Raw genomic sequence first — 135,445 nt, 5'->3', positions numbered from 1 at the left:
ACAAAGTTCCTGCTCCAAACAACTTATTTGCCTGCTGAGGTTGTAGCAGATAAGGGATGGGAGAAGGAATACCAAAAAAATGAAAAAAGATAGATCAGGGAAGGTGACCAACCGTGTGAGTTCTACAATCTCCATCTTCTACAGTCTAACTTGTTGAGTCTTCAATCTGTGCAGAGCAAACTAAGAAGTTTTAGGCCTTTCAAAGGTATTGGGTTTGGGGAAGGGACTTGGAGGGGTGCTTGTCAGGGTGGGTAAGGAAGGGACTTCCAGGCCTGAGGGCTGCATGGGAGACCACCCAGGCACAACTAGGGGAAGGACACAAAGGACTCAGTGATGTCCACACCACACCCCTTCACTGAGATGACTAGTAAAACATATTCAGTCAGCAGCAGGGAGGGCAGCTTAACAAACTGTGTTCAGAGCTCTGCTGATGAATGCAGTCCCAGTGGTGATGAGTAGGAAGGAGACCAGTCAAAGCCACGTTGCATCATGTTTCCTAAAAGGTGTAGATGGCCCTGAGACAGCTAAAAAGCTGGTGCTTCTGGTCACGCTAACACTGCCACTCACTCTGTCTGAGGCTGGTCAAAGTTCTCTCTTGGAGTGAAACCTGCCACTCCTCACATATTTGCAAAAGATGCTCTCATTTTGGATACCTTTTAAATCAATTAAAAAATTTCCCCTTCTATCAATTAGGGTGACCATATGTCCCATTTTGGCCAGTACAGTCCCTGTTTTAAGCCCTATCACAACTGTCCCAACGTTTAAGGCAAAAGTGGGCATTTGTCCCATTTGCTTTTGCCAATTTGATCAGTTGGCAACAGCAAATGGGACAAATGACGAAGGTGAGTGGTGATGCCAGCCCCGCACAGCAAGGGGAGGCAAGGCTCTGGCGGGGGGCAGGCAGGGCTCAAGAGAACAGCGACACCAGCCCCACCCGGGGAGGAGGGGGCAGGGCTCGGGTGAGCAGCTTGGGACAGCCCCACGTGGCGGGGTGAGGAGGCTCAGACAAGCGGCTCGGGGCCGCCGCCTCGGGGTAGCCCCACATGGTGTCCCGTTTTCCCTTTGGGGAAATATGGCCACCCTAGCTATCATGGAAGATTTGGCTATGTGGTTCAATGCAATATTTTAAAATTTCCCTCATTAAAATGGCCCTAGCTTAAAAGCCTTGTCTGAGAAATTCAAAATTGCCTCTAGTTAAAACAAAACAATAAAACAAAATTGTTTTAACAAATACTGTGATCAAGCTGGCAATATTAGAAATGTTTTCAACAGCGTTCTTCTCTTCATTTACTGATGAACAATCTACTGCCGAGTTAAATTGATTTCTCTCTTGCCTGTACTTAATAGCTTGCTGCTATTCTTTACTATAATTACAATTTACCATCTGAGGAATGGGTAGACAGTGTATACAAGGCACTATTTAAAAGCTGAGTTCCAGCAATTGTTTATCCTTTTAAATGAATACAATTCTAACAGACAATTGGTTTGCTATACCTATACATTGGTTTGCTGTTACATCTCCTTTGCAGGAGACTATTAAAACAGTCATGATAGTGTAGTCTGAGATCTAATCTGAGACAGGCTTTGGAAAACTGCCTTTCCAATGCAATGACATCCGTTTCATCCACAACTGGACTTCATCCTTCTGCATTTCTTTTCTTTCACTGACTACCCCGTTGCTATTAGTTTATATTTCACCGATAAACCCCTGATTCTAAAAAAAAAAAAAAAAAGGGAGCCTGATTTTGGTCCTTGTTGAAGCTGTTTTACACTGTTCTGGTGGAAAGGAGCTGCAATGGCCCCAGGGGAATACCCTATCACTTCTCTGCTCCAGATTAGGGGTATGCTCAGAAAGTGGCTGGAGTGTTCTATGCTCTAGCAATTCTGGGCTGCAGTCTAGGTAAAGCTGCTGGCAGCTGCAGCAGACCCAGGTTACAGTGGGGGGACACACCAACCCCTGGATCAGCCCAAAGCCCAAGAAAGGCAAAGGGGTCATAAAACTTCCTTTGTCCTCTGATCCTGTCCCTACTCATGAAAGGTGCAGCACAGACTCAGCCCTACAGCCTTCTGCTCTCTGTTGTACATCTATACTTAGGGTTTGTCTACACTTGAAATGCTACAGCTGCACTGCTATCATGCTTCAAGTGTAGACATGCTGCGTAGGTAATCCCCCTCCCTCAGATGCAGTAGCTAGGTCAAGGGCAGAATTCTTCTGGCAACCTAGCACTGTCTACAGAGGGACTACGGGCATGGCTACACTTGCAGTTGTAGAGCGCTTTGGGTTAAACCAGCCTTCGTACAGCGCAGTAGGGAAAGTGCTGCAATCTGTCCACACTGACAACTGACAGCGCAGTGGCGTGGCCACATTTGCGGCACTTGCAGCTGCATTGGGAGCGGTGCATTATGGGCAGCTATCCCAGCATTCAAGTGGCTGCAACATACTCTTCAAATAGGGAGTGGGTGGGGTGGAGTGTGTTGTGTGGGAGTGGGGTTTTTGGGGTGCTGAGCGTGTGTCAGCGTGCCATCTTGTAAGTTCAGACACCCCCACCCCCCTCTCACTCACTCAAAGCAAACAGTAACTGTTTGTTTTTTCTTGGACCAGATAAGCAGCCGGGGTCTGAAATGGAGCTTTGAAAGGGCACTTCTGCATTCCTGCCGATTTCACAACAATGAGAAGAGAGGCCACTTGATTTCAGGGGATTATGGAACGTTTCCGGAGGTCAATCAGAGCGCTGTAACCTAACTCCTCGTTCACAGTGACGGGTCTCACCCAATACTCCACCCTCCTACTCTCGGGAAGGTGGAGTACCAGCAGTGCTCTAGCCCGGGAGTCAGAGAGTGCTCTACATGCCTTGCCAGTGTGGACGGGGAGTGAGGTAGAGCGCTCTGGGCTGCTTTATTGCGGTATAACATGCAAGTGTAGCCAAGCCCTTAGACCAGCTCAACTACGCTGCTCAGCGGTGTGGATTTTTCACACCCTGAGTGATGTAGTTAAGCCGACTACTAATTACTAAACTTCTAATTTTCTAGTATAGACCAGGCCCCGGTCTGCATGTGAGACCCAACCAAGCTGCACACAAAGAGCTAGCACGTGCAGCCCTTACTCATGTTGCTGGGCATCTGTTCACATGAGAAGTCCCCCAGGGGCTACTCACATAAGGGCTGCACCATCTAGCCCAGAGTGAGGGTTGGTCTCAACCAGGGGTCAGCAACCTATGGCACACATTGATTTTCAGTGGCACTCTGCTGCTGGCCTGGGGTTCTGGCCGCCGGCCCCGCTCAGCCTGCTGCCTGCCTGGATGGACAGAACCCCAGGCCAGCAGAGGGCTGAGCCGCTCAGCCTGCTGCCAGTCTGGGGTCCCAGCCGCTGGCCCTGCTCAGCCTGCTGCCGGCCTGGGGTACCAGCCGCTGGCCTGGTGCTCTGATCCTGGCCGTGGCCCGGCACTCTGCAGCTGCTCCCAGCTGTGGCCCACTGGCCCCAGCCTGGGGCAGTGAGGGGTACAGACAGAGGCAAGAGGAGGCGCAGCTCAGCACCCCCACCTTTAAAATTGTTTCAGGCCATTGGGATATTTGTAAGTCCTGGTTTGCTGCTTATATCAGACCACATGGAACAGCGTACTGCGTTTGACCTTGTGCATGCCCTCTGTCACCATTTTTTTTCCCACTGTGAGTTGAGAGGTACATTTGACAAAATGTCAGCTCCTAAGAAAGCAAAGTTAGATGTCCGTTCATTTCAGCCTTCTTGGACAGACACATTTGGATTTATTCAAAAGAAGGACCGTGCTGTTTGTGCTCTCTGTTGTGAAAGTGTTGTTTGTCACACATCAAGCGTTCGATGACATTTTGAAACGAAGCATGAGAAAACCTATCTTGACGAAGCAGACAAGACTAAATCAATCAAAAAGGCAGGAGCAGGATATGAGAAGCAAAGCAGTGTTTTTAAAAGCTTAAGTATAAGTAAAAATCAAGCTACAGAAGGAAGTTACAAGATTGCACAGTGCATTGCAAAAAACAGAAAACCATTTACAGATGGGGAATATATAAAAGAAGTTTTTGTCAGCAGTTTGGAGGTTTTGTTCAATGATTTACCAAATAAAGATACAATCATATCTAGAATAAAAGAACTCCCTGTCTCTGCCAGAACAGCTGAGAGACGCATAAGCGAAATGGCAGAAAACATTAATGAAAAGCAGACGACTGCATTAAAAGACACAGCAGTGTTTAGCGTTGCAGTTGATGAGAGCATGGATATAAACAACATTCCACATTTGGCAGTTGTTGCAAGATATTGTGCTTCCGATGAAATCCAAGAGGAACTTTGTTGCCTAAAACCCCTGCATGGCACAACAAAGGGGGAAGATATAGTGGAAAGTTTTGTAAACCATTTTGAAGAACGAGGAGTTGACATCAGAAAAATATTTTGTGTGACAACAGATGGTGCTCCTGCATCTTGGAAAACAGAAGGGATTTGTAAAGTTGCTTGAAAATCAGATTGGCCACCCGACAGTCAAATTTCACTGTATCACCCATCAAGAAAACCTGTGCTAAAATTTCTAATTCAGAGCTTAATAATGTGATGAATACAGTGGTGCGAATTGTGAATTTCCTTGTTGCTCGATCTGCTTTGACTCACAGAGAGTTTCAAGCACTGTTAGAAGAGATGGACAGTGCTTATAAGGACATCCCACTTCACAGCAACATTCGGTGGCTAAGTCGTGGCAAGGTTTTGGTGCACTTTGTAAACTGTTTTGATGCAATCAAGGCCTTTTTGTCAGAAAAAGGACAAAACTACCCTGAACTGGATGATGACACATGGCTGTGTAAGCTCATGTTTCTAACTGACATCACCGCTCACCTAAACAAACTCAACCTCTGTCTCCAGGGTACAGGTCAAACGGTTCTGGATCTTTATAAAGTCTGGAAGACATTTGTTGTAAAAGTAGCAGTTTTTTCTCAGATAGTCGAACTTCTACTTTCCACTACTTCCAACACATAAAAGAGCTATGGACACATTGCACTGTCAGTGTTGATGAGATTGGAATGTACATGCAAGAACTGGAATCAGAATTTTCTGACTTATTTCAAGATTTCCTGTGATTTGGCCCAGTGCTTTCTTTTCTAATTAAACCTGAAAATGTCAACAAAAGCAACTTGGATGTGTCTGTATTTCAGTGGATGGGTGTTGAAGATTTCAAAATGCAGTTTATTCAGTTAAAAAGCTCAGAATTGTGGGCATCAAGGTTTGTAGATCTGTGGAGTGCACTTTAAGCTACAGAGAGAGATCATGGGGCCTCTATTCTGACCTGCTGGACATCCCTGCCAGTGAAATTTAACTGTTTGTTTGAAGAAAATTGAGTTTGCAATGCTTTCAGCATTTGGATCCACATACCTGTGTGAACAGGTATTTTCACACATGAAATCTGTCCTCTGTCCCTCTCGGAGCCGGTTAACAACTGATCACTCAGAAGCCTGTGTGCAGCTTAAAGTATCCAAAAACGTGCCAGCCATTGGAAAACTCAGCAAGGAAAAGCAAGGGCAAGGATCACACTAAACTGATAAGATCTGCATTTTAATTTGATTTTAAATGAAGTTTCTTAAACATTTTAAAAACCTTATTTACTTTACATACAACAATAGTTTAGTTATATAATATAGACTTAGAGAGAGAGACTTTCTAAAAACGTATTACTGGCACACGAAACCTTAAATTACAGTGAATAAATGAAGACTTGGCACACCACTTCTGAAAGGTTGCCAACCCCTGGTCTAAACACATCAGTGTACTGCTTTAATGATCCCCATGTAGGTATACCGGTACACTCCTACTGTGGGCAGTTTTATATTGGTATAAGGGTACTTCTACTGATATAGCTTATTCCTGTATGGAAAAGGAACAAAATATGTTGGAATAAGGCATCTTTTATACCAATATAACTGCATCTACACAAGGTATTTTACTGGCATAATTCATTTGGAAGGGGGGGAGGGAAGTGTCTTTTTTCTTTTCCTTTCTTTTCTTTATTTTTTAAAATGGAAATAATTACACTGGTACTAAATCTGGGTGCAGACCAGGCAAGGGAATGAAAGACTGATTGAAGCACTGAGCAGGTGTAAACCCTGCTCCCGCTAGGACCCTGTGTGAGGAATCTAGCTGCCTTTTGCCTTTCCCACTGTAGGTGCAGAATGTGCTGACTCTGATTTTTGCCAGCTGCTGCAGAGCTCTTAGTTCTGTTCTGGGCTTTGTCATTCTTTACTGCCTACCGCCCCTCCCCCACTCCAAGCCTTTCTGTATGGGACAGGAGCCAAGTGTCCTCTCAGAAACCTTGTGGTCATCTGCATCAAACCCCACTATAACTCACTTCTTTCCAGATCTCCATGCAGCCCTAAGCTGCAGCAGCAGGAATACCAACTCTCCCTGGAAAGCCTAGGGTTGCCGAATTCTGAGCACTTGTTGGGCTTCCACGCTTCATTGTGTGGGGTTTTGTTCCTTTTAGGTTTTAGAAAATCGCTCGGTATTTGTCCTTGAGAGATGGTCTTTTTACTCTTCATTGGTGTGATTTTAATTCCCCGGTGGAAGGGAGCATCTGGGTTCCACTTAAGCCTGCCTTATTTTGCTACCATCTGATGCTGTATAAACAATCTTTAAAAATTATATTGATAGTCTGGCTTTTAAAGGAATGTCATGTTTGATGGCTAAAATTCCCACCCTGTCCTTAAACTTCAAATTGTTTAACACATTTGTGCTTTTTCATCCATTCTCTCGAAATCGGAGGTTTTCAAACTGGGGGGCATGCCCCCATAGTGGGCCATGGAGGGAAGTTCGGGGGGGCAAGCAGCAAGGCCAGGTGGCTTATGCTAGCTCCGCACAGCAGGGCCTAGGCCAACCCCGCACCCCACGACTGACCTCAGTGGGCCAACCAGCCTGTGGGTCAATGTCAACATTCACCATGGCTCTGCTGATTTCCACTCCCAGCAGCCCCAGCACTGGCTGCGCCTTGAGAGACTGTCGCATGCGCCTTCCCCCACCCTGAAAACCTGAGGAGGGAGGAGCAAATAGTGGCTCTGTCCTAGCAGTGCACCCTGGCTGCAAGGTAGAAGCAGCCCGTTGCTGAGAAAGCCTTGGTAAGTATCTGTGTATTTGAAATTTAAAGGTGTAGGTAATGTAATTAAAGTTGTGTTAAGGTCTCTGTTAGGTTTATGAGTAGGCTAACAAGCATGCTTTTGCATGTGTCTGTTTTTTTCTGGGTTGGGGAGAGCACAACCAAAAATTGTAATTCAAAGGAGGGTGGGGGAGGCTCAGTTCAAAAAGTTTGCAAACCACTGCTCTAAATCAACTCTCAACTCTTTTTCACTTGGCTTCAATGTAACAGCCTCACCTCCAGGAGGAATTGCCCAGTTCTGTGTTGGGCTAAGGAATAGGGGAATACAAAGGCAATTGAAAATTACCTGAGCCTTTGGGCTCTTTACATTTTAACATGTTCCTACAGTGCCCTGCATAAGTGCCCTCAGCTCATCCTGATTGGGACCTCTGGTTGCTACCCTCATACAAATAATTAACAGGTGGAAAGGGTCTGCTGCTAGCTCTGTACGCTTATTGGTAAGAGCAGCTCTCTGTCTTGCAGGCTATTCATCATTGCCAGTCTTCCATCTAGTCCAGCTTTCAGCTCTCCTTTCCTGTTCCTTAAAGTCCCTCCCTACACATGCATACACAGCCCTGTTTGCTTCCTGAAATGGATTCTGAAAAGCTGCTATCAGATTTCAGTCTCCTGACTTGCAGTACAGTGACCAGTGGAATTATGCCAGGATGGAGCCCCAGTAGGTCAAGAAGGAACTTCATGACGGGGGATTAAATGCAAGAGCCCTGTTGGCTCATACGGAAACCTTAAGCCCCCTCAATTCAAATCAATATTTTGGAGGGAGGGGACACTTGTTTTAGCAACTGAATTGTAAACACTGGCCATAACGGGGAAGAGGAATGTCCCACCTGGACATAAGGAGCTGTCTGACCTTGCCCTGCATGTGCCATAGCAGGGGCTGCAATTTCTGATAGTTCATAGGCTCTAGGTTGCCTGCTAGGACTCAGGAGTCTAACTGCAGGTGGGAGTACTGGGAAAACAAGAGAGAGATTTACCATTTGTGTGGTGCATGTTTTCACTGTCCAAGGACTAATACTAATAACTGGAAGAGTGGGTGCCAGTGCCCAAACCATGTACCTACCGAAAAGGTTCGCTGACCAATTCTTGCGGGCACACCTCCCCACCCACCCACATTCTAAGGAAAATGCCTCTAATACCTTAAAGAATGGAGGTGCCAAAATACTATTCCAAGCAAGTTTTAGGGTTACTTGTTACTAGTTCACTCTCTCCAGCATTACGAATGGTACTGGAGTCTAAGAGCAGCCATTTTATTGATTGACTGCAGCTCCCATTTAAATGCACTGGAAATAACAGACTTGCAAAGCTGCATGATAAGCTCATATAGAAATTGTGGATTGCTTTAAAGGTGGAAACTGCATTCCTGGAGTCTTATTTTCCACTATTAGGGAGTCAGATAGCATCTTCCTTCAAGATTATTAAATATAACTGTAACAAGGATTAATTAAGACCCATTTATAAAACAGCTGTAATGACTCAATTTTCCTTGCACTGTAGGTGCAGTGAGCAGAATATCTTGTACTACACTGGTGTTTCCTTTAAACAGAACAAACTCTTGGCAGCTCACCCTGCTGACTCCAATAGTTGTTCTGAATCCTTGGAACAAAGGGAGCTGCCCGAGTTTTGAATCCACCCGTCCAATGTATTTCCATTGCTTGTTTGACTCCCATGGTGACCCTGCCTCTGACACTCCTGATGTGTTCCTGAGAGGGTGACTTTTGATGTCAGTAAGCTGCAGGAAGCAGCTGTCCTCAAAGCCACAGGTAGCCACAGTTTAAAAAAACCCAACCTATGGACATCTGGTCAGAAAGTCAGATGAATGCAACTGCCTAATATAGACCATGAGAAACATGGCACTGGCAACTTTGGAATATGTTTTTGTTGCATAGCACCCAGATCCTGGCTCAGTCACCTCTGACAATTGCCTGATCTCCTTTCTCTCGCTCAGAATCAGGAGTCAGGAATTTACACACAAGCCCAGCTCTCTTATTGCCAAGAGGCACTAAGAACTACTGCCAACAAACAGCAATCCAACCAAAGCCCATCGCTCTCTTTTCCTGGAGCTAGGATCATGTTACATGACCTCAATATTATCTTAATTCTAAGAAGGATCTGTAAATATGGCTGACATAATTCAGAGCAAACTGTTTGTTTCATGCTTCCAATTCAGGGAGAGGAGGAAGGACAATTCCTTTGACAGTTAAAGCAGCCAAAATTTGTCTTCATAAAAAACATTTTGGATGCAGGGGATAAAGAATTACAAGGAACTTAAAGCACTCTTTAAACACTAATTATTTTCTCTCAGCAGCCTGAGCAGTGGTCCATTTTGCAGATGGGAAACTGAGACACAGATTAAGTGGTTTCCCTAAGGTGACAACGTCCATAACAGACTGGTAGGCTTGGAGGTAGGAGTCTGGGTTCTATGTTTTGGCCCTAAGCCCACCATTTATGCTCCCTCCTTTAAAGTTCATAGGACTGTGTTGGCTCAAAACAGGAGTTTTACAATTAATAACGTTTGAGACTTAAGGGCAGTCTCTGCTGTTCAGTGCAATGGCCCATGGCCTCATCTCCAGTATGGTCATGACATTCACAGAGCCAGTAGGCCTGCTTCTCCTCACACTGCCATAGCTCTGTTATCTGCTGACTCTTCATGGGACTAGTAGAAGACAGTCAAGTCCCATGGGACTCACCTAGGTTGGCCATTGGAGCACCGTACTTTGGCAACTCTGATCAAGATAGAAAACTACAAGCTGGGAGCTCGCTGCAGGAATGCTGGAAATTACCATTCTAGCAGATCATGCCTCTCTCCCTATTAAAGACACACATGCTGCCCTAGGGCACCTGGCAAGATGCCAATGCAGGAAACAGCCTTCAGTTGGGTAATTTGACCAACTCCTGAACTAAAAGCAGCGGCCAGGGAGGTGTTGTTTTCAACCCTGACAAAGAGGATTGCAAAAAGAAAAGGAGTACCTGTGGCACCTTAGAGACTAACCAATTTATTTGAGCATAAGCTTTCGTGAGCTACAGCTACAGCTCACGAAAGCTTATGCTCAAATAAATTGGTTAGTCTCTAAGGTGCCACAAGTCCTCCTTTTCTTTTTGCGAATACAGACTAACACGGCTGTTACTCTGAAAAGAGGATTATGCATCTCTTTTCCACCCCCTCCTTCTGTGTATGTGTTTGGTTATAATTGCTGTGAATATGTTTGCTTGCTATAGGTACCTCATTGTACAATACTACTAAGCTACTGTTCAGAGCAGTGAGCACTCGTTGTTCTTGTCTTGTGTCTTGGCAGCAGGGACACATTAGTTCTTTCTTTCTCAGAAAGCTTTGGGAACAGCTCCACCCCTACACTCCGCTCCACATAAAGAGGCAAGTAAAGAAATAAACACACATCAGAGTGCAGCAGGAGATGCCACAGTGCGTCATGCCGCCTCTGTGCTTTGTGAACCCAGCTGGGCAGGCTCTGGGATGAGAACACTGGTTTTAAATTGCATTGGAACTGCAGATACAAATTCCAATTGGAGCAGTGGGGCCTCTGCAGAGCTAATGAACCAGGAGCCCCACACTCTTTGTCTCATCGTCATTTGTTTTCCCCTGCAAGTTTTCCAGGGTACACCGGGTGTGGGAGGGGGCACCAGAGAGGTGCCGTTGACAATCACCTAGTCAGAATAGGATAACAAAACAAAGCCGTGTGTCTCCCTGTTTCCTCCAGGCTGATCCCAGAGAATTCACAAAGGTTGATGCCTTCAGTTTTCTTAATCACTCCCCCTAGTAGGGGTTTTGTGTGGATCAACTAGTTAATAGTCAAATACGATGGGTCAAAATTAGAAAACATAGACAGAATTCAAACCCAGCATGTGAATCTTGGAGGTGTTTGATGCCGTCTCTAATGAGGGCTAAGTGTTCAATTGTTTTGTTTGTTGAATAGGATTTCAAGAAGCAAGTGAGGGAGTATGAGGGGAAAATAGGTAGAGCCCCGCAAATCTGTGGATATCCACGGACCATGTTTGCAGATTACGGCTCAGATGCGGATACAAATTTTTTATCCACACAGGGCTCTAAAAATAGGGTTGCCCGACCCTCTAGGATTGTCCTGGAATCCCCAGGAATTAAAGATTAATCTTTGATTTTCAAGATTGTCATCTGATTAAACCTCCAGGAATCCATCCAACCAGAGTTGGCAACCTGCCGTTCCCCACCCCCTGCTTATGCTGCCAGCATCTCCCTGGATTTGGCTGAATGCACGTCACCATTCCTTAATAAACTGGCTGAGTTTGTGCTCTGAGGGATGCTGATTCCTTCAGTCAGTGATGATCTCCTATTCCATCTTTGCTTGTTCCTGCTCTTGTTCAGCGGCTTCTACTACTGGTCAGTCAAAACACAGTACAGAACTTTTAGTGTGTGGCAGCAGGGTCCACATGCTGAGTTAGTGTGTTGCAGGTCAGTGCAGTGTAGATTTATACCCCGACTTGCCATGTGCTAAGAAACCATGTAGCCAAACCCTTAAACTTGAAAGCCTTTGTTAACAAATATGGTAGAACATGCTGATCAAATCCATTCTGCTTAGCAGGCAGGAAGAACTCATGCCCTCCATACCTTTTGAGATGAGTTGGTGCACTTTTGGGGGGGTCTGGTTCTTGGCAACGAAGTGTCTGAAAACCATTCCAAATTATAGGGTCTCCTATCACAATCACAGGCATGACACATGTACAACAGGGGGGAAATAAATTCTCCATGTCTTCCTAAGCTCTTGTTTCTGTGACCAACCTAATATCCTACTTTGACAAGGTAACAAGCCTTGTGGATGGGGGGAGATGACTGCCTAGGTAGGAATACTGCAGAAAATAATCTGGGGGTTATAGTGGATCACAAACTAAATATGGGTCAACAATATAATAGCTTTTTTTGCAACGGTAACTTCATTCTGGGATTTATTAGCAGAGTGTTGTAGCCAGACACAAGAAGTAATTCTACTTTACTCAGCACTAATAAGGCCTCAACTGGAGAATTGTGTCCAGTTCTGGGCACCACACTTCAGAAAAGATGAGGACAAATTGGAGAAAAGCCAGAGGAGAGCAACAAAAATTATTAAAGGTCTAGAAAACATGACCTACAAGGAATGATTGAAAAAATTGGGTTGGTTTAGTCTGAAGAAGAGACTGAGAGGTGCCATGATAACAGTCTTCAAGTATATAAACAGGGCCGGATTTACGCCTTTTGTAAGGCTTAGCATCTTCATCCTCCCCTCCCCACCACCCCGCCTACAGCTGACCTTCGTGTTGCACATAGTTTTAGAGAGTTTTAGAGAATGCAGCGCCCCTAGGCACATGCCTACTGTGCCTAATTGGAAATCCAGCACTGTGTATAAAAGGTTGTTATAAAGAGGAGAGTGATAAATTGTTCTCTTTAACCACTGAGGACAGGACATGAAGTAATGGGCTTAAATTGCAAGGGAGATTGAGGTTAGACATTATGAAAAACTTCCTAATGTCAGGGTGGTTAAGCACTGGAACAAATTACCTAGGGAGAGTGGGGAATTTCTGTCACTGGAGGATTTTAAGAGCAGGTTAGACAAACACCTGTCAAGAATGGTCTAGATAATACTTAGTCCTGCCTCAGTGCAAGGGACCTATCAAGGCCCCTTCTGATTCTACATTTCTATGGTTCTAAACTACTCTTGTGTGCAGTGTTTTAGGTCAGGTTATATTTCATGCAAACATCTTATATTTATCTGGGGCCTTTAATCTCAGAGTATTGTGTATGTATGCCTCAGATACAGATGACTCATCACCCATCTCTGAAATGCTGCCACTTCTGGGGTGAGCCACAGCAACACTAGATCAGCACTTCACACAGGAAATGAAGAACCACCTACAGGAAGAATGTAGGCAGTTAGAAGTAATTAGCTAGATATCTGGAGTCAACACCCCACTGGTGCTAATTGGAAAAAATAGGATCTTTAATGATGGAAAGCGCTTATGTGACCTCTGACCCATCTCAAAGATGGTACCCTTAGCAGCAGGTTGAGACATTACTTCAGCACTGCCTCAGAGGGAAAAGTGCCACCTTATGAATCACCAGCGCATGTGCTGAAATACCTAGATGTTTCCTGAACATCTCCCATTCCAGGAGTGACCCAGTATGATCTTTCTGAATGTGTAAGAGATGATCCTAGCCTGAGGTGACATAGCAAATGTACAAATGGTGAGGTACTTTTTATATTAATAACATAAGACAAGTCACCTTCTGAGCAGCTTTCTCAAAGTCACAAATAAAGAAGCAGAAACTCAAGATTTAATTATTTGACACAGTGCATAAAGGGGAATGATGACACAGAAGCAATTTATTTGAGTCTGGGCAAATATGGAGAGCATGCATGGTGGAGGATGCCTGCTCTGCCCTCTTTCACCCCCTCTCTGTGGCTGCATGCACACTCCTCACTCTTATCTAGAGCTAATATAGCTCATCCATAAATGGAACCTGCTGAGTGCCCTCATGACCCGTGGTTTACCTATGGAGCAAGGGCGAGAGGGGAGAGAGAGTAGAGCAAAGCAACCTTACTTCAACTGGAATATTCTGAAAAATTGCAACAAGTCATGGATCAAATGAAGGAGCTCTGACTCACGTTGAGGTTGGGGTAGGTTGCATTTCACCTGTCCCTCATCTCCTAAACTTGGGGGACTGACTTGCTCCCTACTTCCCCCCACCCTCTGGCCTGGTCACACTCCTCCTCCTGGCTCTCTTTAAGGTCAGGCAAGACCTCTCTCTTCCCTCCTCCCCTTCCTCACTCTCCCCAGATAGTCAGGTGTATGAGGGGGCAGGGGATGTCTCAATGTCTGAGGCCACTGGCTTCTGGTTTCCCATCATGGGTCTTTCAAGACCTTCTCAGCTCTTTCACCTTTCTTCCTGCCCCCATGCCTCCAGGGAGAGGGCTGGGCATCCAGAACCCATCAATGCTGCTCCTAACTTGGCCAGTGGAATTGCCATGGACTGAGGCGAGGTGCTTCCTTCTCCAAGGATCTGAGCACTCCACCTTTGCAGCCCTTCAGGCCCAGGAGCTAGAGCAGTGGTGAGCTGGAGCCGGTTCACACCGGTTTGCTAGAACCAGTTGTTAAATTTAGAAGCCCTTTTAGAACCGGTTGTTTCGCGAGGGACAACCGGTTCTAAAAGGGCTTCTAAATTTAACCGGCCAAAAGTGGCGCCTTAGGCACCGACTCCAAGGGTGCTCCAGTCCTGGAGCACCCAAGGGGAAAATGTGGTGGGTGCAGAGCACCCACCGGCAGCTCCCCACCCCCGGCCCCAGGTCACCTCCGCTCCACCTCCTCCCCTGAACGCGCCACCCCGCTCTGCTTCTCTGCCCCCTTCCCCAGGCTTCCCGCAAATCAGCTGTTCGGTGGGAAGCTGGGGCGAGCTGAGAAGCAAGCAGCGGCTTCCCGCTCAGGCCCAGGGAGGCGGAGGTGAGCTCGGGTGGGGGGGGGCAAGGAGGGCCGCCTGCACCGCAGCAGGTAACCCGGGGGGGGGGGTGCAGGGGAACTGCTCCCCACCCCAGCTCACCTCCACCACCCTCGGCCTGAGTGGGAAGCCGTGGCCTGCTTCTCAGTCCTCCCCTGCTTCCCGCCGAACAGCTGATTCGCGGGAAGCCGGGGGGGTGGGGGGGCACGGAGAAGCAGAGCGGGGTGGTTCAGGGGAGGAGGTGGAGGCAGAGCGGAGGTGAGCTGGGGCCGGGCGCGGAGCGGGGAGCTGCCGGTGGGGGCTCTGCACCCACCAATTTTCCCTGTGGATGCTCCAGCCCCGGAGCACCCAGGGAGTCGGTGCCTAAGGCGCCACTTTTGATGTGACCAGTGGGGGAGTGGCCGCTCCCCCTGCTCCCCCCAACCCCCCCCAGCTCCGCTCCCCCGCCCCTAGGAGCCAGAGGCACCTGCCGGATGCTTCCTGGGAGCTGCCCCAGGTAAGCACCACCGGGACTCCCCACCTCACCCCGGCAGGTCCCTCTGGCTCTTAGGGCTGGGGTGGGCACCCACTACGGTGGCCCACGAGACCCTCCTGCCCGGTTCTGGGGGCAGTCAGGGGACAGGGGTGGATGGGGCAGGGGTCCTGGGGGGGGCGTCAAGGAACACGGGGGGGTTGGATGGAGCAGGAGTCCCGGAGGGGAGGGGGGGTGGGCAACGACCCCCTCGTGGGGTGAGGAGGGAACCCGTTGTTAAGATTTTGGCAGCTCATCACTGAGCTAGATTCCTTATGTGATAAAACTTCAGACATTATCACATCCCACACAAGCGACTGAATATAGTTTACTAAACCCTTCGTTCTGAAGGACCTAAAGCACTTTACAGATGTATGTACAGCATCACTGAAATGTAGCTACCTCTGGGGCAGAGGGCAGCTGTCAAGATTGAAAATTTGAGCTCTAGTTTTAAAGCAAAAGAGTCAAATCTAGAATTCTGTTGGAATGATGTCTTCACCAATCCGAGGAACGCTGAGTCTTTCTCTCGCAGTGTAAATGCATTGCATGAATGTGTTGTCAGTCTATTTACACATACTGCCCAAGTAAGAAGGGCTTAGACAAGCGCTGCTCAGAGGCTGTGGTAAAATGTTCTGGAAGAGGGGCCAGGAAAAACAGGAGTGAGGGACAACAATCACTGTACTAGTAGCATTTGAGACCAATCTATCTGCTGGTCGACCTCTACTAGACTAATGGCATTGTCACAGTGAGCTGATATGCAGTAGGGGGCTCCCCTGATTAGGCATGATTTCTCAGGTTGCAGGAGCAGGGTCGCTGGAGATCAGTCTCACTGAGGTTGTGATGTGCTCAGTTACTCTGAAGTAGAGACCACATGGCCATAGATCAGCCTTTACCAGGTGACTTCACACATATGGGGCATACCAGCCATCCCCTGTTCAGAGGACAGTTGTTATATTTTGAGCAATACAGGTGCCATTTTTCCACTGTGTTTCTAAAAAGCTCTGCTAGTTCAGTGCACTCTGAATGGAGGGAAGGGTACAGCAGCAGAGACACAGCCTTGGTTTACTCCACTGCTGTCCCTAGTTAGTCTTTCAGATTCTGAGACATATGAACAGCAACATCACCAATCCCCGAACAGACTGCACGGGTATAATACACTCCAAGATTTAAGGGAAATGTAGGCTTTGATACCCTAATAGCCTTCAGCAGACAGAACAGTCTCACTGTGCTTGGTGCCTCCCTGCCACTGGAATGCCATAAAAAACTACCGTATGCCAGGCTAGATTCAAAGCGGTATCCTCTACTGTCAGCCCCTGGATTGTTCGCTGGCTGGGATCTTGGAGAGCCTTCCTGGGGAGTAGCTATGAAAGGGCACAAGTGAATTAACTTATTCCGTGATCACCTGTTCAGAATTTCAGTAGTGTAGTATTCACTAATATCCTTGTAGTGATTGGCCACTCCCTGGCAAGAGGAAAACAATGTCTTGCCTAAAAATAGGCTGTTTTAGAGTGGCGCACAGTCTGACTCCCAGCTAACCACGTTTTCTCCTGAAGCAGCCACATCCCGTGGCTCAGAGCACTTGTGATTGTTTTTCATTAAGATTACTTTAGTGTCGGTGAAAGGTACCGGATCAGCCACCCTGGAGACTGAAGTCCTTTAGCCATAGAATAGGTATCCAAGTCAACGATGTTCCACCAATGTGATTCAACCCAGAACTGGAGGGGCTATCTCTATAGGTGACGAGTGGTTCAGTCTTGGGTGTCTGTAAAGACAAGTACCAGGTGTGTCTGTGAGTCTTAAATGATAAAAACTGGACAGTCATCCTCTCATCTCATATTAACCACCAAGCAGCTATCAGGTGGTAACTGGCTTTCAGTGACTATCAACCTCTGCTAGGTTGGAACCAGTGACCCCGTTGTGAAACGCTCTTTTTTTCCATTTAATATTATTTTCAGTTTTCTAGGTGTCTATTGGCAGTTGTCCCTCTATTAGGTTGTCCATGGAAACTGACAACCTGTGGGTAGGATTTTCCCTACTTTTTAAAACTGTAAATCCCCATTGAAAATGCATAATTTGACTAGCAGACCAGATAAACCCTAATTGATATCCTAGAGGCCAATGAGATGAGCACTTGTAAACCAGCTGTCAACCGGGCTAAATAAGCAACTGTTTTTGAAAGGTGTCAGATAACTGCTGAACTAGCTCTGGCAGGATTCAGCAGGTCTGAGCTCTGCTGCGTCTGTGTCAGTTCCCAGCCCCATTGTGCATGTGACAAACTGTGTGCTCCACAGTCCCACAAACTGCTGCTCAGGGGGGGGGGTTTAAGGATGTAGGCTATGATAAAATCTTTGACTAACGTTACATCACAAGTTCCTGTCATCTGCAAGCACGTTCACAGATGACTCAGCACCGAGCTGTCTGGAGGGTGTCTAGAAAACGGAATGCATCATTGGCTTTTCGTAACAGTTGCTCAGTGACGTACAGCTCACATTTGTCAGGCAAATCCAGAATAAATAAATGCATCTGTTGTAAAACCTCCCTCTCCCAGCTCCCCTGCCCTCAGCCCAGCCAGGGTTCCAACATTGTAGATACTTTCAGGAAAGTCTGAGAGAGTGTAGCATTTGCTCTAACCTAGCTGAGTGTATATTTGATCTAGCCTTCCTGCTCTCACTGAAGGCAATGGGAGTTTCACAAGTGAGTACAAGTGAGAGCAGGATTGGGTCTTTGCAGAACCACCCATGGATTTTGAAGAAAAATGTGTACCTTCCTCTCCCCTCCCCTTTGAGGTGACTTCGCAAGTGGATTATTTATGTATTTTCTCTTTTGGAATCCTGTTTTCTTCTGTAACTTGTTCTGTCTGCTATTTGAGCTCTTTCTACAGCACCTGCCACAGAAGGCTACTGCTCCAAGCACGTGGTATAAATGTGCACACAGCTAATTTCAGGCAGTCTCTATCCAAACGGTGGGAGTTATAAAAATTATACTTTGCACTTATATCCAAAGATCTCAAAGTACTTTATAAGCCTCAGTTAATTAACTAGGCCTCATAACATCCCTATGAGGTACAGCAGGTGAGTGTTTCCCTGACTTGACAGATAAGAAAAATATTTAAAGATTAAAATCTTTGGCTCTATCCTGGACTGAGGATATCAGATTGGAAACCCCCGAGCTTTTGACCTGCAGTCCTGCTCTCTACACACCCAACCAAATGTTGTCAGCAATCTCCTGATTGCTGTAGGAAAATGTCTCTCTTCAGCTAAGGTCTTGTCCTGGATTGGCTTTTGGCAGACTTACCAATTGCCACCCAATAGCAGATCTGATTGTAGAGGAAGCTATCATGTTAGTCCTATCCGTGAACATGGCAGCGAAGAAAGTCCAAGTGTGGCAACTAGGGGACAGTATGTAGGTCTCCTTAGGTCAGTGCCCTTATTCTGCAGCAGTGATTCATGTTTTTGACTTGTGTCCTAAGGAGGTTAACTGAGGAGACAGTGTATGACACTAGGATGTGCTGACACAAGCAGTGGTTCCCTAAAACATGGTAAAATGATCCATGGCCTGTTAACACCTGAAAGCTGTGGTATATTGTACCTGAAGAATCCCCCTTCTTTTAAAATGGGCTGATGACTTTAATGCTTGTGACAGATGCTGTATCAACAACCTGGAGATAGAAGCTCTCTATCTCTGTACAGAACAGGTAAGCGTGGCACCACAGATCAAGCTTCCCCCTGCCCCTCCCAGGCTGTCCTCCTGGTGTGCTTCAACTCTGACCACCTGGATGTTGGGGCAGTTGGCAGAGTATATCTAAGGATAAGGGAAGATTTTATTTTCTAAGGCCATTCAGTACTTGCCCTCTTTATTGGGACACCCAGCAAGTGGACTCACTAGTGCCACTTGTTGTGCTTTTGTGATGTGACACCTGCCGGTTTGGAATTGTTGTCTCACAAACTGCTGTCCCATTGACCACCAGATCGCCCAATCATTTCTGATACTGGCAGGATTTGAGGTGGAAACCTTGAGGAGAATGTCTCCTGTGCCTTTATCAGTCTCCGATTAGAACTTTCCTGGTTTGGCCAGAACAGTTACTAGTTCTAGAGACCTATCCCAGAAACTTGCAGTCCCTACTAATGGCCCGGTCTCCTGAGAAGGAGTAGGTTGGCAGATGTACAGGGCTTTAGTGGGCACTGGGCAAAAATGATGAGGAAATGCAAGGCCAGAAGAGTCACCTCACATCAAACTGCTTCCCTGCCCCTACAGGCTGCCATGACTGCTAAGGGTCGGGGTGGCAGGTGGAATATGGAGTGACTACTGTTGGGGAGAAGACCCAGGAGACAGACCTATTCTCTTCCCCTCTGCACTCATAACTTAGAGCGACCCCAGGAAGGCTGAAGAAAGCAGCCATGTTTGACTGCTATACCCAGTTTAGATACCAAAGCTGATGGACAAAACAAGCTACCACGGAGGACTCCACAGCCTGCCTGAAATTTTAGAGGGACTATCTGCAGGCTGAAATCAAGTCCATAGTGATTTTTAAAAAGGAACTGTTGCTTCTTTACTGTGAGAAAGGTGGAAAGAGGCAGAGCTGCGGGGCGGTGCTAATCTCATAACCCAGAATAACACACAGCCCCAGAGCAGCCCCAACTCTCCTTCACAATCTGAGAGTGATCTCTTGAAATAAGTTAAAAATCTTGGCAACTCCAAATTCCCTGAGCCAGTCAGTCCACATTGCCTAGTCTCCCATTTCTAAAATTACCACACCGTGACCTTTGGCTCTCCCAAGGAAGGAGCCTCTTTCATTTTACAGCATTCAATAGAGAACTAACATGAGTTACCGGACCTTTGTGGAGAACTAACATAAGCTGCAGCTGCGAGATGAATGTCTTATAAGGAAACCACAAAGCATTCAGTTTGTAAGTACAGCAGCCGTGGGATGAGTCGCGTGTTTCCTGCCTGGGGATGGGCTGCTGGCAGAACTGGCAGTTGTTAATGTATGCGTCTGCTGCAATGAGGGTGATGAAAGAGGCAGCCTGCACTGCATGGAGATTGCACTGAATTGCACTGTGTGTCGCTCATACATCAGGCCTCAGGTGAGGAGTAGAAAAGCCAATCAGTGTGAGTCCAGGGCGAGGCTTCCCCTATGTTGTCTCACCCCTTGCTCACATCATCCTGTTTTGCTAGACTGAGAGTCTGATTTCACAGCTGCCCTAAATTCCCTGAACCTCCCTCCCTTTCTGGCTCATCGTAAAAACTGCCAGGTTGTTGTTGCCTTGATTGTACAAAATACCCTTTCAATGTTCCAGCTGCCTCTTTTGTGTCTGCCCCCGCAATTTATAAGAGTTGTGTGTGTTTTTTGTTTTGTTCTAAAAAGTTGGGTTGGCTAATAAATAATACATTAAATAGTCCAAGAGAATGATGGACTATAACTATTGTAAAAAGAAAAGGAGGACTTGTGGCACCTTAGAGACTAACAAATTTATTTGAGCATAAGCTTTCGTGAGCTACAGCTCACTTCATCAGATGCATCCGATCCAGTGTGATCCAGTGTGAAACACTGGAATGCGTTACCTAGGGAGGTGGTAGAATCTCCTTCCTTAGAGGTTTTTAAGGTCAGGCTTGACAAAGCCCTGGCTGGGATGATTTAACTGGGAATTGGTCCTGCTTCGAGCAGGGGGTTGGACTAGATGACCTTCTGGGGTCCCTTCCAACCCTGATATTCTATGATTCTATGATTCTATGAATGCTCATGAAATTTGGGGTAGGGGTGCAGGCTCCAGCTGGGGGTGCGGGCTCTGGGGAGGGGCCAGGAATTAGGAGTTCAAGGTGTGGGAGGGGGCTCTGGGCTGGGGCAGGGAGTTGGGGTGGGGGGGTGAGGGCTCTGGCTGGGGATGCGGGCTCTGGGGTGGAGCTGGGGATAAGCGGTTTGGGGTGCAGGAGGGGGCTCCAGGCTGGGACCAAGGGGTTGGGAGGGGGATCAGGGCTGTGGCAGGGGATTGGGGTGCGGGGGTGGGGGGCTCCGGGTGGCACAGGCTCCAGGCAGCATTTACCTCAAGCAGCTCCCGGAAGCATGTCCCCTCTCTGGCTCCTATGCGGAGGCGCGGCCAGGTGCCTCTGTGCGCTGCCCCGTCCGCAGGCACTACCCCTGCAGCTCCCATTGGCCAGGAACTGCAGCCAATGGGAGCTGCGGGGGCAGCGCCTGCGGACGGGGCAGTGTGCAGAGCCGCCTGGCCATGCCTCCGCATACTACGTAGGAGCCTGAGGGGAGGTCATGCCGGCTGCTTCCTGGGAGCCATGCGGAGTGGGGCAAGCCCCCGAACCTGCTCTCAAGTGGGAGCTGAGGGCCGGATTAAAAGGTCTGATGGGCCAGATGTGGCCCATGAGCCGTAGTTTGCCCACCCCTGCTATATACTGTGTATCCCTGAAACTCTTGAGACAAAGCACTAGTGGCTGGTCTATGCCAACACTGCGATTGCCAAAGCTGCACTGGTATTAGCCCAATAGTGGGAGAATTCCCTGAAACTTCTCAGGATGTGACTACAATGAACTTTTCCTTAAACTGTCCTATTGTTCTACCAGCATGTTGCTCCAACGGTGGTAGGAATGATGGGAATTCTAGCAGGGGCGGCGAGTTGTACGAGCCCGTGATGCCCGGGCTTCAGCAAATTCAGGGCCCGGGGGGCCCGGCTCCACCAATGTTCGGGGCCGGGTCTCTCCCCAGCCCAGACTGCCGCCCCCGCATGCCTCCCCTGGAGTGTCCCCCGGCCCTGCTTGCTGTCCCTGTGCGCCTCCCCCGAGCATCCCTGCCTGCCCTGGGCAGCAAGCAGCTGCCCCTGAAGCTCCGCGCAGCACTCCCTTGCTGGCAGCTGCAGGCTACAAGGGAGCAGCGCCGGGGGCAGGCTGAGGTGGCTGCTGCACCTATGGAGGGAGGAGTGGAGGAGGTGCATGACACACACACACACACACACACACACACACACACACACACACACACACACACACACACACACACACACACACACACACACACACACACACACACACACACACACACACACACCCCAGCAGGCGACTCTGAGTTGACTCTGGAGTGGGGACTTTTCCTGGCTGGACCTCCTGAGCAGCAGCCTGGGGGGACCCCCCCTCCCTCGGAGCTCATTTCTGCCGGTGAGGAGAGGGCTGGGGGAGTCTTCCTCTCTGGCCCTGCGCCCCAGCCTTGGGGCAGCCTGCCTGTTGCACCCCAAACTCCTCATCCCGGTCCCAACCCCACACCCCATACCCCCTCCCGCAACCCAACCCCCTGTCCCAGCCCAGAGTCCGCACCCAGCACCCAAACTCTGTCCCAGAGCCCGCACCCCTCCCGCACCCAAACTTCCTCCCAGAGCCTGCACCCCAAACCCTTTCCTGAACCCAAACTCCCTCCCAGAGTCTTAGGCAGGTGTGTGGGGGAAGGGGGCAGGACTTGGACCCATTCTGGGCACCCCCAAAAATTATACAAACCTGCCGCTCCTGAATTCTAGTGTAGACAGGGCACCAGTGTTTTTTGCCACCATGTCTAACCCCACTCAGAGAAAATCTAGATGGCATGGTGGTAAAAATGGCAGTGGCGCACTGTCTACATAAGATTTTTGTGCCACTGCTTTCATTCCATCTGCAGCGGAGGTAGCACAATGATGGGGATTTTTTTAAAAAAAATCTGCATAGATAAACTCAGCATAGACAAGCTTTTCATGGTCCTGGTCAAGTTCCCCCATTTGGATGTTCACCAGGCTGCTGTGTTTGGGTCCTACCACAATGGGCCCAAGTGGTCTTAAGCAGACCTGATGCATGTGCCACCCTTCCTCCACCCCCCTTTGTTGCTTGGCTTGTACTCAGCATGGTCTCACAGACTGAGCATGCTCAGGAACACTGCTGAAGCCAGCTGCCCTCACTCTCTCCCCTCCCCCCCACTATTGGCAGGCATGGGTCATCTCTGCTCTTAGGATTCCTTCAGTCTGAGTAGGCTCCAGCAGTCTCTGGCACACTTCCTGGGCACAGACTTTGTCTGTTACTCCCTTACAAAGTGGGACCTGGTGGCCCAGCTGCCGTAGGCCCCCAGTACTGTTACTGGGGAGTCTGGGGGTCAGCAACTTAAACACACCTTTTCATAGACCTCCACCCTTGTGAGTACTCTGGTTACAGTCTACTTCTCCAGGGACATGTATACCTGAATCACATAACACATAGACTTTGCAAAGGTTTCTAACACAATTCTAGATCTAGACAAAAAATAAAACACCTGTATGCATTTCCCTGCCTGTTTCCTTACCACTCTTGAGTGTTCGTTGGGTTTTGGTCAGAGTCTTTAGTATGTCTAGGATCTGTTTCCCACACTGCACATGACTTCTACAAATCGCAGACTCTCTCTTTTTCCTATATCCAGTTTCTTTTGACCTTGACTGGTGCCACAGTCCAAAAAGGTCCCTCTGGTATGAAAGCATGCATCTCTGTTCCCATCTCTTGTCACAAACCTTCTTAATTTTTTAAAACCTCTTCTCTGACACATCCTCTGTCCCTTTGTTCTCCTGTTTGGGGATTTTTCACTTTCCATTTCTCTTTCCCTGCAGCTGGCTGAATTTGTTTTCCACCTCAGGCACCCTCTTTAGCATACCTATTGTTTGGCCATAGCACAGTTCAATGACTTCTTTTGTTTATTCTGTCAGCTTCTTCCAGACAGGCTAGGTGGTACATTTCAAGAACCTGTTATCCCATGGCTGACTCACTACACACAGAGGAATTCAGTGATATAGCACTTTACTAAAATTAACCAGAATTCATAAACTCTATATAGATATTCCCACACAATGTCACACCTTGCACGACAGCAGCAGGTGAGAGAGTCTAAAGTTTTGCTTTTATATGCTAGTGAATTGCACCATTGCAACTTGGCTCATTTCAGACTTTTGTACCTTAGATACATTAATCCCCAGTTGGAGAGGTACAGTACCAGCGTGGTGTATGTGCCTTAAAAGACTGCTTATCCAAACCTGATTTACAGCTTTTCTGAATGTAAACCAGACTTCTGCAATGCTCATCATTCCTCTAATTCTCCATCTCTTCAATTGTCTACCTTCTTTCTAAGATCATCTTTGTCCTTTTAACTCCTGGCCTAGAGGATTTTGGCATTCCAAGCCCCTGCCATGTCTGTAACATTTATCATGCCAGACACAAGACTGCTTGACATACATTGTGCACTGGGCCGGTGCAGCACTAGTTTATGCTGTAAGCACTGGTGGCGTAGATCCACAGTTGCAATAGGACTTTCCAGCACAGTCCCACAATGCTCCTGCATCTCCTTCTGTGACAAGTCAGTTCAGTGTGCAGTGTCTCCTGCACTCTTGATTACTGAAGTTGTAGTAGTTCAGAACAAAATAATCTTAAAGTTTTCTGTTTCACGAGGTGCAATGCAGACTATCTCAAAGGTTTTGCTGAAGACCTGTAATCCAATACCAAAGCAATTTCATTTTACAAAATTCATGCAGCTTATACATTGGAAAATGCTAACTTATTCTGTTCACATGTTAAAACAAAACAAAGATCCCATGTGGATCAGCTCATCAACTGTTCTAAATCAGCAATGTTCCATTGATTTCAGGAATAGCCAGAGCACAATTGCGTTCTGGCCATGCCCCTTGCAGTGGCAAGTCATAGAGTCATTGGGCCAGCTTTGCGCCATAGGGGGACTCTGTCTAAGAGAAGGCATTTCCCCAATGGCCAGTTCCACCAGATTTATGGCCCCTTTATGCCAGCAGCTGTGTTGTAAAAGGGTCATAATACAATGGGAGAATTTTGCCCTCACTTTGTAATCTCCTTAGTCCAGATAATTAATTATTTGTGGCTTAAATAGCAATGGACATGCTGTCAACACTTACCTAATATTCTTTCAAAAGTCTGGATGCTATTTATTCTGGACAGTGACTAATTCAAACCAACTCATCAGTTCCAAACTTTCAGTAAGTTTCAAGTTAATGAGGGACAGGATACCAGAGTTTTCAAGGTGACCTTTCTCCATTAGCACATTATTGCATGAACTTATTTATATGGATCAATAACCTTTCTGCTCAGGGTAATGTGAAAGTAATTCATATTAATAGCCCCAAAGCCTCTCTTTTCTTCATCACATTAATTACATACATTTGCTGACTTTAGTTTTACTCTTTACTAAGATACACTGGCCGTATCTAGAAGCGGAGTAAATCACAGTGGAGATGCTGCAGCGCCGTAGCCGTGTTAATAAATGTATGATGATTTTAAACTTCAGTCCACTCTGAGGAGACGCTCTTTAGATTTCATTTGGCTGTGTTCTAACAAGTAGCTGCCTGTGGAAAACAAAAGACCAAGACACAAGCCACAACATGCTACACTGTGGGATACAGTAAAATTTGCTTAATTGGGACACATAGAGAAAAGAGGCTGGGATAAATAGCATCATGGGGTTCTGTGTTTGAGTGTCACTGATTCCATGCAAAATACACTCTGTTAACAACTAAAAAGATGGGGGTGGGGTCAGGAGCGTGGTTTAACTGCCAGCCCTACACCCTCAAACTGGAATATAAAAATAAAGCTGGGTTCTTTCTGCCTGATAGATTATTACCAGTAATGAAGAGTCTATTCTAAATGTTACACTTGTGCATCCTCATTGGCCTTGCAATTGCCATCTGGGGCCATGCTTTCAGAACAGCTTGTCCCCCATTCAGGGACCCAAAATAAATGGCCTGATTTTCAGAAGTGCTCAGCATGTTAAGAGCTTTGCTTTTGTGAAAATCTGACCATAAACATCACATTGGGTGCTGAGCACTTTTGCAAAGCTGGTGCCATGTTAAAAGTGCAGTTGACAATGCATGAGGGAAAAATGACTCCCAAAACTGGGTTGATGCTATAATAATAAAAGTAGTAAATTTTTTTTTTTGGTCACTAAAGTCAGCAGACATGACACTGAATACACAGAGGGAGAAGATCCGGTGAGTAAGATGTTGCTAATCTATTTTTACATAATAACTATTCAAAGCAAAACAAGCCTTTTAACTGAAGAAATCACTTGGATGAGGGGAAGGCCTAATATTTATACGAAATCCAAATACAGAATGAAAACGATACTTGCTGCTTTTCATCTTTGATAGCTTTCTTCTTCATTTTGGAGCGCAAAACGTCATCTCTCATTCGCTGGACACTAACATAATCTGCCCCATTGAACAGAATTTATGCTACTTTTATCCCAATTAAATAGTAGTCATGCTTGTTTCTATCAGTGTGCTTAATTAATTCCTTGGGCTTTGTGCCAGTAAAATGCAGTGTATTGTAATGTCTTTTTTCTGGCAGACTACAGCTTTCTAAAATGGAAAAATATTCGATGTAAGGGAACTGAACTTAATACTTACTAAGCCAAAGAAAGCTCTATCTTGCCACTTCAATAAATAAATACATCTTGTTTTAGCCCCTCTCTGTCTTAGGTACTTATTTGGCCCCCATAACCATATTATCGGTTCTGTAGCATCACTTGATGGACATATTTTTTTCTCTTTTGTGTCTTTTTGCAAAGTCCATGTCATTCTGTGTCTATATCATGGTCTAAATGCCCCAAAGTTTCTTTTTCTCTTATAAAATATTGGTTCCAGCAGTTTGACAATGAGGAATAGAGTCTGTAGTTATCTGTGGGTGTAACAAACCCAAAAGTTCCAAGGCATTAGAATCTTCCTATGTTTTTTTCCATAAATTATACTGGGTTTTTTTTCAGCATCTAAGCTTCCATTTAAAAAAAGAGAGAAATTTAGCCTTTATTGTCACTAAACTAATCTTTTCAATTTAACTGAAGACTTTTCCTCCTTCTGAATATCCAGAGAGACTGAAACAACAGCAGCAAGAGCAGTGGGAATTCCCTCCATTCAGCTTAACTCTGAGATCCAGTTATTACCATTAGCATTTAAGTACTAGCATTGTTAACCATTTCAAGGCTGATCGTCATAGCAGAAATGATATCCAGCTTTACCAGTTGGTCATACTTGCTATGTCCTAACGTCCCAATTCAAAGGGACTTTGGAAAGGAACAGGGCTGCAAGTGTTGACTATGCAAGGAGTTCAATATTTGATCAGGTTGCCTTTAATTATTCATATAATAGTTAACATCCTTTAAAAATTAACATGAAGCTGGCGTTTATGGTGCCAATCGCCAAAACTTGGTTGACTTGCAATGCAGCATTTGTGATTGTGTGAGTTTTCTATAAAATGATGCAATAGCAGATCACTTAAATAATATAATAAATATTTTTGATTAGCTCCATTGTTTTCATTGCAATGTTATATGGCATTATAATATTCTCTAATAAAATATTTTTGTTTAAAAAGGATTGTGTGCCTAACGTCTTTCTCTCCCCCAAAAATTCTGTTTCCTGAAACTTCTAAACATTCAAAGACAAAACAAAAATCACTACAGAGGCTGAAAATGATCAGTTAAGGGATCCAGCCAGTTCCTTACCTCTGTAACTGCAACTCATTTATCCTGCCCATGCAACCTTAACTTTGTCCCCTTGTACCTATAAAAATCATGAGGTGTCTCAATCTGGTCACCTAAAAACTGAGGCACACCAAATTAGTGAACGTGTTTGAAAATGGAGTGGTCTCTTACATTGGTGTGCATTGTATGGTCCAGCGGAAGAGAGCACTGCTCCAACAGGTCTTATGAGGCCCACCACACCAGGGCTCCCTTTCTGTGGACTTTTGCAAGTTTGTAGAAAATTTTCTTGGACTAGTTCTCGTAGTGCCACTTCCTAGGTGTAGCACAGTGAGCACACTCAGTCACTCTGAGTTACAATGTTAGAGATGTTATGACAGCTGTTATCACTTGGTGCTATTAAACGTAGTCGCCCAAGTTCTTAGCATGTGAGCAAATTTTGACTCTTGAAAAGAAACACTGATTTGGGGTTATATAAGGTTTTGCACAGAGGCAGCCTGGGGACAGGGGGAGTTTGCTCTCTGCCTTTTACTCTGGTTAGAGTCAATTCTTGAGACAAAATTGCTTCCTGGAAAACAGACGTTGGCGTTGGGCTGAGGTTCCTAGAAGAAGGGATTTCCCTGTGTGCTGTTTGACCATTTCCTTTCAGGACTGGTGTAAATAAAGCAAATTTCACTTAAAATAAACCCCTGTCACTGACCTCTTCTCCCCTGGGGAGCCAACCTGCAAGGCCCTGGCACTTGCTAGCACTCAACAGAGGGGCAACATTGGTGTCAGAAGGGAAAACAGTATTTATTCGACAGCCGTCTCCAATGAGCACCATATAGAAATAAATAAATAAATGCACATTTACCATCCAGAGTTGTTAAAGATCCCAAGATATTTACAGTATTCCTATTCTGTGTATAGGAAATACCACAAATAGTATGTTGGGCTTCTTGATGGTGCCCACACTTCAAGAAGTGTAAATAATAAAGTGGGACACCAGTGCAAATAAACAAGGTTAAACAGAAACACTTGACTAGAGATTGTATATTCTTCCAGTTACATCTAATCATTTAAAAAATCATATGCCATAAACCTGTTCAAGCCAATGTCTCTCAGATCAGTATTTTCCCAGGACCCTTCTACTCCTGAGTATCTAGGAAGCAGTCATCGTCATTCATTCATTCCGTTCCTTACCTCAGTTGCCTGTCTGTATCACTGGTCATTGTTTCAGAGTAACAGCTGTGTTAGTCTGTATTCGCAAAAAGAAAAGGAGGACTTGTGGCACCTTAGAGACTAACCAATTTATTTGAGCATGAGCTTTCGTGAGCTACAGCTCACTTCATCAGATGCATACTGTGGAAATTGCAGAAGACATTATATACACAGACACCATGAAACAATACCTCCTCCCACCCCACTCTCCTGCTGGTCATTGTCTGGTCTTAGTAATATTGCCAATTCTCTCCACCCCACATCCTTGTTCTCTCTACACTACCAAAAAAAGAAAAAATACTCATGATGATAATGGTGTCCTTTAATCATTGCAGTAGTACCCAAAAATTGCCAGGCATCTTCCAAACGTAAAACAAGATGGTTGCTGCCCTGAGTGGTGATTGGTGCTTAGATGGATAATAGTACCAGGGAATAGTTTTTAATAACCAGCTGTTTAAAGCGTTCCAGCTGGCACAGATTTGCCAGCAGCGTGGACAGGACAGAATTTAACTAAAATAGTTTTGAAAGTCATTGTCAATATAAGGTCATGTGATCAGGTTACAGTTTAGTCTTGAGACTGGATTTCATAAACCGTGTTAGTGAAACTCTGCCCTGTTCCCACCAGGGGAAAAACTGCTAGCTGAGATCATATTTTAAAATGGGTGTGTGTGTGTGTGTGAAGTGAGTGAGCGAGTGAGTGAACGAAATTTGGCTGGCCCTCTCCTGTTCAACAGTGATGGGACCTTCCATTGCCATCCCATTTGCTCAGGCTGCAGCAGAGCACTGGACTGAGCAGGTTGTCTGTTTGTTTTGTAACTCTCTAATAACATGATCAACTGTTTGGTTTTTTTAAAATGGCAATAATTAAAAATGTAACTTCTTAAAGGACCAAGAACCCCAACATTTGCGATAGTATGTTTCTCCCTCAGGGAAAATTCCTGCAAACTCTGAGGACTTGCCCCTTTCTCCCCTTCCTCCTCCCTCTTTAACTTCTCCGAGTCTCATAGCAATTATCCATCCAGAAAAGGATGGATGGACACTGTTCCTTTTGAAGCTGTCAGCACCACTCCTTGTGTTGGCTACAGTGGGTTGCTAGACAGAAAGTGTTTCTTTTCCTGTTGTTTTCCCTACACACATCATACACATGCAGTATTCTAGCCCCTACCAGCCTAGGAGTGAGAGAATTATTCTGGATCACTTTTAAGCATCAAAGGGACAGAAATGAGAAGTTTTAAGATTTTATTTTGTTTTTTAAAATTGATCAAAAGGCCTGCGTTGTTCCCTTTCTGACACAGGTTTCTTTTGTTTTTGTTTTTAAACAATAACTGTTCGGCAGAAATGCTCACTGGTGCTGAAAATGTTTTCAAGGGGAGCCAAAGTCTGCTGGGAGGGTGAAGAAAATGTGCATGTGTGAAGAGGGAAGCTGAGAGAAGAGCATACATAGAGAGAAATGTGTGTTGATGATTACTGAAGATGCTGTCTTTGGTTTTGGCAGGGCAGAGAGTACAAAGTCAGGAACTCGGAGGGTGGGGGGTGGGGTTGTTTGTGTTTGGTTTTTAGCTGATTTAGTTTAGTGGTAAAGTAATGATCCTTAGCCCTTAAAGTCAGCTAGAAGGGCATGCTCGGAGGATGAAATGTTCCTTGGAGGAATTTGTGTGGGAGTGGGACAAAAGAGTTAGTTGATATGTTGGAACAGAACAGAGGTGGACTGAAATCCAGTCCATGTTGAATTCCTCAAAAGCAGAGACCCTGAAAGCTTCTGACTTTATGGGCAATCTTACCTGGGAAATAATGGAGTAGCAGGCTTTTTTCAATCCTGGCTGTACCAATAATTCTCTTGTTAACAGGCTACTGAAAACCACTTGGAATGGAATCCAAACAAAAAAGCCTACTCAAATACTCATGGAAAGATACTTACCCAAAAGTCTGGCTCCTAAATTCTTAAGTGTCTCTAGAAAATACCAGTTTCTGACTGCTCGCTTGTTGCTCCTCTTGTCTTGAACCCCCTTCACCACCACCCTCTACGAGGGAGGGTCATGTCTAATGTTTTAGAGCAAAACAGTAAACACATTCAGCCCTGTGTAGAATCCTCCAACCCAGCCAAGCCTTTCTAAAGAGAAGATCCTGGCCTCTTTCTCTAGTGTTCTGTTTAGCCTGATCCTCATGTCAGGTCTGTCAAGTGCCTGTTGTTACCACTAAGCCAGTCATGTGCTTCCATGTAATTATCTCAGGCCCACTGCAGCACAAGAACAACCCTGTTTGTGGCTTCTTGTTGTCCCAGCATAGAGCTAAATAAAACCTTTTCAATTAAAGAGACTCTGACTCTTCCCAGGAAAGCTGTAACACCATTCTGTCTCCATACACTCCCTGAATTTTTCTTCCCGGTTTTTAATAGGAAAGGGACATTTTGTTATAAATAGGATTGTTTCAAAAACATTAATTTGCTCCTTGTGTTTATCCTCCCCTGAAGCCAGATTCCTGTCTGTCCCATTGGAATCACTTCCATAGCACTTCAAACTGAAAGCTCTTTGGTCAGGAGCTTTTTGTTAGTTTGTTTGTTTTGTTCAGTACCCAGTACCAATGGAGCCCTGATCCAGGTTGGAGCCTCTGGGTGCTATTATAAAACAAATAAATAATATCAGATTTTTCAGTGACCAAACATCAGGTGGAGAACATGCTGCAGGAGCAGATGAGCGACTAAAGAACAGTGAGCCTGGGCTAGATTCACCCCTGTAGACACAGGGGAATGCAAATTACACTACCTTGTGCCCAAGAGTGCAGTCGTGCCCTAGGAATCATTCACACTATAGGGAGGGGGTGCATTGGTACCACAGCCTACTTCTCCAAAGGGTTCAATCCGAGGGAAGCAGCTTTGAATTGCAGGCATACTTCAGTAAGCGTGCTATCAGTGGAGGGTCCCTCTGAGCCAGTCTGCCTGGTCTCACCCCCTCCTGGGCTGACCTCGCTCACTTTCGGGGTCAGAACTGGGTGGCCAAGGATGGTATATGTGCAGCTTGTGTCTCTGTGATGTCCTTTTTAAAAGGACTCTCTGATGCCAGGATGCTGCAGTGTAAGGGGTGAGTCTGGCCCCCTGCTTCTAGACAAATGTCCTAGCAATAGGGAAGGAGAGAGATTGTCAGTCTGATGTAGAAGCTGGAATATTTTGTGTGTGTGAGAGAGGAGAGAGGAGAGAGAGAGAGAGAGAGAGTTCTCTATGAAGCCTCAAGAATTCTGTAAAAAGTTGTTGTGTTAAATACGCTTGCTGCATGTTTCAGGCTGGCAGAACTGACATTGAATTCTGATTACATCCCTTCTTCTGTAACCAAACATCCTAAGGAAGGATCCTGCAAGGTCAGATCTTTATGTGCCTGCAGAAAGGCCAAAAGCAGGTTTAAATGTTCAAGTCTGTGGTTTTGGGGGCTGGCACTAAGGAGTTCCCCATGTGTCATAGCAGCTCTCCGCAGCTCACCATCTGGGGGAGGGGGACATGTGGGTGTGTTTGGGAACATAGCAGTGGCTTGCTTAGTGGCTCTGTGCACTGCTATGACCCACAGAGGAGAGAAGCAGCAGGACACATCTGTTTGTTTGTCTCCATAATCAGGGCTAGATGAGCAGGTCCCCAACCTGCCAGTTGTCTCAAGATTACTCAGGTGCTATAGAGAACCATTTCAACACTTGCTGAATTGCAGCTGGGCCTGGTTTATGTTGATAAGATCTGGGTTAGACAGGAGGGACGGTTTTGCTATTGACTAAATTGGGAGCAGGATTGGGCCCTGTGTCTCATGTTTGATTACTTTTTGTATTCCCTCTCTCCCCTGCAACAGTCCTGGCATTGGTTCCAATGAGAACTGTATTCAGGGGAGAATTCTGAAGGAAAGAGCTACAGTGAGAACACAGCTGCACAGTGCCTACGTTTCCAAACATCATCTTTGGACAAGGCTGAGAAGAAGCCAGGGTTCTGGGTGCCTAAATATATCAAGGTTTTAGTTATGCAGCCACAACTCAAGCCGCAATTCATGGAGGCCCCATTTCTTCCCAAACAACTTTCCACTGCAACAGGCTGCCCCCAACTCTAGCCTGCAGTTGTCTTCTGTGGAGAGGCTTGGTATCCTCTAATTCCTGTCGCACCATGCCATCTTCAAGGAGGAGCACCAGACATCTTCCCTGTTCTGATGTCTTTAGGGAGCTCCCACACATTCTCTCCATGGGGGCCAGGAGCATCTCCCTATGCTCTTCATTGGGGTCGAGGGCTCCAGGCTTCTTCTCATCTCTCTCTCTCTCCAGGATTTGAGGAAGTTGGGTTTTTTCCCCTATCCTGTATCTCCCTCCCCATGCATTCCCATCTTCTGGTGAAGCCCTAAAGGTTCCTTTCCCTTTTGCCATCCCTGAGAAATCAATAACCATCTCCCAAATCTCACCTGAGCTGCTGATTCTACCACATGAGCTAAAAGCCAACTGGCTGTTAGCTAAGGCTGTAGAGCAGACTCAATCTCTCTTGCTCTCTAAGTGGTCTCAGGTTTCAGAGTAACAGCCGTGTTAGTCTGTATTTGCAAAAAGAAAAGGAGTACTTGTGGCACCTTAGAGACTAACCAATTTATTTGAGCATAAGCTTTCGTAAGCTACAGCTCACTTCATCGGATGCATACTGTGGAAGATGTTTTTATATACACACAAAGCATGAAAAAATACCTCCTCCCACCCCACTCTCCTGCTGGTAATAGCTTATCTAAAGTGATCACTCTCCTTACAATGTGTATGATAATCAAGCTGGGCCATTTCCAGCACAAATCCAGGGTTTAACAAGAACGTCTGAGGAGGGTGGGGTGGGGTAGGAAAAAACAAGTGGAAATAGGTTACCTTGCATAATGACTTAGCCACTCCCAGTCTCTATTCAAGCCTAAGTTAATTGTATCAAATTTGCAAATGAATTCCAATTCAACAGTTTCTCGCTGGAGTCTGGATTTGAAGTTTTTTTGTTGTAATATCACAACTTTCATGTCTGTAATCGCGTGACCAGAGAGATTGAAGTGTTCTCCGACTGGTTTATGAATGTTATAAATCTTGACATCTGATTTGTGTCCATTTATTCTTTTACGTAGGGACTGTCCAGTTTGACCAATGTACATGGCAGAGGGGCATTGCTGGCACATGATAGCATATATCACATTGGTGGATGTGCAGATGAACGAGCCTCTGATAGTGTGGCTGATGTTATTAGGCCCTGTGATGGTGTCCCCTGAATAGATATGTGGGCACAGTTGGCAACGGGCTTTGTTGCAAGGATAGGTTCCTGGGTTAGTGGTTCTGTTGTGTGGTATGTGGTTGCTGGTGAGTATTTGCTTCAGGTTGGGGGGCTGTCTGTAGGCAAGGACTGGCCTGTCTCCCAAGATCTGTGAGAGTGTTGGGTCATCCTTCAGGATAGGTTGTAGATCCTTAATAATGCGTTGGAGGGGTTTTAGTTGGGGGCTGAAGGTGACGGGTAGTGGCGTTCTGTTATTTTCTTTGTTAGGCCTGTCCTGTAGTAGGAGACTTCTGGGAACTCTTCTGGCTCTATCAATCTGTTTCTTCACTTCCGCAGGTGGGTATTGTAGTTGTAAGAATGCTTGATAGAGATCTTGTAGGTGTTTGTCTCTGTCTGAGGGGTTGGAGCAAATGCGGTTGTATCGCAGAGCTTGGCTGTAGACGATGGATCGTGTGGTGTGGTCAGGGTGAAAGCTGGAGGCATGTAGGTAGGAATAGCGGTCAGTAGGTTTCCGGTATAGGGTGGTGTTTATGTGACCATCGTTTATTAGCACTGTAGTGTCCAGGAAGTGGATCTCTTGTGTGGACTGGACCAGGCTGAGGTTGATGGTGGGATGGAAATTGTTGAAATCATGGTGGAATTCCTCAAGGGCTTCTTTTCCATGGATCCAGATGATGAAGATGTCATCAATATAGCACAAGTAGAGTAGGGGCGTTAGGGGACGACAGCTGAGGAAGCGTTGTTCTAAGTCAGCCATAAAAATGTTGGCATACTGTGGGGCCATGCGGGTACCCATAGCAGTGCCGCTGATCTGAAGGTATACATTGTCCCCAAATGTAAAATAGTTATGGGTAAATATTACAACAAAAAAACTTCAAATCCAGACTCCAGCGAGAAACTGTTGAATTGGAATTCATTTGCAAATTTGATACAATTAACTTAGGCTTGAATAGAGACTGGGAGAGGCTAAGTCATTATGCAAGGTAACCTATTTCCCCTTGTTTTTTCCTACCCCCCCTACCCTCCTCAGACGTTCTTGTTAAACCCTGGATTTGTGCTGGAAATGGCCCAACTTGATTATCATACACATTGTAAGGAGAGTGATCACTTTAGATAAGCTATTACCAGCAGGAGAGTGGGGTGGGAGGAGGTATTTTTTCATGCTTTGTGTGTATATAAAAAGATCTTCTACACTTTCCACAGTATGCATCCGATGAAGTGAGCTGTAGCTCACGAAAGCTTATGCTCAAATAAATTGGTTAGTCTCTAAGGTGCCACAAGTACTCCTTTTCTTTTTAAGTGGTCTCAGTGCCACTAGATGGGACAGAACACCACACCCAGGAGGTGTGTGGGTTACACATGCACAACAATCCCGTTAAGGAACACTCATCTCTCTCTTATTCTCCCCACTTTGGCTGGCACATCAGAGTGTTTATGTGCTCCAAAGTGGACGTGGTTTGTCATGTGCATGGGATTTTAGATTAGATGGCTTTATACAAAACAACCTCAGACAGACTCTTTTATAAGGTGAAATAAAAGGATGCAGCAAAGAATTCACCATTTGAACCTTGTTTGGTCAAGGTTTCTGATGCTTCCAACCTTCTCTATGTCCTCTTGGTACTTGCATAATTTAACCTTATCACCATTTCAGCTGAACCAGTTTGAGACCCACATCAAGATGAATTAAAAGTTTTGTAGTGTTGTTCAAATGGGGTTAAAAAAACAGCCCAAAGGGATGCCCCATCAATAATTCTGACATACAATGAGACTCTTAAGAATGCATGAGCACATGGCCTCCAGAATTTTCTAACGGGTTACAGATTAGTCCCTTTGGCCCAGATTTTTTAAAGTATTTATGCATTGCTCTGCTCTGCTTAGAGACTTAGTCACTTTTTTTGAAAATGAAGCATAAGTTCCTATGTCAATTAGGCATTGCCACAGTAAGCACAGCAATGCCTAAATACTTTAAAAGTCAGTTGTTTTCAGTATTGTTGTAGCCATGGTGGTCCCGGGACAGTAGAGACATGTTTCTGTTGGTGAAAGAGACAAGCTTTCGACCTTACAAAGAGCTTTTCTTCAGATCTGGGAAAGGCACTCTCATTTCCCAGACCTGAAGAAGAGTTCTGTGTGGCTCAAAAGCTTGTCTCTTTCACCAATAGAAGTTGGTCCAATAAAAGATATTACCTCACCCACCTTGTCTCTTCAAAAATGTAGGCCTTTGTGACTAGATGTTTTATACCTCATGGGCACAGAGGCAAGTTAGGTCCTATGTATGTTGATTATGGACACTGGGTTAGCACCTCTCTGGTGTACTCTCTAGAGTTCTCATTAGAAACGTGGTAATATAGTTCGCCAGAGACAAACCATGCTATAGATCATCTTACATGGTAAACCATGCTATAAACAGCTAGAATGATTGGACATCACTTATACTGGCCAGGGAACCTCTGTTAGAACTCGTTTAGTAGGAACTGTATCAAAACTAGAGGTGGGCCTGATCCAAACATTCTTTAAGAATTTTCCTATAATTATCCAATCTATGTAAAGGGCAGAACCAAAATTCTAGATCTCTGGGGCAGTTTGGGTCAAGATCCTGATCTGGGCATCCTGGCTTAATCCCATCTCTAATTTAATTTAAACATTGTTCTCTAGAAAGATGCCAGCACAGTTTCAACCCTTAATGTAGACAGGGCTTGGAAGTTTTACAAAGCTTTGAAGATTGTTAAGCCAAGGGAATAGGCCGGGCGGGGAGGAGGAGAAATTTAACATGATGGAAAAGAAGAGAAAGACTAAGCTTATCCTTATCACTATCCAGATACAAGGTATTTTATCTCACTGTGAAAAGGATTGTTGACAGAAGACAAAATGCTGTTGACAGGATAACAAGACACAGGATAATGTTCCTTGGAACAGTTAAAGGATATAAAATATATAGCTTTTAAGACCCAGTCTATATATCTTAGTGTTTTATAGTGTTTTAAATGGATGTTAAAAAAAAAAGAATCCAGAGGTCAGTCATCCAGAACCTACACTCACCACTGCTGTCATTTAGAAAATCAGAGGTGGAGTTGTGAGTAAAGGACTTGCTGGGGAAGAGGCTGTTATAGACAATGAAAATATTTCATTGATTCTAGGGCTATTCAGGGGAGAGAATTTCCCTGTAACATACACATGGCCCTTTCTGTTCTTTTCCAACCATGTGGATTTGTTAAAGAGTCACCTATGCTCCTCCCTAAAAATAAAATTTCCAAATCCCAATGGGCTTTTTGACAAAGTGTTGTTTTCCTAGAACTAATCAACTAATGTCTAGTCTTACAAATCAATATATCTTAGTAGCCGCTTGAAAAGAGTTTTTTGATTTTGTGCCGTACAGTACTTTCAGAAGGGATGCGTAGGGGCCTGTGAGTAAGGGAATTTATGCTGCTTTATACATAAGTATCAGATATACCGGTATAGCACAGTGTTTGTTAAGGTGGTACAGAATTCATACTTTTGTTGCTATACATATACTGTGGCTGAGTGTGATTAATGGCTTCATTTAGCAGCAGCGTACCATTTAGAGAGTCTGTCCATATTTACACTTTTCTAACCTTTTATTTGATTGATTGATTGATTGATTGATTGATTTTTTAGGGGTTTATAACTCCACTGTTTAAATGTGTCTTGCTGACACTGGGAAATACGGCTTTTTTATTACTTTTTACACAGATGTAATCGAAGTTGCTATTTTTGCCCTTCACCTAACTTTAAAGAAATAATTTGGCTTCATTTCTCTGTTTTTTGTATTTTTTTAAACTGAAATGATAGTCTGTTAGTCACTGATGGACTAGAGCTTTTGGGCGCTGCAAGGATCTTAGAGCAGAGCATGCTTCTATAGATCACGTGTAGTACAATACCTTAGTAAGTAGGGACGGTTTATCTCTGAATGTCCTGGAGTCTGTGGTTCAAGTCAACACCTTTCTTTTTTCCCTTTCTTCTAAATCTTCATGTATAGCAGCATCTGCCATCAAGTTGTAATACATACAAAATCTCATAATTGCTTTCTGGACACTTATTTGGGAATCATAGTCAGCCTGAGAGATCAGTTGACAATATGTCTCATTTCAGTGGTTTTGTGGGGTAGGAGATCAGTGTTAGAAGAGGGTCCATTCTTCAATAAAACTACATCCCTTTGTGTATGAATAACTCTGAGAATTTTTTCTTGAGTAAATAATAATAATTTCTTCACACAATGCACAGTCAACCTGTGGAACTCCTTGTCAGAGGATGTTGTGAAGGCCAAGACTATAACAGGGTTCAAAAAAGAACTAGATAAATTCATGGAGGATAGGTCCATAAATGGCTATTAGCCAGGATGGGCAGGTTTGGTGTCCTTAGCTTCTGTTTGCCGGAAGCTGGGAATGGGCAACAAGAAGTGGATCACTCGATGATTTCCCGTTCTGTTCATTCCCTCTGGGGCACCTGGTATTGGTCACTGTCAGAAGACAGGATACTGGGCTAGATGGAACTTTGTTCTGACCCAGTATGGCCGTTCTTATGTTCTGTTTATAACCAAGCACTGTGAGGGGAGGGAAAAGATCCTTTGGTCAGTTCAGGCTACTTTGCAGTGTTCTGGTGTCACAAAGCAGCCTTAAACTCGTTCAGTTGGCCTGGGAAGATGCTGCCAGCTCAGGGGCTTCGTCCATTGGTGACGTGCAGTTGTATTGGATCCTATGGCACCTTCACTCAGGGTTGCCCTGCATAGGGATAATGACTGGATTGCCATTGCATGTTATTGATCCTAAGGTGCCAGAATTGTCTATGAGATCCATAGGCAGTTGAATATCAAATACAGTACACTGTTCTTCTCATTCCTGTGGCACTTTGTGATTTAACTTTATACCAGGGTATTTGGTAATGGATGGAAAAATATATTGACATTCATCATCATCATCATCATTTTGAGTCCTGCTTTTAGTTTTTGATCACATATCTAAAAGAACACAGAATTAGAGTCCAGAGAAGGACAATGCACTGATTAGAGGCACAGGAGAAAAGAATTGCATACTCTGTAGTTAGTAATAACACTCATATTGCACTTTTCATCTTCAAAGTGCTGTGCAAATATTAATGAATTAATCCTCACTACAGCTATTGAGATATGGAGGTTTATCCCATTTTACAGACAGTGAAACTGAGAAAGGGAAGTTAAGTGATCTGCCCAAGACCAAAGAGGGAGTCTGTGTTAAAGCCAGAATTGCAACTCAGGAGTTTATGGTTCCTTACTAGACCAAACCTGTTCCTGAGATACTAGGATTGTTTGTTTAGTTTGAAAAGAGGAGGAGGAAGCAGCTATATGACACAGGTACATCAAATAATGACTAATGTAGACTCAAGCAAAGAACTTCCTTGATCTATGCGTTAATAATGAATGAGTTGTAGCACAGTTGTTCACTGTAGAATAGGCACTCTCACCTAAACAGAATACGTTGTGGTGTGCAAAACAATAAAAAGGAGGCAAAGAAATACAACCCCTGGAGAAGGAAAAGTCAGTTAATTTAAAAAAGTCTTTAATTGTCTGAGAGGGAGAAGAATCTTTAAGAATGATGGGCTACACTCCACCCAAAAGGCATCTCATTTGCTTGTTTACAATGAAGGAACCTGTGTACTGGGGACAGTTAATACCCATGGGAGGCTTGCTCACTCTACCTGAACAGAAGAGAATGCTCCTATAAGTAAGCAAGTAACTGCTTTCCTCCGAGGGCATGCACACACATACAGACATTCATATTTTGTATTCAAAGTTCTTGGCTCAGGTTCACTAGCAGCTGGTGCTAGCCATTTATCTCCCTGCCTGTGTCACAGGGCTGGAGGAGACTGCACTAGCACTGCTGCCCACGGGGCAGCTGCATGTCGTTCCCATAAAAAGAGAAGGCGGATTAATTGAAAAACTTGGAGGGTTGGGGGGTGATATAGTCCCAAAAGGATTCCCTCCTCAACACAACCATGCACCATATATTTAGTGCACACAATTAAGTTTCCTTAAAGCTGAAGACTCCTTTAGTGAACACGGATGAATGATTTCTTTGGGGCACTCCCTCCCTAGGCTTTAGAGGCTGAGCTGCAACTTCAAAGCACTTGCCTGTTCAACTATTTTTAAAGCGCGAGCGGGAGCTCCACTAGCCTGAGTCTGTCCACCCAGCTGGGAGGTTTGCTCCAGAGTGCTGTGTAAACATACCTAATGGCAAAGACCATAAAGAAGAAATTGGCTTGAGAACTGCTTTCAGCAAACATATCTTAAAACATTTTACAGAAGCCCTCTATTTAAAAATTATTCTGCTAATGACCCATCCACTTTCCGTACTGTTTCTCCTTTGTTCTTTACCACCAAGAATAGCTTCCCTTCCACAAATACACACAAAGTGGAAATACTTTAAGTGCCTTTAGGCAGAAAAATCAAAACTGAGGCAAAACATTCCATCCTCAATCCCCACTGCTCTGAAAGAGAGCCTCAAAAAGAAAGTGGTGGTGATATTGTACCTGTTCTTGGCATGCAGGCATCTTTGTATCAGCCCCTGCTGTAGTGCAGTGCATAGCACAGAGATAGACGTTTTTACTGGTAAATAGTTGCACGATAGACTTGGCTAGACTATGGGTGAAACAATGAAAGGAAAAACTGTAAAACCACAGACCTGTAGTATGCAGTTTCGACCAGAGTTTAGGCAGGGCCTTGTTTAGCTCACAATACACAGTCCCATCATAGGCATACAGACAGGTTGTCTAGTTAATCTTGATTTTAATCATATCTGTTTTCCAGATACACTGTCAATATCAGCCAGGTTGGTCAAATTTAACACATCTACATAAATCATCAGATCATGCAATGGATTACTAATCATGAATGAAGGCCCGAGACAATAATATATGTTCTTATGAATTTTCATGTTGTCATCAGTCATTACATAACTGATGGGCTAGGTCTCTCTGAAGGTTTTTTATGTATCTATTTACAGTATTTAATAGTTCTTTCATTCTCTGTGTCTGATAAGAATCTAGCAATAGTTGCCATATATAATCCCTAACTGATATATATATATAATAATCTCCTGTCAAATAAAGATTGGATGTCTTTCTAAAGGAAATATTATCATTCAGTCACAAGTTGAGCTTGATGCAGGAATCACTGGGTGAGATCTATGGCTTGTTTTATGCAGGTTAGATTATATGATCATAACGATCTCTGTTAGCCGTAAAAATCTATGAATCAATGAGAGAACAGAGTGAACACTGTTAAATCTCTACGGTAGCTTCACATAGAGGATTAGAATTTAGTTTTAGGCAGCAACTTCTCATGAAGGTATCACAAAGAGCTTTAGGGAGTTAGATATTAGTAGTGCAAGAGCTATGCAGACATATGCAGCAATAACTATGAGCTCACACATAGCCTTGGATGCTACATTTTTGAGGGAGAAGACTATAGAGAAGTTGTGAGGCAGCACTTTCAATCTCTTTATCGAAAGGGGGAAAAGGCAACATGTCCTCTTTCCTCTGGGCATAGTGGGTAGACACAGCACTAGCCACCACTGTCCCACCCACACCACTAGCAGAAGTCCCTCTCTCTTGTTTCACCAGAGGCTGTTGTCTTTCTTATCCAATGCTGCACACAATCTGTCACCTGCACAGTTGAGCAGAAGACTAAGGGGAGTGTTCAGATTGGGATGTGTAAATGATGCTATATCCCTACAGCTGCTGTTTGGAAGGAAAAAGGAGAAAGTGGGAGCACTTATCTCTCCCCTCCTCCCACCCCTTCTAGCAGTTACAAAGGGAATCTCAGCTCAGTGGCTTATCGACAGGAAAGCACCTCAAAGGTTGACACAGTGCTTAAAATTCAGGTGGGAGCTGGACACCAATTTATGCTTGGGGTCGCAGCATTGCTAATGTTGGTGGAACCAGTGCAGGCCAAGCCTATCAGTATAGCATCCTTTCCCAAATTCTGCAGTGTCAGAATTACTATCATTATTATTTACTGTGGCCAGAATTTTCAGAAGGGTTGTAGGTGCTGAACGCTTGATATATAGATCTTGCAAGCTCTTTCTGAAAATCTGGCTCCACATGCCAGCTGTGTATTCTGCAATGGATAAGACACAATACAAGGTACAGCCCTGGTTCCAAGGTGTTAAATATCTAAAAATGAGAATTGAATATAAGGTCAAGTCCAGTTTGAACCCATCAGCCAGGGCTAAGAGTGCTATTCACTGAGACAAAATGACTTCTTCTTTTAAAAGACTACTTTAAAAATCATACTTTTGTCTGAGAATGTTGGACCTGCTATTGTCACAAGTAACACCTAAGGTGATTATTTCTGAAAGAAGTTGGTGGGGGGTGGGGGTGATCTTTTTTTTAGTTTGTTTCCTTTGTGCATTTGACAGAACTTTGTGTACGGTGAGCTTTCTTGTGTATAGTCATTTTCCTCTGTTGTGTGAGGGGGGTCATTCACATAGCAGCGGGGTAGAGGGAAACGTTTAAAAATGTGATTATAAAACCACAAATGTTATCAGGAGAACTGGGGCAGGTTTAGGACCTGAAACTACTATAATCCCTTTTTAAAAATTGAATGACTAGATTTCAAGATGTTGGTGTCCCTCTAAGGTATTCTGTGGTTTTAAGGTAAATGTTCTATTTACTTTTGGGTAAACTGAAAGTTTATTTAGCAGATGGATGTAATATGCTGATTCCCCCCATGAACTGCTCCAGTTCATGGAACAATAGATGTCTGTGTTTGGAAACTGGCAAAGGGTTAATTGGTATTTGTTTAAAAGGATTTCCCTGCGTATTTCTTAATATTCTACTCGGGTGCACAGAAACTATAGCTGTTCAATATGCCTGTTCCATTATTAGCTACATTTACCTGTATGCTTTTTGGCAAAGGGGAATCTCTTCTATATGCCATGGACATTGGATTTAAATATGCCATGTCCTGTCTTAGCAACAGGGATCAGAGACCCCGGGTATAGCACTACAGAAATCGTGAGGAGAAGGCTCAGATGTTTTGGAAAGGGCATGTAAGAAAATAGAGATAAATCCACCATACTCCAGACAGAATTAAAAATCTTTTGCAAGAAGACTGTAAAAATGTATTGTATGTCCTAGGGCCCCTTTCCCCATATTTACAGGGTATTCTCCCCTTAGGCATGGTCTACACACAGGTTTTGTACTGGTATAACTATGTTGTTTGGGGGTGATTTTTTTATTCTATTTTATTTGTTTTTTAACATCCATAGATATGCTGCTGCAACTTCTAGTGTGGATGCAGTTATACTGGTAGAACTTATTCTCCTTCCCATATAGGAGTGAGCTATACCAGTATAAGCACATTTATATGGATATAATAGCAACCACACCAGGGGGGTTGTATCACTTTATTTATACCCGTATAGTGGTGTTACCCGCGGTTCTTTCAACCCAAAGCTATTGGTAACTTTTACGCTGTGTGAGGTGGTGTCAGGAAATAAATCAAGGGAGATACGGCCGTCCGACCGATAGATGGCTGGCACAAACAGGACAACACAAGAGTGCTTTCACTTTAAGCTAAACTTTACTTAGTCTCAAGCACTTACACATGTCCGCAACAGGTTAGTAAAACACCCCCAACCCTCGATAATTACCAAAGCTGAGAGTGGCTCTCGAGTAGCACAGCAACAGGCTTCTGTAGGCCAAACTTCTGTCTGCTGGTGGAGACCCCAAGATGCATCCAGAGGGAGTGTCTCTGAAGAAACCCTCCCGAAGAGTCCATTACCTCAAACTTTCCCCCCTTACTTGTACATTAGTAATACAATGACTTAAAGAAAACTTGCTAAACAAGCAGTTTTTAAAGGTCAAGCAAGAGGTTTCCTTCTGATCATCAGTTTAACCAGATGTGTTTTTTTCAGTGTGCATACCTTGATGCCCTGCCAGACACATTCCCGAGGGCACATATAGACAAACTTCTTGTTTTTCTAAAATACATATATCAGCAATTTCAACATTCTTAGCAGGAAGGACATGGAGTCAAGCTGCCCTTTCTGTGGCACCCCAAACCTCCTCCCCTCCTGCCTTGGTTAAGCTAGGGCCGCTGCATGGCCAATTTACAGCCTGCTGACTTGGCTACTTTTAACAATAAGCAATAGTGATTCGGTATGGCCTGCTGGCTTGGCTATTGTTAGCAATAAGCAATCGTGATTCAGGCAAGCGTGATTACTGGTTTGCTAAGATTGCACCGTACAGTGGTACAACCTTATTTTCAGTCAGAGCCCAATCCTCTACTCTTTATTCTAGCAAACCTCCCACTGAAGTCAATAGGGACCAATCTTTTTAACACAGTTTGGCAAAACATATCCTTTTTTCAAGCCACCTCTACACTACCGATTTCTGCCAGCATAGCTAGGTCAGTCAGGGTGAGAAAAGGTGTGATCCCTGACCAACATAGCTGTTCCAGCAGAAGTCCCTGACGTAGATGCTGCTATACTGGCAAAGCTGTGTTTTTACCAGCATGTTTTGTTTAATAGCTTGTTTTGTTTAGGAATGGTTTTACTATGTTGGTACAGGAGGCATCTTTGCCAGTAAAGTTGCGTCCACACTAGGAGTGCTTTGCCGATATCGTATACCCCGTTCCTATACCAGGAAAGCTACCTTAGGTCTGGTCTACACTGGCTGGGGCGGGGGGGGGGGGCGAGGGAGGGATTGATTTAAGTTATGCAACTTCAGTTATGTGAATAATGTAGCTGAAGTCGACGTACTTAGATCTACTCACTACAGTGTCTTCACTGTGGTGAGTCAACTGCTGAGGCTCCCCTGTTGACTCCGCCTGCACCTCTCACTCTGGTGGAGTACTGGAGTCAACGGGAGAGCACTCGGGGGTCAATTTATCGCGTCCTGACTAGACGCGATAAATCAACTCCCGCTGGATCGATCACTGCCTGCCGATCCATCAGGTAGTATAGACATACCCTTAGTGTAGTCATGGCCTCATTTCTGTCCCACTATTTCATGAAATCTGACGTGGTTTCATGCAACATTGGGTAGGTCCTGCTGCAGTAGATCCTGAATAATGAACTAGTGGCTGGGCCCCTATGATTTGGCTGCTAATCCATTGGCTGTTCTAGGAGTCAGCAGCTGATGACATAGAAATGAGGTGTTTGGCTTGGACTACCTGTATCCTCTTTCTTCTCCATAGTGAGAAATGTCCATTTCAGATTGCATGGCACGGCCTCCTGGGTTCCTGCCAAGACCTGCTTGGCTTTTGATTACCTAACACTCTGTTCTTGCTTGCTGCAGCCAAGAGCCACCTGATTTGTTTTCCTCAGTTTAGTATTTTGTGTGCTATGAACCCATTCAGAAGTTTGTGTCTTCAGAATCCCAGAGTGTGGATATTTTGCTTCTGGAAAAATGACAGAAGCTCCTTAGACATTTGAGGGACCCCTCTAACGCCTAAGAATTTATCAAAGGGGAGGGGCCAAGCTACTAAAAGGTCGGGGTGGGACGACAACTGTTTGAAAACCTTTAAAAGCAATGTTAAATTTCCGCATTCTGATATTGCTTTTGAGTCTGACTCGGCCACCCTTACTCACACTGAGTAGTAATTTACACAGGGAGTATTCCCCAATTTTTTAAATGAAAATCCAATTTTTTTTGGTCAAAAACAGACTTTTTTGTGAAAACTCCCCTTTAATTGAAAAAGCCAATTTCCATTGAAAAAACAAAAATGGATTTTTTTTTAACCAGTTCTATCCTCTTCATCCCGTACCTGATCCATCTTGCTTAGCTCTTAACTTGTCAAGCAACTTAATGTATGCACTGGTGCAAGATTTTTGAGTTATAATTGTAGGCTTATGCAATTGGTCTTATGCCTTTGGATCAAAGGACAAAGCACTGGACAATGTATTGTGGGCAACAATCCTGCACTGGAGGAGGGGATAAAGATAAGAATGACCTAACTTGTCTTTCTGTGATTCTGTCTTTTCTCTTGGTGGCTATTCTGGCATCTTTTCTTCTGCTTACAGTCCATTGGCTGTGGCCCATTTGAACTCTTCACCTCCCATTTCAAGAACCAGCCAGACGTAAAGTACAAATCAACTAACCCAAATCCTTATCTCCAGACTGACGATATCTGAGCCATAGATGCGCAGTTTACATTGCTAAGAAAAAAATGGCATCTATTTCTGACAATCAGGTTGCCAAATGTGATGGCTATTTGCTACAGCTACTCTTGAAAGTAATCGTAACCTATTAAAGATTATAGGCCACATTATAGCCTGATTTATACCCAATGCCACTTACTGGGTGTAAGTTAGGGTAGAATTTTGCTCAGTTAATGCCCCTTTCTGTATTGTGACTATTGTATTTTAATGGGGAAATAGGATCCTGAGGAATCTTTCATTGCACCACCCTCTTTCAAAGGCTTCCTGTCATGATCATCTTTAAGGAGGGATGGACACAGCCCCTTGAGCCCTCAGTGTTGCTCAGAAGGTGCATTTGAGAGAAATGTGTTTCCCCCAAGGGGAAAGCACATTGCCTCCCCAATGCTAGGGACTAAAATAGAGACTGAAACTTCTATCCCAGGGGTCAGCAACCTTTCAGAAGTGAAAGGTTATGCTCTAATAAATTTGTTAGTCTCTAAGGTGCCACAAGTACTCCTGTTCTTCCTTCAGAAGTGGTGTGCTGAGTCTTCATTTATTCACTCTAATTTAAGGGTTTGCGTGCCAGTAATACATTTTAACATTTTTAGAAGGTCTCTTTCTATAAGTCTTTAATATATAACTAAACTGTTGTATGTAAAGTAAATAAGGTTTTAAAAATGTTTATGAAGCTTCATTTAAAATTAAATTAAAATGCAGAACCCCCCAGACCAGTGGCCAGGACCCAGGCAGTGTGAGTGCCACTGAAAATCAGCTCGCATGCCGACTTTGGCACACGTGCCACAGGTTGCCTATCCCTGTTCTATCCCATGCTACAGCACACAGACACTAACATGATGTGAAATTTGGGCTGTCTGACAAAAAAACAAATACAATCTTGCGTGTTATTTCTCAGTTGCCTCACTAGGTAACACCATGGACTTCAACTAGAATATTTTGTTAGAAACAGAGGACATCAGTCAGCTGTGGTGATCCCAATAGACTGAGATTCCTTTCATAATCTCTCTAGGAGCTGAAGTAATCCTCATAAGAGGGACAGAAAAGACCCAGTCATATAAACTTAACCAGAAATATATGAAACTAGACAACAGGAACTATCAGCTTTCTTTAACCTCACTCCTGTTTCAAGAAATGTGTCCCCTCCTCCTCCTTTCTCAGGATCGGTGGTGTTATCTTTTAATGTAGAGTTTAAGCTCCTTGGAGGAGTGATCTTGGGACAAATTCATCCCTGGTGTAATCCTATTGATTTCAGTGAGTTTAGACATACCAGAAGACAAATGAATCCGTGCTGTGTCTGAAGTGCCCTATGTAGAGCTACATTTAAACACATAAAAAAAAAAAAAAAAGTCTTCCCTACAACTGTATCTTTATGGGTGAAGGGTATTTCCAAAATGAAAATATTTAGGATGGCTAAGAACTGCCAAGAGAAGGGGAGTGGGTATATTGCCTCAGGCAGAAGCAGGATGTTTTTTAATAGCTTTTTATCCCTTTGTTACTGATAAGCTTGAAATCAGAGCATCATGTTCTTATGCCACTGCTCTAGGAGCATTAATACTGTCATAAGCTCTTCCCTAAAGTGGCAGGCACCAATCTTCTATGGTGAGAGCTCATGTGGGTGCTCTAGGACTAGCTTTTCGTTATTGTGCTTGCTCACTAGAGTGATTTACCTCTATCAATTTTAAATGTCCTGCAATTAGAAATTAATTGACATGATTGTACGTCTCGTTAATACTATACTTTACTATTTCAGATGGTTGAGGAACTTGAGGCACATAGTTCTGGGACCACACAGTTCAAGAATCCTGGCAGGCAGAAGGAAAAGAGAAATGTCTCCCAAAAATGCCAGACACATGGGTGTCTGAGCTACGTTAAGAAGCAGATTCTGCCACCTTTACTCATGCTCAGTAGCACTGCTGAAAAATCAGTGCTGCTGGTAATGGATTAAGGTACTACTGTGTGTGTAAAGCAGGACACGGCCCTCACCATGGTTGATGCAAGATACTCTAAACCTACAAAGTGAGGGGAAGCGTCCACTACCTTTAAAATGATATTGCTCAGATATGTTAAACAGGAGAAACCGACAGCTTGTCTCGTTTTAATTAGAAAGGTTTTATTAGAAAAGTAAAAAACACACCAAAAAACAATACAATTGCATAGAAAGGCTTGCACTTGAACATCAAGTGTATTAATGTAAACTGTAATCAACAGAAGCACTCCATGGCATATCATATAGGTTGTTTGTGAGGGTGCCTGCCCTCATCCGAGCATCACGTCACACCGCCCCCTCTGGCATGCAGTATTGGAGTGCTGTAGGCAGCTCCCAGCAGCGTTTTCTTCAAGCATCAAAAATATGAAGTGATGACAACAACCCAACAACTCCTGCTTCTGCATTCCCTTGGAGTCTATATATAGCTGCCCTAATGTCAGTAGTGGAGCATCATCTTTGATCCAAATACATATACTTGGTCCCATTAGACCTAAGTTTAACCACCATTCACTCATACACATGCACCACCCTCCCCCTGCAAAAAAACCCAACATTGATTACAATGTATTTTGTTATTAAAAAAAAAAATCAGCCAGGAATAGGGAGACTGTCTACCCCCAAAGCAGCCCTGCTGCTGCATCTGGCATCAGCACTGTCACAAGACTAACTGAAGAAGTCAGTACAATAAAAAGTTGTCCTACAATCACTGAAAGGTTAAAGCTAGCACTCACTTGCTATCTATGCCCACTCAGAGTGAGGGAAGCAGGATGCAGTTTTGTTTTCCAGCAAGCTTCCTCCTTGCCCTCCCTCTCTGTTTGGACTATTTCCTTCTATAATTGTACAGTCATGCTCCAAACTAACCGAGGCTCTAAACAGTTGCCACATTTTAACCAGCTTATGTTCACTTTTTCAAAGCACTTAAGTAAGTTGTCACGCCAGTTTCTCCTGGTGCTCTACGCCAGTTTAAAGAGTAATGATCGGTTATTCCTCTATGAGGCGCCTTCAGCACTCCTCTATTAGCAACTGCTCAGAGCTGTAAAGCTTCTTTTTAATGACTCTGAATCCAGTGCTCAGCTTCAGCGACTGACTGAAGCCTGGAGTGAAAGAAGTCCCAGAGCTAAGAAGTCCCTGGATTTTAGGCCAGAGCCGGGAGTCCAATCTTAACACAAGGGTCAGCTGGAAAGTAGGCACAAGATTCGGATCCACTGCAATCTGCCCCACACTGTGACACCCCTTCCCTTGTTCAACACACAGGTCAATGAGGGCACCTCTCAGGCCACAGGGCTCACTATAAGCCAGGTGAAGCAGCTCTTTGCTGACTTGAGTGACGAGTTGGCTTGGCATCACAAGTCTGGAGCAGCGCTTGGAATTGATGTTGGCTTTGTTCAGACTGACTTGGATTAGTTTCATGAGATCGTTACATAGGAGCTCGTCTTCAGGGTCATTTAACAAGTCAAAGTCTGGCAGAGAAACTTCATCCAGGTACTCTGCATCTGTGAATGAAAATCAAAGAAGGCAGGTCAGTATTGGCCAGTTTATTAAGCTGGTTTTTGTGAAGTGAGCTGTGGCTCACAAAAGCTTATGCTCAAATAAATTTGTTAGTCTCTAAGGTGCCACAAGTCCTCCTGTTCTTTTTCCCTAGTAAAAGTTGCTACAAAGGACCAAATGTTAAGGGCAAGAAAACTGATCAATTTATGAACTGAAGCAGCTTTTCTGTGAGAGAATAATGTACAGTACTAGGTGATAAACAACAGTATTGTGGGATAGGGAGAGAAGGGCTGCTAGAGTTTTATGGGACACTGTTTTTATTAAGCTTAAACCTCTCCCGTTGTGTATTTTAGCTTTACTGAATTACAATTATAGTGCACATTCATTTTGCTATTTTAATTGTGTTTTAAAGTATATTTACTGGACACAGTTTAGAAAAAAAAAAACTTAGATTTTATTTTTTAGGACGTGTGGGCCCTGCTTAAATTTGGATAATGCCATCCTCAATTGTTCATTATAATTTGACTCAAAACACTAAAGAACATGACCTTTCAGTCCTCAAATCTACAGTACGTACCTCCTTCACAGCTCAAGCTGCTGTCCAGGGATTCACAATCGGAGCTCTCCGCTCGGACACAGCGATCGGGCACTTCCTGCTGCCAGCTCTTTCCCCGAGAGAAGATGGGTGAGGGCTGGTTCTCTCTCTGCTCTGGAATGGGAGGCAGCGAGGAAGAGAAGCTGTCCCACACGCCTGGCATCGCTGTGGATGGTCACCCTCCGGAGTGGAAGTGGGGACGCGGAGATCAGCACAAAAGACGAGTCCTGCAATCCCAGGCCAGCACAGAAAGAGAGAGTCAGTAACGCACGGCCTGGGGGGGGGGTTACACCGATGGGGGCGGGCTACACTTGGGGGGGGGGGTTACACCGATGCTCATCTAGCGAAACAACCCGCGGGGAGAATGACAGGGAGCGGCGCGCTGTGTCCCGGACAGGCAGCGACACGAAAGGCAATCCCAGCGCGATACTTACAGGGCCGCGGGGTCCGGGCTGGGAGCAGCCGGAGGCGGGGGAAGAGGTAGTCGAAAGCTCCCGGGGATGACTGGAGGCTGCTGGTAAGGGCCAGGGTAGTGCTGTGCAACAGCCCACGCACGCTCCGAGCTCCCCGTTCTCGGCGCTGGTGTCCCCCTCACTCGGCTTGTTGAGCCCTTTAAATAGACAGCTCAGGAGCCGCCCCCGCCCCCGCCCCCGCCCCCTCCCGGCTCGGCCAGAAACCCCGACCCGGCCTCCAGTGCCGCAGCCACCAGTCGCCAGCCGGGAGTGTGTGGCGGGCTCGGCCAATGGCAGGCAGGCGCACGTTCGCAGCGTTCTCTCCTGCCCGGTGACAGCGGCCGGGGCTCCGCCCCCCATTGTGGATGGAGTCTGAGCTGCAGGCGGAGAGACCTTGGGGGTGCGCAGTGACATGATAGAAGGGGAGGGAAGGGGGGGTGTTTATTAGGGAGTCTCAGGGCTTGGTTGGGCTGGGGAATGACACGGAGCGAGCCCGTGCACCCGAAAGGCTCGTTCACTGCGGAAAGCATAAGGCTCTCGTGTCTGCTGTAAGCTAGCTGCTATAGACTGGGCTACACAAAGTCGCATTGCATTGTGCTGGGGGATCTGAGCCCTAGCTTAACTCTCGGACCCAGCGCAAGTGGGTGCCTTTTGCCCGTAGAGATTGAAAGGCTGAGGGTGGTGATAGGAAGAATAAGTGTTACTTACTTTAGCCAACTTTTATTCACCTTAATTGTGTCCCCGCCCCTCCCCCACACGTCCCATCCCCCATTATCATGCTGTGTCTGTCTTGCTGGATAATTTTTCCAAAGGAAGACGCGTTCAGACGGACACTCTTCGGGCAGTTTGGGAGAAACAGGGGATCTGTGTTCATAGTTAGCCATTTGTAACGTGAAAGAAACCTTCGAATATCGGTTGTTAGGTGCTGTAGCAAAGACAAGTGATCGCTTCATATAAAATCAGTTCAACCCACTCCAGGCTAAGAATAAAAATCTCCTTGCTGGTAGGTGTTTCAGTACTGGGGTTCGTTTTTAAGAATACGATGAATTCGGATTGGTATGTATAAAAATCCATTAATCAACTGAACACGAAAGATGCTACCGTAATTTTCATCAACTGTTTCTGATGCAATCTTACAGAGAGGCGAAGTATGAGTTTATTTTCAGAAATCATAAAGATTTTTTCCCATCCCTAACACACTATAAACGTGTGCCATTCCAACTGTACATTGAGCTTACACATTCCAGCCTAGGATTATTTCGTGCACAATCAAGGTCAGGACATTCCTACATGGTTTTCCTAACTTTTAGTCCTTAAAGCCTATTGAGAAACTAGTTTATTGCACCTCCTTTACGTCAACTGATTTTTTCGTGGGGGTGGGGGAGAGGGAATGGTGGAAGGGGCTGAATGCCTGATCATGCTATTGATCATTCGAGTCGATAAGTTCATTTGTTTGTTGCAATTCTGTTTATGGGAATTCAGGGGACACGGTGAATTCTGCACGTATAAAGCTAACTCTAGGTAAACAATCCGACGCTAGCTGCAGCCCATCCGCGGGGTCCTAGCGTCCGTCCTGAGTGCTGTGGCTGCTTTGTGTAAATGATTGGGAGAATTGCATCATGAGGAACGGGTTGGAGAGAAAAAATCCCCAGCGACTGCAATAAAGCAGATCGTTTCATCAGAGAGAAACTAGCAAGTCTACAACAGGAACAATCAACCGTATAACCTTTAAAATGAGGGCTTAAAGCTTGACGCAGTCTAAGTCTGCAAGACAAGGATTTCTTCAGTTTCACAGATTAAAACCTAAGTGTAGTACAGCCTGTGAGCTCTTTGATTATACTTTTAGTTATTATTAACTTTAAATCTTGAATTGATGTACTAGTGTGTATGTAGTTAGATAGCTACCTTTTCTGGCCTAAGAGCCACACTCCCTTCTGCTGTCCTACATCTCAGGGCCACAGAGATGAGTCCATGCCAGCATATTCAATACACAGATTGTTGAAAATATTTCTGAAAATAAGAAAATAAACTCTCTGAAATAAGAAGGAGGTGGGGGAGCTGAAACAAAATGGAGAAAAGAATAAACATTTCCACCTAAATTGAGGAACAAACCACCTAATTAATTAAAAAGCCACAAACCAAGGAAAAACAAAATTGAAAAACAGTAAAATAATTTCCATAAGTAAATAGAAACAATTACACACAAGGTCTCCCCATTATAGGCCTGGTTTACACGTAACATTTTGAGTGGCACGCTCCCATGAGCGCTGTAGCTATGCTGACCTAAGCCTTAGGTTTCTTCCTTCACCCTAGCTACTGCTGCTTAAGGAGGTGGATTACCTACAGTGAAGGAAGAAACCCTTCCATTGCTGTAGGAAGTGTCTGCACTGTGGCATATAGAATCGGTGTTGCTAGCACTAGAGCCAAATTCAGATGTAGAGGGGTTTGTGCCGTGTGCTCATCACAGGTGCCTTCATTCTAAATTGGTTAGCAGAACGTCTTTTTCCATAGGTTCATAGCTGCTGCTATGAGATGAGACACTAACTGGAGGTACCTGTTGGTCTTGACCTGCCCTCATTCAGACAGTAGACAGTTATTAAACATTTTGCTGTCTCTCCACATAGCTCACCAAATCTATAGCAGGCTGCTAGAGGCTGAAAGTCATTTCTCCTGGATAGCTGTCTGGTAGCCTCAATTAACTGAGTTGGTGGTCCCTGTGCAGTTCCTTGAGGTCAACATACACTGTAACCATGGGCATACTTGTCAGGCCCAACAATCAAAGGACTGAATGGGAACTACAAATCAGTAGTTTGGGTAAACTGAAGACTTCAGTCTTGAGTACTTGTGATGATCCTTCATCCAGCACCTTTCATGAATACTGATTTTACTTACACACACATGCATTTTGCTGCCCTTACCACTTTTTTTTCTGTCTTAGGTAACTGCCTGTCCAGTCTATATTTGTCTGTAAATCTATATACTAATGATAGTCCAGGTTACAACATTTGAGTCATAGCCCCTGCTGTTTTCTGTCTGGTTAGCTATGGACCATAGCTATAGAACAACTTAGCATTGCTGAAGATGTTGACTATGAAGGAGGGCAGGGATTATGGACTGAACTCTGGTTCTCAGGTTAATGGAAACAGCATTGCAGAACACATCTTGGGGTTGTGGGGAAGCATATTATTATTGATAAATTAATAAATTATAATTTCTGTGTATTAAAGTATGTGAAAATTGCAAGACAACCAACACAGCATTAAATACAGACACCTTCCTCTCATTCACTCTGGTTTACTTCTCCTCCTGTTTGTAACCACATAACATTCCGGCAGCAACTACAAGCAACTGCTTCCATTAAATACTTTCCTAATATTATTTTTCAATGGAAGCAATTGCTGTCATTTGCTACAGGGACATTGTATGATTGTGAATGGGATGGGAGGTAGTTCATCAGATAGAAAATGGGAGAGGAAGTGGATCCATGAAACAGTCTCTTGATTCGATGTAATCCATGATATTAAAATGTTTGAGAATACCTCTTTTATAGACATTTTTCAGTATCTTTATTGGATACCACAAAACAAGGTACCAGCCATTCTACAGTATGTTAACATGCTGTTCCCACTCTCTGTGGCTGCCTGTGAGTGTAACAGCTCTGTGCTATGAAATTGACCTAACCTAGTCTGAAATTGGTCACTGCAGGTGCAGAGATTGCAAACAGAATACATTTAGCTCTCGCATTTTCAGACTTAAACCACATTCATTCATTGATAATTGTATCTTTAATCAGGCTTCCTGGCAATATGTGGGTTAACACAAAACATGCATGTGCAATGTATAATAAGAGCATTTGCTTAGTAGTCAACACATTGGGAATTCCATATGAGTCACCTGGTGTTTCCAATTGTTCCCACAACTCTAAAAAAACCCACCATTTTGGCTGAAATTTTACATGCTTTGTCCCAGTCCAGAGCTGAATTTATTATTTTAAGACTGAGTAAAATCAGTTCACTCATTTTTTTAGTTGCACAAGCATGAGGAAAAGTATACTGGGCCTGCAACTTTTGTACCTAATCCTTATTTCAGTGACTTCCAAAAATCTTTGAAGCAAATATTCGCTTGTAGCAGTATCTAGTGCAGTAAGGCCCTGATCCTGACTGTTGATTCATTCTCTCTTTCTTTTGTACTACTCAGGATTGTATATCAAATATGGGCCTCAGAGCACAGGATCATAGTTGTAGTGGATGGTTAGAGTATTAACTGTGATGGTTATAGTGTACACTGCATGGTTATACTGCATTTCTGAAAAATGACTTGGTCTTTTATTATATAAAAGATGATTGTCCAAAATCCAAATTAAGCTTTGTATATATATATAAAAAAAAGGAGTAGCTTTTTAAATGTTTGACATTTTACTGCACCAAGAGGGAATGTTGTCTAGAGTTTAGAGCAGGGGATGATGAGGACTTGTCCATAATTCAGGGAAGTGCTTTAAGCTATACTGGCAAAAGCAATCATTAGCTGGTATAAACTCTGTCTCCACGGGGGATGAGGCAGTAGATGTTGCCAGTATTGCTCCGCTGGTATACCCCAAAACCTTTTAAGTGTGGACAAGGCCTCACTGTATGATACTTGAAAAGATCAAATTAATCTCTTTTTGCTTCAATTAACTAATCTGTAAAGTGGGGATGGTGATGTTTCCCTATCTCTAAACTGGTCATGTGAGGATTATTTAATGTTTATAAAACTCTTTTGAGATTTCCCTGCAAATCGTGTTATGTATTTGTAGATCACTATTACTATGAACTTTTAAAGATTAGAACCTGATAAATGTTAAATATCTGGGAGAAATGGCAAAATGAAGATCTCTAATATGTTTGTCTTACTGTGATACTGATTACAGGTTTGTCATTGACATTGACCAAATTCTTAATTTGTTCAATGAGCTATCTTGGGTACTGCCCTTCCTGAGCAGAGACTGATAATAGTGCCACAGTAAGCAGAGTGGAGTATACATGCAGGATACAGTAGAGACTAGACTAAGACCTCCAAGATCGATGGTTTAGGAATATGGATTAAGCTCAAACTGTTATTTTGCCAGTGTTTCCTGAAGCAATTTTTGCTTGCTGCAGATTATTTGGGGAACTTCATAGCTCATTTGACCTCAATTTGAAGAACAATTAGTTCACTGCCACTGACCTCAATTCCATCTACTAAAAACAGGTCATTTTGTCTGCAGTCAGTCTGGCACCAGTTCAGTGTTATAGATGCCAGTGCAAGTTCCTTACTGCTGATGATAGTATATGCAACATGCAAGGAAATTTGGTGCTAGTTGTTAGTGGAATAAGTTGAGGGCAGACCGATGAGGGTGTCATTGCTAGAAGAGTTTTGCCTAAAATTTTCCACCATTGCTACTACTGATTCATCTGTGCAGGTGAAAGCAATGATTGGAATATCAATGTAGGGTAGCTGCTGGTGTGTTAGCCAGCATGCAATTTAACTCTGCTAAGAGCATATTTAAATGGCATAGTAGTTACTCATGAAGCTGAACTAGAGACAGAAACAGTGAGACATTTTAGGGGGGTGGGAATGTGGACAGGATCTGAAACACAGTATAGATCCACTAGTTCTGGAAGATCAGCTTATATACATAGAAGCCAAAAGTATTACTAAATTATGTATATAGTGTACTGGGAGACGGAGTAGCCCATTGGATAGGGCAGGAAACTGAGAGTCAAGAGACCTCAGTGTTACTCCTGGGGCTGTGCCAATGACTTTCTGGGTGACTGTCAGCATGCTGGATATATTTCTGCATCTGTTTCCCTATTTGTTAAAACAAGTGATTGTGTAGCATGGCTAGCTAATGACAAAAGGTAGAGTAGTCTACAAGTACTCTATCTAAAGGGTCAAAACTCCAAAGAGGGAAGAGTAGTATTAGAGTTTTACATGAGCTATTTATATAATTATTAATTATAACCAAGAATAATTAGAAACAATTAAGGAAAGGAAGTTTCTAAGAAAAATATCAGGGAAACATTGGGTTAAAAAATCTGAAGTTGTATTGGGTGTAAATTTTTTATTTTTAATGATAATGCCTTGCATAGAGAAGAAGCCCTTAGGGATGTAATTTGCTGTGAAGTTTCTTTGCTCTCATTGGCCTCAATCCTTTAGTTTTGCTGATTGCCCTCAAATCCCATTGATTTAAATAAGACTTTGATGATGCAAAGTTCCTTAAAAGACCACATCTATCTAATGTGTCTGAAAAAAAATGTCAATAATACTTAACATTTACTTAGTCCTTTCCATCTTCAAAGTACTGTGCAAATTAATTTGCTTTAGTAAAAGTTCCTGTTGGGTATGATGCAGCGAAAGTGTTTGGTTCGAGGTGAGAACTAGGAGCCAGAAACTCTTCTCAGGATACAGGTGCAACCATTGTAACTGAGAGCAGAATTTAGCCCTGTACATTTTGGATTCCTCACCTGTAGGATTGAACATTTTAAATATAGCCCACTTATTGAAAGACATGACTGTGTCAAATACTTATATAGAAATGAAGTTATGGTAAAATTTTAAACTAGTGTACTTTTCCATTTCTTAAATAAAATAACAGTACTTACAAGTTATTACATAATCACAGCCTCTCTGTGGGTATAATAAATATACTTCGTTTTACTAGTTTTATTTTCCTAATTTAGATTGCGCTTGTTAAACTCTTTTGGGGCTCTTTCTGTAAGCTATCCGAATTTGGAGCACTAGATGTAGAACCAATTATGTGAAAGAAAAATAAACACGAAGCTGTATTTTTCCATTTGCTTTTCACTATTAATAACATGAATCTTTTGCTATGCTCGTGCTGTTTTTCACGATACTGGAACTGGATACAAGAGTTTAAAAAGAGCCCTAACCAACCCCAATATACACTGAGTTGTTTGCACAGACGTTCTGGACTGGCTGCTGCCTGCTGGATCTAGTTTCTGTATGTCCCTCCACCAACCTATCCCACCCCAAAGATGAGATTCATGAGTTTACATCGATTTGTACAAAAAAAGGGGGGGGATCCGTTGCAAATGAAGGGCTGTTTTCAAGGACGCCTGGAGCAGAGTGAAATTAAAGTAGTACATTACGAAAAGCTTATAGCAGATATTTAAAGAGGGCTTAAGCTCATGTACCCGTCTGATATAGATTTAACCGTTGCACGTAATTTATCTTAGTTGATAGGGGTTTTCATACCTCACGTTGCATTTAAAGCCAGTTATAAGGAATGGGTTCTTTATGGGTATTTTCTTTTACGGGCAAAGGTGAACTGAGCTGATTAGTGTCCGTTCCAGTTTGGTGCTCATTTCCACAGTGAGGGTGGGATTCTTGTTTGCTTCCGTTTGTCTCTTTAACCTTATTTCATGTTTTATGCGAGCTAGTGGAATCCGAGGCAGAACTGGGCATTAAACGTGCCCAGACTGAGAAGCGTTGCATGCAGTCTCAGGCAGGCGCTTTGTCCCTGCAAAGGGTTAAGCGCACTCTTGAGCTGGAACGTGCCATCCAAGGCGTATTCCTTGGGAGGGAGGGCAGCTCGCTGGGGGATTTACATAGGGGACGGGCCATACGCACAGGCCCCCCAAAGCAGACGTGCTGAGCTCAGCGATTTTGCAAGCCTGCTGCTGAGCAGCAAGGGAAGGGGGTTGCTGGCGGTTCCTCAAGCACCGACAGGAGGCGGAGACAATAACAAGCGCCTCGGGGAGATCAGCTGCTGCCGGAGTGGGCGGTGCAGGGCGGGCACCTTCCGATGAAATGCGTGCGGCCATAGGGCCAGGCACGGGCGCTCCCCGACCGGCGGTGGTAGTTCAGAGAATAACCGGGGAGCAGCAGGCCCCGGCTGGAACTTTGGAACCAGGTGGTGCTAGAAGCAGTCAGTCGGGGGGAGCTGGGAATGCAGCATGCCGCGTGTGGGGGAAGCTAGGGTCTAGGAGTGGGCAGATAGGAGGAGCCCAGGGAGCAGCTGTGCTTCGGTTTCCGGCGCTACAGATTTGCGGTGGAGGAGAACTAGTTAGTAAATATTCCCATCCCATGCCAGCTTTCCAGACCTTAGTAGTCTGGGCAGCACTTGCTGGGGTTTGTGGAGAGTTGGCTGGTCACCTGGTGTCGACTGTTTCCCAGCTATTAAGTTGCATTAAGACCTCTAGAAATACATAAAATACTTTCCTAGGGTCTCTTTCCCTGCAATCCGTTGCTGTAGTCGCTTCCAAGCTGCTCATGAATGGAAGGGGTGGGGTCTAGGAGACACACTCTATAGGCGGGCTATGTAGCTGGGGCAAGGAGCACAAAGAGCGTCCAAGCTACAATCGTCATGGAGTACATCGCTTGTGCAGGACTGCGAGGCCAACAGGGAGTATCACATCATTCAGATCTGGGAAGCACCCCAAGATACATCCTGCCAGTGAATGCAAAAACCTGTCCTCTACTGGCAGCCATTTGGCACCTGCAGGTGGGAGCACAAAGACCCCAGGGAACAGCCACAGGTTGTGCATGCAGCAGATTAGGGAAGGAGGCCAAAGGTGCCGCTCAAACTGTGAATAGCTTTGAATGTTAGGATCCTGTTGAGTACCACCAAGCCAGTACGCAGAGGAGGGGAGGCTGGGGAAAGAGAGGAGCCCAGCTGCCATGATGGGGAAAGGAAGAAAGCAAGACCAACGACCAGGGTTAGGTGTAGTTGAGGAGGAGCTGGAGGGAGGAGTGCCCTGAACATGACAAGAAATGTGGAGGCAGTACTCTAGGCTGAAGAGAGATGATGGCGCAGGGGAAACAGACTGTTGGAGAAGGCCAGCACAGATTGATGGGGGTGGGGTGCGTGAGTGGAATATGATAAGAGAAGCAGCAAGGAAGGGAGTGCCAGTGAGACACAGGAACGCGCACACAGATATGTTGAAAAATGAAGTGAATAAAGGGGAGTCAGACAACAGAGGGGAAAGGAGAGATGGTTATCACTGTATTTTTATAGTGCACTGATGGCATGCTAGATGCTTTGAAGACTTGTAGCAAGTCAAGACTTGTGTGGAGCAATGTACAACCTACATAAAGAAGAGGGATGGTGTACAGAGGTTGGAACTGGTGAACAAAGGAGTTTGAAGCAAGAGACAAGTCTAATTTTAAAAATAAGAGACAAAAGGGGACTAAAAGGGTTGGGGGAGATTGGAACTATAGAGGGAAGTAGAAAATCAGAGACAAGAATGAAGAAAAAGGGACACAGGAGAAAAAGCAAGAGATGCCCAAGACAGTGTTGAGCTTCCTGTCCTTTCTTTGACATATCCCTATTGCAGTCACTCAGGTCTGTCACTGTTGGGTGTGTTTGTACTTTTATGGACCTCATTGCTATATACATTTTTAACATGCTTTCAGATTGCAAGCCTTTAACTGGCACTGAGGGGAAATTTTCAAAATATCCACCCCCCAAATTAAGGGGATTCACAGGGAAATAAAAATAAGGGGCAGGACAGCACAGAGGCAGTTTGCCAGCAGTGAGCCTGAAGGGAGACACCCTGCCCAGCCAGTCTCCATCAATACTAATACCTGAAAGCCAGCCACCCAGCCAAATCCCCAAAGTTATCCTGATAGAGAAAGGTAAGAGCATTTCTTTGCTGTGTTTGTGTCTTAGTGGGTGCTAAGCTATTCTGGTTATTGTGGCTAAATAGGTGTAGTTTTGGTATCTGGCTGCATTTTATTTTCAACCATGCACTGAGTTTGGTCTCATGGCAGCAGGGTTGGGATCACTATGCTGGTGGATGTGCCATCTTTAAGAAAAGATGTGACAATTCTGAAGTCAGAATGTAAAAAAATAAGGAGATAGTCTCCAAAAGTCCACCCACAAGTTAAGCTTCACACACTTCTGGTACCAAAATGCAGTCCCACTCTCAGTAGATTGTGGAGCTCTGTATAACCTTTTATCTGCAGTGAGAAATTGTTGATGGATTTGATTTTGACTAATGGAGGTGTTGGTTGCGAATCTGAAGGTGGAAGGCAATTTGGGTAAAAGTATTCATGAAATGATAGATGTCATGAGTCTTAGGAAAGGAAGGATTGAGAGCAGCAGAATAAGGAGACTAGATTTAAACTCAGAGAGCTGTTAGTTAAGGTCACATGGGAAGAAAATCTAATGGATAGAGGAGTTCAGGAGGGCTGGCTGTTTCTCAAAGAGACAGTATTAAAGGTGCAACACCAAACTATATAGATATGAAGGAAAGATGGGAAGAATAGTAGAACAGACGTAAGATATGGACAATGTGGAGAGAGTCCAGAGGAGAGCAACAATGATAAAAGTTTTAAAATAGAAGAATAGTAATGGCCATGGACAATGGGTGAACCCTGGCTTTGGGGAGGCAAGCCCGCCAGCCGCAGCCACATCGGGCCGAGTCGCTGCTGCCGGTCCCACCCCCCCGACCCATCGCCCCCACAAGCGCCAGGCCGAGCCACCGGACTCCCCCCAGAGTCAGGCCGAGTTGCCAGCTTCCCCGAGTGTCGGGCTGGGCCGAGCTGCTGGCCTTCCCGAGCTCTGGGCCGAGCCGCCTGCCCCCCAGCTCTGATGCCTGCCTCCTCCCCCCCCCCCCCCCCGCCAGAGTCAGGCCGAGCTGCTGGCCTTCCCCAGTGCTGAGCCAAGCCCCCCGAGTGCCTGCCAGGCTGAGCTGCCAGCCCCCTAGCACCAGCTCCGCCTGCCCCTGAAGGCCCCACCAAGCCACTGGCCCCAGTGCCCAAGGAGGAGTGATGTGGCGAGCAGTGGGAATGGGGGTGTGTGGAGTGCAGGAGGTGGTAGGGGTCTCAGGGAAGGGTCGGGGTCACCGCAGCCCAGGTGTCAGGTGGCAATTGACGGCAGTGCCAGGAAAGGCAAGGCCTTCCCTAGCTTATTATACCCGCCGCCCATGGTAATGGCTCAATCAGGAGCTCTTTAATGACCTGAAAATCTAAAAGGAATTATAGAAAAAAGTAGAAACATGGACCGGTTGCTAAGAAGGAGTACAAAAGAATAGCACAAGCTTGTAGAGACAAAGGCTAATGCACAAAAGGCTGACGCACAAAATGAGTTGTACCTACCAAGGGACATAAAAGGAAATAAGAAGAGGTTCTGTAACACATTAGGAGCAAAAAGGTGAAGGAAAGTGCAGGCCCTCTACTTAGTGGGAAAGGAGAGCTTAATAACTTATGACACTGAGAAGGCTGAGGTGTTTAATACCTATTTTGCTTCAGTCTTCCCTAAAAAGATTAATGGTGACAGATACTTAACACAATTAACAACAAGGGGGAAGGATTGCAAACCAAAATAGGAAAAGAACAGGTTAAAGAATATTTAGATAAATTTGATGTAGTGAAGTCAGCAGGGCCTAATGAAGTGCCCCCTAGGATGCTGAAGTAATCTTGGAACCTTTAGCAGTTGTCTTTGAGAATTCATGGAGGACATGTGAGGTCCCAGAGGACTAGAGAAGGGCAAACATAGTACCTATTTTTAAAAAAAGAAAAGGAGTACTTGTGGCACCTTAGAGACTAACAAATTTATTTGAGCATAAGCTTTCGTGAGCTACAGCTCCTTTTCTTTTTGCGAATACAGACTAACATGGCTGCTACTCTGAAACCTATCTTTAAAAAGGAGAACAAACAGGAACTGGGGAATTATAGACCAGTCAGCCTAACCTGGATACCTGGAAAGATACTGGAACAGATTACGGTATTAAGCAATCAGTGTGTGAGAACCTAGAGCAGTGGTTCCCAAACTAGGGGCGCCGCTTGTTCAGAGAAAGCCCCTGACAGGCCAGGCTGGTTTGTTTACCTGCCACGTCTGCAGGTTCGGCTGATCACAGCTGTCACTGGGAGCTGCGATCGGCCGAACCTGTGGATGCGGCAGGTAAACAAGCTGGCCCGGCCCGCCAGGGGCTTTCCCCGCACAAGCGGCGCCCCGAGTTTGGGAACCTCTGACCTAGAGGATAATAGAGTGGTAAGTAAGAGGCAACATGGATTTGTCACGAACAACTCATGCCAAACCAACCTAATTTCCTTCTTTGACAGGGTTACTGGCCTAGCGAGTGCTGGTGAGGGAGCAGTAGACATAATGTATCTTGATTTTAGTAAGGCTTTTGACACAGTCTCACATCACATCTCAAAAAAAAAAAAAATAGGGAAAGGTGGCCTGGATAAAATTGCTATAAGGTGTGTGCAACACTAGTTGAAAGACCATACTCAGAGAGTAGTTATTAATGGTTTGCTGTCAAACTGGGGGATGTATCTAGTGGTGTCCCACAGGGGTCAGTCCTGGGTCCAGTATTAGTCATGATTTTCACTAGTGACTTGGATAATGGAGTGGAGAGTATTCTTGTAAAATTTGCAGATGACACCAAGCGGAGAAACATGGCAAGCATTTGGGAAGACAGAATTAGAATTTAAAATGACCTTGACAAATTGGAAAATTGGTCTGAAATCAGAAAGATGAAATTAAATAAAAACAAGAGCACAGTACTTCACTCAGGAAGGAAAAAATCAAATCCCCATCTACAAAATGTGGAATAACTGGCTAGACAGTAGTGGTGCTGAAAAGGATGTGGGTTTATAGTGGATCACAAACTGAATGACTCAACAATGTGATGCAGTTGCAAAAAAAGGCTAATATTCTGGGGTGTATTAACATGAGTGTTATATATAAAACACAGGAGGTAATTGTCCACTTTACTAAGTACTGGTGAGGCCTCTGCTGGAGCACTGATCCCTCTTGTAGTGGTTTCATTCCAAAAAGAGGATAATTATTCACAGATTGGCTGTCCACATAAAGCCCTTGTGCATGACCCTGTCATGTTCTGAGAACCAAGACTTCACAAGCCTCTCTCTCTGTAGCTTCTCTGTGTCCAGAAATGCACAGATGGTTATTAGTCCCATCTGCCCCTGGTTCTGAAGTATTTCAGTTGCTTATTTGGGGTGAGGAGGGGGTGGTCAAGAGAGATCCAAATTGTCTTAATCTGGCCCTGTGTACAGCAGGATTCTGGAGACTAACACATATAACGCTTGAGTAGTGGGGAAGTTTGGGACTCACCAGATCAGTTTATAGCTGATGAGCATTAAGGTTTCTAACCATCGGAGGAGTGAAGTTCTGGAACAGCCTTCCAAGGGGAGCAGTGGTGGGTAAAAAACCTAACTGGTTGCAAGACTTGAGCTTGATAAAATTATGGAGAGGTGGTATGATGAGATTGGCATGTGGCCCATCTGTGACTGCTAGTAGCAAATATCTCCAGCAGCCAGAGATGGGACACTAGATGGGGAGGGCTGTGAGTTACTACAGTGAATTCTTTCCCAGGTGTCTGGCTGGTGAGTTTCACTGACATGCTTGGGATTTAACTCAGGGGTTCCCAAACTTTCTGCTGGCACAACCCCATTTTAATAAAGTGTTTCCTGCCAGGACTCCAGACAACACGGAGGGCACCATTTTGAAGAGCAAAATGGCATCCTCCACACAGCATGACCTTGCAGACACCATACATGTGAGATAATGCCTCATGGAGGTTGCCATTTTGTTCTACAAAAGGCATCATCCTTCGCACAGTGTGAGCTCGCACATATATTGCGTGTGAGGTCATGCTGTGTGCAGGATGACATTTGGTGTCTTCCATGCATCGTGACCTCGTGCACATCATACATGCGAGGCCATGCTGTGCTGAATAAAATGACATGCTCTGCGCATTAGGGATTGCTGCGAACCCATCCACTGATGGCACAACCCCTTTTGAGGTCGCAACCCACAGTTTGGGAGCTGCTGATCTAACTGATTACCATATTTGAGGTTGGAAAGGAATTTCCCCCCCAAGTCAGATTGGCAGAGCCCCTGAGTGATTTTTACCTTCCTCTGCAGCATGGGGCACGTCACATGCTCATTTGAACTAGTGTAAATGGTGGATTATCTGTAACTTGAAGTCTTTCAATCGAGATTTGAGAACTTAAGAAACTCAGCCAGAGGTTATGGATCTTTTACTGGTGTAGGTTGGTGAGGTTCTGTGGCCTGCGATGTGCCGGTCAGACTAGATGATCACGATGGTCCCTTATGGCCTTAAAGTCTATGAGATCCTGCTGTTATCCCAGCCAGCAGGCCATGTGTGCAGTAGTTCTTCCTCACAGTGGAATCCTCTGACTTTAATACAACTAGTTCCAGAGCTGCTGCAAGTAATGAACAAATGAGGGGCTTGATCCTGCTCCCATTGAAGTCAACAGAAAAACTCCCATGGACTTAAATAGAAACATAATTGAGCCTTTAAGCAGCCAGGAGGTTCAGCCCTTGATGGGACTGCAGCTGAGAGGGAGTTTATAGAGCTGCTGCTGCCGCCACTGCTGTCTGTACCCCAAACTTTGTTCAGAGACTGCAGCGCTGGCTTCCACGCTCCCATCAGAGGAGCAAGAATATGCCTTTTACCCTGCTTGTTGGAACTGGTCTCTCTTGTTTGTTTGACCCTCTTGTGTCTAGAGTATAAACTAGTGTCAGCAAAGTGGGTGAAATAAAGCAACAAGACCCAGTTATTATCCTACATGCATCATTTCTGTACCTGAATCTTTTACTCTGTTGATGCTGAAACAGTGAAGAGAAATATAGCAATAATTTATGATTATAGGGGAAAAAAAAATTCAGGATGGAAACTTTTGACCACAAAGGTCACATCTTGAAGGTGAAGACACACTGTCTTCTGGAATTTACCTGTCTTCTGGCGAGTTACCTGTTACAAATGTTAGTGTACTAAGATTGTTGTGACTTAGGAAAGGGGTTAAAGAGTATGTGTTGAAAGTGTGGACAGAGGTGATACTTGCTGCACTGACTTTTCTCCACTTCTCCCCTAATGACAGTTAGATTGTGGTTCATATAGCTTTTCTGTAGTCATGGGGTAATTGTCCACAGTTAACAGTGGACGCCTCAAGCTATTGCAAAAAGAGAGCCTTGTAAAATTGGTCTGATGTAAAAATAATCAGAGATCTGGACATCTCTCTCTCTATATATATATATTCCCTTTGCACATTGCTTAAGTTAGTATTTGCAGAACTTTGCAATCTGTATAGATCCCTCTGTAGATTGTGGCATGACTCTTATCAGTTAAAAGGGATTTCACTGAAAGTTGTCTAACTTGTCGTCTAGCACCTGTCTCTGTCTCCTCCCTAGTTCTGTTTCGGTGACTGAGATAGAGTGTAATTATAATGCCCTTCATTAGTACTGTACTAGATAAGGCCAGGCTCTTACTTCCCTGGAATGTCCTCCTTGTTCTTGCTTAGAGTCCTAAGGAACACATCTTCTCCTGCCCTTTCAAACCAATTCCCATTGCTAAGGCCCTGGATTGTAGCAACCATCCTTCCAAACAAATGGCGGGGTCTCCCTTTGAAGACCACTAATGCTACTCTTTGATCAGGCTAAAAGGAATTGCCTGAAGACACTCAGTGCATAGCACAACCTCTTCTTCACCCCAAAGCTGTCTTTGGAGTCCCCCCCCCAACCTTTCCTGTTTTAGGAGCAAGAATATGGGTTTGCTGGATGGAAGTGCAGAACTCTGCCAGGAGATCTCCTGGGCAGGCCACCCATGAATTAAAGCACTTATTTGTCTATTCATCTATGATTTTTTTGCCCCCAGATTCATTTGCGTGGGTGTGTTCCCCTTTTATTAGAGATGAAATCCATCTGGAAAGTATCTGCCTCTCTGAGAAGTAGGCTTATCTGTATTGTCTTGCCTTCCCCCTTCCTTCTGTGTTGGCTCTGTTCCTTCTCTAATTTTTATGCTTTCCTCTCTCCCCATAGGTTCTGTTGTACTCTTCCCCTTCTTGTTGTGTATTCCCCCCCTGCCTCAGTATTCACAGTCCTCTATTTCCCTCCTTTCCCCCCACCTTCTGTTCTTTGTTGCTTCTCTTCCTCACCCTGTTCTTACTCCTTCCATACTGAATGCTCTAAAGCCTCATCTACACTACAAATCCAATCACATTGGAGGACTAGCATGGTTCTGCTCATTAGTGTAGAGGACTATCTAAGGCATTAGCACACTTCATGGGTATGATTAGGGGCCACATACTTTACATAACAACTGTACTTTTACTGTGTTGGGGGAATGACCATACTATAATCTAGTCCCTCCCAGATCTGGTTGTATTTATCATACAGACAGAGCCGTTCCTTCTCTACCTGCTCCAAGTATTAAGAGCAAGGTGACATTTATAACATTTCCTATTTCTAGAATGCTGCAGTATTAAATCATGCGGCAGGTTTATGCAGGGTTATCAGCAGGGACTAACCCTGGGACCCTCAGCAACACAAGCACAAGCCCCTGCCACTTGAGCTGAAGGAGTAATACAGTTGGCTGTCTGAAATAAGATGTCTCTTCCCTTCACTGGGGCCAACCACCAGGAAAATACGTGATTATATGCTGTAAATCAGCATAGTGGTCTACTGCCAGCATTTCAGAAATTGTATTAGTTTCAGTGTATGTGAAGATGGAGTGGGGCAGCAAGACAGAGAAAAGTGCAGACATTCCATACTGGCACATATCCTCTTAGTTTGAGATTTGATTGAGAATATTTGTTAGAATATTTTCTTGAATTTATATAAGAACTTCTCAGACCCTGCATTTTTTCATTCTTCTTTCGGTGTGTGGCTATGGATCTGGGGTTCGATCATTTAGTTTTGGTGTCCAGGCAGCAGCACTAGGACCTAGGTGAAAAGGGAGTACAGAAATATTTAGCTTGCCTGAGTCAAGACAAAATGTTCTCGTAGCAGCCACAGGAAACCCCAAGAACATCTCTGAACGAGGACATTTGAGGTTTTTTCTCCCCCTGCAAACTTTTTATTGCACTTCAAAGCCTTTTCCCCACCCCTTTATAATGTTGTTCTGTAGTTCACACAAGATGTAAAATAGCACAAAGTGATCACTGTGCTATGGGGATTAATTTTTTGACGAGTTTCCTGATTCAGTATGTGTGATGGCCATTTTTTTAATGATAAATGTGAGAGAACTCCAAGTTTGTGTGGGACAGAGGTAAATCAGTCTAAATGAGCTCATCTGATTAATGAGGAATAGTTAATTATATCCACAGCTGCCACCTCTATATCCACCTGCATTAGATTCCACAAAGGCAAGTGCCCTGTAGAACCATACCCCACAAAAATGCAACTTGGGGGGTTTAAATCTATAAAGAATAAGCTGCATTTAGAGTAGAGTAGATAAAATACTATTTTCTATTTCCAAATTTTTATTTTCAAGAAGCCTACAGTATTTGCTGTTTTATATAAAGTGTTCACTGGAAGAAAAAACATGTTTTTCCATTTGTAATACAGTACAACGTGAACTTTTCACTTCCTCTCAACAGCACAGAAAGACATGTCTATTTTGGTATTATACATACATACAAACAACCCATGTACAATACAGAGCTTTATTTGTTTCCTTGTTTTGCTGGTTGCAGTAACAAGACTGTCAGCATTGGTTTGAATACCACTTGCATATGACTTAAAAAACAAACAAACAAATCATCTCTTCCTTACAGAAGGAGTGGGGTGAAGTCTTATGGTTATAACAGGCAACTGAGATTCAGGATTTCTAGGTTCTATTTCTAAGTGATGTTGAGTTGCTGTGCAACTTTGGGCTAGTCACTTAGGCCAAAGTTTTTAAAAGCAACCACAGATTTTGGGTGCTCAACTTGAAATGCCTGGGACCTGCTTTTTAGAAAGGAAGAACCCCCCCCTAACTCTTACTGGAGTCAATAGGAGCTATTGGCATTCAACATATTTGATGATCAGGGACAAGGTGTGTCCAGTTTGCCACCCACAAAGGAAGCACTGAGTGACCATTTCTGAAAATGCTGGCTGTAACCCCTTTGTGCCTCATCTTACTTATCTGTAAAACAGGTATAACAGTTACCTTATAGGTTTGTTGTGAGGCTTAATAATGAATGTTGTTAAAGTGCTTTGAGCTCTCTAGACCAAATATTAGATTATATACCCTCATTTAAGAGCCAACTACTAACTTAAAATTAAATTGCAAACATAACAAAGCATAACAAACATCTTTTGAAACAGGTAATGTACATGTTGGATAGGTAGTAATTAGATAGACAAAGGAGTTGGTGCTGGGAGGTTGTAGGTTTAGGATTAGGGATTGAATCCAATCAGCATTAGGTTGCAGCCAGAGATTTGATGGCACAATTTAATACTTCATCTGTCACTACCAAGTTTGCACTCGTTTTTGTTCTGTAATTGAAATGTTGGTAGGTGAACAGGATAATTTTTTATAGTGCTGAATCAAAGTGTAATACATATTTCAAAAGCAATAGACTCAGGTTACCATACACTTATGTCAGAGTTTTGTAAGTTCTGGTGGTGTGATGTGCTGAGGAAAAATGGTCCAGTGATTAGCGGGTCAGTTTAGGACTTGGGACTGATCTGCCACAGGCTTCCCATGTGGAGCTGAGGCTTAATTTCTCTGTGCCTCAGTTCCCCATCTGTAAAATGGAGACGATACTGTGAGGCGATATAAAACTACTCTGCAATATCCTGGACAAACCTTATGGAATTAAGATAATCATTACTGAATTAAGATCAATGCCTTTGGGAACCATTGTATTAAAATGCAGTTGTTTGCATTATTGGGCGATTGTATGTAACTTGGGGTATGTTAATATTCCTCTGGTTACTAGCCCTTTGAAGCCACCTTCCTGGAGAGACTCACATAGACTAGTTTAAACTGGATTCTCCACGGACCAACAGACAGAGAAAGGATTTTTGGACAAATAGCCTGGTTTTAAACAAGCTCAGGACCACTGGTCCATGGAAGACCCCAGTCCTTAGGGAAGAATTGGAAGGACTTAACCTATGTGGCCCATAAGGCTAGGTGCTAGTTCAGAGGTGAGGTTGCTGTGAACTTGTGTCCCCTTTGCGAGGGGTTTGAAGGACTCACCTGCTGGAGCCCATGTTGAAGGGATCTCTCATAAGCTTATTAGCATGCGTGTAGGTTCTTTTATTGTTTTAATATGTTTACTCTGTAGTGCTATGCTTTTATTTTAAGAATAAAATGGGCTTGTATAGGTACTACTATATGGTAACTTATAACTTGTTGACAATTACTCTATCAGTCTCTGAAGAGAAAGCAAGCAGGCCTGCTTTGGCAGAGTCTCTCGCTGCAATCACAGTATAGGCAGGGGAATGTGCAGCCTGGAAATACCTGGGTCAGAAGGGAGTGAGATGTGTGTCTCCACTCGAGAGGTGATGGCCAGGGGAGCTGGAAGCTTGAGAATGGGTTCCCTTGCTGTCCCATAGAGGAGGATACAGGTGTAGTTGCCTTGAACTGTGACAGATATTACTATCCTTCTTTCCAGGGATGTTGTGAGCTAGTCAGATACATATGATACATTTTTCTGGGGGAAATGTAAGTACTTAGATATGATATTCATAATCTGTTTGATATGAAATCTTTCAGCATATGACATGATGTAGGTTTTCTGAGTATGTAGAAATTGTGTGTTAACTATACTGTGAGACATGTAATATTGTATACTACTGTTACACTATATTAGACATAAGAAAAGGAGTACTTGTGACACCTTAGACTAACCAATTTATTTGAGCATAAGCTTTCGTGAGCTACAGCTTATGCTCAAATAAATTGGTTAGTCTCTAAGGTGCCACAAGTTCTCCTTTTCTTTTTGCAAATACAGACTAACACGGCTGTTACTCTGAAACCTATATTAGAAATGGATCCTTTGAATAGGAGATGGAATTTTATAACCTAGTAAAATTGCTTTGCACTTTTGAGATATTTTAAAGGGATGGCCAGAGTAAGGCAAGGGGAATTTGGTTTCTTTTGGGAGATTTTCTTTTTAATTGGACTTAAGTTTGGAGGTATATTGCCATTATAACTATGGAGCTGGGTCTTTTGCTCCATAGCATTCCATCTTGTCCACAAAACAATTGATTTCGTTTCCTCACATCCCCAAGCCTTAGAAAAGTTAAAGAAACAGACTTCAAACTCTTGAAATTTATTGGCCATAGAACAAACAGTTGTATACATTATGGCAAAGTAAGAGCAGATTTCGGTGTCTTGAGTCACTGCCTCTGCATTAAACAGCAGCTCCCTTCTAATATTCTGTGTACAGTCAAAAAAGAAACATGCCAGCAGAGAGAAAAGACTCAGCAAAAACAAGGAGATCTAAATATAGAAATCAGTTAACATTTTCTCCTTCAGTTGGCCCCGCACAGTTCATTATCACATTCTTCTTCCATTCAGTGCCTTTGCCCTCCAGGATTTGGACTCAAAACAGCAAAGGTATCCAGGTCCTGAATGATTGATATTACCTGGCCAATTCAGGCATGTACACTCCATTGTGAGTAGAAATGATTGGGTTTTTTAAAATAACCTTCCCTTCCCCTTTAAACAAACAAGTTATTCTCCAAGTCTTTAAAACTTATGGTATTTCATAAGTTACAGAAATCAGGCCCTGCTGAATTATTACCAAATGTCTACGCTGCAGAAGACTAAAAGGATTTACAATTTTGTGGTTGCAACTTACTGGATACTATTACAGAGCCACCTGGTGTGGATTTAAAAAACATGATGCAGCTGGGAACACACTGATAAATGGCAGCGTATTTAAAAATCAATCCTGAGTGTTGTATATTTGTGTTGTCTTTCAACACCAGTGATCCCAAAGCTTTCAGCCTGAGGATGGAGTGAACCCCAGCAGCTGCTCTATTGGCTTGTACCTCCACTCATCTGCTTCCAGTTCTTCTACTAAACCAGCTAGTTTTTCCATCCGAGCAACTTGTTGATCTACAAGAAGTCCAAAGATAAACATTGTTTGCAACAGCATTTCACTTAAATCTTTTAATTAGATGTATTATCCTTTGCAGCAGGGATGTCCTTCCCTAATAATCTAGGCACTAGAAAACAGTTTTGCTCCACTGTGTCTGACTAGTCTGAACATTAAAAAAAAACATGTATTGATATTTTCCCTATAGAAGCAAAGACTTCATCAGATCATACAAGAGAACAGACTTCATTAACCTTCTTCAACGACTAAAAATATATATGTCAAGCGTGGGACAGGAGGTGTACCTGCAACTCTCTGAACATACTGAGGCGCTAATGTGGATCAAAAACTGCAAGAGGGAAACACAAACTTATTAGTGTAAGAAGCCGAAAACAATGTGGGGCTATTTTCTTTAGCATAAATAACTGGAGGCCTTAAATGCAACTCACTGGTATTTCTCTGTATGTATATAACATAACGTTTGAATGTTGCAGCCAATCAATTCCAGAGAATGTTCAATGGCATCAATGGCCAGAACCCTACTGATCTGGGCGAAAACTGGAAATCTTAAAGGGGAGAAATTAGGGGATACCTGGAGACCCTGCCATCTGATTAGTACAGCCACAGATTCAAGTACCTCTTCTATAGAACAAACAATTGCTAGATGGCATAATAGTATCCCATCTCATCTCTGCTCATGCTCCCAATAGACTTTACCATGTTGACAGCGTGAATGACTTATCTCCCACACCAATAATAATGGGGAGTATGGAGGTACACACAAAGTCCCTGATGTGGGGATGGGGAATAAGGAACACAACCTCTGGCAGGGGGGAGAAATCAGGGGAGCCTGGTATGGGGAAAGGCGTTGCAGTGTAAATGCTTCGGCTGGAGCCTGGGACCTCCCCCCTCAGGGGGTCCAGGAGCTTGGGCTCCAGCCCGAGCCTGAACATTTACACCACAATTTTACAGCCCCTCAGCCCAAGCCCTGAAAACCTGATTCAGCTGACACAGGCCAGCCATAGGTGTTTAACTGCAGGGTAGACATGCTTAAGGCCAGAAAGTAAGTCTGTATTGCAGCCAATTTGTAAGGTTTCTGCTCTCTGTTCAGACCTCACTGCTTGTGTGTACAGTACAGCATAGAGCAATGGAAAAATGAGGTTAGAAACGCTTATCTGCTCCCACCCCCACCGTGTGTGAATTTAATTCAATATTTGCATCACATTTGAAGGACCTAACAATAGCCTCACTTAGTGCTAATTCAGGAAGTTAATTTAAATAGCCATTCTGCTTTTTGTGGTTCACGGCACAGTATGGTGCTGGCCTTTGCTATATCCTCCTGCAGCTTCCACAGTAAACTTATACACACGTTCACAAAACGTACAACACTTGAGTGCTTACCATGTTTCACTTGCTTTAATGTAGAGGCAACCTGATAGCTGAAAACGGATTCACAAAGGAATCTTTCTGAGCCATCTGTAAACAGAAGAGAGAGTGATTTAGTCTTTCCTAAGTTTTATGACTGAGAAGCTTTCTATAATTTTTATGTTCAGAATGTGCTTTTCCTCTGCTCACCTACTTTACCAGAATAGGACAGTGTCTAATGTGCAGCACTCTGGTCTGTGTGTCAGGAAGCCGTGGGTTGAAGTCCCACACCAGGGCTTTGACTTATACCCAGTGCTGACACGGAAATGGAGCACAGAGTGGGTGTGCTGCTGCACTGTTTGGTATCTTGGTACCCCTTTTGCCTGCTTCTCATGGTTGCTGTCAAGAGGGATGTGAAAGATGCTATGGCATTTTGATTAAAAGAAAATCTTGGTCTCTGTGCCAACAGTCTTTTCCTTAATAAAACAAACGTGAATAATCTACAGCCTGAGAACTGTTGCTGAGTTCATAAAAGTTGTTGCATTTGCCCACATAGTAATGGCTCTTAAGATCTAACTCTCATCTTTAGGACGTCTTTTGAGATATAGTTCGAAAGGTGCTCCATAAAGCTCAAGTTTTCCCTATATTTCTGAAAATATAGCTAAAAATTAGTTGAGTAGCCTTTGTATGACAAATGACAATTCGCCTGTCCAAATACAAAATGACATAAAATTTCATCCTTTAAACTACATTGGTTTATTGAAAGTGTAACAGAAGCGCTGCGATTTCAGTTAAGATTTGAGTGTTCTGCAATGCAATTACAGGACCAAATACTGTGTCAGTGCCAGACAGTGCCCTGAAAAATGGTAGGAGAATCATAATTGAAGACATTGTAGAAACTCAGCTGTGGATGGCTTTTTGGAAAATTGTAGGGTGACTGACTTGTGTTCATAATTGAGAATTACTCCTCGGCTGAGGGCAGTGCAATGCAATATAAAAATAAACGTTTAGCACAGATGGTTTGTAGAAGGTGTCTCAATTCACAATCTCTGCCTGAACGAAAAGGGAAGAGGCCGCTGTCTCCCTTTTTAGCTGATAATTCATATTAGCACTACAGCGTGCCACATCTCAGCCAGTCGTGCACTTTTATCATATAGAAAGCACAATGAAAGGAGACCAGGCTCTAGAGAGACGTAGTACTTGACACAATCTGTACTTTAAAAAAATATATATATATTTTTAAAAATACAAACCTTAAAGCAAGCCATGGTCCATCAGCCTATCCATTACATATAGACCATATCGTCTTTGCTAGATGCAAATATAGACTCAATAAATCAGAAAAGGGATACCTACACTGGAGGAAAAAACTGGGCCTGATCCTGCAAAGTACAGAGCCCCACCGCTGTCAACTAGAGTTTAGAGTACACAACTCATAAGAGTGTCTTAAGCTCTTCAGTACCACCTTATCTCAACCCTGACCGTGCATTATTGCTTAATATAAAAGGTCTTCTCAGGGAAAACAATAGTTATTGCCTCATTTGTATGTAAGCCTTGCTCTATCGACATCATGGTTTATTCTTCCATTAACTGATTCTACACCTGTAGGCAGGGCTTCCAGTTTACACCACTTTAAAATATTTTGTTCAGCAACTGAAAGGGCTATAATACATAGCCACTTCCCTAAGGATGATAAAATCTAATTATCTTCAAGTTCTGAGGTAAAAAAGAGTACATCTGGTGCCACACACAGATTACTGAATATGTGGAACAACAGATAACCTTACAGTGGATTACAATTTCATGGTTAAGTGATACTCCCAGCATTTATTATTCTATATGCAACCCATTTAAAATAATTCCATTTTGTGTGTGCAAAATGTCATTCTAAAAAACTAAGGGAAAAGGAGTTACAATTCTTTGGATCACTCCAGCTCTCCATCCGCACAAAGAGAGAAGCTCTCATAAATACTGATCGCTAATATGTGTGGCTATTAGGATAAATAATACAGTTAAGACATTTATACATATTCTTTGCTAAATGAACTTTAAAACCAAAGGACAGAATCATCCAAAGAAAACACATCTTTCTTCTGCCAGGCTATGTTCTTGTGCATCAACTAAGATGGCCAAGCATTAAAATATATCAATTTATTAACAACGTCCTTCACTATCTTGTCATGTCTTATTGCTTGTAATGTAGTACTTCAGTACCAGTTTTAAAAATGAGCGGCTAACTAAATCTGACAAGTTAAGTACAGATTTCCATTCTGAAATATCCCTACTAGCCAGGCTGCGGGAGGCATTCAGCTCAGAAATCAGCTTTCATTGACCTTTTGCAATTATTCCCCCCCCCCCCAGGCCTACTTGGTACTTCATGGGTCACTGAAGAAATCCCAGAATGTGACACCACAAATATCAGAAACCTTATTGCAATCTATAATACTTGTATTATCACAGAATTGTCTGTACTGAGTTCTCCTAAGTCTAGAGTCTCGAGGACATGAACAGGCTGGAACTTTCCATATCACATTTAGCAAACTCTTCACAATAAACTAATGTTAAATCTGATCCTCTTAAAAAGGATGGAGATGCTCCAAACAGGAAGTGACTTATACATTACCAGATGGAAAAGTCAGGTTGAACTTAGTCCTCAACCTAATAAGTATGTAATAATTCTAGAAGAGTCTCTTCTGACAATGGGAGCTAATAATAAAGACATGTTAAGAAAAAGCATTTTATCCTTGTTCTTAAATATTGATGAGGGGTTGTCTATGTCACCAGACAAAGTCTACAGTTAATTTTAACTAACTTATTTAGTTGTGTGAACATGACAGGAGATACTTTCAAAGGCATCATACCTATCAAATACATAATTCTGGGTGTGACCTTCATTTTATTTCTTTCAGTTCATCCCACAAGGAGAAGAGTCAGCAGTTGCCATATGCAGATTTCTAGCAAAACCTCTAACAAAGCTTAATAATAGTCTTCAGTTTTGCATGTCACTTAATATTCAGACATCCGATTTTCCCCCTTCCCTTTTCATGCAAAACTCCCTCTCCCACGGCCTGAAAAATCCACTTGCCCAGGGACAGCAGAAAGCCAGATGTCTTGTCTGCGGATGACTCAAGTGCCTCTGCATGAAGCATTGTCAAGCTGCAGCACAATGAAAACTAAGACTTTTCGGCCTCACTGCAGCTATTCAGAACCCAGTGGGCGGCAGTAAAACAGATTGGCAGTTCATTTTCACTTTGCTGTTGCTTGAGAAACTGGGCAACAGCAGAGACAGACAAAGCAATGCAGTGAGTAAGAACTAAAAACCAACCTGGAGGTGGCATAGAGCAGTGTTTCTCAACCTTTTTGATACTAGGGACTGGCTTGCTGTCTTCCTAAACCATGTCAGGTAGATCTCAGGGACCGGTGCTAGTCCATGGACCGGTTATTGAGAACACTGGCATAGAGTACTGTAGCTCCCCACGGCAGCAGCCAGGAGGTCGGGGAAGAATAGGCTGGTAAAGATCCATCCACCTTCATAGTATTCAGGTCACTCGGGTGGAACAGAAATAAAATGCTCCTCCCTTCCAGCAACCAGAGGTGGAGGGGGGAAAAGGAGAGGATCCAATTTATTAGACATCTACAAGCTACTGGATGATACTAAAGCTTTAATCAAATTGCAGGGGCAGCACCATTGTAGAAGTCCCAGGATCCTCCACTATCTGAGCAGCACAGTAGTGGAGAGAAGTTGGCTTCTTACCTAGGCCTTGCCCCTAGACAGTAGGGCCCCTCATCTGTCATACCAAGCTTTGGCTAGTGGTTTAGTCCTGTTTACTAGGTGTCTTTTCTAGCTTTGTGTGCGATTGGATAGAAGTGAGTGGACATAAGTGGAGCAGGCCGGAAAGATTGATTGAATAAGCACAGAGAGAGAGCTGACCAGCAATATAGGGGGGAGAAAGAGAAAACACAATATGGTGAAACAAGACAAAGAAATGAAGAAATGGACACTGAAGACATGTGCTAAGTTTATTAATAGAAAGTCAGATAAGTACACTATCTTTTAAATTGCAGGGTTAGTGGTAGTACAGTATCCAGGGCCGGCCTTAGGGAAAATGGCACCTTGGGCGAATTTGCATTTTGGTGCCCCTGGCCCCCATGGGTTCCCCAGGCTCTCTTCCCTCCCTTCACCCCAAAGACCTGCTCCCCATCCTGTGCCCCTAATCCCTGCACCCCCTTCATTCCCAACCCCTGCATCCCCCTCCTGCACCCATGTGGGGAAACTGACCTGGATGCACGAAAGCAGCTGGCATTGCTGCTCACTCCCCACCCCCGGACTGCTGCTCCTCTGCCCCACACACCCCTAACGGGCTGTGAGGGAGGGACCGAGCGAGGAGCAACATCAGGGCTCCCGGCATCCATGTCATTTTCCCCGCCTGGGCTGCCTCAGGAGAGGGCCCGAGAGCAGCAGCTCCTGATGCTTCACAGCACAGCACAGCTGAGGAAAGTGATCTGGATGCAGGGAGGGACCCCTGGTGTATGTGCTGGAGGAGGAGGAGGAGGGGGGGGGGAGGGGAGAGAGAGAGAGAGAGAAAGAAAGAAAGAAAACAGCTAACAAAAGCCAAAGCTGGCCAAAACATCAGCCATGTGCTGCTCCCACTAAAAGGGAACCATCACACTATCTCATCCTTCACATTTCTCATATGAACAACCAGGGCTTGAATTAAATTTTTATATGAAATTGGGGCAAATTTAAAAACTATTTAAAACATTTTAAAAATAAAAAATATGAAATTTTTTAAAATACATTTTAGTGTCATTATTCATACTAGTTTTGCTAGTCTTTTCCCCAAGTCAGAGGCATGGAGACTTGGATCAGGACCAGCTGTGCCTGCAAAAGACATCCCTCTCCAGACTGAACCCCCTGAACTGGACCAGACCCACATCCCTCCCTAGAACAGGAGCGCTGGTGGGGGGATGGGTCAGGGGCAACTGGGGGAGGTCCAATCTCCCCCACGGGCACTGGTAGGGAGATGGGTCAGACGGTGCTGGATCTCCCCCAGGGGCGCTAGTGGGGGGATGGGGTGAAGGGACTCCAGTTGTTCTCTGGGGCCTGGGCTGAGGGGGCTTATCTGGAGCAAGGGGCACCCACTGGTCGAGGTGTCCAGCCACTGTGTGCCGGTGCTGCTTCCTGCACAGCAGGGTCCAGGACCCTCATGTTTCCCAGCCTCAGCATTTGAATAATAGTAGGCGTGGGGCTGGAGCATGGAGCGGGAGCCCCATGCGCAGCACCCTCCCACCAGCTCTGCCCCAAGCCTGGCAGGGGCCCCGAGAGCCTAGGGAGGAGGCGGGGGCTGAGCCATGGGGGACCCCAGCAGTCCGTGGCACATGGCAGCCAGAAACCCCCCGGTCTGCCACCGAGTCTCCCTCCCCCCTTGCTCGCTCCACCAAGTGGTATGAGCCTGGGGGGGGGAGGGGGAGGAAGGGCAGAGTAGAGCCCCAGCGGCTGCGGGGTCCTCTCTGCCCCCGTCACGAGCCCTCAGCTGGCGGCCAGCTGGCTGAGAGGAGGGAGGGGGCAGGGAGAAGGCAGTCCTGGGCCTGCCAGCCGAGAGGAGTGGGGTAGGAATGCTGTGCTGGGTGGAGAGGAACCAGTGCTGTGGCTGCTTGTCCGCAGCGCACAAGTGGAGTGCCGAGCCAGCGCACGGCGTCCTCTTTGGCGGGCCACCCTGGGTGGCTGCCCTGGCCGCCCACCCCAAGGCCGGCCCTGACAGTATCTTTCACTCTGGTCAACAGAAGATGAGTGGAGTTTTTAAGCCTTGCCCACTGTCACTATTGGGAACTTTGCCTGAATAAAGGCTGAACAACAGGGCTCAAGGAAAGTGAATTTTCTACAGACTGAATAGAAACCGAACATAGGCTAATGTATATACAATCCTTAGACTTCACCTGATTTATCTGATATGGCAGAATGTGATTATTCTGCATTACATCTTTTATTTATTTTTAATCATTTGTACAGAGCCTATCACTTAAGCAACTAGACTGTACTTACAGAAATGCTACAAATCCATAAACATGACATCACTCCTTTTTCAATTGATTTTAAGCAAATATTAAACTGGAAGCAAGCTAAGCAGAAGTTAGCTAATCTTCTGGCAATCCCTGGCTCACTCAGAGTTTAAACAATCAAATATATTAACTTTCCTCTATACCTTGCAATTTCCACAAGAATAATAATAACCCCATGCAGGTTAAAATTACTCATGTATCTTACAAGCATCTTAGAAATAAGGGAGTTCACAATATTGTCAATAACATATGACAAATAACATTATTTAAATCTGCTCTTGGTAGTACTACCAGTAAATCCAAAATCCCTTAGAGAATCCAAGGGTACATTATTTAAAAAAAATTCTAAAACTACCTGAAAAAGATGTACAATTGGGCGACGTTTATGAATATTTTAACTGCTTTCTTTGAAAAAAAGGTCACCACATTATGCAGCCAGCACACTAACAACTGCATCTATTTGAAGAAAGAACGGTGTGGGATGTTATCTACGAAATTAAAAGCCTAAATTAAATGAAGCATCTTGTAATGAGGATAGCATTAAACTGCTGCTGCCACTCAAAATAGATTAGTCACCATGTTATCGGGAACAGATCAACCGAAAGCTAAATCAAATAAATGTACCTTACCTCACATCCTAAACGGCTCCTAAAGTAAACAAGGGGAGAAAATTTTAAAGGTTGGGGCCTTTTGAGAACCTTGCCACCAGTCCTGGAAAATCCCATCCCAGGATCCACTTCTATTTAAAAGGGATGAATCAGAGGCTGATCTACTGTTTACCATTATCAGAATACCATTGTCATACTGGCTCATCTTCCAAGCCTCCTTTGCAATTAAAATGCCCTCTACTGTATTAGTGATGTGCTCAAATAAAAGGATATTAATGTTCATTATGTTTTATTTTAATACATATGCATCCCACCATGTCTTTCAAATGAAACACTGGTATTACCAGCCTACCTAGGCCCTTTAAGCCTACATACCAAAAATTCTATTCTCTTAGCTGAACCTTCTGAAGCAGAGTCACCCATCAAGTCAGTAACTTGAAGTACTTCATAATTTTAATTTGTTTTGAGGGCTCATTAAGTTCTGTGAACAAGTCTTTAGTCAGAATTATTTCAAGTCTGGCATACAGACTAATGTCTACAAATCTTAATTAGTGATATGGCATAATATGTAATTAACTACAGTGCTATCAGTACCTAGCACATCAACTAACCTAAGTAGTATTAGGTGACGATTTACTTTTATCTAGTGCCTTTCATTCACAATTATACATACAGCTCCACTGAAAAGCAGTCACTTCCAAGGTAGAAGATTGTAACTGACACATAGCTCACTGCACAACAGCAAAGGGAGGGGAAATTCAGGCCATGATATTGAGGCAAACAAACACCTGGGCTTACACAGTCATGGCCCCTATTCTTACATGGTGTCCAATAAGAGCAGACAGATCTCAAAGACCCTCTTCTCCCTCAAGTAAACTGCATGGAATCGGTTTATTTACCCCAGAGAACAAAAGCCAGAGTTGACCCTGTTTGGATTTTAACCTGTAGTTCCACAGAGTTTAGGTGATGCTAATGCTTAGATCACCCTAACCACTGCTCCTCCAAACTACACTGAAAGAGCAGATCATGTCAGTGCCATAACTGACAATATTAGTGCTGCTGTACAAATATAGGGCATTGACTTAAATGGGAGCAGGAGGAGACCCATGTATTCTAATGAACACAACACACTGTGCTATACAAACCCCCCAGCGCTACAGAGCTAAAAGCTATGAGTTTCAATCACAGGCAAGCTGTGTTTCCCATAATCAACTGAAGGACCCTTTTGCCTGCCCTGGCACTCCTCCATTCTACAGCTAAAAAGTAAGAGGAAAAAGGCAGAAGGCAAATAGAAAAACAACAGGGCAAGTGGAGGGCTGGTCAACTGAGCAGTTTTATGTATTAAAACATAATGAACATTAACTTCTTTTCATCTGAGCACATCACAAATTATTCACCATTGTCAAATATTGTAAAATATTCCAGCAAGGATGATCTGATAGGGGGTGGCCTATATTTTGGATTGCATCATGGTGCCATCTGTTAGCAAGTCTACTTAAATGTCTTCATCACTGTTGGGGAAGAAGGTGAACTAACTGAAAGCTGAGCATCCTGGTTGGCTCAAATCTTAAAGATATACATACAGTGTTGATTTTAATTTGTATACTAGGCCATTAATTTACATAGCAGCTTACAAAGGACATTAAGCAGGTTAAAAGACACAGTCCCTGCCCCAAAGAGCTTACAATCTAAACTGACTAAACAAACATACAGAAATTAACTCATAAGGGAGTGGGAAGGCAGAGGAAGATTCACAGTCATTGAACTGCCTCACCCAACACAAAGAGAATAGATTCATAGCCATTAAGCTGCTTGAAGAGTTGGCCTGCTGCCTACCTAGCATAAGTGCATTTTAAAATGACTTTTTTTCTTTTATAGTTGCTGTGTGTTTATTTCTGCTTAATTTCATTTTTCTTTTATTTTGTAACTGTTCAGTCTTGAATAATGTTCACATTTAAATGTTAACATAACATTGCTAAAAAGGTAATAGTAATTATTCATTTTTTTAGAACTTTAATTGTGTTTTGCATTTTTCTGAGTTAAAATAACTCAGGTAAGTAACTTTTTTGTAATTAGGCATATGTATTTATCTCAGGCTAGGCCTATCGGAGAGCATAAAAATCTTATTTTTTTTTGTTATTGCTCTAATAAATTAGAGCCTTAAAATATTTGACCAGTCAACTGACCAATTATTTTTGAACCAGTCAAATGCCCAACACTAGGAAAATGAAAGCAGTTTACTAACCTGCATATATCATAAGAGCACACACTCATATCTAATTGGAGATTAGATCTAATTTATGATTAGATTTTAGACAAATGCAATGGCATTTCAGATACTCAAATGAAACATGTAAGGCCAAGTTCATCCCTGCTCTAACTCCACTGACTTCAATGGAGTAACAGCAGGGATGCTGAATAATGGGCAAATTCAATCTGAAAAGAGCCCATAGGCCAGATCCATCTTTGTGATACAGCCCCGTTGCATAAGGTAAGCAGGTGCAAAATGCCCATATGGCATGCATATGCCCCTACCATTGTGCATGGCTCTGCCAGCTTTGTGCCACCTCTGCAAGTCCCCTTTCCCCTGCATGGGCCCAGGAAGGCACAGGATGGTGGAAGCAACCATCACAACTGCAGTGGCCCACTGAAGTAGGAGTGCAAGTTATCCTCAGTGCTACCCTAGTCTATGCTGCGGCCTAAACAGGCCATCTTGGTCCCTGAGTACTGGAGGCACAAGCTGCCTTGCCTTCTGTTTCTGCGCTGGCACGGCCACGAATCTGACCCTATGAACCTAAATAGAAGAGGATTTGCCAAAGAATAATATAACCCCATCAGACATCTCTATAGTAATTTTCAGTTATGAAACCAAAGAAGTAGCTGGGAAAAAGAAGCTGACACAGTCATGCACTCAGTCTTTCCTGTCCCAACTGCTGCCTTGCTTTCTGTGAAGTCTGAGATTTTTGTTTTTATGGGTCTAAAATATCAGACGGTTTAAATAATTTTTTTGAACATATGAAGGAAAAACAATCCTACACCATCTTAAAGTTTGAGATAAATAGGGGTAGATAATTTATCATAATTTTAGGAATGAAGGAAAGAAGATGGTGGCATGGATATACTGAAAGCAGAGATAAACCTAGCAGCTGCCTACTCAGATCTCCTTCTCTTTACAATTAGATCCTTTGGCTGCTTTGTGTCTAAAATGACATTAAGGACGCTAACTTTTTATATATTCTGTAAACTGTATCAACAATTGTTTATTGACAGCAAAATGTGAAACAGCAATCACCTTCTAACATTTCTCCAGCTCCTTTGGGGTACGTAAAGAGGGCTTTCCGTGGTGGGGCAAGTTCCGAAACACTGAACCCAGATCCAGTTACAGAGCTTCCACTGACTCCGCCAGCTGAAGAGGATGAAGAGGAGGCTGCCATTTCTCCCTTTAACCTGAAGGCAACAGAGAAAATGTTACCTTTTCCTTCTCTAACTTAATTTTTGCTAATTCAACACATCTTTTTGCCTACAGAGACCTGGGTTCAAATTAACTCACATTCATAGGTGAAAATTTGTTTGGCGATTCCTATCTTAGTCTTCCACATCTCAAGTCCACCACAGTACTTGGCATCATTGGTTGTCTGATTGCAGGGCGTTATAGATCACAAGTAAGGTCCACAGGGAGCAAGTTCAGTGGCTAAGGTTCTAGACCTTGGCATTATAAAACAAGTAACTGCATGGCTGAGAACTACTGGCCTCTATTAGCAAAAAGAAAAGGAGGACTTGTGGCACCTTAGGGACTAACCAATTTATTTGAGCATAAGCTTTCATGAGCTACAGCTCACTTCATCGGATGCATACTGTGGAAAATACAGAAGATGTTTTTATACACACAAACCATGAAAAAATGGGTGTTTATCACTACAAAAGGTTTTCTCTCCGCCCACCACTAACCCAGGAACCTATCCTTGCAACAAAGCCCGTTGCCAACTGTGCCCACATATCTATTCAGGGGACACCATCACAGGGCCTAATAACATCAGCCACACTATCAGAGGCTCATTCACCTGCACATCCACCAATGTGATATATGCCATCATGTGCCAGCAATGCCCCTCTGCAATGTACATTGGGCAAACTGGACAGTCTCTACGTAAAAGAATAAATGGACACAAATCAGATGTCAAGAATTATAACATTCATAAACCAGTCGGAGAACACTTCAATCTCTCTGGTCACTCGATTTCTGATCTCAAAGTGACTATCCTTCAACAAAAAAACTTCGAAAACAGACTCCAACGAGAGACTGCTGAATTGGAATTAATTTGCAAATTGGATACAATTAACTTAGGCTTGAATAGAGACTGGGAATGGTTGATTCATTATAAAAGTAACCTATTTCCCTTTGTTTATTCCTTTCCCACCCCCACTGTTCCTCAGACGTTCTTGTTAAACCCTGAATTTGTGCTGGAAATGGCCCACCTTGATTATCATACACATTGTAAGGAGAGTGATCACTTTAGATAAGCTATTACCAGCAGGAGAGTGGGGTGGGGGGAGAGAAAACCTTTTGTAGTGATAAACACCCATTTTTTCATGGTCTGTGTGTATAAAAACATCTTCTGTATTTTCCACAGTATGCATCCGATGAAGTGAGCTGTAGCTCACGAAAGCTTATGCTCAAATAAATTGGTTAGTCTCTACGCTGCCACAAGTACTCCTTTTCTTTTTTGCGAATACAGACTAACAAGGCTGTTACTCTGAAACCTGGCCTCTATTAGCTATCTTTTTCACTGAAAAAGTAAATATTTTCTAAGTGGAGCTCTGCACCCTAGGAAGAACTGATATTTGAGGGCCATAATGTGGCTATGTTCAAACTACAGCAGATTTCTTGCATGTATTTTAGTACAAAATGTAGTTCACAATTTTACCACTTGGTGGCACACAAAAATAAAAGAAAATTATGCTCAAATGCCTTGGCAAAATGGAAATATGAGTAGGATCAGAGTATGCATAACTAATTCAGTACAGATTTCAGAGTAGCAGCCCTGTTAGTCTGTATTCACAAAAAGAAAAGGAGTACCTGTGGCACCTTAGAGACTAACAAATTTATTTGAGCATAAGCTTTCGTGAGCTACATGAAGTGAGCTGTAGCTCACGAAAGCTTATGCTCAAATAAATTTGTTAGTCTCTAAGGTGCCACAAGTACTCCTTTTCTAATTCAGTACCGAGCATTAAACTCGATTCACCTTCTGAAGATACTTTTTTCCACCACCCACAAACATGAAGAGAGAGTCTCACTCACCAGTTGTGCAAAAAACCCACAAAACATTCTGCTATAAAATCTAGAGAGCCACAAGACTGTACCCTCCTCACATCACTCCCTGTGTGAAGAAATGCTATGGTCTTTAAAAGGGTCTTGACTCTTCTGCTGCACTTTGCTCCTAAATGTGCTTTTTGTGTTCTATCTCTGTGTTTTTAAATTGCATTTGACAATAATAATGGTTGGGAATTCTTTTGGCAATTTAGCAGTCTGCCACCTGATCACTTTAACTCCTCACACATACACCTCCCACCCTGCCTTTAACACTCACCTTCCTTATTCTTTCAGCATAACAGAACTGCTTAAATATATTTTGATAGGGCATTTGACCTTTATCCCTTTCCATTTGGACACTGAAGTGTCTTTTGTTTTTATTACCCACTATAATTTCTCATCTATCCTCTAAATTTTTCTTTGGTGATGTCTACACTATGGGAACTATAGATCAGCTACAGAACCCAAGATGAACACTGTTGGGTTATAACTGTCTTCTCTCTCTTTCCCTAAGGCTACTGACTCCTTGCTTGTCCGGCCCATTATCCTTATAGGGCCTATACCATCCTCATTCTCTGTCACCTTCACTCACTTCCCTATTCATTACCAATTCAGAACTTCCCTCTTGAAACCCAGGAAAGCTGGATGTCAAGCTCAAGGCAGGAGCAATATATTCATCCACTCTGCGTACCAATTTAAAGTTACATTTTAGCTCAGCTTTTTGGGACTAGATGCGGATTCATCAGCAGTTCCAGGTGTTGAACACAAAGCTCGCTGCAAAGAGAAACTGTTCATGGTTGCATGGATCTAAGCCAAGGTCCTCACAGGTATCTGAAAGCCATTTAGGAAGCTAGAAGAGTAAATATTTTGAGGGTCTGGGCACAATCATATGGCGCAAAGAGCGTCTGAGAGCGGGAGGTGTCCCAGGGGAGCTCACCCCGCCCATACCGGAAGAATAACGGCGGCGGCAGTTTCTACATGGCTACTGCGCACGCGCATGGACGGCTCGAGCAACATAGCGCATGCGCGGGGCAGCGCTCTCCCGCTAAAACTACCACTTACCCCCCCTACCCAACGGCGCCCCGGTGAGCGAAGTGGCTAGGACCGGGCCCAGATCACCCGCTCCGGCCGCCCTCACCCCGCTGCCTCACCTGGTGCCCGGCCGACTTGGCGTGGCGAAGGCGGCCTGAGTGCGTGCGTGCTCACGCTACATGTTGGGCGGGCGCGAGCACGCACGGCCCCGCCCCCTGCGGGGCGGGGTCCGCGAAGGAGCGGGCGGGGCCGGGGCCGGGGCCTGGCCTGGGCTGGGCTGGGCGGGGTGGGGTAGGACGAGGCCGGCCCCGGGAACGCAGCGCCCTGGGGTAGGTTGGCGCCTGTCTCGGTTAAGTGCCGGGGACCTGCCCGCCCTTCGGCCCCCCGGGCAGGGCCGCTGCGCCTCTCCCGGGGTAAACGGGGCCGTCCCCCTGCCGCCCCAGGTGAGTGCGGCGTGCAGCGGCTGCAGGGCTGCTGGCAGGCCGGTCCGCAGCGTCACGATGAGGCTTCAAAAGCCACACGCGGGAGCGGCGCTTGGCTTCCCCGCTCCTCCCCGCATAACCGACGAACGCAGAGCTGCTGCTCGGGCCCCGCGTAGCTGCGTGCGGGGGCGGCCCGGCGGCTGCCCGCGCGTTGGTCAGTGTGTGCGGGACTAAGGGGGTCTGACACTGGGGGAGTCGCTGGAGGGTTTGGGCCAGTGACTCCCAGGCACCAGACTTGTGTCAGAGGGGTAGCCATGCCCTGCTGTGGGTTGCACCCGTCATTCCACGCACTGCACCTTGCGGGAGCTGGGTCTTGCTCTGTAACCTTGTGTGACTGTCCCCGCAGCCCACTGTGTTTTCGCTGCTAGGTCCCCGGCACCCCATTATTGTTTTGTTACTGCTTCTTTGTGGTGTATGATCTAGGCCTCAGCCCTGCATCCGGTTTTGCGAGCACAGATTCCTGCACTAATGCAATTTTGTCAACCTTGCATATTCAGAAAATCAAAACTCCACTCAAAAATAACAAATTTGGCTTTAAAGTCATGAGACTGAAAAACAAACCCACCCATCAAAGTAAAAAGAAATGCTTTGTTCTTTTTTGTCTTCTGATTTTTGGGCTTTTAGGGTGCCCTTGGTTAACATTTTCAAGCTTTTACCCTACAACCACAAGAGCTAGGAAGGAACTTACTTTTTTATTTAGATAAAAGCTGAGATTCTTACATAATTACCTCTAGAACCCTGGAGCTTTAAGGAAAGCATTATAGGTTGTAAGACTGCAGACAAAATATTTGTAGACCTAGATTAGATTAAACGGATTTAAAAAAAAATTTTTTTTTAACAGAGGCAGGTTTTTTCCCTTCATAGTGTCATCATAATGCAGAATAAGGTTTCTGACAAAGGAGAAACTCTCAGTTATGAAGATTAATGGGAGGCGGGAATGAACAGTAACCCTTACAATTCAGTCTTTGCCTATACTTTTCACAAGTTTTCAGTAAGTTCTAATTATATGGGGGTTTGAAGACGGTGACAGGCCAAAGTTAAAGTTTGGGTGCCTCAACTGTTTGTTTATATACTTTAATATATTTAGGTTTTATTTTTAAGTTTAACTGAATTTCCTAGGTGTATAATGGCTGGCTTTTGGATAATTACAATATACCTAAAATATAGCTTTCCCAAAATTTCTGATTTGTGTTTCAATCTTAACTCTGTTTTAATATAGATTTTTGTCAGGGAATTTCCTTTTTTTTTTTTTTTAAATTAAAAATTTCCTATATGGATTCTAAGCAAGATACTCAAAGAGTATGTTACCATGTAATGTTTCTAATGATTTGAAGATATGCAGTTTCTCACACACACATTTTTTTTAAATTTTGAACTTTTACCAGATATAGGTACACAGTGGCTGCTTTATCTCACTCTGGAGCAGCACAGAACAGCTAAAAGTATTTTGCGTAATTAACCTGGGTTTGCAGCTGCTTTGTTTTGCCAGTGTAGTGCAAAACGGCTGAAAATGTACACAGCACTTTCTTCCTCATGCCCTCCAAAACTCCCTCTCCCTCTTGCTCTCACACACATAGAACTTAGTCTCCCCCTATCTCCTGGCCTATCTGTTGAGTAGATCTGGCGCAGTGGGTTGCTTTTGAAAAGATGTTTAGGATGAAAGGTCATTTTTGTTGTTTTTCGTAACCAAAGTTTATCTGTCAGGAAGAATTGTTCTCCTTTAAAATGACCATCATCTCCCATTGCTCTCAATCATCCTGAAGCCACAGAGGCCATCAGGGAAGATGGAGGCTTCCTGTGCTGTGAGGAGGCAGAGACAGGCCCACTGACAGCAGCAAGAGAGACACTTCTGTGGCTTTGCTCCTTTTGGGAGCAATAGGAAATGACAGTGGTTTTTGGGAAAAAAGGCAGTTCTGTGTGGAATTCTCTGTAGTAACCATTGTATTTTTCAGCCTCTGCAGGAGAAAATTTCAGTTATGAAAAATGATGTGGGAAAATTGACTGCTAATCCAAAAAATAATTTAAAATGTGTAGTATATTCACAACTTTCTGAGAGTTTTTAATTATAACACGGGAATTTCAAAGAGTTGGTGGTTGACCATTAGGCCTCCCCCCCATCCCCCCCTCAAAAAAAAAAAAAAAGGCTGGTGATGGGAGCTAAATCTCTTACACTTATATTTCTTAGTTTGTTTAAATTTCTCAGTTTCTAATTAAGACTACTTGTAAATTCTCAGAAAATTAATTTCTTACTAAAAGGCTAAAATCAGGAGTGGCCAACCTGAGCATGAGAAGGAGCCAGAATTTACCAGTATACGTTGCCAGAGAGCCACAGTAATACATCATTAGCTCCCCCCTGGCTCCTAATGCCTCCTGCCCACCAGCAGCCCCTCCGATCAGCGCCTCCCCTCCCCTCCTGATCAGCTGTTTCGTGGGGTGCAGGAGGCTTTGTGGGGGGGGGGGAGGAGGGGGCGGGAAGGGGTGGAGTGGGGGCAGGGTCTGTGGCAGAGCCAGGGGTTGAGCAGTGAGCACCCCCCAACACATTGGAAAGTTGGCGCCTGTAGCTCCAGCCCTGGAGTTGGTGCCTGTACAAAGAGCCGCATATTAACTTCTGAAGAGTCGCATGTGGCTCTGGGGCCACAAGTTGGCCACTCCTGGACTAAGTGCTGTAATATTGGGGAAGAAACTTTGTTGCTGTATTATTCATATGTAACAAAAAGGATGAATCCCTTGTTTTAAGTGTAAAACTCAGCCTTAACTACAGAGTCTCTACTGATGCCTCCATGATAACCTCTTAGAAAGTACATATAGGAAACCAGGGAATTTACAATTTCTAGGGAGATGTCAGCAGAATTATTTTTATTTCAGTAGGGTGCCATCATTGGCGGGAAGAGCACAATGGAAGTTCTGCGTCCAACACTTATAAGGATTGGAGGGCGCATTTATAGGAAAAATATTATTCAACAACAGTCCTATCCAAATGAAGAAGAGGATGATTTCTATGCAGGTAAAACCTAATATGCAGGGGCCCAATCTGGTATTAAATATAATATATTGCAAAGTGGGGAATCAGCATTCAAGACTCACAGGGAGTTAGCAAACTCAGGCTCTGAGCCTGTGAGGAGCTCCTTGTGGGCACAGGGGTCTGCCCTTATTGCAGGACTGGGGACATAGTCTTTTGAGTGAAGAAATACTTTGCTTTGTTCTCTAGCAGTCCTGGCTGAGGAGCAGAGTAAATTCTGGTTACAAAATGTTGGCTTAAGTGATTGTGAAGTTGACGTGGGTTGCTGGCTATCAATTAATTTGTTGACTGAAAAATTCAGCAAAACAATGTTATCTGGGTTAAAAGATTTTTTTTTAATTTAAAATGATCAGTAAAAATGTTAAGACTTTGTAGAGAATATTTTTTCCCTATTCGTGCATTGTCCTTGGTATTTTCCACAGTGAATTTAATCTCTGAGTTAATAGGAGTTGAGGTCACTTAGTACCTCCTTGGAAGTGCTCAGGACCTTTCAATATTGGCCCTTAAATGGGTGTCTTCTTGTGGCCATCTAATGTGGATTTTGAAAGGTATCACCTAATTTACATGACTAACTGTTCCTTTTCTATCTTGGTGTACTCACCTGTATGTGTACCGTATTAGGTAATGTTTGTGTGGGTCCTTGTAAATATAGAAAAGCCCGAGAATATCTGGTAAACATCCACCATTTGTTTCAAGTAGAAAAGATTGAAAGAACTGGGCAAACTCTAATATGCTTCTTGCCACCCAAACCCACCCCTACTCACATTGAGCTAACCAGGTTTGGTTGAAAAACAAATATGACTAAGTGGTCCATGGATGAGAGTGTGTCTTTATATCCTCTGATGCTTAAGCCAGTGGGCTACCGCTCAACAACAGGCAGAACAGTTCTTTAAAAAATTCCTATTGGGCTATTTTGCAAATTGTAGCCAAGAGAAAAACTATTCTGTAGCGGGCTGAAACTGCTACTTTTTTAACCCTCCAAGAATGGAAGATTTAAAAGTAGTGTCATGATGTTTTTCTGAGCAGGTCGTAAGATGAAATAAAAGCCAGTTGGCTCTGACAGAAGGAGCCACCTTGTTCTTTTATTTAACCTTGGGAGAAGGAAGCTGGTGAGAGTGTTGCATCACATAAAACACTGTCAACCTTTGTAGAACAGTTTGATTTTTTACTTTGTAGGCCCTGGGGATCTTACAGATGAGCCTTGTGATGCCTTCCTGGTGGAAGAGACTGAGAGAGGTTTCCAGTGTGCAGTGGAGGTTCCCAGCTCACTATACAAGTGAGCCTATATGTTGTTTTATTTTAATCCTCTTTTACAGACGAATCTGTCAGGGAGGTTGGATTCTCAGAGGCAGCTGTAGATTCTAGATCTCTCAAATATTTTCTGTTTTGTGGAGAGCTCTGTATTTGTGTAGGGGAAAGGGGTGTGGATCCGTTTCCAATGTATCTGTTTCACATTTGGCGCTTGGTTCTCACCATGGTGGCAAGTGCATCTTGTGCTTTCTTGCTGGTAGCAGTTTTCTGAGCATCTGCTCTTCAGGACATGAAAGCAAGCCAGGAAGATGGAAGAATGTGGGGAGAGACTGAGGTAAGCAGCCAGGCCAGGGGAAGCTGTGAACACTTTGTGAGACGGCACACTCAAGATTGCAGTGTTTTGCTAATTGAATATTTGAAGTGAAATAATTTAATGTTCACTAAGGATATGTCCATACTTTGAATTGGAGGTGTGATTCACAGCTGGAGGAGACGTACCCATGCTAGCTCGATTAGAGCTAGCATGCTGAAAATGGAGTGTAGGCAGAAATGGTGTGAACAGTAGGAGGGATTCACACTGCTGTGGCTGCACTCCATTTTTAGTACACTAGCTTGCTCAGAGTTAGTGCAGATATGCCTCCTCAACCTGGGAACTGCACCCCCAGCTAGAAGTATAGACATGCGCTTGGAAGTATCTAGCTGATATGACAGCTTTGTCTAGTAATATTTGCCAATTTTTTAGGAATGGTTATATAACAATTACATACACAATTTTTTATTTCAGTATGTATGGGTGGTTAAACTGACTGTGCTGAATTGTGTTTCTTTGCTCCGTGTTTGTAGGTTTCTGCTCCGTGTTCTCTTTGGTGGTTGAATGATATGGTAGTTTCAGAAGACTCCCCTAGGGGAATCCTCCCCCTTCTATCCCTAAGAAAGAAAAGAATAAAGCAACCAAACCCTTCCTAGAAAAAGAAAATAGTGACATTTTGTGCATGACAGTATAGCATTTGTATGTCTATAGGTATATAATTGGAAAAAAAGGGGAAACCAGGAAGAGACTAGAAACGGAGACTCGAACTTCCATCAGCATTCCCAAGCCTGGAATGGAAGGACAAATCGGTAAGCTTTAATGTGCACAAGATGAATGAATGCTCTCTTGTCTACTCCCCCTTTGGTGTGTGTTTTGTGCACGGGACTGGGAATCAGGAGATGGCTCTTCTGTTCTCAGCTCTGACACATCACTGACTCTGTGATCTTGTGCAAGTCACTTAACTTTTCTTTTTACCTTATTTTCTCTGTTTTACTCACCTTTGTAAAGTGCTTTAATATCTGTAGATGAAAAGTATTATTTAAGACCCTAATCTTCCTAACACAAGCATATTCATTACTTTAAGCCTTTGGGTAGTTCCGTTGAAGTCAAACCTAGCAGTAGTCTAAAGTTAAGCATATGTGTAAGTTTCTGCAGGATTTAGGGTGTAAGTTCCTGAATAATTATTTTTATATTAACAGCCATATTAATGGGGAGTTGTACATACATAGCAAGGCATCTTTTCTCAATGTGTATGTACACGTGTAATAAACTTTCTTTAAATGAACCATAGGTTGTTATAAAGCCTATCTTTTTTTTAAAAAAAGAGAGGTATTCTAATAAAACTGTTGCCTCTTTTGTTCTTGTTACTAGAACTTCACAATGAAAATGAGTGGGTTTGTAATTTTTGCTCCTGTTACACTTAGTTTTATAATAACAAAGAGCATCATAATGCCCATAATATGCTGCATTTTGTGGCTTCTACAAAAGGAATGGAATATCTGAAGCAGACACACACTGCAGCATGTTATGGGCATCAGGATAATATTAGTGCCACATATCCAGTAATTATATACATAAATGTTAAAAAAAGGTCTTTCATGGTATTTAAAATTTCATGCCTGTCAATACCGTTCAGAAGTGAACCTCTAGACCAGTGTTTCTCAATCAGTGGGTTGTGACCTTCTGGGGGGTTATGAAAGGCAATTAGGAGGATTGTGAGGCCTTGAAAAATTAATTTAAAGCAATCCTCAGTCTCCAGAAGCCCTTTCCTTTCAAGGTCACACATTCTCTATCAGCCTCTCAAAGCACAACCAAATGGTATATGATTGCCATTGTTGTTATGGATACATCTTTTATTCTTTCTTTTGTTGTAAATGTAAGGGGGTCATGCAAATGTTTGACTTTTTAAGTAACGGGTTGCCTACCTGAAGAGTTGAGACAGTTATGTAGACATTTCAAGAGCAACTGAACTGAGAGAATCTTATCACTTTGTTTGGCATCACAGCCCTGTAAACACTTTAGGGATTACCTTTCTTTAGGCTGCTGAGGAGAAGGAGAAGCAACCTTTTGAATGACATCATCCTAATTTTATAGAGAAGCAAAAATGTAAGGCATTGAAGTAAAATTAAGAGTCTAGCAAGACTTCTCTGGCTATGTTTAAGGGGTTTAGGATATCTTTTATATTTCTTCCTTTCCTCCTTTAAGACCTGGAATGAGGATAAGAAGATACAGTGCTGCCAGGTAATTAAAAAAAGAGTATTGCAGCTCCAGACATTTCTCTGTCATTAATACTGCTATATATCAAATAAGAAATTAAAGGGAAATAGTGATGCAGATAAACAAGGCTAATAGTACTTTAGATAAGTAACTATCCAATAGGATCTAAGTTTATTTTTTTTAGCTTGTACGCTCTTTGGGGTAGTGACTGTTTTTTTACAGTGTCTGGCACAGTGCGCCCCAAGCTTCTTGAGGCCTCTAGGTGCTACTGCAATATAAATGCTTCATAATATTGGCTATAGTGAATTAAATTATTATTGGAATTCTGTTTGATTGTCTTCTGTCCTGAGTCTTTTAGAACTTAATTCATATTTTTACTTAACTTGTCAATATTCTACAATATAGATTGTTAAATGCATTAATAAGTACAGTGGAAGATCAGTATCTTTTTAATTAGTCCTTAGCTCTTGTGGACATCATTGCAAAATGTCACCAATCTTGTGTGGATTTCATATAGTTACAATTAGTGTTACTTTGTTTGCTTTTAGTGATTACTGGACAGCAGCGTAGTGGTGTCATTTCAGCCCGAACACGGATTGATGTTCTTGTTGAGAGCTTCCGCAAGAAGCAGCCATTCACACACTTCCTGTCCTTTGCTCTCAACCAGCCTGCGATTCAGGAAAAATTTCTACAGTTCAAGGAAGAAGTATTGGAGAAATGCTCCAAGGTAGGGAACCATGATACTTGGAAGTAACTGATGTAAAAAATGGATGCTCTTCCCCAAGATGTTATTTTATTTTATTGATATTGTTAAAGGCAAATTAAAATATATGCTGTTAGGGGAGAAACTGTCACTTGTGATTGTGGAATGCGTAAGTACAGTAATAAATTATAGGGCCTTAAAAGTAGACATTGAACACTAGTTCTACTGAAGATGTTGAGAGCACTCTAATGGAGGCTTTTGGAACATGGAATTATTTTTGTAATAAATTGACAGTAAAATATTTTCCACAGATCTGGAGGAAACTCTGCGATTCAAAAGTTTGGTTTTTAAAATTTGAAAACTATTAATTAGTGTACATAACCTTTGGCTGCATTTTACGTGGTTTCTACTATAAATATCCAGCATGTGACAAGGATTTTTAATAAGTTTGCTGCTGCTTTTTTCACTATCCCTTTGGCCCCTGACATTACCTTAACTTAGCCAGAAATGACTCGGTAGCATTTGACACGATGCAAACTTAATCACTTAGCAACATTTTCTTTCGTCCCCCAAGACTGTTCTGTTATTACCCCTTGCTTGTTTTCAAATCTTAAACTGATAGCAGCAGGAAATAATTAGGAACAGAATTGAGAACAGAATTCAGTGAATGCTCTGTATTTTTGTTTGTTTATTTTTTAAAGAATGATTAATTTGTTAGGGAGTTTAGTGCTGGTGAAAGCTTGCAACTTGTTAGCCATGGAGTCTTCTCAGAACAGGTTCGGAAGAGAAAGCAGTGTTAAACTGTCATCTGCTGATGTATTTCAACACTAAGCTAGGAGGCCTACCTTTTAGGGAGGAGGGGCTAATTCAGTTTTCATGCCCATTCATTCATTGGCCTCTTTGCTGAGGCTGACAATGAGAGTGCTAGATTGTGTGCATGTGGCAGTCATTTCATTTATCTAGGGTCTGATACTGGTGCTCATCATCCTAGTACCTGAGCACTTCTGAAGAATAAGAACAATAACTCTTTTGCTGTGAGCAAGAGGCAGGCTTAGTTTTTTTAAAACTGAATATAGAAGATCAGGAGTGTTGGTGTAAGAGTGCCATTGAAGGAAGCCTAGACAGAGTTAGGTTTTGCATTCATCTCTGTGCAGCAAGATTAGTGCTCATTTTATCTAGCGGAGAGTACCATGATCTTGGCCTGGCTTCCTCTGTTGGTTTACAGTTCCATTTTTCCAGTGGAACAAAACTGTTGTGGAAAGAGATGGTCCTTCATGTCATAGGCACACTCTAAGCAGAGCTCTTGATGTGAGTTTTGTGGAATAAGCACCATACATACCGACATCACTGTTTGCTGTCTGGAGTTCCTCTTCTCCAGTTCCTTTCAAAATCCTCTCCAGGCAGCCTTCCACCTCTTGCAAATCACTGGAACTGTTTTCATCAAAATAGTCACCTCTTCATAGCCAAAGCTCAGAAACAGTACTCCATTCTCCTCCTCCTTGACCTGTAAGCCGTCTTTTACACAGTCAACCATGTTCTTCTTCTTGAAATCTCATCCTCCTTGGCTTCTGTGACTGCCCTCGCCTGGTGGTTCTTCTTCATTACTATTTGCTCCTTCAGTGTGTCCTTTGGCAGATCATTGTTTCTTTTTCCTTTACACCTTATCTCTGGTGTATCTCATGTACAAACAAAAGTTCAGCTACTATGTCTATGCTGATGACTCACATATCTATCTCTCTTCTCCAGCCTTGTCTCTTTCTGTCCAATCTAAAATCTCTGCCTGTCTCTCTGACATCTTTTCGTGGATGTCTAGCCATTAGCTCAAGTTCAATATAGCTAAAACAGAGCTCTTAATCTTCCCCGACCCCTTCCTTTAATGATCACTGTTGACAACACCACCTTCCTTCCTGTCACTTGGGTCCGTGTGACCTGGATATCATTTTCAACTCCGACCTCTGTCCTAACATCCAAGATATGTCTGAATCTTACCATTTCTTTCTGTGTAACATCTCTAAAATTCATACTTTTCATCCACACATCATCTTGCATCTCAGTTACTGCAACATCCTTTTCTCTGTCCTTGCCCCTCTCATATCCATTCAGAATGCTGCTGCAAAGATCATTTTCTTAGCCTTGGCTCCCTGTTCTCTATTACATCAAACCACATAAGCCACTTGTCTTTGCTTTCAAGGCCCTTCACGGCCTACCCCAACTCTACCTATCATTGCTCGTTTGCTAATGAAATTTTAGTTCTCACCTCTGAGTGGCCCATGACACCAGCTTGCATTGCCCACTAGTTACATTTTCAAACAAGCACTTTTGTGCTTTCTCTCATGTTGCCTCATATGCTTGGGAGGCATTCCTCATTCAAATCCCTCCTTAAAACTCTCCTTTGCTGTGCTGCCTACAAAAAACTTCACAACAGTTAGGTTGCTTGTGTGCTGAGACCACTGCCTATCACACTGACCAATATTTTCTCATTGTTTGCTTATACTCCCCCATCTGTTGTCTCTTGTCCTGTGCTTAGATTGTATGCTCTTTGGGGTAGGCCTCTTTGTCTTTTTGTTCTGATTGAATGGTACCTCGCACAGTGCGGTCCTGGTCCAGAATTAGGGCTCTTAAACACCGTGGTAATATAAATACGCAACTTATTTCATCATCTGTCAATTAGTTATGGCTTTTGGTCACTAGGGACTCAGGTTGCATTCAGACCAGGCACCCAGAATTAAAAGCCCTTATCAGTAGTATGGATGATGTCGCTGAGAATGTATAAAACTTATCAGTGAGATATGTTCATTAACTGCGTAATCAACAAGTAGAAATTGCACATTTTTAGGGCCTTCCTAAAATGGTGGGGATTGGTGTTTTGTTTTACTTAGTGAATGTATTTGGGTAAATTTTAATGTATACTGTACAATTCTTAGGACATGTCTGTCTTGATCATTTTAAGTATGCCAAAAATTTGATGATAAACTACTTTATACTCTTTAAACTAGAAAATTGGTTTGCAGTATCACTTTTCAATACCTCTGTATGTTTTGTTATAGGTTATAAAATGGTTTAAATAAGTTCCCTCTCTTTATTCTGCCTCCTTTTCACCGTTTCTTTCTCTGCTAATGTTGCTCCTGTTCCATCAGTGAACAGAAATACAGATTTTTTTTCTCTCAGCATTGCCCCTTCAGACTCTTGTAAATAGCTTCCTTGACATTTTGGCCTTAGGTCTAGAAATAATTCTTTTGCCACTCCCTTTATTAGGATTCAGATCCTCAATTTTTATTATTTTTAACTTTTCTATATTGAATTTAGTCAGTGGCAAATATTTGTGTTTTTATGTATGTGAGATTTGGGGATTGTGGTGCTTAACTTTTCACCCTTCTTCCTTTGAGCATTATCATGAATGATCGTGGATACACCGTATATTGCAACTCCATATGTCTTTCAATCATTCCACAGCCAGTAATGCCACCGTATCGCACAGCCGGGTCTGCTAGAAAGCATATCAGTAATGAAAACCAGTAATTCAAAACTGTGCTTTACAGTGCCATAAGAGAGCTAATAGAGCTGTCCAAAATAAAAGGGGATTTCTCAGGATGCTTAGAGAAACTTGAATAGATTTCAGGTATAGAAACTGTGTAACTTTGTTCCTGCTGCAGATTCAAAACAGTGCAGAGTCAGTTAATGACTCCAGTACTCAAAAGAAGCTTATTAATGATAGTAAATAGGGAAAAGTCCAGGTGTGTAAGTTAGCATTTCTTCTGGTTGTTGAGCATTTGTGCAGGATTCTTTGCTCTCTAAAACTGTTACCATGACAACCATTCATCCATATTTTGTAATGATGTCTTGCGTGTCAGTATATACTTTGTATTACTTTTTTGGCTTCACAAGGTTTTGTAAGTTCACAGTTGCATTAAAATGTCAAAAATCTTAAGCATTATCAAAACCAGTTACGTTGGTTAGGCAGCCAGACAATGAAGTGGCAAAATAGAACGCTAGGGTCAATATTTCCATGTATGCCATCTGTCTCTGACTACGGGGATGGTACTGTTGTGGTATGGGAGACAAGTTTCTGGGTGATCTTGAGAGGCTTGCATCGTGGACAGTCAAGGAGAGGGAAGGACTGAAATGTTTATAGCTGATCCTGGGGGTGGAAGAGGAAGTATGCATTGCAGTCTCCACCATCCTTTAATGGCTGGTTATGGAGCAACATTGAAAGAACTATACAAGATTTTTCTTGGCAATCTCTGCAAGTGCCGCCTTTATGTATAGCAGGCTGCAGCTGTAGTGTGGAAAGGAAAATACAATTACTTTGGTGTTTCACAGTTTATAAATATCAAATGTAGATAATTACATGGGATGAAAGGAAGGTGAAAAGGGTGTGTGTGTGTGTGTGTGTCTGTCTGTCTGATGCTTTTCACCCTCCACTCCAGTTTCTAGTGTATCTGTGATTCCTTTAGGTCATGTGTGTGGGAGGGATAGCTCGTGGTTTGAGCATTGGCCTGCTAAACCCAGGGTTGTGAGTTCAATCCTTGAGGGGGCCATTTTGGGATCTGGGGCAAAAATTGGGGATTGGCCCTGCTTTGAGCAGGGGGTTGGACGAGATGACCCCCTGAGGTCCCTTCCCAACCCTGATATTCTATGATTCTAATTGTGAATTACCCTGCTCATTCCTTGTAGGTGCATACATCAGGATTGGAGAGGCATATAATTGGGGGGGGTAAGAAATAAAAATGCTCTTAAATTCTCATGTAAATATTAGATCAGGAGTGGGCAAACTTTTTGGCCCAAGGGCCACATTGGGGTGCGAAACTGTATGGAGTGCCAAGTAAGGAAGGCTGTGCCCCCCAAACAGCCTGGCCCCTGCTCCCTATCCACCCCCTCCCACTTACTGCCCCCCTCAGAACCCCCGACCCATCCAGTCCCCCCTGCTCCTTGTCCCCTGACTGCCCCGTCCCAGGACCCCCTGCTCCAAACCACGCCCCCCCCCCGAGATCCCACTCTCTTTCCCCTGACTACCCCCCGACAGGCCCCCTAGGACTTCCACGCCCTATCCAACCCCCCCCCCCCAGTTCCCCAACCCCTCACCACCCCGCCCCAGAACCTCCACCCCATCCAACCGCTCCCTGTCCACTGACTGCCCCCAGGGTCCCACTACCCAATCTTTTCACTGCCACGCGCGCGCTGCCACCACCCTCTTACCGTGCTGCTCAGAGTGGCAGGAGCTCGCAGCCTTGCTGCCCACGCGGGGGCGTGACTGCAGGGCAGGGGGGACAGCAGGGGAGGGGCTGGGGACTAGCCTCCCTGGCTGGGAGCTCAAGGGCCGGGCAGGACTGTCTCGCAGGCCATAGTTTGCCCATCTATGTATTAGATCCTTGGGTAGCAGAAAAGATAAAACTGGGAAGGAGGAAGCTCAGTGTCGAATAGTTTATTCATGCACCTTGCCAAAAAGAGTTTTATTCTGGAACTTGGTCTCTCAATCCCTGATCTAATGGGTTGGGAGTACTGCAGACACATAGTGCTTGGGCTCTGGGAGGAAAAAGCAAGTGCGTCAAAGAAAATTTTGTCTGGCATTCTATCAAAATGATGATATCTAGGACAGACAGCCTCAGCAGTGGGGAAGGAGTCAAATATTTAATGGGGAAGAATTTGGATCCTAAAAGTTACCATGGGGTGGTTAATTGTCCCCCTCACTTTCTGGAAGTAGAAATGGTTAGTCATTTCCCTTCTACCCTAAATATATATTTGTGAATAAGATTGTCATATTTTTGTTGTATCACAATCATGAAAGGTAGAACAGTTGAATTTAGAATTTTATCAATTTTTATGGAAGACCTGCTTCCTTTTTCAGACAGTTCTGCATCAGTTGAGCATGGTGTGTATGTGCATGTGTGTGTATTTAAATATAGATGCAAAAAAGTGGTAGGCCTAGATTGGGAACACAATTATTTTGTTCCATGTATAGAATTGCAATAGCTTTTCAGTATAGACAACATATGTGACTCTTTGGGGAATAAATATGTGTATAAAGTTAGCTAGCATTCAGTGTGTTTTGTTTCATTTCATAAAACCTTCAAATATTGGCTTACTACTTTTTTTTTTTTTCAGAAAAAAGTTTCTTTCCTCCAGAGGTTGGGGAAAATCACAACCCTGTAATCTGTTCCCCTTCCCTTCTTTAGGGCTTATTATGTTCCCTCTACACTGGAGCTGCTAACATGAGAGCTGACAATGGCTTTCCATCCAGCAGAGGGCAGTGTTTGGAAGGCAGGAATATGCCAAAATCTTAGTGATGTTATGTAGATGTTACTTAAAGGGAATATTTTAAATGGAAACTTCAGTATGTCTTTCAGGATTCCAAGTTCATGAGCAGTGGATTTTTTTAGAGAGGTAGTGATTTCCTTTATTTTCAAAATCCTTTTATATTTTTATTTGGCTGCCAGTACATTTTAAGGAACAGTAGACATAAATCAAAGGTTAACAACTACCACTTTGCACTTACTTAGCACCTTATGTGCAAGGATCTTGAAACATTTAACAAATTTTATTATGCCTCATGGCATCCATGTGAGCAATGGTCAAAGTAGATCATAATAGGAGGGGGTATTCACCTATTTTTTTCCCTTGTCATCAGAGGTATGGATGAGTGAAGTGGTTTTATAACACCTTGTGGATAAGAAGAAATGTATCTAAAAGGGGTTCATATTCCCAGGCAATAATGTAGTCACCTAAACAAAAATAATGCTCTTGTGTCTGCAGTGTGTGGAGCTGCATACAGGCCATATCCCTAACGCTCTTAACTTCAGTTTCTACCAGGATGAAGTCTCCGTATTGATGTAAAACAAAATGTGACACCCTAGGAAAATTCCTGTGTTTTAGAAGATAGATTTTTATACATAATGTGCCTTCCCCTGGAAGGGAGAGGTAGCTGGCAGGAAACTGGTATTTCTTCCTTCCCTTCTTCCTCTTTTAGGGAGGAGAAGCAGCAGTGGTGGTTTTCTCCCTTTTCCTGCTCCCTCTGTAGGGCAGAGAAGGCAAAGAAGAGGTGTCCACTATTCTCTCTTCCTAATGGGATATGGGAAGCTTGGGACAGATACTCCTTTAAAGGAGAGAAGGCAAATAAGAGATTCATTCTTAGCTAGGTTTCAGAGTGGTAGCCGTGTTAGTGTGTATCAGTAAAAACAAGTAGGAGTCCTTGTGGCACCAGAGACTAACAAATGTATTTGGGCATAAGCTTTTGTGGGCTAAAACCCACTTCATCAGATGCATGGAGTGGAAAATACAGTAGGCAGTATAAATACACAGCATATGAAAAGATGGGGGGAGGGGGTTCAGCGCTAATGAGCTAATTCAGTTAAGGTGGAAATGGCCTATTCTTAACAGTTGACAAGAAGGGGTGAATACCAAGGGAGGGAAAATTGCTATTATAGTGCTAATGAGGCCAATGCAATCAAGGTGGCCCATTTCAAACAGCTGACGAGAAGGTGAGAGTATCAACAGAGGGAAATAGGTTTTTGTAGTACGCCATCCACTCCCAGTCTTTATTCAGGCCTAATTTGATGGTGTCCGATTTGCAAATTAATTCCAGTTCTGCAGTTTCTCGTTGGAGTCTGTTATTGACTTTTTTTTGTTGAAGAATTGCCACCTTTAAGTCTGTTGTTGAGTGTCCAGGGAGATTTGAAGTGTTCTGGTTTTTGAATGTTATAATTCTTGATGTCAGATTTGTGTCCATTTATTCTTTTGCGTAGGGACTGTCCGGTTTGGCCAATGTACATGGCAGAGGGGCATTGTTGGCACATGATGGCATATATCGCATTGGTAGATGTGCAGGTGAACGAGCACCTGATGGTGTGGCTGATGTGGTTAGGTCCTATGGTGGTGTCCCTTGAATAGATATGTGGACAGGGTTTGTGGCAGGGATTGGTTCCTGGGTTAGTGATTTTTGTTGTGTGGTGTATAGTTGCTGGTGAGTATTTGCTTCAGGTTGGGGGGCTGTCTGTAAGTGAGGACTGGCCTGTTTCCCAAGGTCTGTGAGAGTGAGGGATTGTCCTTCAGGATAGGTTGTAGATCCTTGATGATGCAGTGGAGACGTTTTAGTTGGGGGTTGTAGGTGATGGCTAGATGCACTCCATGCATCTGATGAAGTGGGTTTTAGCCCACAAAAGCTTATGACCAAATACGTTTATTAGTCTCTAAGGTGCCACAAGGACTCCTTGTTGTTCTTAGCTAGGACACCTTTTCTTGCATTATCAGATGCTGATGTAGCTCCACCTGCTGCTCAAGAACCTCAGCCAGGCACTAGCTCTTCTGATTTCAGATTCCCATGCCTAGTGAGTCTACACTTCATGAAACAGACTTAAACTGGGCAAGAGGAGGAAAGATCTGTAGTACAGAATTTACCCAAAACCAGGCTAAGAGGAAGAGAGGGATCTGCACTCCCTTCTGCTTGCCTCTCACTTTAGCTCATGCCTGTGACATAGGGAGCTGCTATATTCATTTTGCAGGTGGAGAAACAGGCACTCAAATTAAATGAGTTGTCCAGTTTGATTAATCGTCAGTGTTGGAAATAGAATTCAGGGCTCCTGGATCCCTATCCCTTGCTCTGAACACTATACCACACTCCTTTCTATATATACATAGTGGGCATTTGAGCTATGACGTTTTGTTGGATATTTGGATGATGTCCATAGGGCACCATAGTGGTGAATAGTGATATGGCCCATATCTTGTGGGCTCTTTCTCCCTTGATGTCCATTTGACTTTCCTTAACCCTTGTACTGAATGTGTGCTGGGCTTTGGTTTCCTGTTAATTGTCTCTGCTGGAAGACCAGTACCGAGACATGACTGATGCCATTACTGAGTGCAGTTTTAAAAGAAAAATCAATGAAGTACAGTGGTATGGTAGTGATTGCTAATGATAAATCATAAGCTGGGGATTTGAACAAGAGGGTTAAAACCTATCTGCATCTAAGTATACAGCTTCCGGCCACTCAATCCTATGACATTTGGAGGCAGATTTTGAAACTTTTGTTTTTCGAGAAGACTCAGCTCAGATACAACATCTTTTCATGGAAGATTTAGGATCTGTGGTTCTGCAACACAGGAAGGGTGTGACAAGGATTTCTGGGGTAGGCCTGAGATCTTTGGGACTACACAGGGAAGATACTGTGAATCTTGGGCTGTTCATTGGGGTCCTCCTTCTTTCCAGTACAGAAGACATGGCACACCCAGGTGATGTGCAACCACTGACTCTGCACTTATCAATCCATATTCAGATATCTTCAGCTGATGTTTGAAAGCTGCAGAAGGGACAGCTCCTCAGGCCAATAGTAGGTTAGACAGCACAGTTTGCATTATCTTTTCACCCTTCACCATCTGCTTCATGAGATTAGGGTAGTTCTTCTCTCTTGCAAGCTACTTATTTATTGTGTTAATTTGTATTCTGTTCATCATCATAATCTGTATGCATTACATAAATTAAAATGAATTGTTGCCAACAACTGGAATAAATCAAGTCTACCTCCACATTCTGTCTCCCACTCCACTGATGGGCTAAATATCCTCTGACTACAGACCCGAGTTAAAAACCAAAAAACCAAATCTCTTGCACTGCATCCTAAATATGTCTTAAAGCAGAGGGAACATAGAGCCTTTTTCAGTTTCATTTTGGTCCCAGGCAGAATATAGAAAAGCTAGAGAATTGAAATCAAGTGTACTCTCAAACAGGAAATCCGTCCTTACTTGTGCTTTTGAGATTGCTTATCAAGGTAATTTCCTTTTGTTGAAATATGCAGATGGTTTTGACACCACTGTTTCAGGATTTTGGCATTAATTCAGCAGTGAATTAACAGCGGCACAAAGTGCTCCCCCCCCCCCCCCCCCGGGACCTGAGAGTGCTGCCTCCAAAGTGCTATCAGGCTTTGCCAACTTGTGACTGAGAGCAAGCTCCTGCATGAGATCATGTGATCTCACAGGGCACTGGACTGGCCTATAAGTATAAATATAAAAAAACCTGTGTGGATGTTGCAGTTAGGTATGAAAAATGCTGGGTGAAATGTGAGGCTTTAAATCCTGTGTCAGGAGTAAGGACCCGCTGCTAGCCTGCTTACCTGCTGCTTTAACCCCAGGCAGCCTCATCAGCAAAGCTGGGCCCGATTTGAGCCACCTGATTGACTGAGCTGCCTGATTGGCTGAGGGATTTGCAGATCTACTCTTAAGATCACCAGCAGCAGTAGGACATGTATTTCTCAAAGCGTATGCTCATGGCTGCGATCAGGGCTGTCCCTAGACATTCTGGGGCCCTACGCAGCCCCACCGCCCCCATGGGAGGGGGGCAGGCATCCATGGGTGGGGGGCTGGCTGGGGGACAGGGGAGAGCTGCCCCCCAGCACTCAGAGGTGGTGTGGCTGGGTCTGGATCGTTGCACTTCCTGCCGCTGGTGACTGCAGGCCTGGCCCCTGCTGCAGCCTTCAGGGGAGTGGGGGCGGGAAGGGGGCGGAGCAGGGGCAGGGCTTTAGGGAAGGGGTGGGGTGGGGGTGAGGCTGGGGCAGAGCAGGTATGGGAAGAGGCGGGGCTGGAGCAGCACGCAGCTGCGTAGGGCACTAGGAAATTTGGCCCTACACAGTTGCGTACTTTGCATATGAGTAGGGACAGCCCTGGCTGCCATCCCAGCCTTGCTCCCATCCTGTTCCAGTCCTACTCCTACCTTGGACGCAGCCCTGCTCCTGCCTTGCCTCGCCTCACTCCAGGTAACCTGACTCAGACCCTGGGCTCTGGCTCTGACAGCCTCTGATGCTGGGCTCCAGTTTCTGGTTCCTGACTCCTGCTCTGACCACTAGGCACAGCTACGCACGTCCCAGTCCATAACACCCTTACAACTTGAGAAAGGATACCATTTAAACATTTTAAAGAGGAGTTTTGAAATATAGCTCTGAATCTTGTGTAGAAACTTTAAAGGCTTCATCTCAGATAATGAACTTTATTTTGAGCAGGGAAATATGTTTGCCTTTTCAGCAGTGTGGTAAGTATTATTTTGTGCTCTCTTGGGGCTATCGGATGGGCTTTTTAACTTTTGGTGCTAGAAATTGTGACCCAAGTAGAAATAATTCTAAAATAATCTGTGTCATATAGTTGCCCACTAAATCTTTTTTGTTACCTTTTCAATAGGACCATGGAGTCAATAGCAGTCTATTCCAGAACCCAGCAAAGCTCCATCTTACTATTGGGACGCTAGTGCTCCTGAATGAGCAGGAGATCCAGAAGGCATGTGAACTCCTGCAGAGAAGTAAAGAGGACTTTATTAAGTAAGTGAAATAAAGGCATGATGGGACAGGGGGAGGGGCATGGTCACTGAGTGCAGATATTTGGAGAACCAAACTAGTTTTAGAACACTGGTAACTAATGCAGGAGAAAGTGGTTCACCTGTTTGGTGTAATTCAACAGTTTTGAATCATTGTTTGAAAATTTGTAAAATACTGAAACATTTCAAACGAAACCACCCAGAAGAAAGACAAGGACATAATTGTATTTTGCCTCGATAACTGGGGACTTTCTCTGTTTACCAGAAACCTTCAGTAGTTATTTCTTTATATCCCAGCAGTCCCCATTATTTTACTATGAACACAGATTATTTTTTCCTCTGCTGGCCAGAAGAGCAGGAAGAACTCCATTGTCTTAACACTTTTTGTCTGCAACAGTCTAAGGCAAGTTGCCTCCCTTCTGCCTAAGAACAGATGCTAATATACCCCTGAAATGCATTTCTTGAGGCAAGTCCTGTGCAGAAAACCTTAAAGACAGGATGAACTGTATAAGTAATCAGTCTGAAATATTAGCTCAAGCTGCTATGGCACTAAGACTGTCATAATTTCCAGGATAAAGCCATAATATTTGAGGTTTAGAACTAGCTGAAAGCTTGTTCTAATGCAGGAGTCCTCAGTGTGGTGCCTGTGGGTGCCATGGCGCCCACCAGGGCATTTTTGTGCGCCTGCAGGACACCCCACCGCCGAAATGCCGCTGAGAAGCGTTGCCGTTTCTCGGTGGCATTTTGGTGGCGATGCTTCTTCCCACTGCCCCTTTTTGTGGCAGCATTTTGGCAGCAGGGTGTCCGGCGCCCGCCAGTCTTCTGGGAATAGCAATATTCTATTCCCACAAGAAAGGTTGGGGATCACTGGTCTAATGGGTGTTGTACTGAGATAATCTGACTACAACCCAGAAATATTAGACAGTCTGAGATTTTATTTTCTTAAAACAAGAAGCTTTTTTTTTCTACCATCAGTCCATATGCAAAACTTCCCCAACTTAGAGTTCTGTTTGTGGGTTGATGATAGAGTATGGGTTTGTCTGTCTGTCTGATCTTTTAATTATAACATCAGATATCCAGGGTACAGTTTAGGTCTCCATTTCAGCTCTCCAGTGGCATTTTCATGTGTTCTGAGGATTCTCAATGCTTTATAAACTTTTCCTCTGAGTATATGTCTGTTAGCATGCAAGCAAATGGAACCACCATTCTGCATTGAGCAATAATCTGCACATAGCCAGGGACACGCTAGAGCCTGGCTTGTTAGAGAATGTTGGTCAGGGCCCTGTTAACTCCTACTCTCTCCAAAATACTTCAAGATAAATATGGAAGAGACCATAGTTCAGGGCATCCTTGAAATGACAGCAGGTTTAGTAATGAAGCACCTACCATTTTATTACTGGACTGAATATAATGGGATATAAATCCAAGACCTTTTGGTTCTTTAGTTCACGACTTTCTGTCCCAGAAGTGAGTGCTTGGCAACTGAGCCATGCTGAATTGTCGTCATGAGAGAGGAAGTCCATGCATGGGGCCTGCAGAGTCAGAGGGCAAGGCTTTCATTCTGGATACAGGAGGCACAGCTGTGAAAGAAACTCTGTGCTCACCAGCACTGGCTAGGTTCTGGAATGGAAGTTGGATGTTATGTTCTTGGAACTGTTGCGTTCCTCTCAGCATAATGATGAGGGAAACTGTATTTGTGATTTGGCCTGTAATTGTATTAGTGATTTGACTCTGGCTAGCATTTTTACAAGCATTGCTGCTTGACTTCTGTAGTAGTTATGGGCGCTGCTAGTAAACTTGAATGAAGATAAATGTAGCTTAAACAGTAAAACATGTATTCACCTACTTTTGTATTCAAAATGGGTACTTTTTTTTTTAAATATCTTGGAACTTTTTGTTTTTTAGCAAAACTGTTGGAGGCAAATCCCTGACTGTGGAGGTGGCAGGGATAGAATACATGAATGATGACCCTGCCATGATTGATGTTCTTTATGCAAAAGTTCGCATGAAGGATGGATCAGACAAGTGAGTTCTCTGTGCTTTCCCTCTTTCATTCCACAGGGGTATGCAGACAGTACCTGAGGAGGCAGAAATAATGCAACAGAAGCAAACTTATTGTTCTCTGAGCTGATGGGCAGTGCTGGAGAGAATCACACTAGCAATCCAGAAGATGAGGTGGTACTACTTTCTAGCCCCTTGGAGTTAAAGCTGTGATGTGTTTGGTCTTTAGATTGACTGATTGTTGGTAGTGCTGCAGACAGATGTCATTTGTTTTTAGCAGTCTTAATAGTTGAATAATGGAGTCAAGCAAGACTGAGCTCATGCTCCCCCGTGCTGGGTAAGGGAAACTATGACAAGCAGGGCGGAGATGATGCTCATGGGATGGCACTGGGAGGAGATGACAGGAAACCTGACTTATCAGGAGAAATTAGCTGTTATGGAGGAAGCCAGGCAGCTAGCCCTGAGGGAAAGGAACGAGCTGGCCTTTTACAGTGTCACTAGGCTTTCACATATACCCCTCCCCCTTCAGATTTGAAGTCTGTTCTGCAGATAGAAAAGGAAGGGAAGACATTTACTTTTATGGAAGATCCCTGAAAATTGCCCATACTTCCTTTTTCATCCTGAAACTTCAAAGGATGCTCTGTTGGCCAGTTGGTAACCTCTAAGAACTATCCAAATCCCTCAATTTTGCTCTGATTGGAGAGACTGCTGTTAAATAATGCCAAGCGCCGCCTCCTCCACTAAGAGCTAGTAATGCCGATTCAGTGGTATTACTTTTTGCCCAGAGAAATGAGAAATATGTGGCGGTACAGAGTATTGCGTATCAGCTACAAGGCTAGTGCTGGAAGAGATTTAATGAGGATAAGGGTGTCCACATGGTTTGTTATGCCAGATCAGAACCTTGGTCCAAGTTTGGTATCTTGCTTCTCATAATAGTCAGTAAGTGAACCATAGAGGAAAGTTTACCTTGCTATTTCCTCCCATTCACATAAGGCATCTAGCTAACTGTACTATGCTGTGCGTGGCAATGTCAAGAGAGGAGTTCCTGCCTGATCTTTGCATATTCTTGATCAGCTTATGTTATAAAGCAGATTTGATTTCCCTATCTTAGCTTGCATAACCATAGTGGTATTAGATACTGGAGAGCCCTTCTGCATATATACTGGCTCAACCTAAGAGAGATCATGCTCTGATGTTTCCCACATGGCAAAAACTTCCACTATAATTCATTCTAATTCATTTTATTTCCTTGATTAACTTTATAACATAATAAAGCACCAGTTTTACTTGAGCTATTCCCTGTTAATTTGTTTTAGTATCGTCTGTAATGATATTCATTTAATCTTTGTCATTGCTAATTTTAAAAATCACTGATGTAAAGCCAGAAAGTCAGTGACTAAAACCCATGACAATTGGTTTGAGAGTGTTGAAATTATCATATGACCTATGGAAGCCTATAAGAGGCAGCACAAAGCTAGTAAGTAGGCTGTATAGTTAATTTCTGAGGGCTCAACAAGTGATATATGGAGTTGGTCCTAATACTGCTCTATGTCCATCTTCCTGATTCGAATTGAGACACCCAGGTTGTGGCATCTTGTGGTGAAATGGGAAACTATTGAGTGAATTGTATTCATGGACATGGATGGTGACCAGGCTGTAAAAAAATCAGTTCCATTTAGTATGCTTATATCTTATTTTAATGGATAGGAACTTTGGGTTGTATTGAACACTCACTGCCTGTAGTGTGATGAGGCATTACTTATGTTGTGAAGGGAGTACAGTAAGAAAAACCTGCAGATACTTAGAAAAATACATCCTTCAAGTTCCAATATAATCTACCACATCAATTTATCAAACCAATATAATCTACCACATCAAATGTCCTATTATGCTAATATCCTCTTTTATTGAAATATTTGTAACAGAAGTTACTACTCAGGAGCCTTTGCAAACAGCCAGAACTTTTATATTTGTTTCCTTATTTGCATGAGCTCTTTCTTTTTTCCCTGTCCCCTCAGACATTAACAGAAAACCATCCTGTCTCTAAATACAAAAGCAATTGAGTAAACACAAAAACAAGGACGCAGTCTTGCCTGGCATGATTATGATTAGTCTGTTATCTTTCCAATAGAGTTTCACTCAGTTTTTCCTTTTTGCATATTGAGACGTCATTTTACATATACACTACCCTCTTCTGGACAAGAGAGTAAAAGTGGACAAAAAAGCTTTTTTTTTTTCTCTTGGCTTTGTAATGTCCTATTTCTCCTTCCCTCCCCCCCCTCCCCCACCTTCCTAGATTACAGCTAATAGCTGATAGACTCATGGAGCAATTTGTGACCTCTGGGCTGATGATGAAGGAGTGGGATAGGGTGAAACTGCATGCTACCATCATGAACACTCTCTTCAGGAAAGACCCAAATGGTGAGTATCTTTAGAACCCTTGTGGAAAATCTGAACTACAGTAGTACCACTGAACAGGAAGTGCTGTGTTCCCTAGTATTGTGTGTCTAGATATTGCTGCGGTTCACTTCATAGCATTCATTGGCTCTGGGCCAAAAGATAATTGGTTCAAGTCCTACACTCACCGTTGCATTCAAGTGCATTAATAGCAGGTGTGCTGCATTATTAGAGGTGTTGACCTTTGATGAGAAGTTAAACCATGGCCCTATATAATCATCTCTGGGGGAGAAGTTAAAGATTTCATATAACTTTTGAAAATAGTTCTGTTGTTTTCATCAATATTCCCTTTCTTGTTAAATGAAGTTCTGCTGTCCAAGGCTGAATATGAGCTATTGCTGAGTGCCTAATGTCTGCTATTTCTGCCAAAACAGTGTCTGCACTGGCAGGCTGTAATGTATTTCTTATCTAACTCATTATTTTATAAAGCTCTCTAAGATGGCTTGCATATGGAAGATGCTATGTAGTAAAATCAGACCATAGGGGTGTCAATTGGGCATTGAAAATTAGTGGAGTGGGTTTTTTGTTATTTTTGACAGTTTTGGCCTTAATCTTCCTGTGCCTGAGTTCACCAGCTGTAAAATGAGGATAGTAATACCACCTGTTTTCAGACAGGTGTTTTGATGATAAATTCATTAATGTTTGTGAAGTACTCAGATACTGTGGTAGAAGCACCATAGAAATGCCTGTGAGGAAATGAATAATTTTGTATTCAGTGCAGCGGGGTTTGGATGGTCTCTTAGGTGAGACCTTGGAACATACATTGAATGTTGTGGATAAAAAGAAATATTGAATAACTATCCTTTCACTGAATGAGGCAGAGAGGTCTTATGGAAAAAATAGCACGTGATCACATACTTAAAGACTGTATTATTGTGCATACACTCAAGGTTGTAGTTCCTAACTTTTCTGGACATGACTACAACTTTAATGTTTTGTTTTGTGTGTTTTATTTTTATATGTATAGGTGTGTGCGCGCGAGAGAGAGTATATTGTGTGTGTGATATATTTTTAAAAAAAAATGTAAAAAGTGCAGGGAAATTTCTCAGAGACCAATCCAGATTTTCTAGATGCTGTCAAGAATGTGCTTTGCATTACGATCATATACTCAGTAAGGTACTCTTTGGTATCCCAGGAGATGCATGAGTTTGTCATTGCTGAATTTCTGACAGGCCAGAGAAATTGGAATCTGCTTTCCCTGACTGATTCTATTACATTGTGCTGTCAGCCATACAAAATCCTCACAACAATATTTGTGATTTGGGATGTTTCCTTTTCAAATTAAATTGCAAATTTTGCTCACATAAAAATTCAGTGAGACTTGTGTACTAAATGTTTTATCAACTGAATACATAGACTTTAGGGGGGAAAAGACAGTGAAAAGTATCATCCCATCTGAAGTTCTCGCTTGTGACTTTTTCACAGTTGAAGAGAAAAATAATGCAACTACAGGCAAATCATCTTTGAAGGAACGGGAGACATTTGATGGCCGAAATATACTGAAGGTCAGTGCTAAATGGTCATTGTGACTTAGCTGGGTTGTGGTATTGTATATCCAAAATAAGGTGAAACGTCACTTAAAGTGTGTGTGTGTGTGTTGTGCCCTTGATCTCCAGGGGAAAAATCTGTTTTAAAAATAAACAAATCTAGGTAACTAAGAATTGGAAGTATTGTGGTATTTATACACGCCTTCTTAAGGCCAGTGAGATTTTAGAACAAAGAAGCATGCATGTGGAAAAGATACTTAATAGGCATCTGTGTTGTGGTTTACAGTAACAATGTTTACCCCTAGAGACTTGCACCATATTTTTCCATAGGTCAGAATAAAAAATGACTTTGTTGCTCTTGTTGTAGTCACTAGCTAATACTCCCATCAATTAAACCAGTAGTCACATCATACATTTTTATCATGATTTTTTGCTTAAAAAAATAAATATCCAAGATTGGAATAGCTGGGGGAGGTCTTAAATCAGGATTGAGAGCATTGGCAGTAATCTGAGAGTCCAGGACTCGCATACCAGACAATGCAGATTTTATGCAATGAAACCTGCAACAGTGGGACGACGCTGTGGCCTTAGGTTTTAGGTGGGAATCAAGACACATCAAGGGACTTGCGGCCATATGAGGAGGAAGAGCTACTGGGAAATCATAGCAGTGTTTTTGTTTTGCAGGATCAGCGTATAATTTCATAGATGTTGGTGTTAAATTGTTGGTTTAATGAGCGGTGGCTTAAAGACCAGGAGGGGAGTTGTCCTCTCATGTATCTTCATCCCAGATGGCTGAGGAAAAAGGGACAGTAAATGAAGTAAAGCTACCATCGGTCCAAAAATGTTGTTGTGAATATTGCATCATGACTCAGCGTTGCCTTATATTGAAGTGGCATACATTGAGGCAATAAGAAACACAACTATTGCACTGCTCTTAATGGTATCTAAGATTGTGGTGGGCTCCCAAAATCCTAAAGCTGGATCTAAAAACAGAGGCTACTGCATGTCGGAAGTGAGGTGTACCGGCATGTCCAAGGGGGAAGCTTCCAAGGTACGAGGCCACATTATGCCTAGCTCAAAACACTATTCCCAGTCCTTCATTACATAAACATTAAATTTGTCCTCAGATTTTTATGAGAGAGAGAATCAAACTATCCTTTTTTCTTTACATTTTATCCAAAAAACCTCAGTGCTTTTTAAGGAATAAAAGATGCTCCTTTTGCTGGCCCCACAATTTATAGATTGCTGCACCACTGTGTCTTAGGGACTGTCTGCTCCAGTGATGTATGATATGTAAAAGCAGGGAAACCCATCTGGTCTAGCACAAATGTCTATTTCTCATTCTACTGCACTTTGAAATATGAGACAGTGTCTTTTTAAAACTCCCAATTGATTTGTACTGTTTTAGCCAAAAGAGCTACTGGCTGTTGGAGCATGAAAAGACTGCTGATAACTACTTCAAAGCAAGCCTTGTTGTAAGAAGTGTTGTCATTCTCCTCTACCTCCATCACCTTCCTGAACTTGGTCACTTAATATTTCCCTTTTGTCAGCCACGTGCCCGTAGCAACTTCTGTTGGCACTAATTCATTATATGACTCGTAATGGGCTGGAGGCTTTTCGATAGAGCCCTGCCAGAACCAGCCATCGATCTAGTGATGCATTCCAACTCGACCTTGCAGGGATGTGCTGATTTTCTTCCCACATCCCCACTTCCCTCATTTCATATACATTATTTACACTCTTCTCCTCAGGAGGTTGCCCTTTTGCAAAGTGGCTTCATTAACTTCTGAAATAGGATCTGAATGATAGGCTAATGATTAATATACTGCCACTACTCATGCTGGTATTCCAGGGCTATTCTGTTGTCCAAGTGCAGTGTGCTATACAAACTTTCTCTTTTCCATACGCCCTAAACTTGATCCTCAAGCATTCTCTGAAATTATTTGGTTTTGATAGCATTGTTTTCATAAAGGAAGCTGGTAAGCAGAGTGGGGAAATAATACTATAGACATGAGCTAAATCATCACATTGGAAAACTGAGTTTTATTCTTCCCATCCTAGTTCTCATTGTGCAAACAATACCACAGCACTGTTCATCATAAATGACAGACTTTGTTTGGTAGAAGCCAAAGACTGGAGTGTCAAGGGATACTGCAGCTCTGGATTGTGGTTCATTGTCACAGTCATATGGAGACTTAGGACATGAATGGCAGGGGTAATGCAAGTCAAGGTTGATGTGTGTGCTTGCAAAGAACTTACCTACCTCTAGCTAGTGGATTTAATCTTACTTCCTGAGGAAATATTTGACGGTTTGTACCCCTGTATTCACCCCGGCACACTATTGTAAATAATCTTTGTACAAAGTATGCCTCGTAAGGTGTCTTTTGAAAACTCAGAATTTGTTGGTCAGTAGTGTCCTGATAAAATGTGTGGCAGCATATGTAAAGTTATAAGATTCCACTGTATGGTGTTACTAAGACTTGTTTCAAGTCTGGGGAGTGTCCAAACCAGTTCCTCAGAGACAGAGGGCAAGCTGACACCTCAGCCAGGTGTAAACAAGGTCAAATGGGCCATCACCTGTTAAGTGGCTATTTATTGGCAGGAAAGGGGATATGGGCAAAAAATCTACATCCTAGGGCACTTCGACACTTAAAAGCTGTATCAGCGCAGCTGCACCGCTGCAGCTGTGTTGCTGCAGGACTCGTATGTAGATGCTCTAAGCTGACAGGAGAGAGTTCCCCCATCAACATGGTAAAACCACCTCCCCAAGATGTTCTCCTGCTGACATAGTGCTGTCTACACAGGGAGGGGGTTAGATCAGTATAACTACGTTGCTCAAAGGTGTGGATACTTCAAACCCCTGAGTGAAGTAGTTATACCGATATAGGTCTATAGTGTTGACCAGGCCTTAGCAAAGAAACAGCATAGGGCTCCTGTCCAGGGAGACTGCCTGGCACACTGCTCCCAGCTGGAGAAGCTTCTCAAAGGAGGGAGAGGGCTATAAAAAGAAAGGGGAGACAACCCAAAAGGTCCCTCCCTTTCTCTCTGCCCACAGCATTCATGACACCTGAAGACAAAGGAAGCAGCACTGGAGTAGGGAAGGGATCCTGACTGACTGAACTACATTCAGTAGAACTGCTGAAACATGTGGTGAGAGAGACTGCTTGGAATTTACACTCGTTTTGTTAGGCATTAGTTGCATTTTACTTTTATTTTCCTTGTAACCAATTCTGACTTTTACGCCTCGTTACGTGTGTTCACTTAAAATCTGTCTCTTTGTAGTTACTAAAAACTTGTTTTGTTTGTTTTTATCTAATCCAGTGTGCTTGAATTGAAGTGTTTGGGAAAATCCATTTGGGATACAGTATTTGTGCATATTGTTTCTATTAACAAAATGATGGACTTTATGTGAACTTTTATTGTCCAGGAGAAAGCAGAGCAGTACAAGACGCACATTTTGGGGGGGGGGGATGGAGGGGGATATCTAGGACTGGGAATGTGTTGGTGTCACACTGCAGTGTAGTTCAAGAGTGTCTGGCTGCAGCACTCCTACCAGATAGCTGGGAGTGACGTACATGCGGGAAGCTGTGTGTGAACAGACCAGGAGTGGTGACTACAGCAGCAAAGCAGTGTAAAGGGCACACCACATTAAAGGGTTGAGGTGACGCAGCTGTTCATCAGTCTAGATTGTACCCTGGGCATGTCATGATAGTAATAATTTAAAACATTGTTTTCCCACCAGTTCTTGGAGAGTTAAACACATCACTCTTATTAGCATTAATAAGGATTAGCAGTGTCAGTACCATCCTACCCTAAACAGAGAATAGATCTCTTAGAATGAGTGATAAACACCCATTTTTTCATGGTTTGTGTGTATAAAAACATCTTCTGTATTTTCCACAGTATGCATCCGATGAAGTGAGCTGTAACTCACGAAAGCTTATGCTCAAATAAATTGGTTAGTCTCTAAGATGCCACAAGTACTCCTTTTCTTTTTGCGAATACAGACTAACATGGCTGTTACTCTGAAACCTGTCATTTGGAAAACAGTTACTTCCATTTTGAAAAACATTTTAATGAAAAAGGCTCCTCACTCTAATTGATGCCAAGAGCCCAGTTTGAAAAACATTGGTCTGCCCAATAGCCTAGTGTTTAATGCCCTGTACTGACATGCTAGATACCCAGGCTTTATTCTTGTTCAGTCTGTTACGCTTAAAGGTAGTAGATGGCTTCATATGGAATACCTTGCATTACCTCATAGAGAGAACCTTCAGCAGCTCCTTGTAGTTGACAGCTCTGGAAGGAGTTAAGTTCAGCCCTTTTTGATTGGGAGAATGATGCTGAGATAAATACTAAATTCTAAATAAAAATGGATTTTTTGGCCAGACATGTTCAGCAAGCAACACACACAAGGTCCAAGCACTAAAGTGCTGAAATTGTTCAAAGTCAGTAAACATGCAAAGACTGTGCTGGTCTTTGGTGGCATAAATCTGGTCAGAAAGCAGACCATAACGTAGTTTAAGAAGATCAAACATGCAAATATATAATGGGTGTAATTTGCTAGTACATCTGAAATAAAGAAGGTCCAAGATAGGATGGAAAAACATCCGGATTCTTGTTGGATGAGAATTAAGTGGTTTTTTGTTTTGTTGGTTGGGGTAGTGGTAATAAAGGAGTAATTGTAGTTATCTTTAAAGAAGATGGAAACTAACTTTGGGTAAGTAAATAGATTAACCTTGACACATACATTATATTTCTGTTGCGTATTAATAGGTACATAGGCGAAAAATCAAAGGGACAGTTGGGATGCAGCTGTGAAAAATCAACTGAACCTCATCAGAAAAATTAATCTCTAAAAAGAGTAAAAGAAAATAAAAAGATAATGGGAACTACTAACCGATTAGTTTAATGGTTAATCTCTGTCATGGGTAACATATTTGAAGTTATGATAAAGAAGGTTAGCCTTGTCGTTGAGGCACCAGCTGGGATTCAACAGGAATAGGTTCAGTTCCTGCCACAGACTTCCTATGTGACGTTGGGCAAGTCAGGAAATGAGAGATTTAGTATCTGTAAAGAGTGTAATAATCCTCCCTTTTCTCACACTGATTGTCTTCTCTGTTTATTATTTGTATTACCAAAGTGGCCAGGAGTCAGTCATGGATTGTAAGTAGGGCTGTCAAGTGATTAAAAAAATTAATTGTGATTAATTGGGCTGTTAATAATAGAATACAATTTTTAAATATTTTTGGATGTTTTCTACATTTTCAAATATATTGATTTCAATAACACAGAATACAAAGTGTACGGTGCTCACTTTATATTTTTATTACAAATATTTGCACTTTAAAAAACAAAAGAAACAGTATTTTTCAATTCACCTAATACAAATACTGTAATGCAATCCTTTCATGATAAAGTTGAACTTACAAATGTAGAATTATGTACAAAAAATAACTGCATTCAAAAAATAAAACAATCTAAAATTTTATAGCCCACAAGTGCACTCAGTCCTACGTCAGTCAATTGCTTAGACAAACAAGTTTGGTTACAATTTGCAGGAGATAATACTCCCTGCTTCTTGTTTACAATGTCACCTGAAAGTGAGAACAGGCGTTCGCATGGCACTGTTGTAGCCAGTGCCGCAAGGTATTTATGTGCCAGATGCGCTAAAGATTCATATGTCCCTTCATGCTTCAACCACCATTCCAGAGGACATGCATCTATGCTGATGATGGGTTCTGCTCGATAACAATCCAAAGCAGAGCGGTCCGACCCATGTTTATTTTCATCATCTGAATCAGATGCCACCAGCAGAAAGTTGATTTTCTTTTTTGGTGGTTCGGGTTCTGTAGTTTCTGCATGTGAGTGTTGCTCTTTTAAGACTTCTGATAGCATGCTTCACACCTTGACCCTCAGATTTTGGAAGGCACTTCAGATTCTTAAACTTTGGGTGGAGTGCTGTAGCTATTTTTAGAAATCTCACATTGGTACCTTCTTTGCATTTTTCAAATCTGCTGTGAAAGTTCTTAAAACGAACGTGTTGGGTCATCAGCCAAGACTGCTATAACATGAAATATATGGCAGAATGCAGGTAAAACAGAGGAGGAGACATACTATTCTCCCCCAAGGAGTTCAGTCACAAACTTAATTAACGCATTTTTTTTAATGGGCATCATCAGCATTGAAGCATGTCCTCTGGAATGGTGGCCAAAGCATGAAGGGGCATACAATTGTTTAGCATATCTGACACATAAATACCTTGCAACGCTGGCTACAAAAGTGCCATGCGAACGCCTGTTCTCACTTTCAGGTGATATTGTAAATAAGAAGCAGGCATCATTATCTCCTGTAAATGTAAACAAACTTGTTTCTCTTAGTGATTGGCTGAACAAGAAGTAGGACTGAGTGGACTTATAGGCTCTAAAGTTTTACATTGTTTTGTTTTTGAGTGTAGTTTTAAAAAAAAATCTACATTTGTAAGTTACACTTTCACCATAAAGATTGCACTACAGTACTCATATAAGGTGAATTGAAAAATACTATTTCTCATTGTTTTTACAGTGCAAATATTTGTAATAAAAATATAGTGAGCACTGTACACTTTGTATTCTGTTATAATAGAAATTGATATATTTGAAAATGTAGAAAAACATCCAAAAATATTTTAATACATTTCAGTTGGCATTCTACTGTTTACAGTGTGATTAATTGCAATTAATTTTTTTAATCGCAGTTACTTTTTTGAGTTAACTGCGATTAATCAACAGCCCTAATTGTAAGGTCTTCTGGGCAAGGACTTTCTCTTATTGTTTATACAGTACCAAGTGCGGGGAGGCCCTGATCTCAGTTGGGGCCTGTAGGTTCTGCTGTTATACAGCTGATTAAATAGTATGTTAAGGGACTGCATCTGCCTACACTTGATGGGGAAAAAAAGATGTTTATTGAGTGATAAACAAGAACTAATGAAAAACAAATCTTGCTAAGTGAATGTGACCGTATTCTCTGTTGTTTTATGTTGGTGGCCAAGAATGTGCAGTGGACATAATATGTAGTATTTGGATTTCATTAAGGCATTGAATATAGTATCCACATTTAAAAAATAAAAACAAATTATTATTAGAGAGGAAAAATAACTGCCTAGATAAAAATACAATAACATGGATTAACAGCTCCCTGCCTGACTGTGAATAGAATAATCATTAATAGTACCACCTCCAGATAGGGAATGTTTTTCATGGTGTTCCACAGCAATCAGTGTTCGGACCTATACTGTTTAGCTGTTTTATTAATGATCTTGAGGAAATAGACTCTGTTTCAAGTTAAAGACAATACAAAATCAAAGGGATAGGAAATATACATAAGGAGTCATCAAAACTGCGGAACAGTCAGAAAAGATTAGAGATTTTTCATTGCAGTCAGCAAGGTGATACACTATAAATAAATCCAAAGTAATACATTTGGGGGAAAATGGTAACCAGTATAAAATGAGAGAGAACTATTTAGAAAGTTTTGAATCAGAAAAAGACAGGATAAGAGAGAAACTGAACAGAAACCTGTAATGCAGCTTTATTGTAAGGGGGGGGGGGGGAAGCTAGTGCTTTCTCAAGTATGTTTAAAGAAGAATCAAAAGCAAAATTTCAAAGATGGTAATTCCACTTTGCAGAATACAGAATATTGCATTCAGTTCTGATCCTTGCATTATTTAAAGGATACTGAAATGCTATACTAGATTTGAAAAGGGCAATTAGAATGACACTATGATTGGAGCACCGTTTTGAAGATGAGACTGAAGATCAACTTTTGTACTATCTGGGAAAAGAGATTAAATGGAGGTCACTGTATAAATACTTTCATTGAAATAACATCCGTGAAGAAAGAGGCTTATACACATCATCTGAGTATGGCAAAACAAGGAGCGGAAAATGAAAATTCATACTAGGCATTCAGAAAATATTTCATTTTGTTAGAGTTCAGTCATTAAAGTAGACCAAAGAAGTCGTCACTGGAAGTATTCAGAAAAGCGGAGACAAGTCACGTGAGGGGAAACTATAATGGATGAAGGTTGTACTAGCTAGCCTGAGTGGTCTTTTTTAGCTTTGCTATGTGATTTGAGGACCATGTGTCAGTAGACCAGGTACCTGACTTTCGGAGTTGCTGAGCACCCTCTACTTCTGTTGACATTAGTTGGAGTTGAGAGTGCGCCGCAATTCTGAAAATCAAGCTCTAGGAATTCAGTAGCTCTCCTTCTCCTTGCCCATTTCCTCCTTGTTACTCCAGTGGACGTCCCATCTCTTAGTTTCCCTTATTCTGCCGTAGACAGCAATCACCAACTTCACCTCTTTGGTGTTCAGGAGATGGTTTTCACCAGTAACTGTCAAGAGTTGAATTAAAATGGTTCCTTAATAGAATACAGAGACATAGTGTTGAAGTACATGAGAGAGAACAAGTGGATTAGGGAAGGGAGGTGGTTTATCCAAAAGGCAGCTGGGTTCATTTGTATTTTAATTTCCTGAGTCTGTATGAATTAACTCGGTGGTTCCTAAGCTGTACTCTGTGGACCACTCATGGTCTGAGTAGAGCTGGCTGATCATATGCTGGTGGCAGCTACTCCTTGTTTCCAGTTGCTTCTACGGGCATCCAGCCTCTTCATTGCAAAAATAAGCATAAACAATTATGGAAGCTGCTGGAAATTAGTCAGCCTCGCTGCATATAAGCATTTGCTGTAGTATGTACTGCATGGGGCCACAAGGATGTTGCACAGTTCTTGATTAGGAGGAGAGGTGGGCTGCAGGTGACCTCTGTTGGTCATAGGTGGGCCACGCTTTGGAAATTAATAAGTTTAATTCAGGAGTTGTGAAACTTTTTCCAAAGACATGTTCAACCCTGTATCCACCAGTTTTTTGTATAGTAGACTTTAGAAAGTTAGAAACCTGTAAATGTGCAAAAGTTTGGTGTTTTCAAAAACTAGTAATTCAGTTAATTCTGAGACATACTTGTATTTATTTGTTGGTTTGTAAAGTGCTTTTCACCATAGCAGCTAGGCCTTATTTATATAGCTGAAGTGCATTTATTTTATAAACTGAGGGAGAAGAGAGAGAATTGGAAGCTAAAACAAATATCTTGCATTGTGCCCTGAACACTGCAAGATTTGTGCTGTGAAGGAGAGTGAATTCCCAAGGGAAAGGCCTCCACTGAGAGAGCCTGTCAGCTAGCCCCAAAAAGTCTTGCCTTAAGAAACAACAGCAAGCACCTACCAGATTAATTGAACTGTCATGATGGAGTATGTCTCCCTGACTACCTTCCCATTGCCCTTAGCTTATGTATCACATGTTCATTGTTGATGTAGTCGTCCCACAATTTCACAATGAACTGTGATTTCATAGAACAGCAGTTGAGGAGAAGGAACCATCTGTTATATTTCCAGCCAACCTGTGAATTTTTCACATCTACCAGATACCAGAACATAACTGGGAGATAAATAGAGCCTGAAGTAGGTTTTTGTTTTTTTAAAAAAAAAATAAATGGTAAGAAGAAGGTCGTAAATTGCTGTCAGTAATCTTTGGCCTCTCTGTGAACCAGACTCAGTCCTCAGCTGTTCTAGTAATGGTTGTGGTGGAAGCAGCAAAAGAGTTGTTTACAGGCCCCCAGTTCTGGAGATGGTTCTATACTGACTGCTTTAAGCTATATCAGCCCCTGTAACAGCCCTAAATCCCCTGCATGCAAGCTGGGGATCACTGAAGTCCTGGAGTACTACAACCACATCCTCCTCAAGCTGGGGCGGGAAGGGAGGTAGCATTAATTTAAGTGTTAATTAGGTGGCAGATCCTCTGCATAGCTTTGAAAAAAATCTCAATCTTAAAGCTGTATTTAGACACCTAAATAAATGGCTTGTTTTTCAAAAGTGCAGAGCATGCCGCAGCTCCCATAGACTTCAGCGGGTGCTGTTGATGCTGAACGTTTTTGAAAACTCATTCATTCATTCATGTGTCTAAATATTGGCTTTGCACCTGCATTTAAAATGTTGGCTACTGTATTATCTGTACCTACAGTATGTTTATGTATTTTGGGATTGTTGCATGAAATTTGTGCAAAACACCCAATGTTATATAGTGCTTTCTTATTTTATAGCAAATATTTATTTTTGTTTTTGTATTTGCTTTACTTTGATTCAATAAAAGAAAACTTAAAAAAAAATCACATGCAGTCCACAAATTCAACCCCACCATTCTTAATAAGTAATGATAAGTTTCCAGTAAGAACTGATTACATGTTTAGTGCTTTAAAAGCCAAAGCATAGCTGACTTAAGAGGTTGATTTTAATTTTGTTTCCTTTTATTTAAGAAAATATCTAAATAAATTTTGTTTTGCATTGTGGTTTACGCTGAGACTTTTTTAAAAGCTCAATTGTAATAATTTCATGTTTATTTGCTTTGTTGCAAAACCAGTTAATAGAATTGAGAGAAAAATGAATGATGAATTTTTGGTAAATTATGGTATTTGTATTTTGCATTGTATATTAATTGAGAAAATCGAGAATGGATCATTTGAATTTTTATGATGCTAGACCAGTGGTTCTCAAACTTTTGTGCTGGTGACCCCTTTCACATAGCAAGCCTCTGAGTGTGATTTCCCCCCCCCCCCCCAAATAAATTAAAACCACTTTTTAATATATTTAACACCATTATAAATGCTGGAGGCAAAACAGGGTTTGGGGTGGAGGCTGACAGCTCACGACCCCCCATATAATAACCTCGCGACACCCTGAGGGGTACTGACCCCAGTTTGAGAACCCCTGTCCTAGACATTCTACCACAGAGAAGTCCATATTGCTTCTTTGTATCTGTGATAAAATATGTACATGCATATCTTCTACAGCCCCTTCAGAAATCTAGGATGCAAGAGATAACATTTAAGGGTTGTTCATCACCTTATCAAGAGCATAAGGGTTACACTGCACGTCAGTGGGGCAGAGAGAGTGGGGTAGAGCCAGATATGTGTGCTTGCAGAACAAAACCAATGATCCAAATATCTATCTGACATGTTCTTTGTCTTTCTGATTTTGAATCCCTGGTGTGGGGTGTGTGCTCGTGAAGGTAAAATGCTTCCCTCTCTTCCACTCCCAGTAATTTTTTTTCTGTGCTTGCTGTGGAACTCCTCTGGAGCACATCTTAATCATAAAACACCTGTGCAATAATTAAATGTTTTGTTCATCATCTGGCTGGAATGCCTTAAGCCATTAAAAGGGAGCAGCTTTCGAGTTTTGACAGAAGGTGGTGTGCATTATAAGGAGCTGCCTCTCTGGATCAGCACCTGTCTGCCTGCTCTTTCTGCAGTCCTTCTACATTATTGCTGGAAAGCTTCCAAACATCATTAAACCTCTGTCAGATAATCATGGGGGTAACAGAGCCCGGAGTGAATAATAACTAGAGTAAAATCATTTTTGGCTCTGAAATGCTTCAGAAAACATATTTTGAATGTGAAAATAGAAAGCTGTTAATTGAACAAACTTCCGAGAATTTGACATGTTGCCAGGTTGTATGCTTGGTTGCAAGTTTGTATCTTTTCTTCATGTGCTAATAGAGAATTTTTAACTTCTAGAGCAGGAGTGGCCAAACTTACTGACCCTCCGAGCTGTGTACAATAATCTTGAAGTTCAAGAGCCTCAAGACATCCACAATCTGCCCTGCGGAGCAGTGCTACTGGGGCATGGGGCTAAAGCTCTTAGACAATGCCCTTCCCCCGCTCTGCTCCCTGCAGGGAAGAATCCCCTAGTCCCACCACCTCGCCACAGGGCAGAAGCCCCAAACTCTGCCCCCCGCCCCGCCAAGTCTGGGAGGTGGAGAGTGGAGGGGTACATAGTGGGCTCAGCAAGCTGCACTTAACTGTAAAAGAGCCACATGCGGCTCACGAGCCACAGTTTGGCCACACCTATTCTAGAGGTGTTGAAATTTAGTTTTCGTCACAAATGAAATGAATTTGACTTTCTCTCAGCATAGTCTTTAAGGGGCATTTGCCCAAAATTAATTACAATTGGCAAATTCTTCTCTAGACAAACCTTTGCTAGGAACAGCAGGGGCACAACACAGAACTAAGAAGTGTTGGCAGATCTGTTTTGGGTGTTCCAAGTGGAAAAGGTGAGTGATGCAAATTAGGATTGAGGTGCATTAGACAGCTCAATGAGGGCCCAGAACTGGAATAGCAGGGTGTTTACATAAAACACTTGAGGTTCACTAGCAAAGCTGTGTGGGGACAGATGGCAAAGTACAAGCCAGGTGCTTTGCAAAGCTGTACTGCATTTAGAGCTGTCTGATGCACACATTCATGAACTCTAAAATTGACCTCCACTTTTATAAATCATTTTTGTCCAGAGTGATTTTGCCATCAGTCACTTTGATCTACTTGTCCTTCCGCTCTTTCTTGGTACCAGTATCAGTTGTGTCAAGGGGAAGAATGTATCCTTACTACCTTTGCTGAATTTTATCCTTTGGTTGGTGGGGAGACCTACTGAGTTAAGTGCCCTGTCCTCTCTAGTCTATATTGGTATCAGACTTCTGGTTTAGCCAAATTCTTCAGAGTGATGAATAATGATACTTTGCTCTTCTCTAGCATATTCCAGCACAAGCTATAAAAATACTATACAAACATTAATTAAATTATACAGTACTCCTGTGAGACAGACAGTAGCATTTGGCAGACTGATGGTCTGAAGTATGGAGAGACCCCGATTTGCCCAAAGACCCCCAGAAAGTGCCTTCTGATCGCTCTACTTCGATTAACTTGCGGAGCATCCTTTTTCTTCTAGGAAACCATCCATCCTTGTGTGTAGACCTCTGTCCTGGAGTGGACTTTGAAACAGCTGTGGGTGGATTAAAAATTAATGAATAGGTTGCTTTATGCTGTTATCTCAGATTTTAGAGGGGTTGTATTCATTTTAAGAAATGCCACTGGATCTTCTCTGCAATTTAGTGGGCTGGATAATGTGTGTTTTTCTTTCTTTTTTTGGGGGGGGGAAGTGCCTCCCTAACCTACTGCTATTTTTCAGAGATAGGAGAGATTTTATTTCATCTAAGTTTAGATTTTTCTAGTTTTAAAGGCCGCTATCACTGGGCTCCTGTACCTCACTTACCTGGCACTGCTTGAGGTGTCCCCAGAGAGAGGTATGGTGAGTATACAGTTCCGAACACAATTTCTGTTCTCCCAGCTTCTCTGAAAATTGATATGGGACCGAACCTTTTGCACTGACCAGCCAGATGCTTTGGTGAAATCTGGGGTTGCTAACAGCCTCTCCCCCCAACACACACACAACCAACCCCCAATGCTCTTGAGGATGGTGAACTTCCGCCACAGAATTCTGCTTGGCTAGTTGTGTGTGTTTATAATCAGGCAAGCAGATTACCATGCAGGTGAATGTCTGTCTGTTCTGCTGCTTGCCAGCATCACACCTGTTAGTACCTTGGAACTTGTCTTTTTAATTCTACTTTGGTTTTCAATGATTCTTTCATATACTCGAATGCAGTTTCTGATCAGGACCAGCCAAGTAGCGGATGTGGTTGGGGAAGTTGGTGGCTGCTGTCACAGTATGCAAAGCAGCTGACCCTTTCTGTCTGTAAACCCTCCTTTTGAGCTTGAATTTGATATCCTAGCATAAGCAGTCTCTGCACGTCTCTGTTACCTGACATTTCTGTCCACTGATTCCCAGCACTGTGCCTTGTGTGTGCAAAGTGCTGGTTTGCTAACTGCATGCTGCATTTCAGAATTTCATTTTTGAAAGAGTTGCACACCAGCAGGGATAGAGCAAAGTCATCCTAGTACACTGCATACATGTATTTCACTAAGCAATCTTAACAAATGTGCAGCACCTGCATACTGGAGAGAAAAGAGATTGCTGTATTATCCTCCCATCTACCAGGTAGGCATTTGATTATTATTATTTTTTTATATGTATTGGCCACTACCCCTTACTCCTCTGCTTCCCAAAAGAGAGAGTTCATATTTTTGGTACTTGCTTCAGGTTGAAACAGTTGAGCCTATCATATCCATGAAAAAGGAAGCTATTTTTTTTAGGGTAATCGGTCACAGGCTAGTGACCTAATATGCCTCCGCTATGCTGCAGTGCTGATTCACCAGGGACAGTTTTGTACGGTTAATCTACAATAGCCCTACCCTAAGGCAGTACTGATGTGGCTGGAGTTTGCAGCAGACTGATCTCCCTGCAGACTATGATGTGTGTGCATTTTATCCAGTGATAGTGCAGCTCTTTGATGGTAGTTTTTAATTGCAAGGCATTGCAGTCAGTTGTTCGTTTGGCATTTTGAGTATTGAGACTCTCAGGAGAACTACTTAGACACTCTGATTTTGGTCATGCCACTTGAGGCAAAGCAAAGCTTTCAGATTTATCAGTAATCCTGACAATAGCAGCAAAATCCAGGCTAAGCAGCTGAAAGTGCAATCTTAAAAGATTACATGAAGGAAGTTTTAAATACCATTGCTTCCTTTCCTCCTCTTGCCTTTTGTCCTTCTGCTGCCTATTGCCTCTTCAGACAAATCCATTAATATTTCTCATATTTGTTGCACCTGTGGTAGATGATTTGCCAGCACAAACTGATACTTTTATTCCCTCTTTGAATAAATGGAGCTGAAGTGCTTTGCTGCTGTCTTTGTGGCTTTGCTCTGTGATTTACCACTGCTGTTCCAAGGCTTGAAAATAGAGGTACCAACTTATTCTGGGAAGGTTGTTTAGAGAGGAAACCACAGGACATAAGTAGTATGGTGATGAGTGCTTTACAAATGCATAAGATAAGGCACTGAAAAGTAATGTGGGCACAGTTATATTTCATCTTGAAATGTTACTCATTTGATTGTATTTTTGCAATAAGTAATTGTGTGTTTTTAAAAATGCAGAAAAAAATTCACCTATTTTTGATGGCCTGCTTCAACTTACAGCCTCTTTAAAAAGGATACTGTTGAGGTTTGGACTGAAGTTTGTCGTAACATTTTTGCTTACATTTGCAGTGTTTAATTGTGTGTGTGTGTGGGGTTACCAAAACAAATACTTCAGTGTTCCATCCTTGTTTATAAAATGACTGCCAGCACTCCTGGGGCACCCTGCAGTGTAATCTGTGCATAGTAGCGGGGAATGAACCTCTGGACAGGAATAGTTTATTTTTAAACTTCCAACAGGAGTGTCTAACAGTGGTTGCCAACCAGTCGATCGCAATCTCCGGCAGCAGTGCAGTGTGGATAGACAGGTGGCATTGCTACCCAGGATTAGTATTTGTGGACTCTAATGGCTTCTGTCATTGGGACCCTGAGGGAGTGAGGAAGTGTCAGTAAAAGTGTAGAAGTCTTGAAATAAGGCAGGAAAAATGGCTATGGGTGTCCTTGCAGCATGTTTACTTTGAGAACGTACAGCTTTATTACTAAGGCGTCTACACTAACACTTTTGTCGGTATAACTTAAGTTGCTCACGGGTGTGAAAAAAACACCCCCTTGAGCGACATAAGTTTCACTGACAGAAGCACCAGTGTGGACAGCACTATGCTGGTGGGAGATGCTCTCCAGCCAACAGAGCTACCACCGCTTGTTGAGAGTGGTTTAATTATGTCGATGGAGAGCTCTCTCCTTACAGCATAAAGCAGCTGCACAGGAGATCTTACAGTGGTGCAGTTGCATCAGTACAGCTGTGTCACTGAAAGGTCTCTAGTGTAGACATGGCCTAAAACTCAGGGGTTTCAGCAGTGTTATCCCTGGGGAAAACACACCCACCACACACCTGTCTCTTTTTAAAAAAAAAAGCCAAGGGAGGAGCTCCTCTTCACCTCTTACATCGTATGAATGGAAAGCCTCTGATCTTACTGACAAAATGACTGATGCTACTCAAGAAATTTTTTTAATTAATGCTGCCACTTATTATTCTGAGACTTAGAAACAAAACCAAACTGCTATATTGAAAGATTGCAGAAGTAATTATTTTGAAAGGATTGCTATTATAAACTGTTTTGTGTATGGATTTGATTTCAGTGAGTTGCTGTTGGGACTGGCCCGCCCCAACATGTAACTTTATTATTTATTTGCAAAGTTCATGGAATTCTGAGTATATTATTTTTCCCACAAAAATAAATGCTTCAGTTTTCTCTTTACAACTCACTTAAAATGCCAGCATGTCTGGATTCACAAGAACCTTACAGCAATCTCTGTTGTGTAAGCAATGATGGGGCGATCATTTTTGTTGTGGAAGCAGATTTGTGTTCCCTTTTTTCCAAGGAAGAGGGTTATAAGGACCAGTGGGTGGGGAATAAACTGTATGAACATCTTGACAGAGTTGAGAGTTTTAAAGTTTTCTTATGGTTGGTAGATTTCAGGTCAGTTGACACTGAGCTTGGTCTGGAGATGTAATGAAAATTATTCTTCAGAGCAAATCAAAGCAAAAAAAAAAAAAAAGAGAGAGAAAATCATTTTACCTTCACTAATGTTTGTCCATGAGACACTGTGGTCCTCTGTGCTCTAATGTGAACTTCAGAAGCTTCTGGGAACGTACTTAGTCTCTAAGGTTCCAAAAGATTAACAAACTTATTTGAGCATAAGCTTTCGTGAGCTACAGCTCAAGCTTATGCTCAAGCAAATTTGTTAGTCTCTAAGGTGCCACAAGTACTCCTTTTCTTTTTGTGGATACAGACTAACATGGCTGCTACTCTGATACTTAATCTTTATAATTGTATAGAATGGGGTTTGGGCTTTCTTAGTCATTTCTCATCTTTCATGCCTCCTACTGTTTAGATACTTTATTAAAATATCTCATTTTAAATGGTGTGTGCTCTGTTAGAGCTACAGCTGCATTTCAGTTACATTCCTGCTAGCTGAGCTATATCCATCCAGTCCTCAAAACTCCATACAGCACGAGAGGAGGAGATGACAAAAATTATGAACAGGAAAAGCGTTTCTCCTCAACTCGAGTAATAGACCTCAGCAGATTCCTCCACTGAGGTGGATAAATAGGTGAAAGAGCTGAAATTGAGCTTGCCCAAGGATCTAGACATGAAGAGTACTTAGCACTTGGGAAATTTGGGTTTTGGGAGTGACCTCTCATTCCAGTTCTCAGGGGGGCTAGAAGCATCGCAGGAGTGATCCTCCTAGATAATGGAGGAAACTTGACTAATGCACTGCTTGGAAAAGCAGCTCTCTTCCATGCAAATGGATTGGGCAGTGAGGGGAGGGCAGAACTCATTAGAAAAAAAAGAGTACCTAGGTATGAAGAAATGGGTGACAATCCTAAAGTCCATCTCCTTATACTGACTTGAATTTCTGCCTTAGTTAGAAGCAAAATCTGCCCCCTTCCTTACTCATGTTTACAAGAATGCAGTGACCAGTACTGTGGGAGAGCCTCCTGCCAGGAAATAAATCTGAGAGATCCCCATCAGCAGGGCAACTGGTTTCTGTCAATGCCAAGTGCATTCTTGTAATTACCTTTTGGTGACTTAAACCAGTTTCTCTAACCCAATAGGATTATGAATGATGAATTTGGTAATTCCACCACTAAATCCCTGTTAGAAGTAAATTGGCAGTGGGTTCTAATTAGATGTATACTAGATTCTAAAAGAAGAGAACAGAATTAATAAATAGAGGTAAAATGTTTTAATAGTTACTAATTTAAAAAATAGGTCATGGGCAAATGTTATGAAGATCATCATGAACTGGCTGATTGGTAATGGGGGACACAGCCTTTGTCATGTTGGTCACTGTTTTGAATCTGTCCCATGCTGGTAGTGAGAGTAAGCAAAAAGTTACTATGTAATAGTTTGGTGACTATGAATAAATTGCTAGACTTAGTCCAGTTCCTAGTGGACGAGTGTCCAGACAAATTGGTATTTTCATACAGAGGTGCAGAGAGATGTATTAGCCATGATGACTCAACTATCTTCTACTGCTGGAGTTGATGCATCCAGGCCACAGCTGGAGCACTCTGCTGGTGCAGCATTGGGGGGGAGCTTTCACTAGTTCTCCTGTGGATAAATAGGGAATTTCCATCTCCAAACCTATTAATCGAGCAGCTTTCACTAGAGCTAAATTCACTTTAAAATAAAATCAAGACTTGTCTCATGAGCATTTCCAGTGGTGTTTTTTTTTGTTTTTTGTTTTTTACAGAAAGGGGTATTTGCAATGTCAGACCAATTTGTCAAAGCCAGTAATAGAAGTAAATTGTATAAATCAGTGCTGGGGAGACCTGCATGCATTTTGGAAAGGGGAAAGTGCATCCTCGTAGATGCACTAGATCTTGGGTTTAAGATGATTACATATGGAAAAATCAATGCATCATTGGCCCTAGAAGGGCAGGCTTTAATGAACAGAGTGTTTCCTAGCCATTAATGTCTGCATGTTCCATAATGGCAGGAAGAGCTGTGTGGCTGTCTTGAGGCAGTGTTTACAGGGACAGATAAAATTCAATAGGGGACAGACGGAATGAGGGTTTGTAAGTTCCCCCGGGGTAGGGAGACCATACCATTCAGGCCCTTGATGACCCTCAGCATTGGAACATTAAAATGAGTTTGAAAGTAGGATTTTTATTGGAAAGCTTTCCTAAGGCATCACTGGTATTTTAAGGTAGAGTAATTTCCTACATCTTAATGGAATGGGAAAAGCACTTCAACATGATGCATTTCCAAGCAGTATTGCTTGAACTTTCCAATAATTAATTCTGATGTCACTTTTGTGCGTGACTCATAAAGGCATTAATTACTGGAGTGGCTCCCTCATGAACTGTGTTGGCTTTTTTTCCCCTTTGCTCTTGAAAGTCTTTGAATAAAGAGGGACTCAGTGATTTGGGGTTTAATGTTAGGATAAAGAGCCTTCCACCTTGTGTACAAATCTGAATTTGGACCAGACTGGCCACAAACATTGCCTTCTGAGGACTGTTTGACTCATGTGAATGATCTAGTCTCAATCCAGTTTCCTATGGACATTGCAAAACCAATTGTAGTTAGCCCAGACTGGCCCCCTTTTTGGTGATCTCCAATAAGGATTGGAATAGGCCTGGAGGCTGAATTAATTTCTCCTATCTAATGGTGTGGTCCCTCTAGTTCATGGCTGAGACAAATGGATGAGGTCGGGTGGTGAAAACTTGCACCGCTACTGAGCTGTTTGGTACTACAGGAATTCAGTTTCCTAAACTTTATCTGGCATCCTCAACAAAGGCTAATCTCACTTTCTATTAAAAAAAACACACTCTTCTGAAGAATCATTCTAAATGCAAAACAAATACAGAAGTAGAGCTAAATGTCAGAAGAGACTTTCCAAGGTTGATTTTTACAGGCAGGTCTGAAAACATGCCTCAATTTGTTCTGTTTGGACATTCCTTATGGGTTCTAACTCCTCTCTTTCAGATCTTTGAGAACTTCTGCTTTGGAGAACTGCAGCTGAATTCAGTCCATCTTTCTCAGAGGTTCTCCACAGACAGCTCGGGTTACTACGCTACATCTGGGCAGCTCACTTTCTCCTGAAATAAAAACTCAGCTGCTCCAACAGATCTGCTGTGCCCCCAGAATTGCAGAATTGTAAAGGGGTTACATTTAATTTTGGGGCCTCAAGTATGAACAGAGATCTCTTCTAAGGATTCTACAAAGACTGGGATGCCATGTTATGCCTTCAAAGAACCATGCACAATCCGCGACATTGCATTTTCTTGGTGGAACTCTCTTGCAATCCTTCCTACAAATATCCCATCTTCCTATCCTCTCAAAAAGCTCTGGTCTCCTACCTCCACCTCACACAGCTTTTTCATTTCCCTTAACACTTCTAGTTTACAGGTTTCTTCCACTTGGAAGCTAGCTGGCATCTTTAGGATAAAGGGTCATTGTCAGCTAACCTTTTATATGCAGTTTTCTCGTTTTTATCAGATGTTTGGTGCCATCTTACAAGTTTACAAAAATAACATGCATTTCCCTTCAGTTTTTTTTTCCTCTAGCAAATATTTGTCTCTCTCAGTCTCCCTCTTCAGCCTTCTTTGTAATGGAGCAAAGACATGTCTTCGTTTTGTTTACTTCACTAGTTCAAAGCCCAGTGAAGTCAGTGGAAAGACTCGTATTGAAATCAGTGGTCTTTGGATCAGGCCTTATATGAACAGGAATGTTGCCTGTTCCTGTTTACATTTGTCACTAAACTGCTTGGTGTAGACCCGCAGAGGGTGCACACCCGGCTTTCTGGGTGTCGCACCAAATCTTGAGAATTTTGTTTTTAAATGAGCAACTGTAACTCTCAAAATAAATGTTTAAAATCCAGAAGAGTTCCCCAGACTGTAAGATAACAGTGTTAAGGCAAGTCATTACTTGAGGCCCAAACAGTTTGACAGTGTTTCTGTAACATTAGTGATGTTAATAACCAAATAAATTCCTTTCAAAAACAGTGTTTAACTCCTGTTGCATTAATAAAGCTATCATAAATTTTTTTTGTAAACTTTTTGCACTTGTATTAATAAACCATTTGCAATAAACGCAGTGAGAACTGTTTTAAGCAGTCATTCCTCAAGCTGTCAAAAATCTGTTTATTGTAAATGATTTTCTGATAAAGGAGCAAAATTATTACAAAAAGAAAGGGAGTACTTGTGGCACCTTAGAGACTAACCAATTTATTTGAGCATGAGCTTTCGTGAGCTACAGCTCACTTCATCGGATGTAGCTCACGAAAGCTCATGCTCAAATATATTGGTTAGTCTCTAAGGTGCCACAAGTACTCCTTTTCTTTTTGCGAATACAGACTAACATGGCTGTTACTCTGAAACCTAAAATTATTACAGTTGGCGATACTTTGAGACAGCATCTTAAGACAGTTTGCTTAAACAATGCTGATCTGTTGTAAAGGTTTTATTTCATGTTAGCTGGGGATCATCTTTCTGAATTCAGTAATAGTGGCAACATAGTCCTCCCCCCCCACCCCCCCCCCAACTAGGAAAGTTTAAAAATGGATGATCCTGGTTTCTTCATTTTGTATCCAAAACATTCCTTTTGCTCAGAAAATCAGTTTTAATATTCACACATTAGTCTGAAGCTATCTTGTACTCTATTTTAATAGTTTTTTTCCCTCCAGCTCTCTTCCCATGCTGCCCAATGCCATTGCACACTTATTCTCTGGTGGGAAGAGCCTTTTCGAAAACCACCCTTAATGCTGCTTACACACATTTGGGACCTGTAAGATGCTGAGAGCTCTCCACTCCTGTTGGTTTCAGCTTTCAGCACCTCTCAAGAAATAGATCTCAGGATCAGGCTGCTAGTCTTCCACCCAAAAGTACAGACTAGATTTTCTTTTTGCGGTAGAAAGATGTACATATAAAAGCTTCTTAGCATGTTTTTTTTTAACATCTGTAACCAAGAAGCTGTTTATGCACTTAGCAATACACGTCAAACTAAATATTCAAGCTCTAAAGGACACTGAGTACTATTTTTATTCCTCTTTATATGCAATTCCCTCTTAGAAGCTTAACTATAAAATTTTCTTTCCAACTAGTTTTGCCCTTTGTTTAATATTGATTTTTTTCTTGCTGTTTTTCCTTATTGAGATCATCATTAATTACTCCTGAGGGCATTCTGTGCCAAAAAATTAAATTCTGAGCACAATATTTTAAAATTATGCAAGTTTTATTTGTCAATAAATAAATGCAGAGGCTCCAGCATGGCAGTGGGGAGCACAGGCCAATGGCTGTACGAAGGTGAGAGAGAACCCTTCAGCCTCCCACTCCCCACCCATGGGACATGGATTCAGTGGTGAGGCTGCACCCGACTCTGACATAGCACAAGGCCTGGGCCTGCCCTAGAAATACCCTAGGCCCCCTACCTTTGTGCCAGGCACACCAGGTGCAGGGCAGGTAGGCTCAATCAGGCAGGATCCAAGTATGGAGGGGCTTACTGTGGGGGGATCCAGGTGTGGGACAATCTGGGTGCAGGCAGCTCAGTGGCAGGGTTTGGTGTGGGGGGATCTGAATGCACAGAGGCTCGTTGGGGGGAGTTCCAGGTACAGGGGCAATGGGACTCTGCGGGGGCTTCCAAGTGACTGGTTGGGGCTCAGTGGAGGGGTCTGGGTGTGAGGGTGCCAGCAGAGGAGTCTGGGAACTCGGGGAGTGGGGCTTGGTGGGGTGGGGGCCTGGGTGCCACTTGTTGAGGGTCGCTGGGATGTGGGGGCTCAGGATGGTTCAGGGGTATGGGGCTCATCAGGGTGGGGGTTTGAGTGCAGGGAGCTCAGTGGTGGGGGTCTGGGTGCAGGGGGCTCCAGATGCAGGAGTTGAGGTTCAATGGGGTGGGGTTTGGGTATGGAGGGCTAAGGGGGTTCTGCGTGAGGCTTGGTGGGGGAGTCTGGGTATGGGAAGTCTGGATACATGGGAGTTGGGCGGATGGGGGAGCAGCTCTCTATACAGGGACCCCTCCCCCCACAGTTGAGGAGTGATGCGGGCAGGAAGCAGGGGAGAATGCTGAGCTTCCTGCAGCTGGGGGAGGTTTGGGGGGTGGGTCTGACACAGCCCCAGACACCCCTTGCAGGGGAACAGGAAATCCCATTCTCTCCTGCCTCCAACCCAGCCAGGACTAGCAGCTGATCCCGGCTCAGGGTAGGAGCCACTGGCTGGGGTGTCCCCAGCCCTGCAGTGAGTTACCTCTCCTCTGGGTGCCTGAAATGATGTACCTACGCAGCTAAGGAGTGGTGCATGACTGCTCTTGCAGCTTCCCTTTGCTTCTCTGTCAGTCACTTTTCTGCAGGGAAGCAAAGAAATCTGTGGGGGACATGAATTCTCTGCATGTGCAGTGGTGCAGAATTGCCCCAGGAGCAATTAATATAGCTGGGTTTTGATTGTGTTGGACCAGATCCTGCCACCTTGACTAATGCTGAGTGTAATTCTTGTTCCATGAGTAATCCCACTGAAATCAGTGGGACTAGCGCATAGTAAGGTACTCCTGTCCATGAGCAAGGGTGGCAGGATATGGTTCTTTGTGCACAAATACTGTATCAAGTGAGTGAGCAGAACTGTAGAAGGGCCATTAATGGCTGTGTTTGTACAGGTCCTTTAGTTCTGTTTTGGTTTACATTCAAGGGAGAGTTAAAAGAATGTTAGTCTGTTTTCTCTTCTGCAGATTGTCTTTAGTATTGTTAATTTCTAGACTGAAAGCCAAGAATTTGTTTGAAATCTGAATCTGGTCCTGTGTGATCAACATGTTTTGTGCCTCCAGAATTTTTGGCTCCTATTTGCTTTACAGTTGATGTAAACATCTATTATTCCTCTCTCTTATGGGGAAGAAAAATCAATTCCCAGCAGACATTCCAAGAGTGTAGCTCTTTAAAGGGATGCTGTCCTCTTGAAAATCACATTTGTCTGAACATGTTGTAGCTAGTATTGTGACAAATAACACCTACCATTACTATAAATGAAGTTACTAAAAACATTTTTTCTCTTTTAGCCATTGATTTCTTGGTGCATTTGACAGCACTTTTCACAGTCCGTCAGACCCTAGTTCTACAGTGAGGTTTGGGTGGGTGAACTTCTGCAAAACCCTACTGACTTCAACGGGGCTCTGGGCTGCAGCTGGGGGTGAGGGGGCTGCTGGCATAGAGCTGATTGCAGGATCTGGGCCCTACTTAGACTCCAATAGTGCCTAAGCAGGCTGAACTATTTAAGGGGGCGTTCTGCCAGAAACGGGAATTGATATAGATCAGTGGTGTTCCCTGGACTCTAAGCTTTCCAAAGCGCACAGCACCTCCATTTAAAATGTTTAGGGGTCTGCAACTGAAAAGGGTTGAAAATCACTGCTACGGATAATCAGTTTTTAAAACCCAGTTGACCGTGTCCTTTAGAAACAGCACAACCCAACTCCTCCCCTCCAGAGCTTCATCCCCTTTCAAAAGTTTACTTTTAAAACAAATCCCCCGCAGAAGAGCTCCGCTCTTCACGTTCCTGTTCGGCAGCCACTTTGCACGTTCCAAGGACCGACCGATCGCTACATAGGAAGCGGCGAGCCTCGTTCTTCTCCCGGCCCGGGGGCAGAGAGCCGGGCTCGCCTCTTGCAGCCTCAGAGGACGGGCTCTGCCGCAGGCCCTCTCCCTACAGCATGATCCAGGCACCGCCGCGGGGGACGTGCCTGGGGCTCCGGGGCAGGAGACAGGGGCAGCGCTGCCCCCGCCGAAAACCCGCTCCATGGAAATCCGTGCAACAGCTCGGCTTGCTGCGGCCGGGCCGGCTCCGCTCCGGCGGCCCGGGGAAGGGACGCGGCCAGAGGCTGGTTTGGTGCCCGGGATGTGCCCCCGCCGGGCTGTCAGCACCACGCACCCGGCCCCGCAGCTCTTCCCAGGGACCCCGCCCGGATCAGGCTCTGAGCACGGTTCGC

The 135,445-nt window shown here is 43.3% G+C and overlaps 3 protein-coding genes across 10 annotated transcripts; 1 reads left to right on the top strand and 2 right to left on the bottom strand.

Moving 5' to 3' along the window:
• Positions 1-48,284: 48,284 nt before the first annotated feature.
• On the bottom strand, positions 48,285-50,847 carry DDIT4 (DNA damage inducible transcript 4). The gene is made up of 3 exons (XM_074959975.1): positions 50,698-50,847; positions 50,246-50,490; positions 48,285-49,673 (listed from the first exon to the last, which is right to left on the bottom strand). The coding sequence occupies exons 2-3, from the start codon at positions 50,424-50,426 to the stop codon at positions 49,183-49,185; spliced, it is 672 nt and encodes a 223-aa protein (XP_074816076.1). The 5' UTR covers positions 50,427-50,490; positions 50,698-50,847; the 3' UTR covers positions 48,285-49,182.
• A 16,472-nt stretch (positions 50,848-67,319) lies between these two features.
• Positions 67,320-86,098, bottom strand: ANAPC16 (anaphase promoting complex subunit 16). 2 transcript variants are annotated; one of them, XM_074958968.1, is made up of 5 exons: positions 85,995-86,098; positions 82,825-82,979; positions 72,901-72,975; positions 71,453-71,519; positions 67,320-67,408 (listed from the first exon to the last, which is right to left on the bottom strand). In XM_074958968.1, the coding sequence occupies exons 2-5, from the start codon at positions 82,964-82,966 to the stop codon at positions 67,402-67,404; spliced, it is 291 nt and encodes a 96-aa protein (XP_074815069.1). In that variant the 5' UTR covers positions 82,967-82,979; positions 85,995-86,098; the 3' UTR covers positions 67,320-67,401. The 2 variants fall into 2 exon arrangements, with proteins under 2 accessions (XP_074815069.1, XP_074815068.1); XM_074958967.1 differs by lacking the exon at positions 67,320-67,408 and having other exon boundaries at positions 70,628-71,519.
• On the top strand, positions 85,847-131,670 carry ASCC1 (activating signal cointegrator 1 complex subunit 1). Of its 7 annotated transcripts, none has more exons than XM_074958963.1 (10): positions 85,847-85,928; positions 89,223-89,361; positions 90,553-90,652; positions 91,649-91,746; positions 93,703-93,881; positions 105,015-105,151; positions 107,053-107,172; positions 109,445-109,569; positions 111,031-111,110; positions 130,469-131,669. In XM_074958963.1, exons 2-10 carry the CDS (start codon positions 89,253-89,255, stop codon positions 130,583-130,585), a joined length of 1,065 nt encoding a protein of 354 aa, XP_074815064.1. In that variant the 5' UTR covers positions 85,847-85,928; positions 89,223-89,252; the 3' UTR covers positions 130,586-131,669. The 7 variants fall into 7 exon arrangements, with proteins under 7 accessions (XP_074815064.1, XP_074815062.1, XP_074815060.1 ...); XM_074958961.1 differs by lacking the exon at positions 85,847-85,928 and adding an exon at positions 86,150-86,204; XM_074958959.1 differs by lacking the exon at positions 85,847-85,928 and adding an exon at positions 86,177-86,318.
• The last annotated feature ends 3,775 nt before the right edge of the window (positions 131,671-135,445 follow it).

This window comes from Natator depressus, chromosome 7 (assembly GCF_965152275.1).
Source record: "Natator depressus isolate rNatDep1 chromosome 7, rNatDep2.hap1, whole genome shotgun sequence".
Classification (NCBI taxonomy): Eukaryota; Metazoa; Chordata; order Testudines; family Cheloniidae; genus Natator; species Natator depressus.
Note: the sequence above shows the minus strand (reverse complement) of the source record. Positions and strands in the feature narration are given on the sequence as shown.

Coding starts and splice junctions, on each gene's coding strand:
- ASCC1 (XM_074958963.1), top strand. CDS start 89,253: ATGGAAGTTCTGCGTCCAACACTTATAAGGATTGGAGGGCGCATTTAT. Junction 91,747..93,702: donor TGGAATGGAAGGACAAATCG/GTAAGCTTTAAT, acceptor GTTTGCTTTTAG/TGATTACTGGACAGCAGCGT. Junction 111,111..130,468: donor ATGGCCGAAATATACTGAAG/GTCAGTGCTAAA, acceptor CCTCTCTTTCAG/ATCTTTGAGAACTTCTGCTT.
- ANAPC16 (XM_074958967.1), bottom strand. CDS start 82,966: ATGGCAGCCTCCTCTTCATCCTCTTCAGCTGGCGGAGTCAGTGGAAGC. Junction 72,976..82,824: donor AGCTGGAGAAATGTTAGAAG/GTGATTGCTGTT, acceptor TTCTGTTTACAG/ATGGCTCAGAAAGATTCCTT. Junction 71,520..72,900: donor ATTAAAGCAAGTGAAACATG/GTAAGCACTCAA, acceptor GACTTCTTGTAG/ATCAACAAGTTGCTCGGATG.
- DDIT4 (XM_074959975.1), bottom strand. CDS start 50,426: ATGCCAGGCGTGTGGGACAGCTTCTCTTCCTCGCTGCCTCCCATTCCA. Junction 49,674..50,245: donor CAGCTTGAGCTGTGAAGGAG/GTACGTACTGTA, acceptor TTTCATTCACAG/ATGCAGAGTACCTGGATGAA.